The 116,657-nt window shown below is 59.0% G+C and overlaps 14 protein-coding genes across 24 annotated transcripts; 7 read left to right on the forward strand and 7 right to left on the reverse strand.

Moving 5' to 3' along the window:
* Window positions 1-220: 220 nt before the first annotated feature.
* Window positions 221-2,452, reverse strand: SLC30A2 (solute carrier family 30 member 2). The gene is made up of 8 exons (XM_074563047.1): window positions 2,403-2,452; window positions 2,033-2,232; window positions 1,671-1,817; window positions 1,223-1,376; window positions 968-1,124; window positions 680-785; window positions 459-593; window positions 221-366 (listed from the first exon to the last, which is right to left on the reverse strand). Exons 1-8 carry the CDS (start codon window positions 2,450-2,452, stop codon window positions 221-223), a joined length of 1,095 nt encoding a protein of 364 aa, XP_074419148.1.
* Window positions 2,453-3,540: 1,088 nt separating this feature from the next.
* TRIM63 (tripartite motif containing 63) lies at window positions 3,541-7,253 on the reverse strand. Of its 4 annotated transcripts, none has more exons than XM_074562649.1 (9): window positions 6,950-7,253; window positions 6,662-6,828; window positions 5,311-5,476; window positions 4,908-5,003; window positions 4,535-4,768; window positions 4,394-4,416; window positions 4,098-4,222; window positions 3,907-3,984; window positions 3,541-3,797 (listed from the first exon to the last, which is right to left on the reverse strand). In XM_074562649.1, exons 1-9 carry the CDS (start codon window positions 7,106-7,108, stop codon window positions 3,787-3,789), a joined length of 1,059 nt encoding a protein of 352 aa, XP_074418750.1. In that variant the 5' UTR covers window positions 7,109-7,253; the 3' UTR covers window positions 3,541-3,786. The 4 variants fall into 4 exon arrangements, with proteins under 4 accessions (XP_074418750.1, XP_074418749.1, XP_074418748.1 ...); XM_074562648.1 differs by having other exon boundaries at window positions 3,541-3,800; XM_074562647.1 differs by having other exon boundaries at window positions 5,311-5,479.
* Window positions 7,254-11,157: 3,904 nt separating this feature from the next.
* PDIK1L (PDLIM1 interacting kinase 1 like) lies at window positions 11,158-20,248 on the forward strand. Of its 3 annotated transcripts, XM_074562737.1 has the most exons (4): window positions 11,174-11,251; window positions 12,399-13,250; window positions 13,551-13,852; window positions 16,567-20,248. In XM_074562737.1, exons 3-4 carry the CDS (start codon window positions 13,568-13,570, stop codon window positions 17,305-17,307), a joined length of 1,026 nt encoding a protein of 341 aa, XP_074418838.1. In that variant the 5' UTR covers window positions 11,174-11,251; window positions 12,399-13,250; window positions 13,551-13,567; the 3' UTR covers window positions 17,308-20,248. The 3 variants fall into 3 exon arrangements, with proteins under 3 accessions (XP_074418839.1, XP_074418838.1, XP_074418835.1); XM_074562738.1 differs by lacking the exon at window positions 12,399-13,250 and having other exon boundaries at window positions 11,158-11,251; XM_074562734.1 differs by having other exon boundaries at window positions 11,179-11,251; window positions 12,399-13,852.
* A 5,421-nt stretch (window positions 20,249-25,669) lies between these two features.
* Window positions 25,670-28,897, forward strand: FAM110D (family with sequence similarity 110 member D). Of its 3 annotated transcripts, XM_074562800.1 has the most exons (3): window positions 25,987-26,088; window positions 27,343-27,767; window positions 27,876-28,897. In XM_074562800.1, the coding sequence occupies exons 2-3, from the start codon at window positions 27,453-27,455 to the stop codon at window positions 28,437-28,439; spliced, it is 879 nt and encodes a 292-aa protein (XP_074418901.1). In that variant the 5' UTR covers window positions 25,987-26,088; window positions 27,343-27,452; the 3' UTR covers window positions 28,440-28,897. The 3 variants fall into 3 exon arrangements, with proteins under 3 accessions (XP_074418900.1, XP_074418899.1, XP_074418901.1); XM_074562799.1 differs by lacking the exon at window positions 25,987-26,088 and adding an exon at window positions 25,670-25,771 and having other exon boundaries at window positions 27,343-28,897; XM_074562798.1 differs by having other exon boundaries at window positions 25,976-26,088; window positions 27,343-28,897.
* A 279-nt stretch (window positions 28,898-29,176) lies between these two features.
* On the reverse strand, window positions 29,177-30,105 carry C19H1orf232 (chromosome 19 C1orf232 homolog). The gene is made up of 4 exons (XM_074562802.1): window positions 30,019-30,105; window positions 29,824-29,910; window positions 29,636-29,733; window positions 29,177-29,435 (listed from the first exon to the last, which is right to left on the reverse strand). Exons 1-4 carry the CDS (start codon window positions 30,103-30,105, stop codon window positions 29,177-29,179), a joined length of 531 nt encoding a protein of 176 aa, XP_074418903.1.
* Window positions 30,106-30,829: 724 nt separating this feature from the next.
* On the forward strand, window positions 30,830-32,521 carry ZNF593 (zinc finger protein 593). The gene is made up of 3 exons (XM_074562816.1): window positions 30,830-31,095; window positions 31,807-31,869; window positions 32,055-32,521. Exons 1-3 carry the CDS (start codon window positions 30,899-30,901, stop codon window positions 32,194-32,196), a joined length of 402 nt encoding a protein of 133 aa, XP_074418917.1. The 5' UTR covers window positions 30,830-30,898; the 3' UTR covers window positions 32,197-32,521.
* Window positions 32,522-35,942: 3,421 nt separating this feature from the next.
* CNKSR1 (connector enhancer of kinase suppressor of Ras 1) lies at window positions 35,943-43,109 on the forward strand. Its single transcript, XM_074563321.1, has 20 exons — window positions 35,943-36,065; window positions 36,806-36,996; window positions 37,079-37,163; window positions 37,430-37,471; window positions 37,569-37,868; window positions 37,954-38,013; window positions 38,428-38,490; window positions 39,044-39,163; window positions 39,328-39,413; window positions 39,785-39,918; window positions 40,005-40,168; window positions 40,447-40,477; window positions 40,597-40,769; window positions 40,852-40,925; window positions 41,298-41,369; window positions 41,467-41,540; window positions 41,817-41,881; window positions 41,958-42,072; window positions 42,311-42,492; window positions 42,579-43,109. Exons 2-20 carry the CDS (start codon window positions 36,818-36,820, stop codon window positions 42,777-42,779), a joined length of 2,220 nt encoding a protein of 739 aa, XP_074419422.1. The 5' UTR covers window positions 35,943-36,065; window positions 36,806-36,817; the 3' UTR covers window positions 42,780-43,109.
* Window positions 43,110-43,746: 637 nt separating this feature from the next.
* On the reverse strand, window positions 43,747-44,304 carry LOC141733020 (claudin-7-like). Its single transcript, XM_074562750.1, has one exon. It carries the CDS (start codon window positions 44,302-44,304, stop codon window positions 43,747-43,749), a length of 558 nt encoding a protein of 185 aa, XP_074418851.1.
* A 685-nt stretch (window positions 44,305-44,989) lies between these two features.
* On the forward strand, window positions 44,990-58,242 carry CEP85 (centrosomal protein 85). Of its 4 annotated transcripts, XM_074563317.1 has the most exons (14): window positions 44,990-45,049; window positions 46,698-46,769; window positions 47,372-47,524; window positions 49,769-50,484; window positions 51,106-51,239; window positions 52,073-52,190; window positions 52,572-52,757; window positions 53,121-53,273; window positions 53,532-53,686; window positions 54,206-54,326; window positions 54,789-54,839; window positions 54,925-55,032; window positions 56,061-56,289; window positions 56,563-58,242. In XM_074563317.1, exons 2-14 carry the CDS (start codon window positions 46,715-46,717, stop codon window positions 56,724-56,726), a joined length of 2,343 nt encoding a protein of 780 aa, XP_074419418.1. In that variant the 5' UTR covers window positions 44,990-45,049; window positions 46,698-46,714; the 3' UTR covers window positions 56,727-58,242. The 4 variants fall into 4 exon arrangements, with proteins under 4 accessions (XP_074419418.1, XP_074419417.1, XP_074419420.1 ...); XM_074563316.1 differs by lacking the exon at window positions 44,990-45,049 and having other exon boundaries at window positions 46,645-46,769; XM_074563319.1 differs by lacking the exons at window positions 44,990-45,049; window positions 46,698-46,769; window positions 47,372-47,524 and adding an exon at window positions 49,116-49,197.
* A 776-nt stretch (window positions 58,243-59,018) lies between these two features.
* Window positions 59,019-61,085, forward strand: SH3BGRL3 (SH3 domain binding glutamate rich protein like 3). The gene is made up of 3 exons (XM_074563322.1): window positions 59,019-59,218; window positions 59,593-59,760; window positions 60,154-61,085. Exons 1-3 carry the CDS (start codon window positions 59,171-59,173, stop codon window positions 60,217-60,219), a joined length of 282 nt encoding a protein of 93 aa, XP_074419423.1. The 5' UTR covers window positions 59,019-59,170; the 3' UTR covers window positions 60,220-61,085.
* A 1,649-nt stretch (window positions 61,086-62,734) lies between these two features.
* On the reverse strand, window positions 62,735-76,823 carry UBXN11 (UBX domain protein 11). Its single transcript, XM_074562752.1, has 14 exons — window positions 76,787-76,823; window positions 75,694-75,747; window positions 72,376-72,468; window positions 71,963-72,063; window positions 71,141-71,195; window positions 70,000-70,076; window positions 69,388-69,502; window positions 67,750-67,967; window positions 67,329-67,406; window positions 65,934-66,054; window positions 64,923-65,026; window positions 64,609-64,682; window positions 63,733-63,870; window positions 62,735-62,900 (listed from the first exon to the last, which is right to left on the reverse strand). The coding sequence occupies exons 1-14, from the start codon at window positions 76,821-76,823 to the stop codon at window positions 62,735-62,737; spliced, it is 1,431 nt and encodes a 476-aa protein (XP_074418853.1).
* A 2,671-nt stretch (window positions 76,824-79,494) lies between these two features.
* Window positions 79,495-87,435, reverse strand: CRYBG2 (crystallin beta-gamma domain containing 2). The gene is made up of 19 exons (XM_074562826.1): window positions 85,417-87,435; window positions 84,830-84,877; window positions 84,619-84,737; window positions 84,176-84,332; window positions 83,929-84,068; window positions 83,726-83,852; window positions 83,372-83,407; window positions 83,165-83,292; window positions 82,824-82,950; window positions 82,415-82,557; window positions 82,196-82,322; window positions 82,044-82,076; window positions 81,819-81,931; window positions 81,508-81,637; window positions 81,221-81,360; window positions 80,995-81,118; window positions 80,295-80,453; window positions 79,746-79,905; window positions 79,495-79,603 (listed from the first exon to the last, which is right to left on the reverse strand). Exons 1-19 carry the CDS (start codon window positions 87,433-87,435, stop codon window positions 79,515-79,517), a joined length of 4,119 nt encoding a protein of 1,372 aa, XP_074418927.1. The 3' UTR covers window positions 79,495-79,514.
* A 4,669-nt stretch (window positions 87,436-92,104) lies between these two features.
* ZNF683 (zinc finger protein 683) lies at window positions 92,105-95,663 on the reverse strand. Its single transcript, XM_074562753.1, has 6 exons — window positions 95,644-95,663; window positions 95,206-95,455; window positions 94,794-95,034; window positions 93,699-94,399; window positions 93,266-93,394; window positions 92,105-93,171 (listed from the first exon to the last, which is right to left on the reverse strand). Exons 1-6 carry the CDS (start codon window positions 95,661-95,663, stop codon window positions 92,761-92,763), a joined length of 1,752 nt encoding a protein of 583 aa, XP_074418854.1. The 3' UTR covers window positions 92,105-92,760.
* A 7,682-nt stretch (window positions 95,664-103,345) lies between these two features.
* Window positions 103,346-116,365, forward strand: LIN28A (lin-28 homolog A). The gene is made up of 4 exons (XM_074562868.1): window positions 103,346-103,867; window positions 104,715-104,893; window positions 114,829-115,013; window positions 116,152-116,365. Exons 1-4 carry the CDS (start codon window positions 103,837-103,839, stop codon window positions 116,363-116,365), a joined length of 609 nt encoding a protein of 202 aa, XP_074418969.1. The 5' UTR covers window positions 103,346-103,836.
* Window positions 116,366-116,657: the final 292 nt, after the last annotated feature.

A 116,657-nucleotide genomic window follows, 5' to 3' on the forward strand; every position in this document is an offset into this window, starting at 1 on the left:
TAAGGCAATCGCTGGCCTCCAGCAGCCGTGCTCCTCTGGCTGCCACGGCCATGGGTCCGTCCTTGCTGCCTTCGCTCCCAGCCGACACCCGAGATAACGCCCCGGCGCCACCAGACCCAACATCCCCCCCGCACGCAACCAGCCCTTTGCTCCGCTTTATTTTCCACGTATGAAAAGTCCCCCCTTGGGATGCAAGGGGGCTGCTGGGGGGGGGTGTGTCTCAGTCGCGGGGGGGCTGGCATTCCCGGCAGTCCCGCATCTCCTCGGAGTAGCTCTCCACCTGGATGGTGGTGGTGTGGAAGCGGAAGGTGCCCTGCAGCCGGGAGCTGGCCTCCTCCAGCACCTCCTGCGCACTGGCGCCCGCGTCTGCAAGGAGCAAGGGAGGGGACATCGGGGTGCGGGTGAACCCCGAATCCCACCCCCACCCCTTCCATCGCTTCCCGGGGAGTGACACTCACTGATGGCGATGTGCACCGAGAGCAGGGGCTGCGCCGCCGTCAGCGCCCAGATGTGGAGGCTGTGCACGGCCTCCACCCCCCGCACCGCCAGCAGCGTCTCCCGCACGGCGTTGAAGTCCATCCCTTTGGGGGTGCCTGGGGAGGGAGAGCCGCAGGCGCTGGAGGGACGGGGGCCGCGGCACCCATGGGTGGCCCAGACACCCCCCCCGGTGAGTCCCTACCCTCCATGAGGACGAGGAGGACGTCGCGGAGGATGGTCAGCGTCGTCCCCAGCACCAGTGCGGAGAAGAGGAAGGTGCAGATGGGATCCACGTATTTGTACTCAGGCTGGGGGGGGGTGGGAGAGGGTGATGTCCCTCCAGCACTGTCACCTCACCCCAAATCCCCATCGGCACCAGCAGAGAGGGGACATGATCCCCTCCATCTCACCCCGGTGCCTGGCCAGGGCTGGCTGAAGCCGCTGTCCCTGTGTCCGCAGCATCCCTTTTACCCCCGTGACCCCCCCAGACCTTAAAGAAGATGATGTAGGACGCGACGAGAACGCCAACGCTCTGTAGCAGGTCCCCCACGACGTGGACGAAGGCGGCGCGGACGCTGGCATTGGGCTGCTCGCCGCCTGCCCCGTGGCTGTGCCCGTGCCCCGTCTGGTGCAGGGCCACCCCCATCCTGCAGAGCAGGGCAGCGGTGACATCCCTGGGGCCAGCGGGCACAGGGTGGGGGACACTCAGCGGGGTGGAGGGATGGGGAGAGCCGGCTGTACGTACACGATGTTGACGGCCACGGCGCAGGCGGAGGTGATGAGCATGACGCTGCCCTCGATGTCGTAGTTGGCCGAGATCAGGCGCTGGGCAGCCAGGTAGACCAGGACGCCTGTCACCACCCAGATGGAGAGCACGGACAGCAGGGCCCCCAGAATCTCTGCGGAGAGCCACCCCCCCCCCCAAGCCCCACATTGCTGTTTCACTGCTGCACCAAGCCTGAGCACCCCCCCCGGCAGCACCGGGGCACGGCGTGGGCACCCAGCACCCATCCGCTGGGTGCCTCTGCCCAGCCCGTGGACACGGTGCTGGGGCTTTTTCAGGGCTTCCCATGCCCCCCCATGCTCCCCGAGGCTCCTGGTCCCCATGGGGAGGGGACCCTGGGATGCTCCGAGTCCTCCTTGGGGACCCCGGTACCCGGACGGCAGCCTCGGGGGTGAAACCACCCCGTTACCTGCCCGGTGCCAGCCGAAGTTCATGGTTTTGGTGGGGGGACGTGAGGACACCCAGAGCGCAAAGAGGCTGATCATGATGCTGGCAAAATCCGTCAGGAGGTGGGCTGCGTCCGTCAGGATGGCCAGGCTGTGCGCCAGGTACCCGCCTGCGGAGAGGGGACATCGGGGACATCGGGGTGGCATCGGGAAGGCGGGGGGTCACCCTCAAGCCAGGCATAGACCAGGTCACCCCGTGCCGCAGTGGGGGTTCCGCTGGGTGCTTTGACCCCACTGAAAAGCGATGGGGAGCCCTGCCTGCACCCTGTGGGCAGCCACTTGGGGTGTCCCACCCGTCCCCGCCGGACCCTGTCCCACCACTCACCCACAGCTTCCCCCACCATGAAGACAAGGCAGATGCTGGCGGCCAGGTAGAGCTTCCTGCGTGCCCGCTGCTGCTGGCCGGGGTGGCCGTCGCCCCCCTGCGTGTGGCAGTGCCGGCTGCTCCGTGCCCCCAGCTCCAGGGCGGGCGCCTGTCCCTGCACCGAGTTGTGCCCGTTCTTTTGCACAGTCCCCAGGTAGGACCTGTCGGGGAGAGGGGCCGTAGCGGGGGTCCTGGGAGGATTACAGGGAGCAGATCAGACCCTGAACGCTTCCCCCCCTCCAGCCCCTTCCCTGGCCGGGTGCCTCCAGGGGACCCCACCTGGGAGGAAGAGGGGACACCACGTCCCCAGCCCCCCCGGGCACCCCCCTACCCGCCTGCGCCCTCGCTCAGCAGGTGCCGTTTCTCCTCGACGGGTGCCATCCTCCTCCAGGGCCGGGGGCTGGGGCTGGTGACCCGGGTGTGTGGCCGGTGCGGTGACCCCGGTGCGTGGCCGGCGCTGGTGGCAGCCGGTGGCCTCGTCCCGTGTGAAGCTCCGGGGACTCGTGTGCAAAGCCCGGCCGGGGAGGGGGGGCCAGGCCGGCTGCAAAGCACCCACGGCCGCCTGCCCCACTCACCCGGCACCCGGGGGGCTGCTGATGCTGGGGTGGTGGTGGGGGTTGCTCTGGGAGGACCCCCCCCATGGGCACCCCCCAGGAACCGCACACCAGGGCACGGACTCAGCCCCCCGAGGCGGGGGGAGGATGGAGCCCTGTCCCCCGCGTAAAGGCACCCGGTGACCCCCCCTAAAGGCACCCGGTGACCCCCCTCGCCACCTTGGGGACCCGTCGCCCTCCCTCCCCCCCCAGTTTAGGTGCAGCCACGGAGCAGCCATGTGACAGATAAGCCTGGGGCCGGATCCCCACCACGGCAGTGACCCCTGCCCACCCCCCTGGGAGGGCAGTGCTAATTGCCCTGGGGCTAATTGCAACCACAGCCCAGCCCAGAGCACTGCTGCGGGTGCTGCCTCAGTTTCCCCTCAGCCAGGCACCGAGCTGGGCTTACATTTTTGCAGGAGAAAAGCATCAGTGGTATATTTTTGCAGTCCTGGTATATTTTTGCAGTCGCGTGAGCTCAGCCAGCAGCAAACCGGCAACTTGATGCCGAATCTGTCCCTGTCTCAGGGACTGGCATAGCCCGGAGCATCCTCTCCCACCCTCCCACCGCATTCCCAAGCCCAGGCGAACACTGTCCCCGGGCTCCCCATAGCCAGGAGATAAATCCTGATGGGTGCCAATCTGTTACACCCCCGGGCAGGTGGCCAGGCACAGGGTGCCAGCGCTGCCGGAGGTGCTAATGAGGCCAAAAATTAAGTGTTGTGCCAGGAGGCATCTCTCTGCCGCGCTGGCCACCGAGCCAGGACACTGGCGACGGCACGGGCCTGGCAAAGCCACCCGCATCCCCACCGCCCATCACGGGGCTGGCGAGCTGAAACCGAGAAGCGAGGGAAAAAAAACCACTCAAAACACCAGTTTTCTTTACAAAATACACAAAATTCAAATCTGTGACAATTATATACAAAAGAAGGCAGAATACAAAACGTGCGGAATTGTCCTGTTTGCACCCGTATAGAAAAGTGTCCCCTGCTGGAGCAGGCGCTGGCTCGCGAGGCCACCGGCCCCCACGGCGTGTGTGTTTGTCGCCCACCCTATCCCGAGTCCCGTCGCCGGACATCCTGCGCCCGCGGCGTTTCTCCTGCGCCGGCAACGTCGCTGCGGCTACTGGGGAGCTGCTGGGGGGAGAGGATGGAGGGGTTGAGGGGGGCGTCCAAACCCCCAAAGCTCCCCCAAAGGTTGAGGGTCCCGGGGAGGTGGGGTTGGCCGTGCCGCCCCTCTTACCCGTCACTGCCCTCTCGGGCACCACATCCTCCTCCGCCTCTTCTTCCTCCCCATCAAAGTACTCCTCATCTTCCTCGGCTGCAAACAGGCAACCAAACGTCACCGCGGGGCCACCGGGAAAGGCGGCGGGTGCCACCGGGTGAGTGGGAGTTGGTAAAGAGGCATGGGGGGGATGTTGGGGGCTGAATTACCAGGGTCGAAGTCCAAGGCACGGACCGCCTCGGCGAGGTGCTCCAGGCTCACCGAGAAGGCGTCCATGTTCTCGTAGCCCTGCTCGATCTTCTCCAGCCTGCCACCCTTGGAGGCCTCCACGATCCTGGGCAAGGAGACAGCTATGTCCCCTCCCTGTCCCCTCGCTGGGCTGGGGGACCACGGGGTGCCGGGGCGGGTGGTTTGGGCACCCCCACGCTCACCACCTGGGCACCCCATGGCTATCTGCAGGGCAGGGGCTGGGGGTCACCGAATTTTCCGCAATTTGTGCACTTACGTTTTAATGAGCTGCTTGGCGTTCTGTGGGGAGGAAGAGGAGAGGTGAGTGAAGCCAGGGCGGCAGCCACCAGGATGTCCCCGAGCTGGTGGGACCCCACGTGGGCACCGGTGGGGAAGGGTGGAGGTTTGGGGGTCTCACCATGAGGAAGGCGGCCCCCCCGGTCTCCTCCATGGCTTGGATGGCCGTCTCCACCAGCCGACTTGACTTCTCCAGCTGCTCCTTGTAGCGGCAGATGAGGCCCTGGACGAAGCTCGTCTTGTCGCCCTGCTCATGGGTGATGCGCTCCAGCAGCTCCGACTTCTTCTCCTCCAGCACCGCTGCCAAGGCGTCGAAGCGAGCGCACAGCTCCCGCTTGGCCGCCTCGCTGTTCTCCTGCGGGGACCAAGGGCAAGGGATGCCACCTGTGTGTCCCCCAGCACCAGCAGCATCCCTCCTGGCCATCCCAAATGCCCCCCTGGCCGAGCTTTCACTCCTCCGGGTTTCAATGGGCTCCTTTTCCCCCTTTCCTCACCTGGGTGCTCCGGCACGAGTCCTCCAGCTGGGAGATGATGGTCTGGATCCGGTCGTTTCCCGCCACCAGCATGGAGATGCAGTTGTTCAGCTCGGTCTGGGCAGGGGGGATGGATGGAAACAGCTTGAACCCCAGCGGGGAACGGGATGGGGACGTATCCCATCCCGACACGGGGACAGGCTGGGCATTGCCCGGCCCCAGGTCCGCTCCCCCCACGTCCCCCTGAGCCACGGCCACTCTAAATATAGGCTGTCTCCTGGGCGATGTCACCCGGGGGCTATTAATACCCCGTGAGCGGGTCCCTGTGCTATTTGAGGCCGTCACAGCTCAGCGCATCGCCCCGAGACTGGTTGTGTCACCCGCGGCATCCCCCCCCCCCCCCCCCATTCCTCCTACACGGCACCTTCTGGCCCTGGAAGACGGTTTGCAGGGGGGCGACCTCGCAGTCCTTGTGGGCACCGAAGACTTTGCACATGGAGCAGGTGGGGACCTCGCAGGTGACGCAGTAGATGTTGATCCGCTCGTCCTCGTGCTCCTTGCACATGGGGTGCTCCCCCTTCTTCAGTGGCCTGCTGGAGAGAACGGCATGGCCGCAGTGACGTCCCCGTCAGGGTGACATCCCCATCGGGGTGATGTCCCCATCGCGGTGACATCCCTGCCGCCATGATGTCCCCATTGCAGCATCATCCCCACCGTGGCGACATCCCCCTCGCAGTGCCATCCCCACTGCGGTGACAACCCCACTGATGCTGCACAGCCACCCCAAAATCAGGTCCCCAGGAAAGAGGCCAGATCCTGGCGTTACATCACACTTGCTCCTTCGGGAGCCACGAACCCCTGTGCTTCCCTAAGCCCTAAGCCCAGTAAGCACCAGTTTAAACCAGTGCAGCACTGGACGCGGCAGGTGGGCGAGTGGCCCCCGGGGCCGCGCTCCAGGGACACTGCACAAGCGCCTAATTTTAGCCTCGGTCTGTCGGGATTTATTGTTGTCACCCAACGCGTGACTGGGGCGGGGGCACCCAGAAACCCCTGAGGGGTCCCAGCCAGGGGCTGCAGCTGAATCATCCCCTCTGCAGCCAGGGGGGACATGGGGACAAGCCAACCCACTGAGGCGAAGACAGGGCTGGCCCCCCCAAGGCCCCCCCGCAGCGGCCGCAGACACCTGCCACGTGCCATCGTCTCCGTCCCCATGGCTCTCAAACAATATTTACAGCGCTTCGGGGAATTTGGCCGGGGCCACCGCTCCGCCTCGAGAACCTGTGACCCCTCGGTCCCCCCCCACCAGCTGAATGCTTTTACAGAGCGGTGTCCTGCCCAAACTGTCCCCCTGCCCCTTATCAGCCAGCAGTGCCACTGTCACAGGCAGAGCCTGGATTTGTCCCCCACACCTCTTATCTCCCACCCAACGCTCCAGCTGCGGAGCGTGGGGGGACAGGACCTGCCTTGCTGCCACCACCCCCTGGGGACCCATCATCCCCTTAAACCACCCAGAGACCCAAACTGCTGTGGGTGGGGGGGATTTGGGTTCGGGGAGGAGGTTTTGGGTTTGGGGAGGAAGTTTTGGGTCAGGGGAGGAAGATTTGGGTCAGGGACCGTTAAGGCAGAGAAGCCCCCCAGTTTCTCGCCCAACCACAGTCTCCTGTGGTCTCAATGATGGTGCTGGGGCTCGAGAGATGGGCATCCCCACATCCCCGCATCCCGTGTCCCCGCCGGGGACAAGGCACAAGCAATCAGTCACGGCCCTCCGAGCCTACCTGGAGCACTCCTGCTTGTAGATGTCGATGATGTTCTCCACCAGCAGGTTCCTCTGCAGCCCGTAGACGCCGTGACGGTCCAGCAGCACCTCATGGCGACACGATGGGCACCGGAACCGGCCCCCCGAAATCACGCTGCCCCGGCTCTGCCAGTAGGGGTTGGCGGCCTGGGAGGAGGAGATGAACATCAGGGGGGGTCCATGAGCATTCCCACAGCACCATGAGCATCCCGGTGACCTCCAGCCAGGGCAAGGGAGGGGAACAGGCGTGAGGACCCCCCCCTCTTACCTGGAAGACGTCATTGGCACACTTGCGGCAGAGGTTGTGTTGGCAGGGCAGGATCACCACCGGCTTGCTGAACATCTCCAAGCAGATGGGGCAGATGAGCTGCTTCTCCAGGCTCTCCATGGGGCTGCCATCCTGCAGGATGCCGGCTTGGAAATCCATCGGAACAACAGCGCACTCCTCTCACCCGCTCTCGGCTGCCGGCAGCACCCCTCATCCCGCTATTTATAAGTCGCTCCCTGGTCACGAGGAGCCAAATCCTGAGCAGGGTCGGGTGTCCTGGTGTCCTGTCACACGGGACTGAGCCATCGGGATGCCGCCGGCGGCAGTAAACAAGCCAGGGACAGGCTGTCCGGGAGGCCCTGCCCGCTCGTGCTGCGGCTGCTGGCACGCCGAAAATGGAGCTGGGGGGTAAACAGGGCCGGAGTTTCACCCCAGGGCCAAATGGCTGCTCACCCCCGGGGGCAGTGTGGCCAGATTCTGGGGCTGGACCCCACAACGCCATCAGGCTGGGGGCGTGGAGGGGCAAATAAACAGCCCCACCGTCATTTGGACAGTGTGGCGGTGCCAGGAATGGGGCAGAACTGGGCTAGCAGCAGCAGGGGGTGGCTTACACAGAGCATCTCCCTTTCCACCCTCAAAATGTGGCCACTGCTGGGGTGCAAATACATGCCGCACCAGTGGGTCCCCAGGCCGTGCTTGGAGAACTGGGGAGGTACAGCCACCAGACCTGGCACGTGTACCGGGGTCCCCCCCTTCCCTCCCCAGGCAGGGGCTGGGGGGCTCTTCTGTACCCTCAGCCACAGGGAGGGTGGCGAGGGCTGCTCCCCATGCTGGCGTGCACGGCCATGGCCCGGCCAGCCCCTCTGCTCGCTTGCAAAACCTGACCCAGAAACATCCTGGGGGGGAAGCAACCGAGCATGGCCCCTCAGGACCCGCACCCGCCGGGGAAAACAGCCCCGGCACACGGTGCCCAGCTGGTGCGGCGATAAACAGGGTGTCGTGCCAAATGCCAGCACCCATCCACAGCCGGAGCTGCAAATACTGGCAGCGGCACAAGGAGAGAGGGGTAATTATAGCGCGGCCGCCTGTGGGTCACGCTGGCGGGGGGACAGGGTGGGGTGGGGTGGTGGCTGCTGCTGCGGCCACAGCAACTGCGGGCAGGAGGGGATGGATGGCGATGGGGTGCAGGGGTGCATGGGGTGCACAAATACAGGGGTACGTGGGTGCAGGGGTACACAGGTGGATGGGTGCCTGGGCGCAGGGATGCATGGGTGCGGGGATGCATGTGTACAGGGGTACACAGGTGCAGGGGTACATGGGTGCAGGGATGCAGGAGTACATGGGTGCAGGGATACAGGAGTACATGGGTGCAGGGATACACAGGTGCAGGGGTACATGGGTGCAGGGATACAGGAGTACATGGGTACAGGGATACACGGGTGCAGGGGTACATGGGTGCAGGGATACAGGAGTGCAGGGGTACAGGGATACACGGGTGCAGGGGTACATGGGTGCAGGGATACAGGAGTACATGGGTGCAGGCGTACACAAGTGCAGGGGTACATGGGTGCAGGGATACAGGAGTACATGGGTGCAGGGGTACACAGGTGCAGGGGTACATGGGTGCAGGGATACAGGAGTACATGGGTGCAGGGATACACAGGTGGATAGGTACAAGGGTGCAGGGATACAGGAGTGCAGGGGTGCAGGGATACACGGGTGCAGGGGTACATGGGTGCAGGGATACAGGAGTACATGGGTGCAGGCGTACACAAGTGCAGGGGTACATGGGTGCAGGGATACAGGAGTACATGGGTGCAGGGATACACGGGTGCAGGGGTACATGGGTGCAGGGATACAGGAGTACATGGGTGCAGGCGTACACAAGTGCAGGGGTACATGGGTGCAGGGATACAGGAGTACATGGGTGCAGGGGTACACAGGTGCAGGGGTACATGGGTGCAGGGATACAGGAGTACATGGGTGCAGGGATACACAGGTGCAGGGGTACATGGGTGCAGGGATACAGGAGTACATGGGTGCAGGGATACACAGGTGCAGGGGTACATGGGTGCAGGGATACAGGAGTACATGGGTGCAGGGGTACACAGGTGGATAGGTACAAGGGTGCAGGGATACAGGAGTACATGGGTGCAGGGGTACACAGGTGGATAGGTACAAGGGTGCATGTGTGCACAAGTACATGAGTACATGGGTGCAGGGACGCATGGTCCACGAGTACATGGATGTAAGGGTACACGGGTGAACGGGTACCAGGGGTACATGGGTGCATGTGTGAAGAAGTGCAGGGGTAGATGGGTGCAGGGGTAGGTGGATGCAGGGGTACATGGATGCAGGGATGCATGGGTACAGGGGTACACAGATTCAGTGGTACATGGGTGCAGGGGTACACAGGTGGATAGGTAGATGGGTGCATGTGTGCACGAGTATATGGGTACATGGCTGCAGGGGTACACGGGTCCGTGAGTACATGTGTTTAAGGGTACATGGGTGCATGTGTGTAGAAGTGCAGGGGTAGATGGGTGCAGGGGTAAGCGGGTGCATGGGTACACGGGTGGATAGGCACAGGGGTGCAGGGGTACACGGGTGCACAATTTCAGGGGTACATGCGTGCATGGATAAATGGGTGCACAAGTGCCGGGGTACATGGTTGCAGGGATATGCAGGTGGATAGGTACAGGGGTGCAGGGGTCCATGAGTACATGGGCACAAGGGTGCAGGGATGTATGGGTACAGGGGTACATGGATGTATGGATAGAGAGGTACACAGGTGCATGGGTACATGGGTGTAAGGGTGCAGGGGTACATGGGTAGAGGGGCACAGGGGTGCCTGGGTATAAAGGCGCAGGGGTACAGGGGTACACAGCTCCATGAATACATGAGTAGAGGGGTGCATGGGTCCATGAATACATGGGTATAAGGGTGCAAGGGGGTGTGGGTAGAGGGGTACAGGGGTGCCTGGGTACATGGGTGCAGGGGTACATGGGTATAAGGGTGCAGAGACACACAGGTCCACAGGTACATGGGTCCATGAATACATGCGTATAAGGGTGCAGGGGTCCACGGGTAGAGGGGTACATGGGCGCAGGGTTGCACAGGCCCCGTTTTTGCCACAGCCAGCCCCCGCCGGGGCAGGGCAGCCCCACAGCTGTTTGGAGTGCTCCTTCCAGGCCGGCTCACATGTCGACCAAATGACTGCGCTGGGACTGGCCAAGCACATCTTGCAAAATTGTCCCCATTTCAGCACTTGGGGCTCTGCCAGGGAGGTGCTGGCAGGGAAGCAGGGCTGTCCGGGCACTCAGAAGGGCAGTGCAGGGGTCAGCCACCGACGGGAGCCAGAACTGGGGCACCCAGATGGGCACCCATCCCCACACCCATGAGCTGGTCCTGCCCGGGAGGGTGGCATTGATTAACTAATTGCTTCTGGACTCAATTAAGGGGATTCGCGGGAACAGGCAGGCTGTAATGCCCTAATCAGCTTTCAAACCTGCAAGGGGCTCGGTTGGTCCCTAATTTGCTTGGGGTAGCTTAGGCACGGCCCTGGGGTGCTAATCACCATCGAGCTCATTCCAATTAATGGGGGAGACGTGTGAGAGCATGTTGCTCTGGCGGGAGCGTGCCTGAACAGCCTCTGCAGGGCTCTGAGAAGCAGCAGGCCCTGGCTTCTCCCAAAATGGCTGTGCCGGCCCTATGGGTGGAGGGAACAGCGGGGACCATGGCGGGAGCCCCACGCCCCCCAGCTCCTGTGCAGGGGACACCGCCTGCCCTGCAGCGTGCAGGGGGGAAGGGGGCAACGGTGGAGAGCAGGACATGGGGGGGGGGGGAACGACAGCTCTGTGCTGCCGTGACACAATGCCAGAGCGCAACCAAAGGCATGAAGGACTCCACTTAATGGCGTTTCCTACTGCCAAGAAATAAAATTTAAAAAAAAAAAACACCAAAAACAACACAAAACACCCCATAAAAAGGAGGAGGGCCGTGACTGCAAAGCGAGGTGAGCACAGCGCTGGGGGGGGTGAAGGCACAGGGAGCACCCGGGGGGCGGAAGGAGAAGAGGATGCACCGGGGGATGCTCCGAGACCCGGGGCACCGGCCGCGCGCGCCGCCGCGGAGGGGCGCGCGCTTCCGGCTCCACCCCCTTCGCCGTCGTCCAATCAGAGGGCTCAGCGGATGGGGGGGCGTGTCCCTGACGGGGGCGTGGCCGCGGCGGCGCAGGGGAAGGGGGGGGGCAGCACTATAATGGCGGCCGGGCGGAGGCAGCGCGGTGGCGGCGGTGCTGAGGTAACGCAGCGCCCGGCCCGGCCTGGCCTGGTCCGGCTCGGGGGCGGCGGGCAGCGGGTCCGGGCGGGCAACCAGCCAGCCAGCCAGCCAGCCAGCCGCCCGGGCTCGTCATAATGGGGGGAGGAGGGAGCCGCGCCATAGTGGGGGCCCTACACGGGCAGGGGCCTCCGCCTCAGGCGTGAGGGCGCCGGGTACTCGCTGAGGCGGGCAGGGCCCGGCCGGCCGCGCTTCCCCCTCAGGCCGCGGCTGACGGGGTGAGGCCCCGCACCTGGCCTCGGTGCCTGATTTCCCTCTGGAGTGACGCCCCCCCATCGGTGCAGGTGGTGTCCCGCTGCGACAGCTGCTTGTCGGGCTCCGTGGAGGAGGAGGGCGAAGAGGAGGGGGGGGAAATAATTTATTTTATTCCCTAATTATTGCCGCTAACGAGGCGGCCGGGGAGGGAAGGTGCTTTCCCTGTGAGGCTGCAGGTCCCCAGGCCTTTGTGGGGGGGGGGGGGGGGAGCGGGGAGCAGGCCCAGCCTGTTTGCTTTGCACTGCCGGGCCTGTGCCCGTCCCCGCGGCCTCTTGGCATGGGCTGCCCCCGGGGAGCAGGTGACACTGCTCGGCGGGTTGGGCAATAAACCCGGGTGGCATTCCCGGACCAGACCAGCCTGCTCTGGGCGCGCAGGAAGGCAGGTAACAGCCCTGAGGCTCGGCAGAATGGCAGCCTCTCTGGTGACAGCCCCCAGCTGAGTGTCCCTCAGCACAGGGCGGGCACGTTTTCTGCTCGTTTTGAACTTGATGTGTCAGTAACGAGGTCTTTTCCCCAGGGGTTACTTGGCCGCCAGCGAGGTTACAGGCCCTGCTCTTCTCCCCCCTGCCTGGGAGGGGCTATTGGCCCATCAGATATCAATGTCCAGGCTGTAATCTTAATTTATTCCTCACAGTCCCGCTACAGGTGTGGGCTCAATGCATCTTGGGAGCAGAACTTCATGATAACGCGTTGCTTGGGCACATCGTGTTTCAGTTCAAAACGTTCACATAAACGTGCATCACAAACTTTGCTGAAAGGTTAAAATGCCTGTGCACTATTACCCTGAGACTGATGATACCTTTTTTCTCTCTCTTTTTCTTTTTTTTTTTCCCTTTTTTCTAAAAAAAAAAAAAAGTACCTAAAGCAGTGGATATACTTGAAAGCTTCCTACTAATAACAGGCTGTTTCAGTGTGGTCCTTATTGCCTGGTTTACTGACAAAGAGAATTACATTTATTTACACTGGCAATCTTACAAACTATTTTAGTTCTGATACACTAGCTGTGACTTTTATTTAATTTTTTAATTTTGTTTTTGTGTTTCGTTGTGTTTGATAAGTGATAATTGGCTAGCCAAGCTTTTTTTTTTTTTTCCCCTTTCTATAGTCAGTGTCCCATTTTTGGTTTGGTTGTGTGAAGGTGGTGCTGGTGTGTTTTGGTTTGTAATCTTGCAGGGAAGCGTGCAGGGAGGTTCATGAATATGTAGCAGTGTTTGGTGGCTTTTTTTTTTGTGTGTGTGTGTGTCCCTTGTTTTAGTTATAGAGCAATATTTTAACTTTTGTCCTTACCCTGTTGAGCAAAAGTGAAAGTCAGATACTGGGTACAAGCTTCTGCCATCAGTTGCCCTTTTTAACTTTTTGTTACCATAGACTTCTTGTTCAGAGGGGACTAGCTGAAAAATCATACTAACGTTAAAAAACAAATTGGAAGCGATCAAAGCATCCTCTTGTCTTAGTATCAATAAAAGAATTTCATGATTAAATTATAGCAGAAACATTTACTTATGCAGTCACCTCCGTAAAAGGCAGTGTTAATTAAATCTGGTGCTGCCCAACCACAGGCTTCAACTAGAACCTGCCCTCCGCTATCCCAGGCGTGGATGGAGAGCATGATGCCATACTATTATTCCCACAGATGTTCACGGAAGACGCTGAGAGAAAGGAGCAGGAGCATACGTGATAGTCCTGTCTCGGCACAGTACAAGTCTAGGTTTGAATTGTTGCCACCTTGAAAAACTGGGCTGTATTTGAAATCTTAATAGTCCCATCAAAATGGTGTAATTTCACTTTTAACTAGTCCGTGGCAACAGGTACAGGTTTACGGAATAGCTTCTGGAATATTCTAGCACTCAAATGCAGCGTTGCATTCAGTGTAACGCTCGGAGGCACTGCCCTGTTAATTGCAGGGTATTGGTAGGCCTAATATTGCCGCACCAAGCCCTATGGGGGAAAATACAGCCCAGTTCTTGCTCATGAGTTTTAGTTCTGTGGGTTTTTCCCCCTTCCCCAGAACCCTTGATCTTGAAGATGGTGAGTAGCCAGCCTAAGTACGATCTAATACGAGAGGTTGGTCGTGGCAGTTATGGTGTGGTGTACGAAGCAGTCGTCAGGAAGACCTCTGCACGGGTCGCGGTGAAAAAGATTCGGTGCCATGCTCCAGAGAACGTGGAACTAGCTCTGCGTGAGTTCTGGGCACTTAGCAGTATCAAGAGCCAGCATCCCAACGTCATTCACCTGGAGGAGTGCATCTTGCAGAAAGATGGTATGGTGCAGAAGATGTCTCATGGCTCCAGTTCCTCCCTTTATTTACAGGTACATGAAGCTGAGGTAATGGGGTGGAAGTAATTAATATGGATGTGTAGCTGGGAGGGGAGGAGGTGGGTAGCTAAATCACTTTTTTTGAGGTACGCTTAGTTAGGAGAGGGTGTTGTTCGCATTGTTGACACCCAAAAATTATTTGATATCTTTAAAAGAGCATATCTGTCGAACAGTCACCTGCATCTTGTAATTTGAAGCCATGCCACTGTAAAGGACTCCAGGATTTTTTAAATGCGAATCCGCTTTGATGATTAGAGGAAGCAGCAGAGGTAAAGCAGAAGGGAGGTGCAGGCCCTTGTGTTGGTTGGTAGAAGCTCTACTGCAGGGTTAATGAGCAGACATGTACTAATGTCTTGGGGCAGAGCTCTGAAGAATTTCTTAATCTCGGATGTCCTTAGAAGAGGAAGTAACCGTCTTGATTTAGGAAGCCAGCACTTAAAATTCTTTGAGAAATAATAAGTAATTGGTAGCATGTGGTAAGCCGTTTTCTTTTTTGATAAATAACTATTAGTCCCTTCAAAGAGAGGTAAAGGTATGATAAGTAAGGGAATAAATATCACTCCCCCATGTGGCTACTGAAAGCATCCTTTAAGTTGCCTTTTAGTTTGAAGAGGCATATTTTTGAAGAATAAGTGTTTCTGGAAAGACCTTGAAAGATAATCTGATTCGTTCCCTTGTCAAGAAGCTGCCCCAGCTATGAATCATCCCCTGGCAGAAATTTGTGTCTCTGGTTTAAAAAGTCAGTAGCCTGCTCCATGTTTGTTGTGTTATCCCTAGTCAGCTTTTAACATTTCAGGTTTTACTGTTGTCATTCTTGCATGTCTAATGTCGGACCTCTTGTTACTTGAACATTCATTTGACAGCCCTTCACCGCTGTGCTGTGTGCTGTACGAGCCTGGGAAAGAGGATTTGTGCCTTTGTAAACTTGCTGTAGCTTGGTAGTTGTTACTGACCTGCTTTCATGAAGGGATTAGGGTAAAATAGTACTGGCCAGCTTGTGTGGGAGAAATGAGTGCTTTACCTTCCTAGTTGTTAGTGGATCTGTGAGATATTGCATCAAACTTGTGGAAAGCTGTACAGGGAGGAGTTCATAAAAATAACCAGGGTGGAACTGCAAGGTGGGGGAGACCTTCCAGACGACGTGCAGGATTGGTTTTTCATGGTAGTGTCTGTTAAACAACGCAGATCTCACCCGTGTCAGGCGCAAGCACTACGAATTGTCTTCCTGCTCCAGAGAGCAGAGAAGAGCAAAGGGCAGAGCTGAGCTGACTCTGGGGAGGCTGGGATCACTTTATAAATGTGTACGTACGCTGAAATAGAGGAAAATCAGATCTCCCTTGGCTTGCCCTCTCCTCTCCCCAGCCCAGGCAATATTACGTTACAGAGCTGAACTGGTGCAGTGTGAGCGGGCTGGCCGGGGAGGGGGGTGTTAGTGTCTCCTGAAAGGTTTTGGGGCAGATGGTTAACTGGTGTCAGCCGAACTAAGTCAGTAGCGTCCTAAAGTAGCCTGGTCCTGTGGGGCTTTGCCACTGTCACAGACAGGGTAGTGGATTTTGTTGCCTTTAGGCTGTGAACTGGGATGCAAGTACAGCTTCTGGAGAGCCGTGTGGTGGTGCTCACTTGGCAAAGGAGACTCCCCTGCTGTCTTCAGATACCTTAATCTCACTGTTACTGACTGTAAACCCTAAATATGTAGTTTTCTAGTTCTAACATGGATTTACTGTTTTAAGTTGGTCTGTTTTGGCTACTAGTTGGGCTCACAATGAAAGATAGCTATAAATTGCTAGTAATTTTGCTCTTGCGTGGAAAAGGTCACTTTTTAAAAGCATTTTAAAATGCCTCTTTAAATATTAATAGCTACCTTCATTTTTGAAAGCCTGTAGGAGCTACATTTGGTTTAGTATATGATGGTTTACTACTAACAATTAATTGTGAGACTTACCTTCCAGAGCATAACAGCAGCCTCAGAGGAGCTGAAGAGGCAAATGTGTAGTTGTGTAAGCATGATTAGTAAAACTGATTGCTGGTTTTACTTTGCGTTTGGTATGAAGCAGCTATTAGAACCTGCTGCTCGAGCTACTCACTGCTTATATTGTAGAAAATAGCTGGTGGATCATGATGGTGGGAAAGGTGTTAGGTGCAGCAGCTGTTCGTAAATTAGCATTCTCCTGAGCTAAGGGATCCTGTGTTAACACTTGCTGGAAGACATTCACGCGTAAGGAATGGAGAATAGGCTTTAAAAATACTGTGGCGCCGCTTCATCAGCGGAGGACAAATACATCCCCCCCCCCCGGCACTGTACTGAGTTACTTGTTGGGACTTTGTTTGTACGTGGAAGTTGTTAGTAAAATGGGTGGGACAGGCTTTGTTGGGGTGGGACACTGTCCAGCTGAACCAGATGGGAGTGCAATGGCCACTTACTATCTCTCAAAATGCTGTTATCTGGGTCTAGCTCTACCTTCTGGGGAGGAGTGTGAGCTTGATACGCTTCTCACGCACGAAAACAAGGAGGCTGTCAAACACATTGTGATTTTTATTTATTTTTATTTTTTATTTTGGCATCAGAAGTTTTGCATAATTTTCACCGGTTGCAACATCTTGCTCTCTGGATTGTCGAGAGGAAGATCAAAACTTCATGCGTTTTTCCATCATGTCATTATATACTTATGATTGTCAGGTAGTTATGACATTTCTTTTCCTTGTTGCAGCTTGTAGAGACCTCATTAAAAGGAGAGATAGTCTTTGACCCCAGAAGTGCTTATTACCTCTGGTTTGTAATGGATTTCTGTGATGGCGGAGATATGAATGAGTATCTGCTGTCCCGAAAGCCAAACCGCAAGACCAACACCAGTTTCATGCTCCAGCTCAGCAGTGCACTGGCATTCCTGCACAAAAATCAGATTATTCATCGTGATCTCAAACCTGACAATATCCTGATATCTCGGAGCAGGATGGATGCTAGTGACTTGGAGCCTACCCTGAAAGTAGCTGATTTTGGGCTGAGTAAAGTATGTTCGGCCTCAGGACAGAATCCTGAGGAACCAGTTAATGTCAATAAGTGTTTTCTATCGACTGCGTGTGGGACTGACTTCTACATGGCCCCCGAAGTCTGGGAAGGACACTACACTGCCAAAGCAGACATCTTTGCCTTGGGGATTATAATCTGGGCGATGTTGGAAAGAATGACGTTCATAGATACGGAAACAAAGAAAGAACTTCTGGGGAGTTATGTCAAGCAGGGAACGGCAATCGTGCCCGTTGGAGAGGCGCTTCTAGAAAACCCTAAAATGGAACTGCTCATCCCCGTAAAGAAAAAATCCATGAATGCTCGAATGAAACAGCTGATCAAGGAAATGCTGGCTGCCAACCCGCAGGACCGACCCGATGCTTTTGAGCTGGAACTGCGATTAGTCAACATAGCTTTTAAAGACAGCAGCTGGGACACGTGATCTGCCGAGCCTGGTCTCCCCATAGAGCTGCTTCTCACCTAACTGATGCTGCAACTTAATGGCAGTAAAAGAAACGAGCCTAAACTCCAACCTGCAGGGTGTGGTTTCTCCCAAACGAATCTCTTTGGAGTTTCATAAACGATATGAATGTTGAGTTGGCCGTTGTGTTAACGGTGGTGTTGATGTGTATAATACCAGGATGTTACATGCAGGTGTAAGATGTGACGATGTTCGTTTGTGTATGCTGGCAGCGGGGTGTCTTAAGAGCTGAGACTTGATTTCCAGCGCTATGACATGGAGTATTTCTTACATTCCAGTTTCCTATGTCAGTATTAGGAACTCTCATGGCGGGGGGGAAAAGATTTGCATGCTGGTAGTGCAGATCTTCAGGCTTTGTAAAGTAATTATGTGTATATATTTATGTATACGAGTGACTAGGAGTGTATGCCACTTTTAAATTGTTTGCTATGGGTCTGAATGATTGGGGTCTGCTAGAAAACTCGGTGAAGAAGATAAATGAGAAGCATTCCTTCTTCTCCAGGCCTGAATAACTTCGTTATTTATTTTTGTTATCTAATGTCAAAGATAGGGTCTGAGACTTGACTTTGTAGACAAAAAAAATAAAAGCAATGCAAGCGGATCAGCAGTTTTTAAAGTGCTGTTGTGACCAAGCTTAGCACTTACAGCTTAGCGATCTCATCACCGAGGGAGTCAAATTCCAAATGTATGCAATCAGGTGCTAGCAGGTTGGCTAGTTCATTAATAATCCGATTTTGCTTTCTTCTAGTAATCCAGTACTTTATTAATCAGTTAACCTACAGTTTCACAACATGCTCTCTACCCTTGTATCTATAATCCGGTAGCACCGTGAGGATTTATAAGCGCAGAGTACTGTGGGCTTAGTTTATGGAAGCGTGGGTGAGGGAATCCAGCAGGATAGAGCGTTATTTTTAAGATTCTTCAAAATATGGTTGCAGCACAGTTTCCCTGTTAACTGAATCTAATCATACCGGTTGTGGTCTCTCCCTTTCTGGCACTGACTCTAACCTGGTAGTGATGAGGAGATAAAGGGGTGGCTGTTTGCCTTGTAGGACACACCTATTCTCAAATATGGGAGAAAACTCAGTAACCGGTACGAGAAAGGTATCTCCGATCTGTGTGGCAACCTTGGCAATCTTTTTTTTTATTTGTTTTTCTCCTTTTAAAGAAGTAATATTTATTTAAAAGCACGGATGGTAGGATGGAAAACTTTGAAGTCGTCGAAAGGCTGCTTCTCCCCAGCTCTTATTCCACAGAAGCAGGTTGATATGCTGAGAGAGGTTTCGCGGAGGTCACCCGATGCTGCACAGCAGACAGAACCTGCTTTGTAATAGTATAGTGCTTTGTTCCTTTGGGTGCAGGACTGTGACCTTTCTCATCAATTTGACCTTTTGGAAAAAGCAGAGTCTTAAAAAATTGCCTTTAAAGCTGCAACAAGGGCCAGTTTTCTTAGTAAAATCAATTTATTGGGTTTTTTTTCCTCCCAAACCTTACCTGAAACTGCTGTAGGTGTTTCCTTGTATAATTTGCTTCTGGGATATTCTTCACTCTTAGTGCTGTGAGAGCAGTTCTGATCAGACAGTGTTTATTCTGCCGGAGCGTGAATAAACAGCACAACAAAAATGTAATTTTTTGTTCTTCCAAAAGCGAAGAATTCTGTTTCTTCCAAACTGCTGGTTCTTACTTGGTGCTGTGCAGAGCTGGTGGCAGTTACCCACAGGGCCTTAGTCCGTAATTCTTGTTGGTTTACTTCACTTTATTGTTTAAGGCAAGTTGTCTAAACAGTGATATTTTTTTTTCAGACAAATACACTTTGATGCCTCTAAATAGTGTTTATTGTTTAGAAGACACTATAGTGTTCCTGACTAGAGCAGAGCAGCCTTCGCTTCAGTGTAAATTGGCTGGGACAGAGGTGACTGCATCGTTCCGAGGACGCAGCCTGTTGCCCGCGTAGATGTCCCGTTGTTGTCCCGTCGTTGCCACTTCCCTGCAGGGAGCTCAGTCTATAAAAGAAGACTTGGAGCCTGTGAGTAAAGACAAGGAGAGATCTGTTTATCCTTACGTTCTGGCAGTGATCTGCCTGTTCTCGTGTTTTAACTGAGTTCGGTACAACTGGAGCCTCAGCTTGTTACTGAAGGGAGGAAAACAAACCTCTCGCTGTTTCACAGTACTTGCGTTTCAGCGTGGTCATTCCATGAGTAAAGTTTTAAGAGGGCATATAATTTTTCTGTGTTAAACTTGAGAGCGTTTCAAAATACCTTGCTAACTTCCTCTTATCTCTTGCCTACCTAAAAGTCAGAGTCAGTTATGTTAGCTTCAAGTAGGAATCTACTACAGAATAATACTAATTACCTTTAAGGCGCTTTGCAAATCATCTGATTCTCCTCTGAAGTATATTTGAAAGGATGAACACCGAATGTGCCGCCGGCCTGCCCTGCTAGTGAATGGCACAGGAAAGGTGGATTTTGGATATTTTTTTTTTGACTCCCTAAGCGTTTCTTTGCACTGATTTGCCACTTTAAAGGGTGGGGGGTACCTGAAATCCCTCTCATGGTGCTTAGCCTTGCTGTTGGGTGACACTGAGTGTTTCCTTGGTTAACACTGAATGGTAGTCCTCGACGTCTGTGTTCTGTTTGATTTTTTTTTTTTATTTTTTTTTGTTGTCTGAGGTCTTTGTTTTAAAGCCTTTGATAAATCGAATTGTTGTAGCAGCTACAGAGTTATTCACCAGCGTGACACAAAGTCAAGATACTTTTCAACACTCAGAAAAGACTTTTTTTCTTTCGAATCTTTCTTTAAAAACTGTAAAATATATTTTATGGAGGATTTATATTGAGGAAAATTATTGTGTAATTTATTAAGTTGATGACTGTTTTTGAAATAAAATCTGAATTTCGATGAAGCTTTTGAACTTTCTACAGAGAACTGCTTTCTTCTCTGTCAGCGCGATGTCTTCTAGCTGTCAGCAAAGCTGCGGCAGGGGGGGTTTATTTGCTGTGCTAGGACAGAAATAAGCTGTAGTAGTTCATCACAGTCACATTGCAGCTGATCCTGGGCTTGTAAAAGATGCTGGGCTGGCTAATAGCTGTGCCGCGCATCTTCTGTGGGTAGCAGCCGTCCTGGCCTTCCACGGATGTGTAATGTGCTGCTGGGGGACTCGGCAGAGCGAGGCCACGCTGGGTGTGACAGAGCTGTCCCTTGGACCGGTCGAGGTGAGCCGTGACTGTGCGGACCCTGCAGCTCCTGCCCAGCCCTTTAGGAATGAAAACAGCGCTCTTCTGGGCGTACTTCATTTTCAAAGAAGGGATTAAAGGCTAAAAAAACCCCACTACAAGCAGAGTGAGTACCACCCTGGGCTGCAAGGAAATCTCTGCCTACCCTGCTACTGGTACTACTGGATTTTTGAGGCTGTAAATAGCTGCTCCTCTCGCTGAAGCGAGCCTTTCCCCTCTAGTTCTTGTGTCTGCTGGAATAAGATTTCACCCAGAAAGCTGCCAGCCCTCCCTCTGCGGCTGAGCCTTGCGTCCCAGCTGGGCAGAGGGCTGAAGGCAGCCCAGTGAACCCAGCCTCCGCTGCGTTTGGCTCATCGGGGCGCTGCCGGTTTATCGGGAGCTGGAGCGGGGCACAGGCTCTGGGGGCAGCTCCGGGGGCTCAACCAGCTGTAAACGCTCCGGAGGTTTGTGAGAAACAGTGTCCTGCTGGTCTCGCATTCCCCGAGAAACCTTAGAAATAAAGGTGAGGAAACACCATTACTTATACATGATGCTGAAGTCTAGCAGTCATTTGCATGTTTTAATTAACAGTGCTCCAGAACAAAGGGCTGTGCAGGCTGGGAGCGGGAATAGCGTGAACTGGAAATGCCGTAGATTGTTTTTCCTGCCATTTCTTACCCCCGCAACAAACCCAAGCCCAGTTACCTCCCGTGTGCCGTGTCCTTCCATCGTTGCCTGTGGATTCCTGTGTATCCTGGCGCCGGAGATGGGCGGACTTCCCCCCCCCCCTCCCACCCCTGGCAGGAGCTGTGTGGTTAAATCAGTAAGTCAATGCAGCCGTTGCAAGAGAGAAAGGGATTGAAATGTAATTATTTTTTATTAAAGGATCCAAGCACCTTAATTAAAGAGAAAGTCACACCTCTTGGATTACTTGTAAGGGTGGTGATTTTAAATATAGACACAGGCGAAGGTTCCTCCCCCACAAAACGAAGCAAACTAAGCCTACATACTTGAAATATATCTAGTCCATGGCGGGGGGTGGGAAATCTCCAAGGAAATGCCCTGGTGCAGGAATTAGGTGTAATTAAGGCTGCATCTCGGCTCAAATAACCCAACCCCTGCTCTGTTTCCCTTGTTTTGCAGAATGCCGAGGCCTCGGGCTCCAGCGTGCCCGTCCCCTTGGCTCGGGATCCCGGCTCTGCAGCGCTGGGTTTGGGGGGAACTCGCCTTGTTTGTATTTGGGTTTTGCTTTGGTTTAAACGGAGTTTTTTGTTGGGTTTTTTTTTTTTGGTTTGGTTTGTTGTTTTTTTTTTCCCTTCGCGCCGCCCAATCGCGGCCCCTGCGCAAACTGCAGCGTAATGGCGGGCGTTGCTTTGCGGTGGAGATAAAGTCCTGGCTCGGGGAGCTGGCAGCCGCCTTCCCCCCTCCTTGGCAGGGTGCCCTCGCTTCAGAGAAACAACTTTTTTGCCCCCCCCACCCCGCGCAGTGGCTGGCCAGCAGACGCCTTCTGGTGGCCTTTGGACCGCGGGCAGCGCAAAGGGCCGGCTTTTTTGCATTGTTTTTTCCCTTTGCTCCACCGATGTCCCGCGAATCCTCCCGCGGGCTATCGATCGTCGAGAGGTTTTTATCTTTACTGGCGGTTTGCGTGGTGAACGCAAGGAGTTGTCCCACGGAGAACTCGGTAGGAGTATTTAAACGCAAAACTCTTATTCAATTGGGCACTGCTGAGCACTGGCTGTTTCGTTTCCCTTTCGGTCCGAGGAGCCGGGCAGCTGTTGATGCAAAGTGCAATTTCTATTCTTAAGTGCAACGGAGAAAGAGGGACGTATCTGAGCTGCTGCAAACCGCCCAGAGCGACCGCGTTGTTCGGGGAGGTGGAAATCCAAGACTGAGCCGCTGCGGATCTCTGTTCACTAGCTCCGTAAGCATTTTTGGGGAGTCTGAGACCCCACACTCTCATAAGCCGAGCAGTTGAGTGACCCGAAAGATGAGCTGGCACCACCTCTGCGTCCCTGCCAGAGGCCGCGTTCCTGTTAAATCCCTTTGTTCCCAGAAGAATTTCCAGGTTATTTGGGTGCCTGAAGCAAAAAGCAATTGCCTAAGGGCTGGGGTTTGCAAGGAGCAGCTCGGGCTGAGCCGGCAGGCGGTGGTTGGAGCTGTGGCCACTGTCTTTGGGGCAGCCCCACGTCCTCAGCTCCCATCCCGCACGCCACCAGGTCCAGCGTGCCGGAGGACGCAGCTGACTTGCTTTGGGTTTCCCCAAAGAGGACGAAGGACTGAGAGCACTGCAGGTGCTCGGAGGCCTCTTTAAATCTCTGGGGTTTGAGATGAAAATAGACGCAACTCAAAAACCTTTGCTGGTCCCTCGCGGCAGGTGGGGGGTTCAGCTCAGACGCTCGACTTTGACGCTGGGGAGGCTTCCCCCAATCCCAGCAGCTCCTTCCACCTCTCCGTATGGTCCCAGTGCTGCCCTGTTTTGCTTTGCAGACACTGGGCAGCCGTCGGCAAGGCCAGATGTCGCCTGCCATGGCTTTTGCAGCCCCCGCTGGGGGGTATGACCACCCACGGGAGCCGCGGTGTCTTCTCCTGGGCCCAGCAGCCGTCTCGTTCCTACTTGCACCGACTTGTGGGCGGCTGCCCCAGATTAGGTGGCGGTTTCAGATTTATTCATGCCCATTTTGAGCCCTTGGTATTTTTAAACTCGTACAACGAGCCTTCCAACGCCTGCCCTCTCCCGAAGGAAGGCGGCTGCACCCTGGGGCCCTTCTCTGGCTTGCAGCCGCCCAGCTCCCGTGGGCACCTCTCCAGGCGGTGGCATTTGCATGGACCTCAGACCAGAAGGAGCTTTTTGCGGGTTGTGAAAGTGAACCAGCAAGTAGAAACAGATGGCTGTGTTATCAGGAGCTGCAGGACTGGCCGCATCTGGCCGTGGCGGAGTTAAAGTGATATTTATGTTTGTGTTTTTTGGGTTTTTTTGTTTTTTTGTTTTTTTTTTAATTTTTAAAGGGCTGCAAAGGGCTCGGTGGGACGTGGCTGGCTTCAGTCCTGCTGCGTGTGGGCATGGCAGCCTTGGGCTTCCCCTGCCCGCTCGCCGGGATCCGTGGGAGCCCTGCGCCGCTGTGCTGCTCCTCCTCCAGCCCGGCGTGGGGGCTGTGGGGGTGCGGGTGCAATTAGCATCCCTCCCCCTTACCGCGAGCTGGGAGGGAGGAGGGCTGGCGGGGAGCGGTTTGATCGGGAGCTGGACGCGCTTCGAAAAAATGGTGTTGGAAAAGAGGATCTGCGCTCTGGGACTCGTGAGCTTCGAGGACTTGTCGCAGACTTTTCTCGCCCACCGCAAAGGCTGGAAGTTTCCCTGCCTGGCCCCAGCTGTGGTTGGGTTTTACCCCGGGGTTGCTTTGCTTGCCTGGCACCGCGCTCGCTTCCCGCTGAGCCGGGGTGGGAGGGGAGGGAGGCAGAGCCCCGTGGAAGAACAGGGAGCGCCTTGTGAGAGCCCTGAGTAACCTGAAATAAAACCAAGGGACTTTGAGCATCCACCCGACTAGGAAAAGCCGCCCGGTGCGTTCACAGGAGGCTGATTAATTGGGCAAATCCCTTCCTAGAAGTCGATGTGACAAATCCCCCGTCGCCTCCCCAGGGGAAGCGGAAGCTGCCTGGGATGCTGGTGCCAGGAAGGGCTCCTCACGCCATCCCTTTTTGTATCCTGGAGGGAATCTGCCTTGTCCAAACATAACGGTTCAACGGTAAGTGCCTGGCGGGTGCTCCGAGGAGGAGCCGGAGAGGAGGACAGTCGCTCCGTCTGCCCCGCTCCGGGGTAGGAGCATCCCCTGGGAGCACCCCGCATCAGCCGGAGAAAGGTGAACCCAAGGCTGCTCTTACTCACTTGTGGCTTTACCGGAATGGCTGCCGGGATTCCAGCTTGGAAAATAAAACCTGTCCTAATAAACAGTGATTCACGTTGCCTGGAATTAAAAATAAGGTCCTGTCAGCTCCCGCGTGGGAGCGCAGGCACTCTCTTCCCCGGGGCGGATCCCAGGGCTGCCGTGGGTTTCACCATCGCTCATCCCCATCTTTTTCCCCATCTTCCTCTGGAGACGGTGGCGTTTGCTCCGGCGCGGCCGCATCCTGCACACAGAGCCCGAGCGCTGCTGCGAGCATCGCTGTGTGTGCCACTCGCTCCTCTCCAGGTTTATTAGAACGAAATAGGTGGTTTGTCCCTTCCTTGCTTTCACTGGGGATTTTTTCCGGTGCCGGCAGAGCTCGGACAAGCCCTGGCCGCTCTCATCCTGCTCAGCCTCCGTTTTTGTCAGCCCAGGAGTCCTGGCTCCGGCCCCTTCCCGGCACTGGTGCCGTCGTGCCGGGACGTGCTGGATGCCGACCCGGCTCCGGTTCCCGGCACTGCCTGCCCATCAGCGGCACCATAGGAAGGAACCGGGGTGGGAGCCAGCAGCGCTCGTGGATGGGCCCCCTCTTGTCTAGGGACAGAGTGCCCTGGCCTGGGCATCCTGGACCAAATGCCACAACTTTGTCCCCGTTGGAGTCCCCTGAGTCCCCGCAGGCAGCCTGGGCTGGGCTGTACCCCCACTCTCCATCCGTACCCGCTGCCAGAGGGATGGAGGGAGCTGGCGGGCTCTCCGACCCCGCTCCAAGGGGCTGGGAGATGAATTAGGCTGCAGCATGTCCTTCTCCCACCTTTGCAGCCCCCCCAGGCAGGCACTGGGGATGGAGGGGGGCCGGGGGCTGCCCCTGCGGGAGGGCTCAGCCCTCAGGAAGGGCAGAGGGCAGGGATAAAAATAACCCCTGGACCATCTCCAGCCCATTGTGGCTTCCTGCGATTTACAGCCCTTCCCGGGGGGAAGAGGAGGCAGGAACCGTCCTGGCTCCGGGCTGGCTTTGACCCTTTCACCGCCAGCGGAGAAGGTGCCAGAAGGACCCTTCCTCCCTCCTTCTCCCTCGTTGGCTGGGGCGGGATCCTGGGGAAGGGGGTCGGGGTGGGCTCCTGCTCCTGAGCTGCGCCCAGCATCCTGGGGGGGATGTGGAAGGAGAAGCTGATGGAGCGGACGTGGTTTTCCCGTCCCATTCGTGATGCGCCTTGTGCTGGGGGGACAGAGAGACTCAGTCCTGCCTGGGAGGAGGCAGAGATCTCTGCTCTGGATCCCGAAATGCCAGCCAGGCTCCCGTAAGGAGGAGGAGGAGGAGGAGGAGAGCTGGCAGAGGTGAGCTGGAGCTGCTGGAGAAGGAGGGTTAATTCTGGCTGGGCAGGGGCAGGGCTCCAGGGTGTGAAGGCTGCGGCTGGGGCAGGGGGGTCGTGCTGGGGCAAAGGGCGGGCTCCTGCTGACGGAGCTGGGCTGGCAGGGGTTAATGGGGTGGCTCTTCCTCTTCCTCACCCTCTATATGAGGCTCCTACCGGCTCTGGGCTCAGTTTGCTGCTGGCGGCCAGAGGGGCAGGAGCTGAGTGAGACCAGAGCATCCCTGCATCCCATCCCTGCATCCCATCCCTGCATCCCTTCCCTGCATCCCTGTGTGGGCTCAGGTGAGCAAGAGCATCCTTGGCAGGGATCCTGGGAGCGGGGCTGGGCTGGGGAGCGTGCAGGCGCACCGGCGTGGGCAGTCGCATCCCGGGCACACTGGCTCTGCCAGGGCAAAGCCAGCAGGTGATGGGACCGTGTGTCGGGGCCACCTTCCCTTGGACCACCGCGAAGCTCTGCCCTGCACTGGGGAGGCTGGGGGGCTCAGCCCTTGGGAGCGCAGGACGAGACAAACCGCGTGCCTCAGTTTCCCCATCACACCAGGGGTGGATGCGGGGGGTGGATGCGGTGCGGGAGCCCACGGGCTGTGTGTGTGGAGGTGTGTGGGCAGAGGGCTCCTGCGCTGTTTGCTCTCTAGCAAGCCCTGCTCTGCCCGGCCCCATGCCCCTGCTGTCACCTGGGGAGGCCGCGGGGCTGGGTCAGCCGCTGGTGATGGGATGGCTCTTCACAGCCGTTCGGGCCTCTCCTGCTCAGTGAAACCATCTGCTTTGGGCATTTGCAGCCCCCGGGTCAGGCTCCAGACCCCCTTTCCCCGGCACCCACCTCCACCACTGGTCCCACACGGATGCTCGGGTGCAGCTGGGCAAGAGCCATCGCAGCCCAGGGCTAATAAAAGTCCCGTTGCTCCATGCCCTGCACGCATTTGGCGGGAGAGGAACCTTGAGCCCCTGGCCCAGGGTGCCCAGAGCAGCTGTGGCTGCCCCATCCCTGGAGGGGTTCAAGGCCAGGTTGGATGGGGCTTGGAGCAACCTGGGCTGGTGGGAGGTGTCCCTGCCCAGGGCAGGGGGTGCCACTGGGTGGGCTTTAAGGTCCCTTCCAACCCAAACCGTTCTGTGGTTCTATGATTCCCCCCCAGGCAGCCGAGCTCAGCCTGGCTGCGGGGAGCACAGCACGGAGACCCCGAAACCTCCCCCTGCCCCGCTGCCACCACGCGTGGTCCCAGCCGGGGCAGCTCGCCAGCTCTCCTGCGCACGGGCTTTGTTCTGCCCTCCCTGCGCTCGGAAAGATAAGGCGGCCGACTCTGGTATTTTTTCCTGTTGGAAGCCACTCCTGGGATGCGGGTGAAGCCGGCGGATGCTCGGCGCTTCTCTCTTCCTGCCCATGGCTTGTTCCTGCCGGGGCTGGCAGCGCTCGCTGCCTGCTGCCTGCCTGCTTGTCCGAGGGATCGAGGGGACCCCCCCGGCCCCGCTTCACCCCCATCCTCCTTTTGCTGATGCCTCGTCCTCGGTGCTAACCCCGGCTCTCCTCTCCCCCCCCAGGGCCAAATCTAGGAGCTGAGAAGAGATTCGGGACCCTCCCCAGCCACAGCATTTGACCCGCCCAGGGGGGAGCAGAGCGACTAAGGGTGCCATTTTGGGGCTGGGGGGTGATGGTGCCCCTGGGCAGCCCCTCTCTCACCGTCTGCGCCTCCAGCAACCTGCGCCTCGTGGCCCCTGGCCGCGGCTCCCCCCTGGCCTGGCTGAATCGGGGCCCCGAGTGCCCACGGGAGCCGGGGGGCAGCGGGGGCCGGGTGCCCAGTGCCGTGGAGCGGTTGGAAGCCGACAAGGCCAAATACGTCAAATCGCAGCAGGTCATCAACAGCCGGCAGGAGCCGGCGCTGCGGGGCTGCTCCCCCCGGTTCTCCCCCCGCAGCCGGCGCCTCCTGGCCCGCCAGCAGTGTAATGAGTTGTGTCAGGGCTCGGAGGTGAGCCGGGAGGGTCCCAGGAAGCTGCCATGCCCCCAGTCCCCTGTGTCACGCCGGACCGGTGGCAGGCGCCTGCTGAGACCCGACTCGCTCATCATCTACCGGCAGAAACGGGACTGCCCGGGGGGGCACAAGGAGAACGCCAAGGGCTCCGGGCTGGTGCGACGCCTCTTCCAGGGACCCCTCAGAGACAAGCCCCCCAGCTCCCCCCCAGCCAGGGGGCTAGGCGAGGGGTCACCGGCCCCCCCGAGCCCTGAGACCCCCATGCTGTGGGTGCCGACGGAGAAGGAGGAGGTGAGGACGCCGGGTGCCAGCAGCGGCGGTGGCAGCGGCAGCAAGCAGGCGCTGGCTCTGCGTGTCTCCCTGCCGCTCTCGGAGCAGGAGCGGTTCTTCAACTACTGCGGGCTGGACCGGGCGCTGGTGGAGCTGCTGGGGCAGGAGCGGTTCGGGCCGGCGGGCTGGGACAACGCCTCGGCTCGGCTCCCCGCATCCTGCGAGTCGGAGTCTGGGCAGGCCTCGGGGGCCAGTGAGGGGGATGCGGGGCTGGGCGAGGAAGAGCCGGACGCCCGGCTGGGCTCTGCCGTCTCGGTGGTGGAGCGCAACGCCCGCGTCATCAAATGGCTCTATGGCTGCCAGAGAGCCTGGGCGGCCACCAAGGAGTCCACCGTCTGAGTGGAGGCAGCCCGGCTGGGGATGAGGACGGTGGTGTGGGTCTCACTGGCTGGATGTGGCCCTTCACCCTCGCTGGATGTGGCCGATGGGCTGGTGGCATCCACGGTTCTGGTGCCACAGGGTTGCTGCTGGCCGGGAGGGCCACCGGGTCTACCCTACCCACCCCCAGAGCCACCAGGTCTACCTGCAGTGGGGGCACCCAAGGGACAGATGGGGAAGGGGCTCCCCTGGGTGAGTTTCTCCCTGTCCCCAGGCTCTAACTGGCTGCAGTCCCCTTCCTGTGACCCATCTTCATCCTCCCTGTCTCCAGCCCTGCAACATCTGCAGGCTGGGGGGGTGGGTAGAGCCTGAGCCCCACATCGCAAGCAGTGCCCACCCTCCCTACAGCCCCCTCCTCCCCAGAAAAGGGGCTGCTGGGGCCAGAGCTGCGTTCAATAAACCTGCTATTTGTTTTTCTAGCCTGGCAGCGTGTGTGGTTTGTGCGGGCAGAGCCCAGGCTGGGCCGGGGGATGCTTTGGGGCTGGGGGGTGGCAGCTCCCCACCATGGCAGCCATGCGATGGGGCTGCTGGGGGGGGTGGGGGGGTGGCAAGGGCGAAGAAAGCAGCAGGCAAGGCTCAGGGAAAAGGGGCACCTGGGGGTCTTTAGTGCAGACAAGTTGCCAAAACCCACCGCAGAGCCCTCGGGCGCAGGCAGGGGCTGCCCACACTGCTGGAGAGTCCGACCAGCGCGTCCTCCTCTAGTTACCCTTGGGGGCACTTTTACTCCGGATTTCAGCCAGTTTGCCGGCCAGGAAGCCCCAGTGGAAGGCCCCTTCCTCCGGCTCCCGCAGGTCGCTGCCATCGTCGCCCGGCGGCTCCCCGGGGCTCTCGTCTGGCTCTGCGGGGGACACCCCCTTGTCCAGCCCTGACGCCTGCTGCCACTTCGTAGCAAAGAGATCCCAAAAGCCGGGCGATTTCTCCGAGGGGGGTGGCTCAGGCGGCGAGGCAGCCAGTGGGCTGGGGAGAGAGCGGGGTTGCGGACATTGGTGTGGGGACTCTTCTTGCTGGGACTGCCCCCCACCGAGTCCCCCGTGTCCCCCTGCCAGCCCCATGGGTATAGGCAGGGGAGAGGGATGTGGGTGATGGGGTGGGGGGGATGAGGGGGCTTGGACAGATCCAGGCTTCGGGGGTCCCCCCTCCACTGAGCTGCAACTTACTGGTCTGCGCAGGGCTCTGGGCTGAGCAGCTGGTGCTCGTCCTCGCGGGTGAAGAGGGACGAAAGCGTCCGCCAGCCCCGGGCACCCACCCCCTGCACCTGCGGGGGAGGCAGCACTGGGTTCACCAGGGATATCCAGGTCCCAGCAGGCCCCCCCCAGCCCCCCGCTTCCCCCAGCCTCCTCCTCACCTTCCTCGCCAGCTGGGACACGGGGCTGGGTCCCTCCTCCATCAGTGTGGGGGGCTCGGCCGTCTCCATCAGCTCAGGGGGGTCTCCCTGCAACGAAGCCCCCAAGTGAGGGGGGGGGTGCAGGCAGGGAGAGGGCAGGGAGGTTCGTCACCCCGCTGCGGGGGTACCCAGGTGTGACAGTACCCCCTACCCTACCTCCTCCTGCAGCACCCCATCCTCCCGTGCCCCCCCCAGGGTCTGCAGCACTTTGGCCTTGTAGAGCCGCCAGAAGCCCTGGGTCATGGTGAGGGGCTCCGTGGGGCCAGGAGGCAGGAGCTGTGGGGAACAAGAGGGGTGCGGGGCTGGGCCCCGCCGCGCTGCCCCGGCGATCCTGTGGCTTCATTAAAGTTTCAGGGGCTGCTTTTTATGCACAAAGGGGAACCTGAGCCCGGGCTGAGCCGGGGGCAGCGCGGGGGCGGCTGCTCTGGTCACCCACAACCCCCCCTTGCCCCCCTGCCCCAACACCCCAGTGCCCTCGCCCACAGGGGACCCCCAGGGCTGGGGTTGCCCCAAGCCCACAGTGCGGAGCGGGCGCTGGGGCTCGGCGCTGCCCCCGCCATGGGTCCCCATGTGTAATTGATCACCCAGAGGGGAAGGAAACACGATCAGTGCCGGGACGCGCTGCTCTGAGCCCTCCCCAGCTCATCGCAGCAGTTGACCGGGGCAGCACGGGCCACTGTCACCCCCTTCCCGGAGGCCAGGCCCTGTGCTCCACCGCGGGGGCAGCCTGGGGACGGTTGCCACCGGGTGCTAGGGACCCTTGGGGACGCGGTGGTCCCCCGGTGCGGTTCACGGCCGCGGGGCAGAGGGAGGGGGCCGGGCCGGGGGGCGTGGCCTGACGCGGCGGGGGCGTGGCCTATCGCGGTGTGGGCGTGGTCTGTCATTGACGGGACACGGTGTGCTGCGGTGTGGGCGTGACCTCGCGCCTCGTGGGCGGAGCCTGAAAATTAGTGGGCGGGGCGTAGCGGGGCGGGGCGGGGCCTGCGTCCGGCCGCGCCTGCGCAGTCGGGGTGCGCGGTGCCGGCGTGCGTCCGCCATGTCGCCGCGCAATGGCCGCCGCACCGGCGCCCACCGGGCGCACTCGCTGGCCCGGCAGTTGAAGACGAAGCGGCGCCGCCGCGACCTGGACGAGATCCACGGCGACCTGCAGCCCGAGAACGCCGCCCGGCTGCTGCGCCAGGAGCCCGACCCCGACCTGCCGGGCTGTGCCCAGTTCTACTGCCTGCACTGCGCGTGCGTGGGCCGGGGGGGGCCTGACAGGCCCGGGGGTGGGGGTCCGGGGGGGGCCTGGTCGTGGGGGGGGCTGGGGAGGGAGGGCTTTAACCCTTGGGGGCTTGCCCTGGGGTTGGGGGTTGCCGTGGTCCTGTGGGGGTGGTGGTCGGGGTTGTTTTTCCTGATCCTGGGGGGGTCCCGGGCGGGGGGGGGGGGGTTGTCCTGGTTCTAAGGGGTCCGTGGAACCTGGGAGAGGGTTGTCCCGGTCCTGGGGGGGCCCTGGTTCCCTGGGTGGGGGTGCTAGTCCCGGCGAGGAGGGCTGTGATGCTTGGGGGAGGCTTGCCCTGATGCTGGGAAGTTTCCTGGTCCTGGGGGGTCCCTGGAACCTCGGAGGGGGTTGCCCTGGTCCTGGGGGGGGTCCCTGGAACCTGGGAAGGGGCTTGTCCTGGTCCTGGGGGGAGGTGCCTGGCTCCTAGGGGGGCGTTGTCCTGGTCCTGGGGGGTTGCATGGCCTCTGGGAGGGGATTGTTCTGGTCTGGGGGGGGGGGGGTGGGGGTGGTCCCGGTGAGGAGGGCTCTAATGTGGGGCAGGATCTTCTCCTGGTCTCGAGAGGGATTCTAGCCCTTGGGGGGAGCTTATTCTGGTCTGAGGGACCCTGGACCCTTGGTAGGGTGCTCCCCAGCCCTGCTGCCCCCTCAGAGCCCCCTGACCCCCAGCCTCTTGTCCCCCCCAGGCGTTACTTCGTGGACCTGAACAGCATGAAGGAACACTTCAGGTCCAAGGTGCACAAGAAGAGGTAAGGGGGGGGCCTGAGCAGGGCCCTGAGCTGCCCTATGGCTCTGTGTCCTGCCCCAGAGCAGGCTCCGGCCCCCCAGCCCCACGTCGTCAGGGTGAGGCGGCTGATGGTGTCATTTCTGGGCCGCTCTTGTTTCGAGGGGCTGGGGTGGAAGGCTTCAGCCCTCCTCTCTGCCTTCCCCGCAGGCTGAAGCAGCTGCGGGAGGCACCGTACACGCAGGAGGAGGCCGAGCGCGCCGCCGGGATGGGCTCCTACATCCCCCCCAAGAAAGTGGAAGTGCAGACCCAGCCGCTGGAGGAAGTCAGCAAGATGGAGGCGTCCAGCTGAGCTTGGACTCAGGGGCCGGACGGCTCCGTGAGGGCGTCTTTGTCCTCAGCTTTGTGAGAAAAACACGCCCCAGCGCAGCCTGCCAGCAGGCAAACGCACCGCTCCTCCCAACAGCCCTCCTAACACTAACGAGGAGAAGGAGCCAACGAGACCCTGGGTGCCCTGGCTGTGTGTCCTCCTTTTCGGGAAAGGGGCAAGCCGCTTCGTCCCTGAGCACTGGCGTGACTGTATGCTCGTCTCTTTGCTTTTAGAGCGGTTTTAGGTCTCTTTCCTTGGGTCGGAGGTTCACCCCGGTGAGTCACCCATTAAAATATGTCAACCAACAGGCCGGCGGTGTCGAGAGCTCTCTGTGAGCGTGACCCAGGCCCTCTGGAAGGTGGCAGCTGCCCCTTGGGGTGACAGACAACCTCTCGGTGTTGTGTTCTTCCCAATTACACAAAGGGAAATAAGTGCCAGCCCGGAGGAACGGCCTCATCCCGGTGCTTCTGCCCTGGCAGGGTGATGAAGGTCCCTCTGCATTGCCCTCCTGGCAGGGGGGTCCCAGCCTCCTGGAAGCAGACACGGGGCTGCTTTTTGGGGGGGAATATGTGCTTGGGTGAACTCTTCAGGCACTTGGGTCTGTAGCGAGCAGCTCGTTGTGGTGCTGGCCCTGTCTGAGCCTTGAGGGGGGAGTGATGGTGTCTCCCCCGGCAGGGACCCTTCTAGGCTCCTGTCCCTTAAAACCCAGCGCCTGCAAGTGATTTCATCGTCCCGGAGGGCTGGGGCTGCGTGTGCGGCGTGATCGGCCTCCCCCCGCCATGTCCACCAGCCTGATGCTGCTGTGATCCCGCCGGTCCCCCTGCCTCCGCCTGCCCGGCTCTCGGGGGACTTGGTGTGACAGTGTCACCACCCGCTGCCGCCGGTTCCCGCAGGGTGGGTCTCTCCGGTGCAGCAAAACCCTCAGCCTCAAGGTTCATCCCTCCTGATGAGCTGGGGACGGGGCAGCAGAAAAGGCAGGATGACAATGCAGCTGGTGCTCGGCAGGAAAGGGTTTATTTCCAGGAAAGGGTTTATTTCCATGCAGCCGGCCTGGATTTGTGAGCCCCCCCCGGCCCCGGGGGAATGGAGGAGACTAAATCACTACATCTAGCTGTTGGCATCTCGCTAGCGGCAGCTCCGGGCTGCGGCTCCGTGCGGGTTCGGTGGGTGCGAGGGGACCGGGAAGGTTACAGACACCATCCCAGTGGGATGCGCCTGCTCGGGGGACACATCGCTGACCCCGTGGCCCCATCTCCACCCCCACCCCCAGCCATCGTTGCAGAGGTCGGTCTGGTCCCAGCCCTCCCCGCCGTTACCTAACGGCGCTCGGCGCTGACCTCCTTTCCGTGGGACCGGGCTGGCTGCGGCCACAGCAGGGTCCCTGTGGGAACGAGGGGGCTGATGCTGCTATTGGGGTGCAAGGGGCCCCCTCGGACCCCTCTGTTAGGGGGGGAGATGGAGATGGACGCGGCACCGGGCTCCACCGTCCGTCAGTCTGTCCGTTTAGCCTCTGGTTGTCTTGTGGCCAGATCCTGGTGTGTGGCAGCGACTCCGTCAGGGGCTCAGCCGGCAGCTCTGGAGCTGGGAGGTGGCTTCTCCGTTCTCCATCCCGGTCGTTGAACCAGCTCCCGGAAGCGGGGACAGACAAGGGGACAGAGGCACGTGTCCCCGAGCCCCAGGGTATCACACCGCCCAGGGAACGGAGGGAAGGGCTGGATGTGGCGCAGATCAGCCGGAAAGGATCCGCATCCGGCAGCTCTGCTCAGGGGGGGACCGGCGAGTGGAGGGGGACCCCGGCACCCTGCTGGGGGCCGTCCCCACGGTCCCACCGGCCCCCTCCTCACACCTCCGGGGGGGCTTTGGTGGGGCCGGCCATCCTCCGGGCGCTGTAGATGGAGAGGCAGAGCCCGGCGGCCGCCAGCAGCAGGGCCAGGGGGGTCAGCAGCCGCCCCCCCGGCTCGGCCCCCCGCCCCGCCGCCAGCTGCATCTGCAGGGGGAGAGAGGAGAGGAGAGGGGAGCACTGCGAGACCCGAAACCCCGGGGACAGGGGACCTGAGGCTGTGCCCTGAACGTCCCCATCACACCCAGCTGTAAGAGTGCTGGGGGCAGCTTTGTGGCCCCCACGGGGCATCCAGGGGTGTTTTTGGGGTGCCCCACGCAGCGTTTGTGGGGTTCCACCGGCAGCACCATCTCCGCCAGCCTGGAGCCGGGATACGGCCGGGCATGGCCCCCGTGGCCAGCAGGCCCGGTGTGCAGCGCAGGCAGGGTCCCAGGGGTCCCCACGGGTTCCCCCCACCCTGCTTGCCCCTTACCTGGAGCAGTCGGAAGTACCCCGGGGTTAAGCGTCGGGGGCGAATGATCATGTTCGCGGTGGCGAGTGGCAGGATCAGGCCCTGTGGGGCAGCAGCAGCAGCGGGGCTGGGTCCCCCTCCAACCCCAGGACCCCCACCCCGACCACCGCGAGAGGGGTCTGCGTCCGTCGGCCGCCTGCCGTCCCCACGGCCCCCTCGGGAAGGGCGGCACGCACCCGGCGAGCGCTGAGCAGCTGTCAGCCCCGATCAGCGCCCGCTGCTCCCCCAAGCGCACACGCCGGGGCGGGGGGAGACGGGCGCTGAGGCGCAGGCGGGGGGGCCAGCGCCAGCCCAGGGCGGATCCGGGGGGGCAGGAGAATTGGTCTTGGTGGGGGCAGCCCCTCTGCAGGCCTGCACGTGGGGTCCACCCTGCCTCAGTTTCCCCACCTGCGAAGGAAAGGGTGGGAATTGTGCCTGGGGGGGAGTGTGTGACCTCCCCCGAAATCCCCCAGCGGTGAGGAGGGGGCTGAGCAGGGGCTCCCCCCAGGCTCGCCCAGGGGGTCTGTGGGGCCAAAGCTGGCTCCGGGGGGGGACATGCATTGGTGTAATGAGTTCCGTTGGGACTCAGCCCTCACTGCCTGCAGTGGTCGGGGGCGAGGGGAAACACCTCTCACAGCTGGGGGGAAACTGAGGCTTGGGGGGGGTTCCCTGGGTGGGTGCTGTTTCCCCGGGGGGAGGTTTCGGCAGCCATGTGTCATCGTCCGGCCCGTGACTCACTGGGGCGCGTCGTGGGGCCTCGCCCCGCGGGGTCGTACTGGGCTGTACTGGGCCGTACTGGGCGGGCGGCCCCGGGCGCGGCGGAGGCCGCGGTGAGCGGCACACGGTTGCGCCAATGGGGCCGCCCGTCCCTGGCGCAGGTGAGCGGCCGCTCCCGCCGCCGGTTCCGGCCTGGCCGCCATGGAGCCCGTGGGTGCCTGGGGCCCCGCACAGGCGGCCGCCTGGCTCCGAGGTGAGCCCCCCCCCCCACCGCCGCGCCCCGGCTGCCCCCCACCCCAGAGGGGGACCCCGCTGCTGTCCCTGGGGTGGGGGTCTGGGGTGGCTTGTCCCTGGGTTGAGGACACACGGGTGGGCTGGTGTGGCAGGGGGGGCGGCAGACATTTCCTGTCCTTCACCCCTTGTCCCTGGGGGTGGTGGTGGGGGGGTTTGTCCCTGGATCTGGGGGGTGGGGGGGGTCCGGCCATCGCTGCCATCTGGGCTGAGACCGGGCGAACTCATTGCATGGAGAGGGCCCTCCCGGCAGCCAGGGGTCACCTGGCCAGGGGCCAGCGGGGACATCAGTGGGGGGGTGCTGTGTGTCGCCCCCCCCCGGTGTCCGGCTGGTGCTAGGGCAGGGCTGTGGCAGGGCTGGACGCAGCGGTGCAGGGGTACCCCTTCGAGGCCTGGGGGCTGTCGGGGCCCGACCTGCTGGGGCTGTCGGCGGGGACCCTGGAGGCGCTGGGCGTGCAGCGCCTGGGGCACCAGGAGCTGCTGCTGGAGGCCGTGGAGCAGCTCCGTGCCCTGGTGAGTGCCGGCGCCCATGGGTGCTGCGGGGCTGCCGTGGCGGAAGGGGGGGACGTGGGGGGTCCCTGGGCTGGGTGGAGGGGGGAGACATGGGGACACCCTGGGCTGGAGGTGGGGGAATGCAGGGGCACCCTGGGCTGGTGGAGGAGGATGTGGGGACCACCTTGGAGTGGGTGAAGGTGGGGACACAGGGACACCCTGGATTGGGTGGAGGGGGGACGTGGGGAAACCCTGGGCTGGGGGGAAGGGGGACGTGGGGAAACCTTTGGCTGGAGGTGGGGGGGACACACAGGGGCACTCTGGGCTGGGTGGAGGTGGGAACATGGGGCTGGAGGAGGCGGATGTGGGGGGCACCTTGGGGTGGGTGAAGGTGGGGACGCAGGGACACCCTGGGCTGGGTGGAGGGGGGGACATGGGGACACCTTGGCTGGAGGGGGAGGATGTTGGGGGCATCTTGGGGTGAGTGAAGGTGGGGACAACAGGGACACCCTGGAATGGGTGGAGGGGGGGACACGGGGACACCCTGGGCTGTAGGAGGAGGATGTGGGGGTCATCTTGGGGTGGGTGGAGGTGGGGGCACGGGGGCACCCTGGATTGGGTGGAGGGGGATGCAGGAGGACCCTGGGCTGGGTGAAGGGGGGGGCATGGGGGCACGTTGGGTTGGGTGCAGGTGGGGATGTGGAAGAAGCCTGTAGACCCTCACTGCCCTCCCATCCCCCGGTGTCCCCCCCCCTGCCAAGGACGTGGGGCTGATGAGCACCAGCCTGCGGACGCTGACGGAGAGGCTGCGGGAGCTGGCGCAGGACATCCAGGGCCTGGTTCTGGGGGGGCCGCCAGCGGGGGCTACCCCCCAGCCACCCCCCCTTGCCCTCCTGGCCCGCGTCGTCGACCTGGTCGGGGCCGCCAAGGGGCTTTTCTCCTGGCTCAACAGGTCCGGGGCGAGTGGGGGCACCCATGGGTGCTGGGGGCACCCTGTGCCCAGGGCTGAGCTCTCTGCACTCCCCCCCACCCAGGTACCTCTTCTCCACCCTCAACGACTTTTCGGCCAGCCAGGACATCATCCTGCTCTGCGCCAAGCTGGCAGAGACGCTGCAGTCGGTGGGTGTCCGGGGGCGGGGGGGGGGGGGGGCATGCTGCCCCGATGCCACGGTGATGGGCACCATGTCAGGGTTGGGAGGGGGGAAACCAGGCATCTACTCTCCTGCCCCCCAGAGCTCTGCCTGCTGGAGCGGGGGGAGAGCTGGGGTGAGGGGGGATGTGGTACAAGGGGGGGTTCCCCGCAAGGCCCCCCCAGCTGGGATGAAGGTGGGGGGGCCACCCTGAGCCATCCTGTCCCGCTCAGCCCCACGTCTTGTCCCCCCCAGGACCGCCCCGCGGCTGAGAGGGACAGCCAGATCCTGCGGATTGTAAGTGCTGGGTGAAGAGGGGGTGGTGGGCATGGGGGGCCCGCCGCTGCCAGGGCCCCCCCTCAGCCCCCCCCCTTTCCTCTGCTGTCACCCCCAGTGCCAGCACATCGTGGGCATCTGCGAGAGCATCGTGGGCTGCAGCCCCCCGGCGCTGCTGGACCGCAGGGCTGTGCTGCAGCGCGTGGGGCTGGCACTGCCCCCCGGCCCGCGGGGCAGCCCCCCGCTGTCCCCTGACACGCCGGTGCTGCCCCCTGGCCTGTGGGGGAGCCCCCCAACATCCCCTGACACCCCGACACTGCCCCACAGCCCCTGGGGGAGCCCCCCGATGTCCCCTGACACTCCGACGCTGCCCTCTGATCCCCTGGAGAGCCCCCCGCCGCTCCCCACCGCCCCGCTGGTGAGTCCCCAGTGCCCCCCACTGCCCCAGGACCCCCCCAGGACCCCCCCGCACCCTACTGACGCTTCCCTCCTGTCCCCCCCAGGGCCTTGAGATCACCTCCACCAGCTCCTGCCTGCACTTCGTGTCTGCGACCACCTCAGAGGTGAGTGAGGGGCCACCCCTCCCAGTCTGTCACCCCACCCAGGTGCCACCCTGTCCTTCAGTCACCCCCTTTTAGCGCCTGCCCTGGGGAATACCACCCGTCCCAGCTACAACGCATCCGGCCGGATCCTGTGAGACTATTAGGGCCCTAATCTGCCCCCCCAGCCTCCCCAACCCAGGGCACGGTCTTGGCTGCCTGCAAGCCGAGACCGTGCAACTCATCTCATGAGTGAGCACAGCCTGGGCCATGGTGGGAGCCACCAGCCGCTCCAGCCGGTGCTGTGCAAGGTCAGGCTGCCGGTTAATGGTTAACCCCCCCCCGGGATCTCCCCAGCCGGGAGAACTGTGTGGATTAGCTGGGGGGGGCGAGCACCCTGGGGCCGGGTACCCCACTCCCACCCTGCCTCTGCCCCAGGCTGCCCACGGGGGCCGCATCCTGCCCGGAGACGAGATCGTGCAGGTCAATGAGCAGGTCGTGGTGAGTCGGGGAGGGGGACGGGGGCTTGGGCGCTGGGTCCAGCAATGAAGTTGTGGCTGGGGGAGCCCTGGCATGGTGGGGGGCTGCGGGGCTGGGAAGATTCGGGGGACGTGGGACCTGCAGCTGGGGGGGGTTGGGGGGACAACAGGAGGTGTGATGTGCAGAATGCAGGAGCTGTGGCTGGGAAAGGTCCGGGGGAAACAGGAGCTGCTGCTTGCGGCGGGGGTTGAGGGATGCGGGAGCTGCAGCAGGACAGGACGTGGGGGATGCAGCAGCTGGGGGGGATGGTTTGGGGGATGCAGGAGCTGCTGCAGAGGAGGATTTGGGGGACGTGGGAGCTGTGGCCGGGGAATTGTGCAGGACGCAGGGACCGTGGCTGGGGAGATCTGTGGGATCTGCAGCCATCTGGGGAGATCTGCAGGATGTGGGGTGCAAAGGAGCGGCAGCTGGGGAGGGTTTGGGGGATGCGGGAGCCGTGGGGCTGGGAGGGTGCACGGGGCTGGGGCTGGGCAGCGTGGGGCCGGGGGCCACGGGTCACCAGAGGGGTGTGCAGGTGGGTTGGACACGCGTCAACCTGGAAAAGAAGCTGCTGGAGAAGACGAGCGGGGTGACACTGGTGCTGAAGAAGATCCCCCTCAACCTGCCCGGCTCGCCCCCCTCTCCCAGGCAGCAGGTGAGCGATCCCAGTGCTCCCAGTACAGCACCAGCGCCGCACTGGGCTGTGCTGGGAACCAGGCAGGGGTGCTCAGAGCTGGGCATCTCCCATCACGTTGGTGGTCCCTAAAGCTCTGGGGGACCACGGTGGGATAAGGGCTGGTCCTGACGCTCCATCCGCAGCTCCCGGGAACAGTTTCAGACGCTGCGGATCCCCCCGGCACCAGGAACGGCGAGTGCCGGGTCAGCCCCGTGTCCCTGACCTCCAGGTGAGCGCTGTCCCCTGCCGCCCCAACGCCCCCAGCCCGGAGGTGTTTGGGTGCCCCTTCCCAGCTCTTTTTTGGGGGGAGAGGTGCCGGCAGCGTGGCAGCTGCCTGTGAGCTGCCAGTAGTCTTAAGGAATGAGAAAAAAAAAAAAGTGTCTGTGTTTGTAATTCATTCACTTGGTAACGTTTTAATGGGGTTGCAACTATATTTAGACATGACCCTTCTCCTCTCCCGGAATGGAAAGGCGTGCGCGGAGCCGGCGGCAGGGAAAACCGAGGGTGCCCCAAGGGAGTGTGGGGCCAAACGGAGCCCAACAGTGGGACCCCCGCAGCCATCGAGGGGGGTTTTGGCTCAGGGATCCCTTCTCCCCCCAGCGCTGCTGCTGACTTGGACTCGGGGCCAGACTCGGCGCCGGACCCCGTCACCGACGGAGAGGACGGAGAGGAGGAGTGGGACTCAGGGCTGCCCGGGGGGGCCGTGGGGCAGCTGCCGGGGCTGCCTGGCTGCGGTAGGAGGGGAGCGGAGGGGGTGACTGGGGATGGGGTTGTTTCTTCCCCGAGGACGGGAGGCTGGAGCCCCGCTTGCTGTTTGCAGGTGCTGCAGAGGAGGAGGCGGCGTGGGAGGGGGGCACCCCGCCGGGCACCCCCTGCTCCCTGGGTGTCCTCGCTGCCGCCGGACCCTGCGTGGCAGAGCTCAGCCCCACGGCAGCCGCTGCCACGGGGGCTGGGGGTGCAGAGCCCGGCCAGCTCCACGAGGAGGTGAGAATTGGTGGGAGAGGAGCGCTGAGCTTCAGGGGGGCCCCTGGGGACACATCACAGGGGGACATGCGGGACTTCACATCCTCCCTGAGCTGGGAGGCAAAACACCCATCCCTGGTGGGGGGGTGTGTGTCCCCTCTGAGCTCGCTGCCGTGGGGTGTGCGAGTTGGGGGTCCCTAAGGGGTTGTGGGTGCTGCTGGGGGGGGCTCAGATAACGCTGTCCTGCCCTCACCCTCCCCGTATGATCCCTAACCCCTCATCTCTGCCTCCCCATCCAGGGCAGCCCCCAGCCGGGACGGAGACCGAAAGGTGAGCGGGATCCTGCCGGGGCTGAGGCGAACGGGGCTGGGGGCTCTCCTGGGCTTCTCCCCCCTCTCCCCCTTCCCCGCTTTTGACCCCCCCACCACCACCACCGCTGTGGCCGGCAGGAGTGGCGACCAGGCTGAGCCGTCGGCGGGTCTCGTGCCGGGACCTGGGCCGGGTGGACTGCGATGGCTGGCTCCTGAAGAAGAAAGACCACGTGGGCTTCATGGCCCAGAAGTGGAAGCGGTGCTGGTTTGTGCTGAAGGGCCACACGCTCTACTGGTACCACCACCCCAACGTGAGTGGGGATGCTGGGGGTCCTCGCTCCCCGCCTGGGGCTGCCGAGGCGGGCGGTGAACGTGGCTGTGTCTCCCTCGCAGGATGAGAAGGCTGCAGGTCTCATCAACGTGGCCACCTACGACCTGGAGAGCACGAGGGAGCAGAAGAAGAAATAGTGAGTGGGGTCTGTCTCACCCTGGACCTCCGAGCTGGCAGAGGAGGGGAGGATGCTGTCCCAAGGGCACGTGCCGATGAGCCCTGCTGGCTGCCACCACCTGCACGTCCCTGCAGTGATGGCGGGGTCCCCACGGGGATGTGGGGGATCTGGATTGTAAGATCCCATCTTACAATACAGGAGCCCACGCTTTGAGCAAGATGTGCATTGTGTTAACTGGTGTTATCGGGGCCATCTCCGATGGCAGGGAAAAGCCCAGACCCCTGCGCTGGATCAGGATGGGGGGGCTGCGGCGTGGGGGAGGCTGGATGGGGGCTTGGGGCTGGCTCGGGTGCCGGGTAGCCCCACCAGCAAGGGCTTGTCCTCCTCCAGCGTGTTCCAGCTCTCCCATCAGAGGTACAAGCCCTTCGTCTTCGCCGCAGAAACGCTGGCTGATTTGAGCATGTGAGTAACGCGCCGGTCGGTGACAGCCCATCCTGGTCCCAACCGCACCGGGCTGGCCATGACCCTCCGTCTGTCTGTCCATCCTTTCCTTCCCCAGGTGGGTCAGTCACCTGGTAACAGCCAAAACGAAGTACACGCTGGCCTACCAGTCCGTCCCAGACAGGGAGGAAGGTAACGGGCCCTTCCCCGGGGTGGGAGACGGGGTCGGTTCCCCTGTGGGAGTTGGGGACCCCACGGGGAGCTGCGGTCTGGGGGTCCCAGTGGGACAGCCGTGCCCGGCACTATGGCCCCTGCTTGGGACCGCTGGGAGCTTTGCCGGTGATTTGGGGGATATGTGAGAAATTCTCCCTGAGAGGAGGGCGGGGGTGATGCTCAGCCCTGGGGAGGGCGGGGTGGGGGGGCAGCCTGAGGCTTCCCACTCCCACCATCCTCCCCCATGGCCTCCAGACTGCTACAGCGAGACAGAAGCCGAGGACCCCGATGACGAGTCCCCCAGGCAGGGATGCGACTCGGTGAGTGGCCCTAGGGGAGATGCTGGGGAGGGGATGGGAGATCCGTGTCTCAGCTCCTGCCCTGTCTCTCCCCCAGCCAAAGAAGCGGCTGCAAAACGCCCCGGAGAAAGCCCAGCTCTTCCCGGCCAGCGGGGAGCCCAGCAGCGCAGCCAGCAGCCCCCAGGGCAGCCCCCGGCCCTCCTCGCCCTTGGGTAAGTGCTGGGGGGTGACATCTGTCACCCTGTCGCCTTGTGTGCACCCCTTAATCAAAGTTAGGGCCACCCTTTTGCGGGTGAGTGTGCGTGCTGGGGGGTAACTCGAGTTGTGATGTATTTGAGTGAGAACCATGTAGTGCCCTGGGGATGCTCTCGGGGCAGGCTCAGGTGTGGGGGCAGCCCCATGGGGTTTTGGGGCTGCCCCCCAGCTATGGTGCCCCTTCTCCTTGCCCAGAGCCCGCCGGGGAGGATCTCGAGTGCCTGATGCGGTGCCTAAAGCAGGGGGGGGTTTCCCTCATTGGGCGGCAGCGGTTCCTGACACAGGAGCAGTGCCGCAAGTCCTTCATCCGGCGCAACAAGAACCCCCACATCAACGAGAAGGTGCATGCGGTGCGGGCCCTGCAGAGCACGCTCAAGGTGGGAACCCACAGCCCCTATGCCCCTTCCCCCAAAACCCCCTGCCGAGGGGCAGCCACCCCAAAACGTGCCCTTTCTTCTGGCAGGCGAAGCTGGAGGAGCTGCAGGCCCTGGAGCAGCTGCTCAGCGACGCTGCACTCACCTCGGAGAAGTTCACGCGCTGGAAAGAAGAGCATCAGGAGCTGTACCAGGAGCTGCGGGAGTGGTGGGCACGGCACGAGGGCCAGGACCCCGACGGGGGGCTCAGAGCTGAGCACAGCCCCCCCGAAGAGGCGGCTGAACCCTGACATAACCTCTCTGGCACAAATCGTTGCTGATAAAAATCACGATGCTGCAGGAGCAAAGCGGGCGCTCTGCTAGGGGGCTGTATGGGGGAATTGGCGACATTTTTGAAGGCTCAGCGCCCAGCATGGACTTGCCGCAGGAGAAGTGCCTTCTGCTACATCCCCCCTCCCTGGGGCAGGACATCGCAGTGACAGTCTTGCTTTTTTCAAGGACGTTTTGCCTTGGCTGTATGTTGGCAATGAGGGCCTTTTCCTGGAAGAACTTGCCCCCACCGTGCACTCTGGCCCAGCCAGGGTCTTTTCTGCTGTAAATAAAACTGTGTTGACATGGGCTGATGGTATTTCTTGGCGCTGAAATGTCCCAGCCAGTGACACCCATGCCATGAGCCACCATCCTCAAGGGGCAGCGGCATCCCTCTGTGCTCTGCTCCCCTCTCCCCAGCCCAGCTCGGGGGGTGATGGCATCCACCCATGGGTTAGGTGGACAGGGACGGGCTCCAATGGCTCTGTGAGGCCAGGAAGGGTGATGAAGCATGGACGGTGTCCCGGGAAGGACAGGGGTGCTCTGGGGGAGCTCACAAGGGCCAAGGGGAGAGTGCGGGGCAGGATGGGGAAGGAGATGTGGTCACCCTGGAAATGGCAGAGGGGTCCCACTCCTCCCTGTACCACCCAGCCCCTTACAGACGTGCTACAGCTGTGTATGGGGATGCTCTTTATTTAACAGCAGCTGCAGAGGCTCAAACCTGCATCAGGATTAAAGCACAATCAAGTAACAGGCAAGTGAGTGAAAAATTAAGAGTGAAAAGAGGTAAAGATGGGGAACGGACCAACGTCTTCTGCCCAGTGATGGTCCAAGGGGTGTCCAGGGGTGCAGGACGGCCATGGCAGGAGGCTGAGGAGCCGCTGTTACCCCACAGCAAGCAGGATCATCCTGTGATGCTCATGGCAGGAACCAGTCTGTCCCAGTGCCTCAATAATCCACCTCGTAAGGCGCAGCGGCCGGCCTCACGACGAACCCCCTCTTCCTGCAGAAGCTGGTGGCCAGGCAGACACCAGCCAGCACCTCTGCCCCTCCACCGCTCCAGCCCAGGTAGAGACACGTCCCCAGGTGGAAGCGGTCTGCTGGAGGGGTCTGTGGGCTGGCCAAGTCCTGCAGCACCCGATGAGCCATGTAGGAAGTGGCACCAAGGTACATACCACCCGCCAGCATCAGCAGGAGCCCGGCAGTGGCTACCAGGTTGGGCCGTGGCGGGGGGGCCCACCACCGTGCCCCTAGCATGGCCAGGGCATAAGCCAGGGCCCCCAGCAGCAGCGAGCCCACAGCAGCCGCTCTCAGCACCCACATGGGCCAGAAATGGGCTGTGTCCTCCAGGAGGGCGCGACAGGCTGGGCCCAGCTGGGTGAATGCCTCCACGCAGCTCTCCCAGAGGCCGTCGCTGAAGAAGAGGTCGCGGGGGTAGCCGGGCCGCTCGGGCAGCTCCCGCCACCGTGGGGTGGCCGTGGCTGCCAGCAGCAGCACCCAGCCCATGGGGGCCAGCACCAGACCCCACACCAGGGAAAGGGTCCCCATCGCCAGCGAGGCCTCGCTGCTGGCACTGCCGCTGCTCCAGCCGGGGCCGGCCCTGCCTGGGGAGGGAAGGTGACCCCACCCCGCACGTGAGAAGCCCCAACGTGGCCAGGCATAAAGAAGGGCCCAGCTCCATGGCCTCTCTGCCACCGCCACCCAGAGCGGTGCTGACCTTTCCAGCCGAGTGGGCAGAGAGGGCTGAGCTGGGCCTCAGCCTGGCGGCCTGGGATGGCCGGAGGGGCCCTGAGGGGGCGGTGGAGCCTGTACCGCGGGGCTGGGGCCGACTGGGGAGCGGGCAGGGCAGGCCCCGCTGCCTTATACAAGCCTGAGTTTGGGTTTGGGCTTGGGCCTGGGCCTGGGCCTGGCCTAGGCTGGGGCAGGCGCCGAAGGCCCGCCCGGCCCCGCCGCTATTTATCACTGCGCATGCGCAGAGCAAGCCCCGGGGCTGCTCTTTCAGGCTCCGCCCTACGGGTGTTGGCTGCGGACAATCTTCATCCGCCAGAAGCCGTCGAACCTGCGGGGCGGGGGGGGAATCAGCGTCCCGCTGAGCCAATGAGAGCAGGGCATGGGCGGGGCCGGCGCGCCCGATAGGCTGCGGGGTGGGGAAGGGCGGGCTGGGCCCTGCCCACTTTTCCTCTGCCACTCCCCCCTCGCGGCTGTAACGGTCGCGGCGCGCGGGGCAGCGCGAGCGCCGCGGCGGAGCCAGGTGAGGGGGTCGGGTCGGGCCCGCCCCGCCCGGGAGCCGTTCCGCCACCGGGTCCCTCCTGTGCTTCCCCCTCGGTGAAACCGTCCCTTCTTCTCCGGCCCGGGTTGCTCGGCGCCCCCTTTCCCCTCAGGGACCGCTGCTCCCCTCAGGGACCGCTGCTCCCCTCAGGAGCTAGCCCACACCCGTTCCCCTCACCGGCCCCCCTTCCTCTCAGAGACCGGCCCCCGACGTCCCCCTTCCCCTCAGAGACAGGCTCCCACCGCCTTTCTTTCAGAGACCGGTCCCCCCGTTCCTCTCAGGGACCAGCCCCTCGGGGTCAGGCTGTGCCTTCCAGGCAGTTACCCCCCCCCGCCCCCTCCGGGATCACCGCATTCCCCTTTTCTCACCCAAATCAATCTTCTCCCCATCCCTTTCCGAGGGGCGAGGGGCTGCCCCCTGCACCCAGGCTTGACATCACTCCATGTACGCGCCAAGCTCTCCCCCTCCATCGAGTGAAGCGCTGCTCCCTCTCTCTTCGTGACCCACTGCTCCTCTTCCTCTTTCTCATTCCATTTTTCCTTAGTTTGGAACATGTTCCTTCCCACCACCTCTTCAGGGTCTGCCCTGTCCCCGCTGCTGGAAGGGGGTGGTTTGTAGGGTGGTGTGGGTGCTCTCTGGTGGTGCTGAGTGAGGTGGGAATGCTTTGGTTGCTTTGTCTATTTTATTTCAAGTGAGCATGATTGAATTTCTCGGTTACAACTGTCAGTAGCGATGGAGACTGAGGTTTAAACTCAGGATTCTGAAACATCCCTGAATTAAACATAATAAGCACTATGTTTAGCTAGAAATGTTTTATTTCTTTGCTGAGTAAAATGCTACTTCTCATTCACTATCTATCCTATTATATTCTCAATGTCTCTCTTCTGTTGCAAAATCTGTGTATATACGTTTTCTAAGAATTAATGGTTTCCCTGAGCTCTTTGAATCAGTTAAGCAAAAATCTGTATGAGCTGGTAGTTGAGGATTTAGTATTTTACTGGTGGAGAGGAGAGCGGCCTTGAATTTCCACGTGAAGCCCAAGAGCTGTAAATCATACTCCCGTCATCAGAGGCAGGAAATTCACTGCCTGAAGTACTCAGATAAGCAGATAAATGAAACCAAAGCTCTGGACAGATAATGAACAGCAATGCTCAGTTTTGAATGACTGCATTTCTGCGTGTAGTTGCTCAGTGACCTCTACAGAGGGCAGAAATGAACTGGTTTAGAGTTAAGACTTTTAAAAGGAAATTTTTAGTCTCTGTAGACATAACGCCGGCGTGTAGGGTACCATGGTGACTGATGCTCTATAAATAACTACGATGGGGATAACACATGCCCCAGTTGAAAGGCGCTGCTGAACTGCTGTGTACCTGGAGAATGTTGCAAACAGGAACTCTCCTCATTTTTCAGGCATGAGGAAAGCCTACAATAACTGCAAGGGGTTTTTAAGTATAGCCTCTGTTGCTGCGGGGATGAAACAGAGATACCCTTGGGAGGAGATGCTAATTAAATATTAAGTACTATGTTACTCTGAAAAGTAGCTGATCTACATGTACCCTTCATTTGGTTAGTGAGAACAGGGTTTGATTTATGCTGATTTAAAATATGATTTTTATTTATTGCCCTGTAGCTCACTGGATAGATAAGATGGCTGCTCTTGAGAAACATCCAGACCTGAGGCTCGAGCAGAGCAATCCATCGGGTAAGGACAGTCGTTTCTTTAAAGCCCTGCTGCTGTCGGATCCTGTTTCAGTTTCTCTGAGGAGACATATGGCCCTAAGAAGAGCTCCTTACCAAAAGCTTTTTATTAAAAAAAAAAAAAAAGTCTCATTGCTTCAAAATAAAACAATTGCACAGGTATGCAACGGTAGAGAATCATTTGGTAATGAACCCATCTCTTGAGTGATAATGGATAAATTGGGAAGTGTTTTTAACAGTTAATGCAAAAATTTATCTTCATGGGTATTGCTGTGTGCCAACATTGCTGCTCTTCTTTTTAGTTTGAGAGCATCAGCTGGGTGTAATATTACCCAATTTAGCAATGGGAATATAATTTACTGCTTTTGCATTCTGACTTCCATAACAAGATTGATTTTCAGTCTCCTGTTGATATTCTTTGACTTCCCTGTGCTTGCTGTCATTTCCTTTTGCAAAAGAGATTTCTTTAGCAACAATACAGGGAGTCAAGCAAGGATCAGTTTGGGTTTTGGTAGCACAGGTGTTTAGATGTGGCTAATTAGTTGTATTTAAAGGCTTTTCAGTCTGTTGGCTAAAACATAAATATCCCTGGCTTTTTCTCTCCAGATCCAAGCACCAGTCAGAAGAGTCATTTCTTGGAGACTGACTGGAAAACACCTATGTTGTCTGCGAAGTTCCAGAGCCATGTCAGTCGCTGTTCAAGCGTGGCTGACAGCGGGGATGGGGGCATTGGGACCTCCTGCTCAGACAGCACAGAAGGTGATGGCCAGCATGGGATCACACAGTAGCAGCCAAAGACTTCTAAGTTTTCTTAGAAGACCGAGAAGCGTTAAATAGCCCAATATTACTGAAACCTAGAGTGTAAGAGCTGGGGAAGAGCAGTCTGTAACGATGTCTGGAGACTATTTCAAAACCAGTGCCTTAGTACATAGATATGCTGCCTGAAATATAAACAAGTGATCGAGGGACTTGCTGTTTCTCTAAGCTAGTTTGGTTATCTTCTAACTTTAGTAAGGTTTTTTAACTGACCAAAAGAGACACGTTGGTGATTTGCTGGTTCATATTGACCAACAACTGATTTATTAGCAAGTCTGCTGTGTGATTTATCTTTTTTTTTTTTAAGACATAATTTGTAGGTGCCTCTAGAGACTTCAGATGAGTGCACCTTTGTGCTTAAGTCTCCTCAGTGTTAGAGCTGTGTACTTCTCACTGAAGAATGCTGCAGCCTTGCCCTCAGCTGAGGCAAGTTCTGTGAAATTGCTTGTCCCAGCAATCCTTTCCACTTTTATTTTCATCTTCATCCATGAAAGTGACATAAACCACTATTGATTCACTGATTTTTCTTTCAGCAGCAAGGAATTTTGCATTTTCTTTTAAAAGAATGCACTTCACACACTCATGTGTTTCACAAGCCGCCCTGAGCCTTTTGAATGAGCCATAGATCTTAATAATGTGCGAGTTGAAATGAAGGCTTTTTAGAAAGTCTGGATTGTGGAAATACTGCTAGAAATATTACCAGAGCACATGTTTAAATGTCCCAACTGGCGCCTCTCAGGATAATAAAACATCCAGTTGCGTGCTGAGGACAGGGGAGATAATGATGGCCTTCTTGGAAATTGCCCTTCTGAACGTTTGTAATGTAGTCTTGTTTGTAAGAGCTGAGGCTGAATTGTGGCACTGACAGCTGGCTGAAGCACACTGACTTTCAGGTCAGTACGTTATTCAGAAATGTTGTTGTGACAACCCTTAGCACACTCAAGGAACTGATTGCAGCATCTGCACGTGGCTGGTCAGGGAACTCGAGTTCCTGATAGTGATACTGGGGGGTAAATTTAAGGGCTGTAAAAGGAAACAGTACTGTCTTCTGTTTGCCAAGGTGAACGTGCTTGTGACGGCTTGGTAGCATGGTGTTCTCTGGAGCTCCTAGGCACAGCCAAGTAATGTCTGAGAGATTTTCTCCCCTTCCTGCTCATTTTTGAGGAGAGGGTGTTGTGCCTTTATTGTGGTATTTCCTGCAATTTGATGGTCTTTGCAGAATCTGGTTTTGGTCATATTCAGATTGTAACCTTTTATTTCTTCTTGTAATAATACTTTGAGGTTCCAAGCAGGTGGAGGGTGACCTCGCAGCCCTGATGTTGGGTTAAAGAAACACCATGTGGGGATGGGCCTTCAGCCAAACCCTTGAAGAAAACAAATTTGTGTATCTGGGATAAATCTGGAATTACTGCGATACACAACGTATCGGGATGAGGAGTGAGAACAGGCACTTTGCTGTTTGCCTTTCTCAGCTCTTGCTGTTGCTGTATTGAAATCTGAGAGTTGCTAAGAATAACCCTGTATTTCCATGTAGCCAGGTTTGGTGCCCGTCTGACAGGACAGGCTCACGTTGGGGTGCGTGCGCTGAGCTTTATCTCATTTCCTGTGGCAATAAGGTGAGAGCCATTACTCTAGCCTCTAGAAAAAGCTCTTTTGCTGCAGCGTCCTGGAGTAGTTCGAAGGTCAACTGCTTGGTGATCTAGCGTTCAGCTACGTTTGGAGCTCATCATGGGCTTAGTGAAGGCTCCAGTTAGCTTTGGTTACGGTTCAGAGTCGCTGAGCTGTGGGACGGGCAGAACAGAATCAAGGTCTCAGTGTTCAGCTGAGTAAGTTTCAGCCTTTTTATTCAATTTAAAGGACTTGATTTCTAAACCTATAGAAAGATAACCTTATTGATTTAAGATTTTTACTAGAGCAGCTTAAAAGCAAGGGATTAAAAATGTGTACTGAACTAAACTTGAATTCTGCCTGTGGCTTACGGTGGTAGGAAAATGTCATAGGCTCCTGAAAGTTGGTAGTGAGGGGGAACATAGGTGTGCCTTAGTCTTGCTGCTGCTGCTTAGGAGAACGTGTTCAGAGGGAAAAGAACTGGTTTTTAAAATTCGTTCGGAAAGTTCAGCAGAAGAGTGGCTGTGTCAGAATATTTTCAGCGTTGTAATTAGACCATCACTCTTCTTCTTTCCCTAGACTTTTGCAATTCCAGTAACAGTTCCTCATTCCAGCCCATCAAAACCCAAGTGACCATCCCAACAGCCCATGTTATGCCTTCTACATTGGGTGCCTCACCCTCCAAGCTGTGTGCTGCGGGAGACCAGAGCTGTTCACAGAGTACTTCAAAAACTGCTATGCCAGGATCTGCTTCTGAACACACAGGGCTTGGAGATTTTAATGCCGGGAAGTCTTCTCAGGTGCCTCCCAGGGATCTCCTGCGTCTCTACGGGACTTCAGGGGAAAAAGATTTTGAGCAATCCTGGCATCCCGTTTCTGATCACATGAGAACAGAAGATACTTGGAAGTTTGACACCCCTGCCATTGAGCGCACCCTTAACCAGTCTCTCTTTCTGGATAGTTTGTGCACTGACCCTCTCCACAGGTTCCAGAAGTTCAATCCAAACGCTGGGGCAGCTGAGGCAGGAAAGGACCAGTATAAGGTGCTACCAGAGAGTAAGCACGCAGCGGGAGCTGATGGAGTCTGTGAGCCCCAGGATGGAACATGGATGAGCGGAAACAGACTGATGCCAACAGGACTCCAAGCCAACAATTTCTTTTCAAAACCTGTAGCTCCTCCATCTCGAGCATGGATGCAAGAAACCTGCGCGCTACATCCACATGAGAGAGTCTGCGAGCTCAATGCTTGGAAACAACAGCTGGAGAAAGTGCGATTGCAAGTAGAGCAAATGCAGGTAGGCAGCTGTTTGTGTGAATGTATGAGTTTGAGAGTCATGAATCTTTGACCCATATTTATGAAGCAAGGGGGAAAATGTCTTGTGCTTCTCCCTGTCTTACACTGAAAGTCTCTTAATGATCTGTTTTTACAACATGTAGTGTCACAGGTATCGTTTGACATGCTGCTTATGTAGAGCAGCACTGTATTATGTTACAGCACTGCACAATGGTTCAGATCAAGAGGTGAAATACCCTGTCTGCTAGAAACTGCAAAGAAAAAGCGCGTCAAGAAGTTCTCAAGTTTCTAGAATAATTCTATTCTGTATCTAGAGTTAGAAAACAGACTTTTTAAAAGATGCATAAAACTAACTGCAGTTCATTAGATGGAGTCACCTCCCACCAGCTGTACCCTAATGGAGACAATTTGTTTCCAGTGAGCTAGCACAGTGATCTAAAATTATTTGTTAATCTCCAGTTGTGCTTGGGCAAAGTTACTTGTTCTTGGACATCGACAGAGACTGAAATAGCTATGTCCTGGCATGCAGATGAGCACACAGCGTGCAAAATAGCTCTAGCAATGTTGCAATTACCTCTGTGGAGCACAAACCTCTCCCTCCTCGTTTTGTCTCCTCTTTCAGTTACAAAATGGAGGCGCCTGCCACCATCCCTCAATGTATTCTCCTTCACTGCCTACACCTGATCCAGCTCAGTGGATCAATATCCTGAACTCCAATGAAAACCTACTCAAAGAGAAAGAGCTCCTCATTGACAGGTGAGAGTTTGGTACTGATGTGCGGCTTAAGGACTCCAGTGCATTTCCTTTTGGAAAGGGAGGGTTTTGAAAGTACCAAGGAGCGCTTGTATCTCAGAGTCCCTTTTACCTGACGGAGCTTTTTCGTTGCAAAGAACAATATAATGAACTTCGAGAACAGCCTTTTTTTTTTTCATGAGCTCGCCTTCCTCTTGGTATTAGTATGGTTATCCTGAAGGGTCCAAATAAATGCATTTTGGTTACAGTTTTCTGTCTTTTATAAGGGATACAGATTTCTGTTCACATCATGATTATCTGGAATGTCAAAGCTACTGCCTTTTTGCTCGAGGACTTTCTGGGAGCTCTTTGAGGTCTTTATTTAAAATTTGTTCTTTGTGAGTTTGGGCTGGCAAGCAACATTTCTCATAGCTAATGCTATGGTCCATAAGCTCTTTGAAAACTACCTTCAGCATTTGGACTGTAAATATTTTTTCTGCTTGCTCACTTTGAGTCCTCTGATGTCTGTTCATTTTACTCATAAGCTCCGCAGCCAACTTGGATCTTCCAAAGCATGCAAGGCTTGTGAGTTTTATGTATAATCATTGCTGGAGGGGAGAGCCTTTGAAAAGAGGGGAGGGAGCAAAAGTTAATACCAATTGCAAAAGGCAGAACGGTTATCTTTCAGATTATTTCTCTGCAGATCAGTTCTGAGTTGCAGAGTTGTCTTTCTGTTCTGCTTGTCACTGTATGGAGCATTAGAGTTGTGGTGGCACTGTTCATGTTGTATTGCTCTCTACTGTATGTTTGAGAACAGTGTATTATTGCTTGTTGGTTATTTTCTTTTTTTTCTACAGACAAAGACAACACATATCCCAGCTGGAGCAGAAGGTCCGCGAAAGTGAACTGCAGGTTCACAGTGCCCTGCTTGGCTGTCAGGCACCCTATGGAGATGTCTACATGCTGAGAATGCAGGTAATTGGGTGCAACAGGGTGTCAGTAAGAAATATGTATTGAATCCAATGGGCCTATCGCTTCTCATTAGGTGTTTCCTGAGCAGAAGGGCCATGCAGAATAAAATTATGCTTTGTATGGGGTCCCAGTTACCTGTCATCTCTGACATCTTTTGTGACTCTTGAGATTTCAAGCCCTCAAGTACCATGGTTTGTTTAGAAGCTGTGCTAGTGATGCAAATGCCTGACACCACTGACAAGTGCCATTTCAGATACTGGAGCATATAAGATGGGCTGAATGATGTTTGGGAATTAAGAGGGCTAAGAACATGGCTCTGAGACAGCGCAGCTGCTTAGTGCCAATTTGTAAGGAAGCGAATTCATTGGCTGTCTCTGTTTGCAGGAGCTGCAGCGGGAGAACACGTTTCTTCGAGCACAGTTCACAGAGAAGACTGAATCCCTCAGTAAGGAAAAGATTGAATTGGAGAGAAAACTGGCTGCTGCAGAGGTGGATGCAAAGCTGATCCGGGAGTCACTGAAGGAAACTATGCAGAAACATGCGGAGGAGTTGAAGAAACAGGAAGAAAGGGTATGATCCCATTGCTCTAGAGATGGGAAGGTGCTTTGTCTTTGAGAAGCCAAAAGTCAATATATTGCCTAGAGGAAAGTTTTCTGTAGCAGTGTGTTATTGCAGGTATTTTCTGATGTCCTTGTAAAGCACTTTGGTTTATAAGCAAAAGCCCTTTCTCTTGCGGTTAGAAGTATTTCAGTACCTCCTCTTTTAACCAGAGAAGGTGCCTATCTTTAAGTGAGCAGAAATGCGGTTGAGTTAAGGTGATACTGTATTTTGGCATTGAGTGCTGTACAAAAAGGTGAATGAGTGGGCTTACAGAGGACTGAAGAATGGACAAGAAATTATATGAACTAAACTTGTATATAACTGTCCCTGCAGGTAAAGGGAAGAGACAAACACATTACTAACCTTAAAAAGAAATGCCAGAAGGAATCTGAACAAAACAGAGAGAGACAACAGAGAATCGAGACTCTGGAACGATACCTGGCTGATCTACCAACCCTTGAGGACCACCAGAAACAGAGTCAGAAGGTAAAACTTCCTCTGATTTGTGATGATGGCTCTTCACGTACTTGCTCAGATAATTTTTCTACAGCTGCAGATAATCATCTGCACAGCTGCCCAAGTAAAGTTGTGGTCTGGCCTTTTCAGAGGAGGAATGTTCTGAGCTATAGCTGAGAAATTGCCGCATAGTTAATAAAAATCTGCCTTGCAAATGTGGTTGAAACATGGTGTGTGTGGTGAAACCCCTGGGAGGTCTTTAGCGTCTTGTGATGGTCTTTGTTGCAGCTGAAGGAGTCTGAACTGAAGAGTACTGCTATGCAGGAAACAGTGCTGGCACTGGAAACAGAGCTTGGAGATGTCCGGGCTGCTTTCAGGGAGCAAGAGGTGCAGCTAGAAACCCAAAAGCACAAGGAGCTGGAGCTTCTTTCCACTGTGCGCAGGTAAAAATCGGGAGGATTAGAATAAGCTTCATCTTAGCACAGAAGTAATTGCTGCACAAGAGCAGTGATGATTCAGCAAACCACTGTCCCACCTGTCAGAACCAGGTCACCATGGATTTGTGATGATTATGTGAATTCTTGCTAGAATACCGTGTTCAAATTCTGTGTGCCAACAGTGGAGCATGGGAGCAGAACCAGATGGCTGAAAGAAAGGGGGCCCCTGTTTTGTCACCTGGGTCTGTCTGTGTCCTCAGTTTATCACTCTCAACTGTAAGTCCTTGTGAAATGGACCTACGTAATCTGCAATTGTTGTATCTCTGCAAATGTGCCAATATCACGGGTAGAGCGGTGTCCAGGGAGAGGGACTCCCTCCTTCACAGCCCTTGCAGTTTGCAAGCTGGGATGCAAATAGGGCAACACTGAGACCTGATATGAAGACCATTTGCCTCCTCGTATTGTTTAGTGAGGGAAGCACCTTAAGTAAAAGCTGGCTTTCCCATGGTGTTCTGTTGATTTCAGCTTGCAGGACAAGGTGCAGCAGTGTGTAAAGAATGCAGAGAGAGGACCTCCTGCCCAGGACGGTGAGAGACAGAAAATGGAAAATGACTCTCTGAAGAAAGAATGCGACCGCCTCAGGAAGGTAACAGGCTGTCCCAGCTGAGAATCACACATTTTTCCTTCCACTGAATCACACAGGGCGCTAAAATGAAATCAGGGACTTCTGCAGTCATAGGCAGTCACAATTGTACTGAAGCAGCAGTTCCTGGAATTCCAAATGGAGGGGTTTTAAAAGCCGTTCTTGGTGTGATAACTGTGCACTCCTACAGTAACACTGGAGAGAAGTTGCAGAAAGCAGAAGAGGGCAGAGGAAAACCACAAGAATGCAACTTCTCTGGTCTGTTTTAGCTGATAATTCTAATGGTGCCTCTTATCAGGTACCTTTTGTCAGGGAGTCTAAGTCCACTACTAACAGAGGTAGTGCTTAAAGCTGTAAGTGGACAGGGAAGAGAAGGAGAGGGGATGCTGTCCTACTGAAGGAGAAATGCTGGTGGTATTACTGAGTCTGTGTAGCCAGTTCTGATGCCTCTGCTTGTGATTCCAGATTGTAGACAAGCAGCAGAAGAAGATGGAGCAGTTGTCCTTGCAAGTAAAGGTGAGAGGTGACTGCAGAGGGACCTAGAACTGGGAATCTGCTGTGAAGTGAGTTAGACTTACTGCTTTCCCATGGTCTGTTCCAGAACCTGGAAGAACAGGTGGCCCAGGAAGAGGGGACAAGCCAAGCTGTGAAAGAGGAGGCAATGAGAAGAGAAAATGCGCTGCAGCAGCTCCGCACTGCTGTGAAAGAGGTCAGAGCAAGAGCGTTTAGAGTGCCCAAGCATAGCAGTTGAATGAACAATGGATTGTCTTTTAGCAAGGCCCTTAATTTGCAGTCAGCAGCACAACCTCTCCTGCTTCTTGCTAGTCAGTTGATCTGAAGGGAGCTCTTCTCTGTTCAAAAGCAGGAGGAGAGAGGCAGTTTCTGCCCTGGGAACTTCAGCTGAGGCTGTGGGTTAGTGGTGGAGGATGCTGAGCTTGCCAGCTGGGGGCAGCAAGGTGGTGAGCTGAAGTCCAAACACGCCTGCAGCCCTGGCTGAAAGGCAGGGCTGAGCCCTATTCTCAAGCCCAAAGGAAGCCAAGCACAATGGCAGACCTTGAGGGAAGGGATGGCCGGTGTTGGGGTGAGCAGCTGGTGCACAACCTCCTGAAAGCTTATTTTGTTGCATCATGCCTCAGCAGGGACAGTGTAGTGTCATGGGGTGCTTCCTGGCTCAGCTTGGAGAAGAGAAGGCTCCAGGGAGACCTTATAGCCCATTCCAGAACTTAAAGGGGCCTACAGGAAAGATGGAGAGGGACTCTTTATCAGGGAATGGAGGGATAGGACAAGGGGGAACAGTTTTAAACTGAAAGAGGGTCGATTTAGATTAGATATTAGGAATAAAATCTTTACTGTGAGGGTGGTGAGCCCTGGCCCAGGTTGCCCAGAGAAGCTGTGGCTGCCCCATCCCTGGAGGGGTTCAAGGCCAGGTTGGACGGGGCTTGGAGCAGCCTGGGCTGGTGGGAGGTGTCCCTGCCCAGGGCAGAGGGTTGGAACTAGATGATCATTAAGGTCCTTTCTAACTCTAAGCATTCTGTGATTCTTGCCTGAGCCAGGAAAGCCAAATGCTCATACCCTGCAGGACTGACACTCGCTCATCTGGCAAGAGTCTGGAGGACTTGATGTAAACCTGCTGCTCCTGCCCTTGGTGTTCCCATCATCATCATGGAGGAGCAGTTGTGTTAAGTTGCTTTAAGTGTGCTAGTTCTGACCACTCATCTGCGGTGTCCATTTGTTCAGCTTTCAGTGCAGAACCAGGATCTCATTGAGAAGAACCTGACCCTTCAGGAACGACTCCGGCAGGCAGAGCTAACAACCCAGCCGCTGCCTGCTGAGACAGCCCACCTGGCCCAGGAATTGCACAGTGAGCTGGCCAGTTGTCTGCAGGATTTGCAGTCTGTCTACAGCATTGTCACTCACAGGGCTCAGGGCAAGGATCCCAACCTCTCTCTGCTCCTGGGCATTCGCTGTAAGTATGCCGAGTGACGGCAGAGCGAACCCTTTGGTTCCTGTGCTGCGACAGAAATAACTCACACATAATGTAGCATGGAAGATTCTCATCTCTCTGGGATTCTGAACCTTCCTTCTGTTTTAGCTACCTCTAAAGGTGCATGCTGTAATAACTAAATGTTAAGTAGTACCTCTCTCGCAAATGTGCATTGGTTTTTCTGTCTCACTTGCAAATGTCTGTGATCCTTGGTCAGAACTGCACGCACGGTAACACCCTTCTCTGACTCCACAGTTGTGCAGCACTCTGCTAAGGAGAAAGATGACTTGCTGAGCCCTGATGGACTTGCAAAGAAACTGGCGGAGGTGAAACAGCTTCACAAAGAGGTGGAGGACTTAAGGACAGCAATATCTGACAGATATGCTCAGGACATGGGAGACAACTGCATCACCCAGTAAAGAACACTGCCCAAAGTAAGACAGGAAATGAAGACTTGAAAACCTCAGGAGTCTAGCGCTCCTATGACCCAAAACCTATTCAGCACTTTGCCATCCCTCTGCTCGGGTACAAGATGTGTGACTTATCCAATCCATGAGAAATCAGGGGGTTTGTTGCCAGAATTGTTTAGTTGCTGACTGGCTAACTGGAATCGTTCAGGGCTTCGGTGTCGGGCTTTGCCGTAGCTTTGATCTTGTGGAATGTGTTTATGCTGTGTTTGCTGGAGCCGGTGTGGTCTCTGATGCTGGGAGATGAATTCGGAATTGCCTTCCAGGCACGTCAAATGCTGAACATGCAAATGTGACAGTTAAAATCATCACTAAAAGGAAATGTATGCCCTGGTCTTTCTGATAAATTCTCTGTGCAGATCCTGTGTGACTAGTAAGACCAGAGGATTATCAGAGTGTTCAGGGGATATCTGTGGACTTCATAGGTGAGCAGGTGTGCCAGTTATACCAGTGCTAATTACACCAAGGTGCTGCAGGCTCGTCAGATCCTGTGTGCACAGCTCTGGCTTGGATGCTTGTGTAGCTGTTCATGGAGCAGGACCTGCTTTGCCCAGGTAAATCCAGCCAGACTCTTGCAGTCCCCAATGGAGTTGGGGAGTAAAGCAACACTAAAAGAAGGCTCTGAAAACACTCCCCTGGGCACTTTTACCTCAGAAGCCTTAAGCCTTTTATCCCCCCTGAAACAGCACTCTGAGCATGGGTATGATTCAGACTGCAGAGGAAGTGGATTGATGCTGAAGTGCCTTAATGTACTAGAGAAACCTCCTGTCCCCATGCTGCTTCATGCCTAATGCGTCTGCTGGCAGGGTGAGGAACTGCTGTTTCTTGTCGCAGCCTTTAGAGCCATCACGAACAGTTCTGGGGAGCCTCAAATATGTGTAGCCCCTGCCAGAGCCGCAGAGAGCTTCTGCGCCCCCAGGGGACCCTGCTGCAGGCCAGCAGGGAGACACCGCTGCCTGGCTCTCTGCTTGCTAGGGTGAAAGCCATTCTGGTCCTAACACGGCAGGATGCATCCGAGGGCTCTCCCTGATGCCTGCAAGGCAGTGACCACTCGGGCTTTGTTGTAGACCTGCTCCTCGTTCTCTGGGAGCTCCCTTCTAAATAATGGGATTTCTAAATAAATCAGCACGGGATGCGGTTCACTTTGTCACAACCCTCCTTAACCTTAGCGGCAACTCGTCCTGGTACTGAGTGCTTGCTTGCAACAGCGCTGTGGTGCTGAGGGTGGAACTTTTTTCATTTTCAGCTTGAATTAAGAGCAAGATAAGTCGGTTATGTCACGGGGGGGAAAATACTGCTGAAGTTTCTGTCTGTTTGGTTGTTGTTGGTTCATGTTGGGGCTGTGAGCCCTGTGTTTGTGAGAAATGCTTTTGTTATTCCTTTGTGTTAAAATTTAAGACCAAATATGTTTTGTTGTTAGTGTTTGGCCACCACGGGTGATGGTGGCAATAAATTGTTTAGCTTGCTGTCCCGAGCTGCCCCCTGCATGGCACGGGGAGGGAGCGCAGCAGCATCTGTGGGGCAGCCAGCTGTCTGCTCCGTTCTTGCCACATCTGGTGTATTATATTTCTGGCTGTTTCTGTTCCCAGGCTGTTGATGCCATGTACTGAGCTAAATGTAGGCCAAGGCTATTTCTTGAACTCACTTGTCCTGGCTGCTGGCAGCTCTCTAAGCACTGGGGTGCAGAGCGTCACCAGCCGTGACAGTTGCGCTCTCCTGCAGGGTGCTGTTTAGCACCATCCCCTTTCTCTGCAATCTTTGGGGTGCAAGATCTAGTTCCCAGGTGCTGTGCGGGGGCGCGTTTGCCCTCTGCCCCTGCAGAGCTGGCTGTGAAATGGGATCGTGGCTGAAACCTCATCTTGGCAGATGCCTGGAGCCTCGCGCCTGGCCTGGTACCAGCAGCTGGGCTGCCGGTGCGGAGGGGAGGGAAGAGAAACACCCCCGTGTCATCCCCCTGCAAAACTGGACCCGTCTGGCTCAGATGGTGATCCCATTTGCCATATGTGACTGCTGCTCTCCATGCAGGGGAGATCTTGGGCCTTTCCTTACAGAGCATCCCAGACAGGGGTGGCAGGACCATGTTCTGGCTCTGTCTTTTTGTGTTGCGTGTCCCTGCGTCGCGTTGCGTGTAGCATATTTATACCAGCCTTTGTCTCACCCGTTTGTTTGTACTGAGTGTTTCGAGTATAAAATAAAGCTGCTCTGCTCCACTCCTGCGAAGCGGCTCGCTACCGGGGCGGGGGGGCCGGGGCCGGGCCCCGCCGAGGCCGCATGCCCGGGCCCGCCGGCCCCATTGGTCCCCGCAGTCACATGCCGGGCGGCGGCGGGGCCGCCCGCTCCCTCCCTCCGAGCCTCCCTCCGCCGGGCTGAGCGCAGGGAACGGCCGCGATCGCAGCATGAGCACCCTCAAGGTCTACAGCACCTCGGTGACCGGATCCCGGGAGGTGAGCGGCGGCGGGGGGTGCTCCGGCGGGGCAGGGCTGGGCGCCCCGGGGTCCCTTTTCCCTGGGGTGGGCGTCTCTAATCCGTGGAGTTGCGAAGCCCCCCCGCCCTATCCCAGGTGTCCCCTCCCCTGCTCAGGCTGCACCGTTTCCTTTTTTTCCCTTTTTCCCCCGAATTCATCCCGCTGTGTTGGGTGACCCCCCCCCCCCCCATGCAGGACCGCGCCCGGTGGCCAGGTGGGGACTGGACTGTGGCCCGTAAGGAGCGGTCACTCTGCGAGCGCTGTGCTGAGCGTGGCTAGCACGCTGGGGTGCCTGCCCACCCATCGGGCTCCTCTCCAGCTCCCCATAACCTGCCTTTCCCACCCGGATTCCAGATCAAATCCCAACAGAGCGAAGTAACCAGAATCCTCGATGGGAAAAACATCAAGTATGAGCTGGTGGATATCTCCCAGGACAACGCTCTCCGGGAGGAGATGAGGGCGAAGGCAGGCAACCCCAAAGCCATCCCGCCCCAGATCGTCAACGGAGACCACTACTGTGGGGTAAGGCTTGTGCTCTGCACTGGGGATAACCACCATGGGGACTGGGTGGTGGGCAATAATTCTGTCCCCTTGGTTTTGGTACAAATGGTGTCAAGAAGCCTTTCAGAAGGCATCATGAGGTGCGCCTTGTCTCTGCTGCCAGGGCTAACGGGTGTTTGGAGCATGGTGGCTTGTGAAAAACGGGACTGAGGCGGGGGGACTCTGGGTGACCATGGGCAGGGGGGCTGTGTTGTGCGGGGCTGTCCCTGCTTTGCCCTGTCATGCTCCATGTGACTGTCACCCGTGCTGTGAACCAGTTTGTGCTGCGTGCTTAGGGGACCCCGTGCTGCCTGACCTTTGGGAACATGCAGCTCCCTCTTGCCTTGTGAGCGACTGTGTGGCTTTTCCCTGCAGGATTACGAGCTTTTTGTGGAAGCTGTGGAGCAAAACACCCTGCAGGAGTTCCTGAAGCTGGCCTGAGCCCCAGGCTCCCCTCCCGTCCTGGACTCTACCTGCATTCCTGAGCACCCTCATCTCTGACCACCTTCACTTCCAGGTTGTCAGCGCTGTCCTGGCACCATGACCTGTATCCCAGCATAGGGAAACCCATGACCAAAACTACTCATTGCAGCTGCCTACAATTCCCTCCTGCCTAACCCTGATAATCATTTCAGAGGGATCCAAAGAAAGTCTGACGCTCGCTGCGCATGGCCTTTCAACAAAGCTGGGCCTGGCTCACACCGCAGCTTCCAGTGCCTCTGTAAACAGCAAAGCCTCTGGGGCTGTGCGAAGTGCAGCCGTCCGTCAGCCCTCTCCTCTGCAGGGAGAGCTTCTGCTTCAGGAGGGAAGGGCTTAGGGTTGCATGTTACTTCCCACTTCTCCCAGTTGCTGTTAAAATTGTAAATCCTGCTGCCTCACTTCCTTTTTCTTTTTCTTTTTTTTTTTTCATCTCAACTGCAGAGAATATGGCAACTAAGTTGATTTTTGTTTGTTTTAATTTAATGCAAAAATACTGCACAAAGCTGGGGTCTGACCACCCACCGTGGAGAAGGCCGGGGGCGAAGGCTGGTGTCACTCGGCAGCTGCCTGGGGAGGATGGATGGCCCTAGAAGTGGGACCCGCACTGCTCTGTCTGCCCTCCGCTGGGATGCAGTGCCAGGGCTCCCTCGTGAGCGTTAATGGCTCAGGGCTGCTCCAGAACAGCTGATGCTCCAGCTGTCTTACCTTTCCTCTTTGAGTTGGCTTTTTTGCAACCTGGACCAAGTGCATTTTGTTTTCCTGCCAAAAAGCAAGTTTATAACCAGTGTTGTCTTCCGAGATGCTATTAAATGTTACTGTACCTTTCACGTCGGTACTCGTGCGTTTCTTTTCAGTTTGGTTTTATTTTGGCTACAGGTTAAACGTCACCCTACGTAGAGATTGTGAGTCACTTCCAGCTCAGAGAACCTGAGTCAGTTGTACTTGCTGCTGCAGCCTGACACAAAGATCTTAACACCTTAGATTGCTGCCGCTAATCAGAGGCTCACAGGACTTATCTGAATATCCTACAGCACAGTAGTGACAGGTACCTCTCAAGCATTCCTCTGTGTGGTAAGAACAGCAGCCTTGGGGGAGGGACAGCTTCAGCCAGACATGAGAGTGAAAAACGAACCCCTGGTACAAAGACTACCCGGTCGGTTATGGACCAGGATATAGAGGGGCAGTGGAAAAGCCTGCCCTGTAGGAGGGTCCCCTATACACCCCTATACCTGCTATGGGTGCAGAAAGGAGGAAACTAATGTAGAGCAGTGGGGATTGAGTTACTGGTCACGGAGAGCCTGTGGAAAGGGCTGGTTTGCATGAGTGGTGGTTCCAGTATTTGAGTTGCCCAGGGTCTAGCTCTGGTCAGAGGGGTCTGGGAAGTGCTCTGGGCATCCTGCTCCCTTCCACAGCAACTGCGCCTTTGCAATCTTAATGGAAGTGGAAACTGCAACTTAAAGGCTCCCAATAAAACAATTTAATGAGGGCTGGGTCTCTGCTAAAAGGGAACCTGCCAGAAGGCGCTGCCTCTCACAAGTGGGAGTGTCGTCAGCTGGGAGTCAAGTGGGAGCTTGTCACAGCTCAAACAGGAAGAATGTGCAGGGGAAAGGGGACTGGGGAAAGCGCAGCCCCAGCCCACGGGAGAGGGAAGAAGATGCTTTACTCAGGGTTCAGCGGAGAAGCAGCGAAGGGATAATGCTCTTCTCCGATGACATGGTGTCCTGTTGCAGCATCCAGCTCCTGGCTGCAGCAGGCTGCTGAGGAAGGGAGGGGAGGCTGGCAGCTCGGGGCTGTCGCAGGCAGGCTCAGCGTGGCTGTGAGCCTGGGCCCCGTTGGAGCTGGGGGCTGTCCAAGGGAAGGAGTTGTTCACGTACAGGAAACCCAGTAGCAGGATCTCCTGGCTGAGATGGGTCTGGCTCAGTCCCAGCATTGCAATGGCTCAAGGCCTTTAGGTTTAGCTTCACCAGGGACCGTATAACTGAGCCTGTTTCTCTCGTGGTCTAAGTTCAGTTGAAATCTCTGAGGACCAGCTGTGTGTGGAAAGCAAATTGACCCTGGCTGTTTGTCTGTCCTGCTATAGAGAATCCCTGAGTCTACCTAAGCAACTGCCCGGTAACAGTGTAAAGCTGGCGGCCTTCCCTGGGCAGGGATCAGCCTGTGTAACCTTCAGCAGAGGTGAGAAACCAGGGCTGGGGTTTGAGCTGATACAATGCCCCTGTGTTAGAAGCCCACCTGTCTTGGGGAAAAGCATCCACCCACGAGGCAGCAGGGCTGGGCTTGGCACCCGCTGCCAAAGGGAGGCCAAACCCCTGCCTCTGAGCTCTTCTCTGTCCCAGGTAATGGCGCAATGAAACTAAATCTGGAAAGACAACCCTCTCCTCTATTCCCAGCCAGGGTAGGTTATAACACAGCTAACGGTGCAAGGCAGCTCCTTCCTCTTGCAGAGCTTGGGGCAAGCAGCTCTTGCTAGGAGCTGTTAAGGTGTTTTCAGCCCTGTCCCCTCTTGTTGGGAGGGGTCTCTTCTCCGCAGCAGCAAGGAGGCATTGGGGATCAGGCCACATTCCTGCAGGCTCCTGGAGTTGTCTGCGTACACCCTCTGGGGGAAGGTACTGATGATCTCATACGTGTCGGAGTCTCCACCCCTAGGAAAGAACAGCACAATCTTTCCTACATACAGGATCCCCCAAGGTTTTGTTGAGATGCTCTGTCTGATCCAGCTGTGGTTAGGTAAGAGCAGAGGGAGAGACTGTTTCACAAGCACAGGCCAAGCAGAAAAAAAGGGCTTCCTGCCCAAACTGAAGACAGCTAGGCACAGAGCAGCCATTCCAGGCTGCACAGCTGCGGTGGGGAAGGAGGCTCTTGCATCCCAACAGCAGTGAGCTCATCGTGGGCTCGGACCAAGGCCAGAGCTACGGCCTGCAACAGAAGAGTGGAGAGCAACGGGGTCCCTTCAGTCATCTGGAACTGTCCCCAAAGCCCTTGGGCAGCATTGAGTGTGCTGGGACACAGAGCTGGCTGAGCAAAGGGTGGTGTTTGTCCAGCAGCAGCTCCGTCAGCCAAGCTGAAGGCTGCAGCTCAACTTCAGGCTGCACCAATGCCTTGGGAATGGGCGAGTGCTGCTGAGCAGCTGGAAGGAGGCAAAGGCAGTGATGGACCTGGGTCAGATAGCAATCTCGAGAGGACAAAAGAGGCTTATCTCTGCTGCTGCATCAGCTTTTTGGGAAAGGTGGGGATTAAATGCTCTGAGCTAAGTGTCACCCTGGCAGTGCTGCACAGAGAGTGAATCTGGTGGTGGAGCTAAAGCAGCAGAAGGGTGCCCAGCAGCTCCTGGGGCTGGGACTGTCACCCTCAGCCTGCTCAGCTCAGGCTGATCTGTGTGAAGCAGAGCGCCAGGGCCTTCAGCCACCGCTGAGAAACTTTCCCTGGGGCTCTGTGGAGCCGGTAGGGAAGAAGGGGAGGAAGCCCTAGGCCTACCTGGCATGGGCGAGGTGCTGGCGCAGGTCCCCTATGGTCTCTGTGAACAGCATCTTTACGATGTACGTCTGCTCCCCGCTCTCAGATTTGATGCGGAGGGTGCAGATATCAGGGGCAGAAGCTTCATCCATCTTCACCCTGGAGGTTAGAAAACCTCCTCAGCTGAGGAGTGAGGGCTCTGCTGGTGGCAGAGCCCCTGGGCTGATCACCCAGGGTGATCTGAACAGGGGAGAGGTGTTCCACGTTTGGGAATGTCCTTGAGATGAACAAGGCCCTGTCTGGTTGCAGGCGAGCAGACCAACTCATGGACCAAACTGCTACTTTGTTTTCACTGCTTAAAGGTGCCTCAGAAGGAGGGTTGCTGACCTTTTTTAGCTTTTTCATTTTAGATCAGGGCTGACTGATAAGTACTTCGCCCTACTTTTTTGATTAAAAATAATCTGTGTGGGGGTGTTTCATTAGCTATTTGGGTCTTGCCTTGCCAGAAGACTATGAGTGGAAAGTGTTGTTAGTGTGACCTCCCACTTGGGCATCAGTTTCCTGTAGGAATTCTCCCATTTAACATGACCACAAACAGCTTTTTAGATAGTTTCAAACTCTTAGGCCTTGGCTTGCTGTCGGGAAAAGTATTTCACAGCAATGAGTAAGTAATATTTTGAACAACAGAAGCTTTTGTTAGAGATGTAAAAGATGGCAGGCTTACCATGAACAATTTGGTAGTCTTCCCAAAAGACCAAACTTGGCCTTTTTTTCTGATTATTTCTAAGGTATCAAAGGGGTGAGTCCATTTACTTCCTCAACTAAACCCCTTGAAATAAACCCTCAGTGAAGAAATAGGAGGAAGATGAGAGCCTGACAGGGCAGGGATGAAGGGGCCTGTACCTCTCCAGGGCAGACAGCCTGGGTGCCTCCACCAGGATCTCTTGGCTGCTCCACACCCCACCAGCACCCTGAAAGCAAACCAGGTGAGTGTCACCGCTGCCTGCTCTGCACGGAGAGCAACCAGTGCCAGGAAAGCCCAGGAGCAGGTGCCAAAGTGCTACGTGTGCTCTGGTGGAGCCTCTCTGGGAGGAGGAGGTTACACAGAGCCGAGAGGCCTGAGGAGGGGGTGCTGGTGCTGTGCAGGGCGCTGAGCCCAGGGAATTGCTGCCAGCCTCATCCTGTGGGTGTTTGGGGGGGTTCACTTGTACCTGCTGTGCTGCTCTGGCTGAGCCTTGGGCACCAGTCACTTCTCCTCCGTGTTTTGAGGACTTTGAAAACTTGTTGAGAAGCTGCTCCAAGGAGACTTTGGGACCTGCCGGAGCAGAGGGGAGATGTGTCCATGTGCGACCTTTTTGACAAAACCATTTTCCCCCAGAATAGGGTGATTTGGTGAAACAAAAGAGCACAACAGCCGACAGGGAGAGCTCTAACCTCCCCTAGCTAGGCTGAGATTGTTCTCATCTTCCCCATCGAAGCTTGTCCCACTTTCTGGCCTGGTAAATGTTTGTTTGTCAACATCAACAGTGAGCAACTGTGCAGCCTCTTCAGCACGCAGCTGGGATGCACAACTGGTAGAAACTAGGTCAGCCCTGCGTGGACAGGGAAAACTGAAACTATGACAACTTTAACGGGCTTGGAAAATTTTTCATCTTTTTAGGGTGTATTTGTAGGCGTCCGTTCCTTTTTCTGTGGTGGCACTGGGCAATTATGGTTTTTTACTACTTGGATAAAGGAAACATTTAGCACAACTTCTGTTTGTGAATGGCCTTGAGATGAATGAGCAAGTAGTACAGTTTTATACAAATAGGAAGATGTTGCTGATGGGCAATGCATGTTTGGATTGTTTAGTTATGCATGCACAAACCCACTATTTTCTGTCTACGTGACTGCATTTGACTTTCCAACCCTGACAGGTATTTCTTACACAGACTGATAGAGTCTAGAAGCAAAACGAGGAATCTGTGGCCTTACTTTATGTCCCATATTTTCTTAGGAAAGTCTGAAGAGGAATTGTCCCATATTCAGTACAGTTAAGATCAGTCTGGCTTGAAGGTGTCCGCCTTTATGGAACGAGCTTGTAGGAGAACCGAAGGTTGTTTGCAAGCTACCCCAGCCCAGATCTGCAGGGTTCCCCTCCTACCAGCTGGACTGCCCCGGTAAGGTTTTGATTCTCCTCTGTGGGAGTTAGCTGCAGTTTTGAGGCAGGCTTAAGAATTTACCTGGTATCTCCGTGGTTTCCTGCACCTCGCTTGATTTTGAATGGCCAACCACTTGGCCATGGCCAGGAAAACTCCCTGGAAGGTGTCTCTCCTGAAATACCATGTCCCTTCTGTCAGTGACCTGTTGGATTAAGGCCACCTGCCATAAGCAAATCTGACTGTTGTACAAGCGTGTTCTCACTGTATCAGAGCGAAATAAACCACGGCACCAATAAGCAAGAGTTGTAAACCCTAAATGAAACCGAGAGAGCTGCTTCCTCAGAAACTGCTCCGACTGTCCAGACTCTGCTTGCACTTGACCTTTCCTCTGTCTCTGCTTCTGCACTTGAAAACGCTTTCCAGGTGGAAAGTGATGCGAAAGCAGCACGTTGGGGGTGGAGAGGGATTTGGCAGTAAGAAGCTGCAGCGGGGACTGTCAGATGGCTCTGACACACCAAGGATGGCAGAGTGCTACCTTGAGGCCCCCAGCAGTGGGGAAAGCTGTATAAATAGGGGCAGACTTCCTGTCTGGGTTCCACTTATGTTATTCTTACACCTGGCTGGCCATCTCTCAGGCGGATGCGCTCTGTGTCCGTATTTACCCCAGGTTACTGTACTGTCCCGTGGCTTCCATATGTGGCCAGCTGTGCACAGACACAAGAACCTTGCACGTTTCCTTCCTCTTCCACCTGACTTTCTAACTACCACACCTACCAGCCCGCTCTGGCTGTCCTGACCTCATCCTCACCCGTGCAGTTGTGCCCTGCTTTCTTCATGGCAGTGGGTAGGTGCACCCTTCTGGTTGTGCCTACTTACATTTCGGATGCACTCGAAGACCTAGATTAAGATCCCCTGAGGCTCTCTGCCTGAAAATGTGGCCTTGGCTTTTTGCCAGTTCTGAGAAAACAAAAAGTGGGGCCCAAAAGAACCTCAGGTGGCCAAATCCATTTAAATTGTAGAAAAATAAACTCTCCCGGCATCCTCCTTGAGAGATACTTGTTCAAGCTGTTTTTAAAAGCTTTTCCGGGGGGAACTATTTAAGAACTTTTTTTTTTTTCTCCTTTTTGTTACACAGCTCTTGAGAGGCTGCACGTACTACTTCTACAAAGCTTGCTATGCTCTTAGAAGTCTTGTTCCCAGCCAAGATTCACTGAGGCAGAGAAACCGTTCAGTCCTGGTGCCAAAATGCTCACTTACTTCCTGTAATGGCTCTAGCAGGTGTGCTCCCAGCCACCCTCTCCCTGAGAGAAACATACACAGAATTAAGCTGCATGTATGCTGTATTCAGAAACCTCAAACTTAATTTGCTGTGGAGAGCATCCAGCAGACTGGTGAAAGAAACGTGAACCATTTTCTTGGGAGGCAAGAGAGCGGTTTCATCCAAAAAGGTGATAAACAGGGTTTTGCGCTGCTTACTTGCAAAGGGACGCCATCTGGGTAGCGCATCTGCAACTCTGAAGGGAAATAGCCATCCATAATATCCTGCAGGCATTGCTGAAACAAAATGAGAGCTCGTGGTCATACCTCAGACTTTCTATTTATCTCATGACAGATACGTTCCTTCTGGGATGTTCCTATTTGAGTTGTTATTGCCGTGCAGAAAAGTCTGCAAAAAAAGACCCAGAATCTCCATCTCTAAAAATTATTAGACAATGATATAGAAGTCTTTAAAGGCACCACGGGAATGGCAGGTGAGAAGCTGGAGGTCTCAATAGCTGCTCCTTTTTGTGACTGGGACAAGCTCACAAGCTCTATTCCTACACGTGCCCTTTCCTGAGGCTTAGTGAATGACAGCAGGATGGTTCTAAGTCTCAGTCCTGTACAGACCTTTCCATACCTGTGTGGATGGGTCCTCATAGGGCCGAAAGGGTCCGCCGAACATGACGATCCCGTTTTGATACAGCGTAAGAGGGAGAGGTTCTGGCTGTCTCAGCCGAGCACCCCCAGGCATGTGCTCGATTTGAGAAATGCCTTCTCCAGCCAGCACATTCAAATCTTTCACGTTTTCCAAGATTAAATCAAAATCAATCTGGTGTTTGGAAACAACTGCTTCACCTGTGGCAAAGGGATTAGAGTTACATGGGGAAGGGGGTGCCAGCTAAGCAACTTCCACCTCTGTGTGGATGCATTTGAGGTGCATATGAGTCCTAGCGCTTTGGGACTGTCTGTGCTGCCTCTCCACACTTCGCCTTTCGCTCTTTTGCAAAGTGTGGTGCAATACCGTTGCTGTGGTGCGGCGTTGCCAGGTTTACATGGGTGTGTGTGAAACCACAAGGGCAGGGCAGCAGGGAAACAACCCTCTTGCTACAAGTTCATGTAACTCCAGAGCCAGCTACAGAGCAGCCAGCTCTTTAGAGACCACACTCGGCTCCTTGTCGTTGGTTGTAATTTCAAGAGCGTTGTGTCGTCCCTTAATGCAGTGCTGTAAAATGCACAGAGTGAGGAACTCGACTAGTTGGATTAACTAGATTGGATAAGTGGATCAGGGCAGGCTCGCTGTAGAAATGCCAGGGTAAACACAGCCGGCTGCTCGCCACCAGCAGATTGCTCGCTTTTGCTGGGGCGCTGCTGAGGATGTTTATCTGGGTGCTTGAGGAGGGTGGTAGGGTGAAGCAGTAAAAGACGTTGTGATGGGACAGAATGAAATCAGAAGAGGAAATGAAAGAAGAGATGTAGGCAGAGGTAAAGGCTTTGGTATCTTCTGTTCTGCTTTTTTATGATTTGATAATGGGGGGCAGGGGAAACCTCCCTTAAAAAGGGTGAGCTGAAAACATTATAAATTATTTCTACTGCTTCCGTCGTCTTCTACCCTCCTGCATCTAAGGGAGGGAAAGATTAGTTAGCCAATACTTGCATGGTGGTTAGGAAGCAGCATTAACTGTACAGGCCAAATATTATTCTCTTTTTTTTCTCCATTACCACTTCCTAAGAAGCCATTGCCAAATATGTTTGGACACCATACAGCACAATCGGGCCTCAATTAAACCACTCACGTGGTGGTTGGGAGGAAGGGCAAACAATACTCTCTGATGGAGCCAGACAATATGGGTAAGTTACTACAGCTACTATATAAACAAAGCATCTGATTCCATTTTCCACCCATTTTACGTCAATGTTATTAGAGCAATCAAGCTTCAAACATTTAGAGTATGGGAACTCTTCAGGAAGCAGCTGCTGCGAGGGTATCCTTCCAAATGGCTGAGCCACCGGGTTCTTTCCTCTTCCCCTAGATGAGGCTTACAAAATTTAGGTGTATAAAATACCAACGTTCTGCCTGGCTTAGCTCCTGTTAAATTGCTCTATGTCTGTGTCCCTGAGATGGACTGGTGTGAAGACCTCAGTACAGGATCACAGATTCTGAAGACCCAAATTGTGGGTCTTGGATGCCTCTCTACTCTGGGGGAGTATCATACCTTCTCTAAGCATGCAGCAGGAGCTAGGATAGCTGCTTCAGCAAAGAGTGCTGGTGCTTTACCTGGCTTCCAGAGGCTCCTTGCTGGCAGCTCTTCTTCATCCTTGTGCGATTCTAAATCTTCCAGCTGTTCATGTCTCTCTCCAACCCAAATCAGACCATAGTCATTTAAAAACTGCTGTAAGAGGCAAGTAAAAGTCAGTGGTGTAGACCAGAGCTTTAGAAAATTAGAAACAGAAGCGTGAGAGTCGTCAGTTGTGACCATGAGAAGCAGAAGGAGAGGTGAAAGAGGAGGTTTGTCTTGAGTTTTTTTGGCCCTGGCAGACAGACAATGTCACTGGTAGGGTAGTAGTAGCAGCTCTACTAGTAGTAGGCAAAAGGGAGAATGAAAGTATCTGTAGTGACCCAGTAATCTCCCAAGGCTGTAGTAGCTGTAAAGAATATTTCTGCAGTCCTAGAAATCAAAATGAAGAGGCTTGCAGGAGGCACAAATGTTTGTGTATTAAAAAAAAACCTCTAACTGCCCTGTAGCTCACATCCAACCTGTTCTTTCTTTTCAGAGGTGTGAGGTGAAGAATTGTGATGATCAAAGTGGCAGCTTGAAAAGGACCAAGCAGCTTGGGACTGCAACGATCTCAAACCAAAGCTGCAGATGGCTTAGGGCAAGTGTCTCACCTCCATCTCCCAGACCTGGGTCTGCAGCTGAAGGCACCTACTTTCCAGTTCCTCCACTGTGGATGAGTCAGGAGCATCTGAAATGGAAGACTTGTTTTTTCTATGCACAGCCTTAAAGAAGAGCTATAGATAACCCCTGTACGCAGCGCAGGTGCCCCAGCAGTACCCGCCTGTACCGTTAAGTGAACTCAAGCCCGTACGACACAGGAGCTGAACATGAGCTCTGCGGGCTGGTCCCTGGCAATTCAACCTGCAGCAGTTGGATAAAGATGCTGATAGACTAGAAGATAGTTGCGAGTGATACTGGTGAAGTTTTATGCTGTGGGAAGCTTATGTGAGCAGTGCTGTTTGCAATTATACAATGAGAATTGCTTGGCTTACTCAGTCTTAAGGGACCTATTAAAAAAAATGAGCAGGTGTCCACTGAAGCATGATCCAGAAACCTAGGCTGAATGGCTAGAATGATGCACGATGAGGTACAAAACACATGTTTGTGGTTTGACAGGCATGTTCTTGTTATGTGCTCAGGAAATGGAGAACTTGCCACAGCTTTGTGCTAACAAAGTACTTCAGGCATTGTAGGAAACGTGTCAGGGCTCAGCTGGAGAGCTGCTGGATTCCAAGAAACGGAATGGGGGGAAAGACCTTCAGTGACTCACTCAAAGCTGGGTTCAATTTAGAGTTAGGCTGCCTTACAGGACAAGTGAGCCTGGACCTGTAATACCGTTGGAGACTCCGAGTAGATTTTTGGTTGTGCTTAGCTGTGAGTAGCTCTGTTTTTCCAGCCTGTTTGAACTCTGCGGTATTTTTTTTTTTTTACGTTCTTTTTTTTCTGACCATCCTCAGATATCTGTGGGGTTGGTGTGTGCTCATGGAAACTTAGTAACCCACAGAAAATAGGTCAGGAAATAATTTGCACTGCACCAGAAAAGCTGCCTAAAAGCCACAAGTATATCGTGCGGCTCTGCTTTGGCAAACAGTACCACGTGTGTGCAACTGATACCACTCACCGAAGAGGCTCCTGGGCTTTTAAGGCAAGGATGGCTCAGAGAGGTCTCCAAGCCTTCTCTGTTGCAGTACCAGGAGCTCTGTAGCTCTCCCCAAGGTAGGAGCAAGGTGCCAAGGGTAGAACAATTTTTACCTTCTCCTTTCTGAAGAGTCTTCATCTTTTCTTCAAGTTCAGCAATCCTCTTATCCTTGAGGACCAGAACAGATAATGACCTTGTTTAGTTCCTTGGCCTTCAGAACCTTGAGGCACCGTTTGCATAATTAGTCCTGGCTTGTTGAGTCAGTGGTGCACGTACTCTCACCCCACTCGGAGACAGGCAAAATAAGGGTCAGAAAGGCTGTATCACCTCACAGGTACCTTAATTAGACTCAAATGAGGGGTGGGATATAAATACACAGCTCCAAGAATAGGAAAGGGATGTGCTGACCTATCTCCCCCTTCTCCATCTGCACAAAAGGTGTAGGCAGCCACGCGGACTTGTGCCCCCTGTGCTTCCTGCTCAGGCACAGCTCGTGCTCTGACCTGCGGTAAGTGGCTGATCTAGAAATGAAACCAGCATCTCTGCAGCTGCCTCTTAAAAAAAAAAAAAAAAAAAAAAAGTATTCATTCTAAGCTGCAGGACCACAAAGATGTCTGCTCCAGGATGACCCTACTGTGTGAGCAGCTGTTGTTTCGGAAAGGAAAAGGAAGAAAAGAAAGGTCTGAAGCCAAACAGCTAATGATATCAGTGAAAGGGTGCTGAGAGTCTTTAAGAAGTCACAGCAGGGACTGTCCACTCTCCCACCCCAAGGACTGATACAGTTGCTCTGTTGCTTTGCAAAGGCTTGTTTGTGTGAGCAGGCTACAGATTCACTTGGTTTAGCCCAAACTAGGTCTGAGCAGGTGTGACGCTCCTGTGGCTTCAATCATTAAAGTAGGGCACAGAGTGGGTTCAGTAAGGGGCAGGATTTTTACCTTCAGTTGAATTTCTTGTGCTTGTTTCTTTATTTTTTGTCCCAACAGAGTGATTTTTTGCATTATGGAGGACATGGGGTCCATGTCAGTGTGATCTGCACCTGAAAGCACAAATACAATGTGTTAGCTCTCTAAAATGGCGATCGGTATTGGAGGCTCATCTGTGCCATAGGGGACCCCACACAAGAATTCCTGTTCTGCCACAGCAGGTAGGAAAAGGGAACCTTTTGGGGGTACTGGGTAGAAATCCCTTGGCTCCTGGCTGGTAGGGACACGGCAGTGTCACCAACAGCACGCTGTGTATGCAAGAGAGGGACCACAGAAATTAACCCTGGCCTGGGGTATCGAGTCCACCAGGCTGTCACTGAGAAACTGTGATGGCCCAGAATCCCCTAATCATTGAGGGACTTTACCCTGCATGTTCTTTTTCAGTGTTGTCCCCCTTGAGCAGGAGGGGAGGCTGCTTTGCGCTGGATTCTTTGTCCTAGGAGACAGGCTGTCACCTTCTGAGAAGAGGCATGAAGAGCATGAAAGAAAGAAAACAGGTCAGCGTTTTGGATACGACTTCTCCAAAAGCAGGTAAAGAAATACTGGGGTTGTGCTGAGGGAAAGAGAGGGCAGGAGAAAGCAGGGTGGCCCAGTCCATTCACTCCCACAAGCACTCTGACTAATTAATGAGTGTATGTGGGCACTCATTATGAGCCAGGACTCAAGGGAAGGTACAATCTCAGCAGCTGGAAAGAGCAAACACAGCATGGAGCTTGCAGAAAGAGACCATGACGCTAGTACAGGGCATCCTGCGCTGCACAGTGAGGCAAAAAGGGGTAATATTTAGCTATTTTAACAAAAAGCACAACGCTGGGATTAACAGAAGCACCAAACTTCACTGGGAGTGGAAAGGGAGCTTTTGCTTTAAGATCTAGTAGGAAGGATGTGACCTAAAATGGAACTGTAAAAATAGATGAGGCTCAAATGTGCTCTAGGGTTTGCTGAGGATGTGAAAACCTTTTGTTACTTATCTGATTTTGGATACATGTAGGAGAGAAAGAGCTACAATCATTGCAAAACATGTAGGATGGTAAAAAAAACACCTTACCAGTGGAGGTAATGAACTTGGACCACTCTGCCCTTTTAATAAAAATAAGAGGGGATAATATGTAAAAATAAAACCTAGATTCATTAACTTTGGGAGGATTTGCTTGATGGGCAAATTTTTAAAAATGTAATTGACAAGGCTGTCCAAAAAAGCTCCAAACTGTACTCTTTTTCTTATCAGCCCATCTTCTCAGTCCATACGCCCTTGCTTTCTGGGTGGAGTGGGTGTTTGTACACCCACAACTTGTAGTAACAATTAAAATCATTGAGTTGCAGCCTGTGGGAGCTGCCTGAGAGCAGAGGGGGGTGGCGGTGTGAAAACTCAGGTGAGTGAGGTGCAGCGGTGCAACTCTTCTCCCCTTGAAACGGAGGAAACACAAACACGATATGAACCACGACTGACCAACACCGCTGGTACCTGCTGGGGAACGATGCGGGCCAGGAGGCAGCAGGTAAGAAATTCGGGGAGTTTTATTCGAGCTGGTGTTGTTGCAGAGCCTGTCGCCCTCACGTGCAGCCCTCTGAGACCCCAGAAGGCCGGTAGAAATCATCTTTTTGAGGGATCGTTGGCAAAAAGGGATTCAAAATAACGGAGGTAACCGGGTTTACCGCCCGGGGGTGCCTCTGTGTGTGGGCCCTGGGGGGGCCCGACGTGGGAGGCAGCGCCGGGGGCGGCCCAGCGTGTGCTGGGTGTGTGGGGGGGGGCAGCACCGTGTGTTGGGGGGTCCCTCGCGGTGTGTGGGGGCTCCCCACTCCGCGGGGAGGTGGGGGGTCCCAAACGGCGGGGGGCTCCCACCGCTCCCCCCTCGCTGGCGTAGCACTCACCCCGCGCTCAGCGCGCCGCAGCCATCTTGTTTACAGGCCGTTGCCACGGCGACGAAGCGCCGCTGACCATTGGCTCAGTCCCGGTCACGTGGAGGGCGAGGCAGCCTGAGGACTACACGTCCCAGCATGCACCGCTCCGCCGCCCCCCGGGGACACCGGCCATGGCGGGGGGACCCCGGCCGTGGGCGCCGAGGCCTATGGGACCTGTCGCCGTCCCTGCTGCCCCCTCGGGTGCCACCGGGGGTCAGCGCGCCTCGGCGGGCTGCTCCGGGGCTACCAGAGCCTGTGCCAGGGGTCATCCATCCTCCCCGAACCCCGAGGGCCGCTTGAGGAGGGAGGCCCGGGCCACCAGCCAGGCCGAACGGCTCCCTGCCTGTCCTGCGCCCTGCACCGCGGCCCGCAAAATGGTGCGTTTTCGACCTCAGTTTGCTTCAGAGTGCTTCAAGCGTTTCCCTGTGCTGGGAGCCAGCCGGAGCACCATATGCCATCACGCTGCCCCTCCTCAGCCACCCTCTGCACACCCGTAGCTCCAGCTGGTAGGCGCGGGCTGTGGCACAGCCTGACCTGAGGCATCACAGCTCCTCCTGATTCCCGCACCTGCCTCTTCTCTATTTTCTAGCAATGCTTTCCCTCACCCCAGTACTACCACACACCCTTTTTTCCTCGCTGATTCTCTGGACTCCACCCAGCGCTTGCCGCCATCCAGAGACCTTTCCCTGTGTGTCACCCGTCCTGCCTGTCCCTGCTGTCCTGATCTGGGAGCTCAGAGAACTCGGCCTCGATAGTTGGAGAGGGGCAGAACAGGCCGATTTTTAGCACCTTTTACGGGATGTTGGCTGGCCCCAAGAGACTTGTGTTTTGACACTTCTGTGAAGTGCAAAAATAAAATTTGGTGAAGCTTTGCCGCAGAGGAGTCTTCAGCTCCGGGCGGAGGCTGCCAGCAGGCTCACTGCGCTGTGATGTGCTTCACCAACACAAAACCAGACAGCAGGTGTATGGGCTCGTCGCGTTTCAGTAGCTTTACTTATTTCAAACCGTCTCAAAAAAGCCAGATGCCTTTTGTTTCCTCCTGCTGCTGCAGTTGAGTGGGTGAGAGTGCTCAGAGATCTGCTGTGAGGAGATGGATTTCTGGGGGCTGGAAGGAAGCATTTCCCTGATCCATTGCCTGGATCAGACGACCCCAGGCGTGTGACTGAAATTCAGAGGGACAGCTTGGACCCGGCTTCTGCCCTGAGTTGCAGGGAAGGAATTTTTTTACATGGCACAACACGGAGCCCTTGTTGAAACATTGGCCGCGATTTGCAAACCCTTCCAGTAAACCAGGGCAGGTTTTAACCCATAACCACTTCATGGGTGTGGGGTACAGGACAGGCAGCCCCCAGGGAGAAGCAGAGCTCGGCCTGGGGGGGGTTTCATGCTGCAGGTGGTATTTTGTGATGTGGGAAAAGGCAGGGTGAGGGTCTCGCTGCCTTTGCTGGAGATGGTGGCCAGGATATCCCACTCGGGGCTGGCTGTGTGGCCATGCTGGGGAGCAGGAGCTGCTCTCGTGCTGAGTGATGTAGATCGATGGCTCCAGAGAATTGAAGCCAAAAGGACTGTGCAGGGTTGTGTCTGTCTGGAGATCCCCATGTCTTGCAATTTCTCCCTTGCAGCATCCGCAGTGGATGTGACTTCCCCAGAGTGCCCCGGGCTCAAACGGGAAGGAAGGCGTGATTGGTGAGACAGGGCCATCGCTGTGCTTAAAGCCTCCGACTGCAATCACTGTGAGCAGATGAGGAAGTGTCACTGCACACCCTGAGCCGAGCCCCGACCATGCAGCCCCTCCAGCGCGCCCACCTGCTCCTCCTGCTCGCCCTGATTTTCCTCTGCATGGTAAGAGAAACCCCACGGCTTGGGGCCCCATGAAGGCTAGGGGGTCCAGCCCGCTCTATCCCATGGGTGTGACAGCAGTTGGGGGGCTGTGGGGTTCAACCAGTGGGAGAATTTCTGCTGAACTTCAGCTGGAAACCTGAGCGTTTGACTTTCTATTTGACTTTAACCCTGGCTGTCTTACCAGGAGCTTTGCACTGTGGTCTGTATGGTCTAAATACTTCCATGCGTTGCTTTTTTTCAAAGTATTTTTTTTACTTAAGAGCATCGTACAGATCTGTAACCTTCACACATAGCTCTCCACCCCATTCTGCAGCCTGTCCTTTGCATGCTGACCCCAACCTGTGCCTGGTGTGGGGACACTGAGGATGACTGCAGGGCCATGGGGATGCCAAGCACAGCTGTGGGGATGCCGGGTGGGCGCACAGCTGTCCCATTTCCTCTCCCCTCTCCCCGCTGGAGGTTATTTTTCTCCCTACCGGGAGGCTCCATGAGGGCTCGGCTCCTGCGCCGTGCTGGTGGATGTCAGCTCTCTCTAGGGTGGGGACTGTTGCGTGGGAGGGATGAATGTGGCGGCACTTTCAGGAAGGATAATGCTTTTTGGAGCAGTTCTCGGGATGATTACTTTTTTTCTACAGCCTGATGGTAACGGGGACAGATTAGTATGTGGTTTTCCTCACAAACTCCACACAGCTGCAACCTGCTGCTGGCTCCACAGGGTGTGTTTACCTTTTGGTGGCCAGGCAAACTAGTCAAAAGCCCTCATAGTGCAAGGGTGCCTGTGAGGGGGCAGAGCCGGGCATTGGGGCCGCATCCCAGCTCCAGAGGGACCCAAGGAGTGGTGAGAACCAGCGTGGGGGCTGGTTCATGGAGGGAAATGGCATCCCCTTTCCAGCAGTGGTCCCCGTTCACAGGTGTGACGCACAGCCACTTACACCAGCAGTCCCAGGAAAGACAAAAAACCCAGATAAAGTGGCCCTGCACAGCCAGGGCATGAGGGATTCACACGAACACCTTAATTTAGAAGGCGCCGACCTTCAGAGATGGAAGGAAACTGCCCTGAAATCACCATCCCAGCTGTGTTACATTTCACACACTGCCTGCAACACCCCTGCTTGCGACAGCTCAGGGGCATGGGTGTCCCTCCTCCTCCTCCTCGCTTCCAGCACGGGTGTTTCCCAGCTCTGCTCCTGCATCCATGGGCCACCATGTCCCCAACCGCTTCCTCACCACCATCTGAGGGGCAGAGACCACCCCCCTGGCTGCTGCTTCCCCCCCCGCCCCAATTTGTAGAAGCCACTGGCTTAGAAACAGAGCACCGAGGCGAGGGAGAGCTTGGGGAAAACCCCGGAGCCAACTGTGATTTCTGCGTGTGGCGTGAAAGAGAACCTGCCAGGGGGACTGGAGGCCACGTCTACCCCGTGGGAAGGGGCAGTGGGGTGGTCCCAGCTCGTTTCCGTCCCAGATCAGCCAGGCGAGGGCTTTTGGAGGGGGTTGTTTCCACCCTGACTTTCTTGTTTTCTTTTCCAGCGCCTCGGCCAGGCTGCAGAGGCGTCTCCCACCACCGCAGCATCGCCAGGTCCCTCCCCGCAAAGCAGCCTGAGCCCCCCCTGCGGCAGCCCAGCCCTCCTGCCCCTCGCCCTGGGGCTGGCCGCAGCCTTCCTCCTGCGCCTGCGCTGACCCCCAGAACGGCGTCCCCCGCCCCGCCACCTCCTTGGAGCCTCGCACGATGGAGGACCAGCATCACACCATCGCTCCCCTCCCTGCTCTCTGCTCCCGCTCCCTCCGGCCTCACCGCCCCGGGCTCCAAGCAAGGCCCCGGGGCCGGCTGAGGAGAGCCGCTGCGAGGCACTGAGAAATAAAGCGCTGGTGTAGAAGGCCTTCTGGTTCGTCTCATGTTCGGTAACGGGGCTCAGCCCTGGTTCTTCCCCTCCCCGGCCTCGCTGGAGACTCTGAGGAGCACCGCAGGCCCCGGGCGTGGGCGCGGCCCCGGGACGGGGCCCAGTGCCGACAGCGCCCCCTTCAGGACAGGCAGTCCCCCGCAGCACACCGAGTGCTGGCCAATCCCACCGCAGGAGCTTGTGCTCTCCACCAATCCGCTGCTGCCGAGCTCCCCGCTGTTAGCCAATCCCGGCTTGGCGGGGGCTATATAAGGGCGGAGCCGGGCGCCCTCCGTCAGGCTAAGGCTGCGGAGGCGAAGGGGTGTCGGAGGGGTCGCGTTGAGAGGATTTTACCCTTTAGTGGCGTCCCTGCCTGCCCGGGTGGGCTGAGCTTGTGTGTTTCGACGTCCCTCCGTGGCTTCCAGGTGTCTCAGCGGTCTCCCAGACTGCACAGGGTTGGTAGCGTCCTCCTGGGCCCTCACCACCTATGCTGTGGTGGTCTCCTCTGCCTTCCCACTGGCATAGCTCTCATGAGCAATTACCCCGGCAACTCAATATCCCCCTGCCTGCCAGTTCTGTAGGCTTGGCATTGCCATCTCCGAGCAGCCCTGCCTGTCACCGCTGCCTGCAGGCAGGGGTTTGGGCTCTGGCCTGGCAGGAGACCGCATCGGAGCTGGGCGTCCCCATGCAACACGCTCCGCAGTCCTGTGGTTACGCGTCCTCCTGCCCGAACAGGTCTTGGGGCAACTAGGGACACGTTTCAGGCTAAAGGTGGAGGTTGGATGATGGTTGTTGCTGAAAGCCAGAGCAGTCGCCGGCCAGCTGGAGACGCCTGATGTAAGGACCTTGGTGCACTCGAGTCTGCCGAGGAAACCTCCCGGGGAGGCACTGAGCTGTCTGTCGCCACCAGAACAGCCGGGTTTCGCTGCGGGGCTGATAAGTGATTGCTGCCCAAGTGCGGTGACTCTTCCCCAAACCGCGGCTCAACCTGCTCGGTGAACCGGGCCCTTGCCAGCAGCTGTCTCCTCTCCCCAGCAACGAGGACAGAAGCGCTTGAGGTCTCCGAGTCTGTATTTTTCACCCCGTGTCCCTTCTGGCTCTGAGTCACGTCCCCAGGGAGCTCCTGCCCTCACCCAGGTGGAGGAGACCTCTGTCCCGGGCACCTCGGAGACGAGTGACCTGAGCCACGATGCAGCTCTGCGGCATGGACACTAACTGCTGCTGAAGCAGAGCTCATCGATACGATGAGCACCCCCCAGCCAACAGCAGGAGCGGGCTGGGCTTCCCCCTGAGCTGGAGCTGGTGAGGTCCAGCAGCCCCCAGTGCCCTGGAGGTGTGGGGGGCACAGCTTGGCCTGCACCTCCCTCCTCGAAACCCAGGGCCCTGGTGCTGCTTGTGGCCCATGGACACTAGAGGGCACTGGGCTCCCATCCTGGGAGCAGGATTGGGCCACTGGGGGCAAGGTGCCGGGGAGGGGGGCAGCTCCCCAACATGGGGGCTGTCAGGGTGTGGCCAGGCAAGGACAAGGACACCAACCACCCAGGCAGAGCTGGCCCAGATGAGGAGGGCCGTATCTTACACACGTACATAAATACAGTTCGGAGGGGGGGACCTGGTGGGGAGGGGGCTGTGCCGCTCTCCGGAGGGTCCCGCGCTGGTGCTGTCTGTGGGCGTCCTTCATGAGCCACATACGGGGCTCCCCGGGAGGGAGGTGGGGTGGTTCCCCCTCGTGATGGAGGGGGTGGTGGGCATCCTTCATGCCAGCAGCTGGGGCAGGGGGGTGTCTGGAGTAGGAGGCCTCCCGTCCCGGTGCAGGGATGCTGGCAGGGTCTCCCCATCCTGCCCCATGGCACGTCTGGGCACGAGGGCCACACGCCACCCCATCATAGCACCTGAATGTCCCAGATCTGCGTGGGTCTTTCCTCAGCCATGTCCCAAACAATGGCGTGGTCCCGGTCGTAGGCTCGGCCGCCTGTGGAACAAGCGGAGGGTTTCAGGAGGGCAGACCATGCTCCTGATGGCGGTGAAGGGGTGGGTGCCCCATCTCAAGGCCAAACATCCTGTTTTTGGGGGTCCCTGGGAAAGCAGCCCCTGTGCCAGCGCTGAGACCTCACCTTTTATATCAAGAATCATGTCCTCGAACATCTGGCTGTGGATCCGTCCCTGAGAATCGATGCTCCAGGTTTGACGCGGCATCCGAGTTTCGGACCATAGCACGGCTTTTGCGCCCTTCCCGGCTGGCCCGATGACCTGCAGGCTCATGTTGGGGGCCACCTGCAAGGAGCAGCGGTGGCCGGGTCAACCTGCTCCTCTCCATTGCCTCTGCCCGGCGCAAAGGCTTGGAGCTCAGAGGGGTTTCCCTGTAAACGTGGCTGGTTCTGGGGTGGGACATGGGATGAGCAGGAAAACCCCTCAGTGAGGGGTGGGGACGATTAGGGTGACAAAAACTCCTCAGGGAAGACAGGGATGCCTTCACATCTCCAAGGGAGACTTGGGGAGGAGAGAATCAGCCGATCTTTGGGGACGAGGCTGAGGTCAGATGCTGGGAAAGGCTGTTGTAAGCCCTAGAAGATCGCTGTGAGGTGGGGAGTGCCCCAGCAGGAGTCTTGCCGGGGGCTCCCCCGTCCCCTCCCCGACGCTGGCTGTCACACGCGAGCCCTGACCTGGTTTTTGATCAGCCCGTCCTCGTAGTACCAGACGGAGCTGCTCTGCTCGCTCAAGCTGGAGACGACCACCCGCCCCGCTTTCATGTCCTCCACGTCGTCGGGGACGGAGAGGTAGAGCTCCAGCTCCCTGCTCCTGATGCGGAAATAGATCCGCCTCTGGAAGGAGAGAAACCTTTTTTTACACCAAAAAGCCCTGCTGCCCGCACCTCCGGCCCCATACTCTGCGGCTGGCTGAGGAGGGGCCTCACCCAGCTTGTGGCTTTGGCAAGGGAGGACACTGGTCCCCTGGGGTGGCTGCCCGAGGGTTCTCCTTGTCCCCCCGCTGGCAGCCCTTGCCTCTCCGCAGGGTGACGGCTGTGGCCTGTCTCCCACAGCTGGCACCGGCGCAGCTCTCCCTGCCGGGATGCTGGGGTGTTTTGCAAGGCGCCTGCCCATGGGGAAGGTTTTGCCACCAAGGCAGCCACTCCCAGGGCGGGGGGACAGGGACCTGGGGGGGCTGGTGCCGGGCTGGCGGTGCCTTTCGTGGGCCGGAGCTGTCAGAGCGTTCTGCTCTTCCCCAGGCCGTGCCCCGCTGCCTCCCCAGCTCACCCAGAGCCGCCATCACGTCCTCCTCCTGGCCACGGGGACTTCAGCTCCATGTGAGCTGCCTGTGTTGGGGTTTTGGGGGTTCATCCCCCCGTCCCATCCTAGCGCTCACCTGGCGGATGGGGTAGAGGGACCCCACGTGCTGGAGCCCGCTATACGTCAGCCAGTTGGTGATTTCGGTGCAGTCCAACAGCCACTGGCGCCCGCGGAAGTCGCTGTGTTCGCATAGCACCCAGCTGCGGGGGACGGGACGGGATGGGACGGGCAGAGCATGGTTACCCCTGGGTGGGCAGACAGCAGCCCCCGGCCGGGGGAGAGCGGGGCTGGGGCTCACTTACATCCCGCCTTTGACGCGCACCGACAGCACGTGGTTGTTGAAACCCTCTGCCTGCAGACTCCGCACTTCGTTGTTCAGCTCGATCTCCTTCCCCTCGAAACACTCCAGCCCGTGCAGGAAGATGGAGGGCTCCGAGAAAAACTGCGGGACAGAGGAAGAGGAGTGAGGGGGACAAGCAGAAGGAGCGAGCACCCGTGGGGGCAGAAGGGCTCCAAGGCTGGAGAGCCAGTGCTGAGGGGAAAAAGGAGGTTCTTGGGAGGCTTCTGCCCCAGTGTTGGTGGCACTCACCACTGGAACCTTCTTCAAGGAGTGGATGGTGGTGGAGGAGAGGCAGCCCATGGCGCTCAGCGTGGGGTACTCGCCCTCGGACAGCACATGCTGGTCCCCGGCGAAGGCCTGCCCGTCGAACAGGATCCAGCTGGCAGGGAGGAGTGTGCCCAGGCTGACGCGGCCATTGTGGTGGGCTTCCATCCCTCTTGCAGCACCCTCGTCCTCCAACCCTCCCAGGGAGTCCCCATGGGCACCCCTAGGCTGCCAACCAGGCTGACATCCCTGTTCCCGTCCCCAGTTGGAGGCAACGAGGCCCCAGGACACCCTACCTGCCCCCGCGGACTCTGCAGGAGCGTGGGACGAAGGCAGCGGGCAGGGTGTCCTGGTCCTCCTCAAAGGCGATGTGGTCTCCCAAGAAGTCGGGCTCTGAGAAGAGCAGGATCTGGGGAGGGGAGCAAAGGAGCTCGGTGAGGGGGGCAAAGCATCACCACCCCCCCGCAAGGGGCCGCATCCCCCAGGGGGGCACGTCCCCCGCCCCATCTGCCACCCCTGACCTTGGAGACGAAGTGGAGGTTGCGTTCCCCAACCTGGAAGCAGACAGAGCAGGGCTGGTTGGTGTCTTCTCCCAGCCCGGCCCCCGCCAGCCCCGCGCGTGGTGGCACCAGAGGGTCCCGGGGGGGAAGGGGGGGGTGTCCGGCGCTCTCACCTGCAGGATGGGCTGCGCCGAGGCGATGCGGCAATCCGTGGCACCCCAGTCTTCGCAGTTGCGGTACACCCCCTTCTCCAGGATGTACTGCTCGCCCGAGAAGTTGGTGCCCTCGTAGGCCACCCACCTGCCAGGAAAACGTGGGTGCTGGCTCACCCCCCCACCCCCCCCCCATAATCCATCCCCCCTGCCCTCCCTCTTCTCCATCCCGGCACTCACACGCCGCTCAGCACGTGGATGGACTGGGTGACGGTGCCATAGCCGGCCAGCTGCGTGTCCGGCAGCGCCTCGCTCAGCTCCACGCTCGGGCCCTCCTCAAAGTCCATGGCCTCGAAGAGGACCAGCGCCGGGTCGGAGAAGTCCTGCGGGGAGAAGGACCCCCCCCAGAAACCCTCGGTCTGTGGCGGGGGGAAGGGGCTGCAAGCCGGGTGGTCTCCCCACACGCAGCCCCAGGGACCCCAGGGAGGGTGGGAGCTGCTCTGGGCACCCAGACCTCTGCATGTGATGAGTTTGGGGGATCTCAGGCTGTGTTTCCCTGTCTGTTGCAGGCAGGGAAAGCTCCCTTTGGCTGGGTCTCCCTCCCCACACTGGGTCTGTCCCCAGGCGATGCCACCACCCCTGCCCTCACCGTCCGTATCAGCCGTAAGGACACCAGCTCCTTGCTGTAGCCGCCCCACTGCCTCCAGTCCTGGTACTCCCCTTCCTCCAGCAGGTACTGGTGGCCACGGAAGCCTTCCTTCTCGTAGCCGACCCAGCTGTGGCACAGGCAGATGCAGTCAGTGAGGTCTCCAGAGGATTTCCACATGCCGGGACACGGGGACACCATCCATGGCACTCCAGTGCCACCTCTCCCCCACGCTGCTTGTGGCCATCCCGCAGCCCCGGGCAGCACCTCCAGGCCTTTTCCCAGGGGTGACTGTCACCTTCCCAGCCTGCTCCAGCCAGGATTGCCCACCCTGCGCCACTCACCAGCCACCCAGGACGTGGAGGGAGCCCACAGTGGGCAGTGCCGGCCTGGGCAGGCGCTTCAGGTCGTAGATGTCTCGGCTGATGGCAAAGCTGCGTCCCTGGAAACCCGCGGCCTCGTAGATCAGCACCTGGGGACAGGGTGGGGTGAGTGCTGTCCCATGGCCATCCCGGCCCCATGGCCTCTATGGGTGCTGGCCCAGCACTCACCTGCGGCTCGCCAGGTCTCTCCACGGCGGGGCAGCCCTGGAAGGAGAAGGAGCCCCAGTGAGGCTACAGTTGCAAGAGGAAGCAGCACGGGGACATCCAATTCCCCCCCTTTAAAGCCTGAGCTGGTGTTTGGGACATTTTCATTCAAGAACAAGCTCTTTAGGACTTTTTTTTCTTTGCTTTCTTTCACCACTAACCCACAGGAGCGCATTCCAGAGCCACGCTCGGCACATTTCCACACCGAGCTCTCTGTCTCACTGATGTGAACCGGGAACCGCCAGGAGATGCTCTCGCCTGTCGTGCCCAGGGCTGGGTATGGCCCCAGCATCCCAGTAACCGTGTTCCAGCACTCACCAGCCTGATGGGGTGCATGGAGCAGATGGATGGGTCCTTTGCTCCCCAAGCCTTTAAATTGGGGTACCCGCCCGGCTCCAAAACGTAGGGGTCATCATCGAAGAAAGGCTTGGAGTAAACCAGCCACCTGGGGAAGAGGGGGAAAGCATCACCCCCTGCTCCAGCCCGTGCTGGAGACCACCCGGCCCCACGGTCCCACTCACAGGCCCGAGTGGACGATGATGGAGGCGGCGGCGAGCGGCTGGCCCTGCGTGCGGGTGTCCTCGGCCGAGTCGGTGAAGGTCAGCCGGGCGCCTTCACCGTTCTCCTCCGCAAACAGGCTGATCTCCGGGGTGCGGTAATCCTGGCGCGGGGCAGAGCAGCGTTACTGGGGTCCGGCGCCCCCTGCTTGGAGGGTGCTGGGAGATGTGGGGGAGGAGCAGGAGGCTCGGGGGGGGTCCCTGCACTCACCCGCACCACCCTCTTGAAGGAGCCGATGCGGAAGGGCCGGCTGCCGCGGGGCTGCTCGCTCTGCCCGTACGCCGTCCAGGGGTTGTCGATCTCCACGTCCCCCTCGGCCAGGACACACTTGCGCCCGTGGAACCTCGGCTTCTCGTACATCACCCACCTGGGAGCGGGGTGGGAGCAAAGTTGGGGGGCGGAGGGGGGGGGGAAGAAATTCTGCTCTTACCCGCAGCCCCACAGCCATGGGGAGCCTCAGGGTGGGGTGGGGACATCCTGCCACCACCGCGATGCTGGATCGCAGCCACGGTAATTAGCACTGGTGGGATGGTCACTCCTGAACCCCAGGCTGGGACCCGGACGCCATGCCCGGCATGGGGAGTGCAGGGCTCCCGGCCAAGCCCTCCCTCCTCATCCTCACCGCGTGTCCTCGCCCCGCCGCCGTCCCCTACCCGCCTCGGATGACCCGGATGGAGATGGTGTGCGAGAGCTCCCAGGACGTGGCATCGGGGACGTCGCCCCAGATCTCCCGTTTCTGGCCCGCAAAACCGGCCTCGGAGAAGAGGATGATCTGGGAGGGGGTGACACAGCAGAGAGATGCTACCATATCGCACCGCCCCGTGCTGCAGCCAGCCCAGCACGGCCCCACCACACTCCCCGTACCTTGCCGGGTCTCGTGTTGATCTTCTCAAAGCCCTCCTTGTCCTCCTGCTGCAAACATCCAAAGGGACGGGCGCGTGAGGAGCACGGAGGGATGTCAGTCACTCCAGCCATCTCCTTGCAGCCCGAGGAAGCCGCAGCCACAGCCACAGCCTCACGTCTGGCGTCTGCCAATCCCTCCCGCCGCCCCGAGCAGCCACACCTCGAGCATTCCTGCACTGCTGGGGATCAGCCTCCCCGCCCCGGGACCCTCCCATCATCCGCGGTGGCACCCTCCCATCGCTTGACCTGGTACCCTTCCGTCACCCCTCCTGGTACCCTCCTGTCACCCAGGGTGGTACCCTCGCATCACCCACCCTAGTACCCTTCTATCACCCATGCCAATGCCCGCCATCACCTGCCCTGGTACCCTCCTGTCACTCCTCCCAGTACCCTCCCATCACCCTCCCATCACACCAGGGGCTTTCACCACATGGGAAGCACAAACCGTGTGCTGGGAAAGATGCTCCAGGGTTCAGACCCCACCACCTCCCCACACGCCCGGGAGGGCAGAACATCTCCCCAGGCGCCACGTTGCGGGATTTACTCACCAGGACATCAGTGGGGTACAGGGCCACGGTGTTCTCCAGCTCTCCAGTGACAGGAGGGATGCAGCCAGGACTTGGGGCTTCCAGCATGGCCACATCAGGGCCAGGGTGGTCACCAGGGCCCAGCCCATTGTTGTCCCCGGGGGTGGGCGAGCTCGTGCCCCTGCCGTCCCTGCCGGGCAGCTCGAGCAGGGCAGTGCCGGGGGAGACGAAGCGGCTGTAGAGCACGCTGTTGTCCAGGCGCGAGTAGGGCTTCCCCTCGTCAGCCGCGGCCACCCGGTGGTCCAAGAAGTGGGAGAGCAGCGCCATGCCCTTGAGGACGTTCCCTCGGAAGAGCACGCTCCGCTCGGCCAAGCCCCCGGCTACTGGTTTGGTCTTTTCCTCCGCTCCCACCTGCCCCGGCGTCCCTGGGAGCAAGCCCCCTTCCACCTGGCCATTGCCAGCCATGCTGTCCCCAGGCACCCCCCGGTGGGACCCCACCAGCGCCCGCTCTTCGGGGCTCAGGTAGGGGTTCTCGATCTCCACCTCCTCCTCGGGGGTCTCCTCCTGCCGCCCCACCGGGCCCCGCGCCAGCAGCTCTCGCAGGGCCTCGGGCAGGGAGACAGGGGCGCGGGGGGCCACGCGGTCCTCGTGGATGGGGGGCAGAGCGGCACAGCGGCCCAGTGATGACGGCCGGGGCTGGCGCGGGGTCTTGGGCGCCTTCCGCATCTCCGAGGGCTCCATGTTGCGTAGCGTGTCCACAAAGATCTCCATGTCCACCAGCAGCTCGGGGTCCTCCTCGGTCACATCTGGGGGGCTCTCGGCTGGTGGGTCGTGGGCTGGGGGCTCAGCGGGGGGCTCTGGTTTGCTCTCAGGGTCTTGGGCCGTGCTTTGGGGGTCCCCTGTCTTCTCACCCCCCTCCAACACAACCTCAGCCTTCGGAGATGCTGGTCCTTCGGATGAAGGCTCTGGACCATCGCTTGCCTCTGAGGAGGGGTTTTCGGGGGTGCCACCGGCTCCCGGGGGGCTCTCTGTCCTCGGTGGTGTGGCTGAAATGGTGCTGTCCCCGTCTGCTGCGCTTCCCTCTCCCGCACCAGCCAGATCAGCTTGGCCGCCAGCATCCTCCAAGGGACACTGAGGGGAGCTGGTTATACTGGTTTGTGAGTCCCCGGGACTGTCGCCGTCTCTTGGGGTTGCGTTTGCCGGCGTGGCTTCGGCTTGTGGCAAGCATTTCTCCCCAGGGGATCCCTCATCCAGGAGCCCGGCGGCCTCCTCGGTGCCAGGCGAGCTCTCGCTGCCCGCTGTGTCCCCAGCGGAGCCGCTGCCATCCTGCCCTTGGCTCTCCCGCTGCGGCGGGGCCATCGTGGCACCAGCAGCATCGTGCATCCCGTTTTGGGCTTCCCTTCCCTCTGCCAGCCCTGGCTCGGCACTGACTGCCTCCCTGCCCGTCCGCAGCACAGTGACGTGCCTGGCCCTGGGCAGGGCAGAGACGCAGCCGGGCTCAGCCCCGCATGGGACACCGGGACCCTCGCCGGGACCCCCCGCCGGGCGCTGGGCGGGTCGGGTGGGGAGGAGGGTGCCGTGCACGTAGCTCTCCCTGTGCACGGGCACCTCGCGGGGGGCAGCCACCGGCGGGGGGATGCCACCGCCGCCACTGCCGGCCACCACCTTCCCCCTCTCGTCCTGCCGCCGGGGCTTCTGCGCGGGGGAATACACCTGCGAGAAGATGGGGCCGTGCGCGGTGAAGTCCTTGAGGAGGTTGACGGAGGACGAGCGTTCCCGGTGGGTCAGGGTGGCGGGGCCGGCCGGCGTCTTCTCCACGATCTCCCTCTCCCAGGCCTGCAGCAGGAGGGAGACGCGGGAGGGACTCCCCTCCCGGCCCTGCGTGCTCCCCGCGTTCTCCAGCCGCCGCGACACCAGCGAGACCTTCTGGAAGCGGGACCTGCCCTCGGGACTCGGCGCACTCGGCACCGCTTGCTTCATGCTCAGCTCCGCGCTGGAGACGAAGCCCCTGGCCTTGGCACGCCGCACCGATGAATCCATGCTGGGGGGGCTGGGGACGGGGCTGCCGCGGCCCTGTAACACCCCACGCTGCTGGGCTCGGCCCCTGCGGCTGCTGCGCTGGGGCTGGCGGAGCTGCAGGGAGAGAAGGAGAGCTGAGCAGAAACCACCCTATGGGGACAAGCCCTGGACCCTGAAAACCAACCTGAGGGGACAAGCCAAACCCTAAAACCCCCTAGACCTTCCTTTGATCCTGCAGGACATGTTGGGGGGGGGGTCCTGTGAGCACAAGCGGTGGCTTTGGGGCTCTCTGCAATTCTGGGGGTGCTCGTGTGATCCCTCCTGGCACATGCAGGACATGGGGGGCACCGTGAGTCCCTCAGCCTGCCCGCCCCGATGCTTCTGCATCCAGCAGAGACGGCGGGGAGCTCCGCCACGCCGCCAAGGTGGGCTGCGGCAGAGCCCGGCGAGCCGGCACAGCGCGGGTGAGTGTGCAGGATCCGGCCGTGCCATGCCGTGCCCCGAGTCATGCCGTGCCCCGAGCTGCGGGATGAGTCAGGCGGGCGGCAGGGCTGCGCCGAGTCAGCAAACACAGCAAACAAACAAGCCCAAAAAGCAACAGGCAAGCTGCTCCGCGGGGGAAAAGGGCCTGGCTGGCACCAGGACCAGAGCTGGGATGGCCAGAGGGTTCACGGGGGGAGGTGAGGACCTGAGCATCATCTTCCCTTGCCCTTTCCCTCTTGCTGCTCAGCAAAGGTGGGATGGGCCCGTCCACCTCTGCAGCCCCATTGGCTTGAGAAAACGAGCTGCACTGATCACCTGGCGCTTGCACCCCGGTCCAAGTGGGTGCCCAGCGCTCAGCTCCCGCGCCCTTGTGTTCGGTGCTGCAAAACGGGCATCGCTGCGGTCCCCGGGGCGCAGGGCAGGACACAGGGCCACCCGCGCCGCCTTGGCTCGGGGGGATGCCGGCGGAGGCGTCGCTGTGCCGTGGCTGCGTCCCTGCCCCAGAAGGGTTTTATTGCTGGGTTTGGGAAGCAGCTGACGCAGCAGGTGCTGGGGAGGGAGCCGGGAGCGCGCTGGCATCTCAGCATCTCCCAATTAGAAGCTGCTCCGTGTCACTGCCTGGCTACGGGGACAACAGCAGGGATGGGGCTTTGGCTTCAGCCTTGGGGTCTCCCCGCAGGGGATGGGGACACCTCCCTGCAGTGCCCCCAGGGCTGGTTTCCCCAAGGGACACCTTGTGGGGGGGCCTCATCCTGCACCACCTGGGGATGGGCTCCCTCCGACGGCTGCAGGTTGGGCTTTACCAGTCCCTCAGGGGGGTCGGGGGAGGCCGGGGGCAGGCAGAGAAGTGCCGGGTGCAGGCAGCTGCCTGCCCCTTCCGCCAGCCCGCCACGCGCCCTCCGCGTCTGGCTCTCCCCGGCCCGGCAGGTCTTTCCGGTACAGATAGGAAGAGTTTGTGTCATTTTCCAGCAGGCGATGAGACCTCGTCTGGGACAGCCAGCACCGCTCGGGGCTGGGACCAGCCTGGGCGGGGTGCCACAGCTGCATGGGCAAAGCCACATCTGCGTGGGCAAAACCACATCTGCATGGATTGGCAAAGCCACAGCTGGATCCCCAGGGCCACAGCACCTGCTGGTGGAAGAGGGATGGGTGCACTGGGTGGTGCTGGGGACAAGACAGGGCTCAGAGCAAACGGCCAAGAGCAGGGTCAGGCTGGAGGGACCCCCATCCTGAGCTGCCCCGAGCCAGGGCTCTGCGGTGGCACACGGGGACCCCCACACTGGGGAAGCTCCTGCCAGGGGTGGCGATGCCAGGGCAGTGCAGTTTGGGCAGGGACGTGTCCCCTCTCTGCCCTGCAATGTTGCCGTCCCGCTGGAGCCGCCTGGCACCCGGGCTTGCTTCAGCGCTGGTTTCTCAAGCGCTTGCTGGCGGTGCCCAGCTCTGTCATGCCTGTGGCCCCGGGGTGGCACCGGGACAGGGACGCCGGCTCCACACGGCACTGGAGCACGGGGGGGGAGGCAGGAGCTGCTGACTCAGCATCACGGCTGCCTCTCGCCCGGAGCCGGATTTCCAAAGATCACCAGGTCTGTCTTTCCCATCCCACCCCTGCAGCTGGATCCGGCACCCAGTGCCATCCTGGGCCGCCCAGTGCCCCGCCGGCCCTGGAACGGGAGCTCACCCCAGAGCCCTGCTCTGCCCCACCACCTCGGTTTTTTGCTAAAATATTTCCTACTGCAATGGTGGGTCAAGGACATAAGGACGTGAGGACACGAGGACACAAGGATAAGACCCTGCAGCCTCCCAGCTGCTCCATCCCTGCCGGCCAGGACATGTCATGCTGGATCCCAGTGGTATTGCCACACCGGGGCACCCGGCTCGGCTAATTAATCCCCCCTGGCCAAGCCAAGCCAACCTACTCAGCTCGTTTACTGCCTCCTGTCATCCCAAAGGGTCTCCCAGCACCCAGCCCAGGTCTCCCAGCACCCGAGTAAAAGGCGCAAGGTGCCCGTTTAATATTCAGAAGAGACGAAGGGGCCGAGGGCAGCGGCTGCGGCTGCCTTTGAGCCGGTGACCACGGATTAAGCCGAGCCTCCAGCCACGTCGGGCTGAGCCCCGTCGCCGCGGGGTGAGAGCGGACCTGCCGCCTTCAGGAAAATCAAGGATTTGGTTTGGGCGGCTGCTGCGCAGGCTGGGGTTCATTACGAGGGCAGGGGAACCGCCGTCTCCCCCCGCCGCCCCCGCCTCCCCACCACCTCGCTGTGTCACTGGCAACCGCATACCTCGAAGGGAGGAAGGGGACAGGGGCGGCAGGGGAGCCCCGCTGTCCCCCCAGCCCAGGTCGCGAGGCCACCAGAGGTGGAGGAGCCCCAGCTCACTCCGGTGGCTCTGGGGACGCGCTTTGGTGGCAGGAGCTGGGGTATAAGCCCAGCAGCCCCCGAAATTCAGGGATTGAAGGTGAGAGGGGCAGAGCTCAGCCCCCACCTTCCAGCCTCGTCCCCCCTCCCTGGCCAGTGCCAATCCCAGGGGAGCAGGGACCCATCCCAGCACCCGCCAAGACGGGGCATGGGTCCAAGCACTGGGCAACCCCCACGTGTGGCAGCTGGGATGGGAGCCCTCCGGCTCCCAGCACCGTGAAGCCTCCCTCCCCACAAGCACCCGTGCAAGCTGGGCCAGCCCAGGTGGCACCGTGTGCCCCGGGGTGTCCCCCACCCTGCACCCCCGTGTACCTGCCGGCCGAGGGTCCCGCCGTGCCGCCCGGGTGGCGAGCGGGGTGCTGTGCCGAGCGGGGCTGGGGGTGCTGCTCCCTGCACGCCGCGGCTGGGCGGACCGGCAGAGTCACCCGCCGAGCACCCAGCCCTCGCTGAGCACCCAGCCCTGAGCACCCAGCCCTGGCGCAGCGGAGGTTTGGCATTCCTCAGGTGCTGACAGCCGGGGAGCCGGTCAGGCTGGTTCCCCTGCACCCAGCTCCTCCGTTTCCTCCGACTCAGCAGCGCCGGGAGGCAGCCCGGCCGGCCTGGGTGGCTCTGGGCCCCCCCGGACCCCTGCCCGAACACCCCCTCCCCGCCACCCAGCTCGGTGAGGGTGATGGTGACCTCAGAGGGCGTCTTGGTGACCAGTTTGTCACCGCAACTCCAGCCAGCCAGCTGGGCCATCGCGTCAGCCGGCCTTGGCCAGGCCATGGGGCTAGCTGGGTCCCAACACGCTGTGGCTGGGGGTCCCCAGGGCTGTGATCACACCCGGATTCATCGGCTACATGGGGGTCCCACATGGAGCCCCTCACCCTGAAGCGCCTCCCCAGGAGGCTTCCAGTGCTGGAAGGTCTCCCAGGTCTCGCAGAGCTGGGGTTCTCAAGGGGGTTTGCGCTGGCTTGGGGACGGAGCAAGTGTCACAGTAGCCCTGGGCCACCGTGGGAGACCTGACCCCGGGGCGTAGGGCCTTTTCCCAGCAAGGCTTGGAGTGACAGCAGAGCCAGCACCCGCCCTGTATCCTCGACCTGCCCTCCCGCTCCTCCCCAGCACCTGCGGGTGCCCCGCCATGGTACCAGCCTTGCCCTGGGGCCACCACTCCTGGCTACCCACCCAGCCCGGGAGCCTCCTCGGCCACCGCCAGCCCAGCACAAGTGGCCATAGTTCAGTGCTGGTTGGGGTGCCCGGGGCCACCCAGCTCTGGGTGCCACCACTCACATGCTGGGGAAACTGAGGCACAGCCGAGCTCCCTCCACACCTTGGCCAGCAGCGCCGGGATCCGGCCGGGGACGGGGAGCTGGTGGCTCAGCTGTGCTCCGCTCGCCACCGAGGTGGCTTTGCCGTCCTGGAGAAGCACCGGGTCATGCCGGCAGCTGGAGCAGGTCAGATGGACTCTGCCCCATCCCTCCCTGCCGCAGCCATCAGGACACGGTTGTGAAACCCCCCGGGAGGAGCCGCGCGCCAGTGAGGGGGCCGTGTCCCCAACCGCCCCTGCAGAAGGGTCTGTAAATGTCCCCTGTGCCAGTCCCCATTGGGGGCATCAGCTCTATTGACCCCCAGAACCACAGCGGGGGGAGCTCCAGGAGCCCTGGCCCAGGGGGCTGTGGTGGCAGGGCACCGAGCTGTGCTGTCCGAAAGCACCAGAGGAAGTGGCTCCATCCCATGTCCCCTTCCAAGGGACATCCACGGACATGTCCCAGGGACCCTCTCCCACCTCCCTGGGGAGCCGCACCAGGCTGGGTGGGCTGCAAAGGCAGAAATATTTATTGAATAAAATCTTGGGAGGGATGCCACTCACCGGCCCCAACCTTGACAGAGGCGAGGACAGCCAGGGCCATCGTGTCCTTCGGGTGTCAGCGAGATGCTCAGGGTGCCGACAGGATGCGGGGAGCAGCACCCAGAGGTATCAGAGATGGAAATATCCACCCTGGCATGGCACCCCCAGACAGAGCCCCAGGAGGGTTTGATCGTGGCACCAAGCTGGGGAAAGCAGTGACGGGCAGAGACGTGTCCCCACGGCGCCACGGTGGTGACACGCTGGGAGCCCGGGGTGTGCCTGAGATTGGAGGGGGCTGCGAAACGAAAGCTTTTTCCATAGAAAGCGGGGTTTGTCGTACCCCGGGTGCAGCCCTGGAGCAGTAATGCTGCGGCGGGGGGGGGGCACGGGCATGGCCTGGGACGTGGGGCTGGCCGGGGGGATGCCCTCCCCAAGAGCTGTGGGGACAGAGGGTCGCTGGATGCTTTGGGGGGACCCTCCTCTGTCCTTGTCCCCAAGGCTGGGGCAGCGTTTATGGAGCTGAGGGGTGCAGCGGATGATGGTGGTGGCTCCTCTTGGCTCTGAGGGTCCTTGGCTGGGGGGCCAGCCCCCACCCACGCAGCCCTCGGGGGCTGTCCCAGCTCAGATAGACTCCACCGAGGGACATGGCTGCTGCCTGGGGACACCATGGCGGGTCCCCACGTCCACCCCTGCCCACCCGGGCAGCCCCTTCCCCACCTCCCCCAGCATGAAGCCCTGCAGCAGCACCGTAGCCCGGCTGGGACGGCTCCCTCCTGCCTCCTCATCTTCCTCCTCCTGCCCTGGCCACCTGGCATCCAGGCTGGAGCACCCACTGGCCTGGCTGAGGCGGTCACAGGGGGCCAGGGGGACAGGAGGTGGGCGGCAGTGCTGGTGCAGGCGCCGGTGGAGCTGGAGGTGGATGCGCTGGGAGAAGCGGCCATGGCACTGGTGGCACTGGAAGGGCTTCTCGCCCGAGTGCAGCCGCAGGTGGGTCTTCAGGTTGCTGTTGCTGCTGAAGCTTTTGTGGCACGTCTGCGGGGGCGAGAGGATGGGGGGCTCAGGGTGGGTGCTGCACCCTGGTTTGGGACCCTCCCCCCCACCTTCCCGGCATCCATCGGGCACCTACCGGGCATTGGTGGGGCTTCTCGCCGGTGTGGACCAGGCGATGCTTCTGCAGATGTGCCAGCTGTGTGAAGCGCTTCTTGCAGACGGGGCAATGGAAGGGCCGCTCGCCGCTGTGCACCCGCAGGTGGACCTGCCGGGGGATGGGGGGCACAGAGCTATGGGGGGGGACACCCAGGGAACACATGAATTCAGGCTGCCCCGGCCCCCGCACCTCTTGGGAGCATCCCGCACCCCCAGGGGCACGGCTGGAGCACAGGGACCTAAATCCACCGCTCATCTCCAAGCGCTTCATGCACTCAGGGCACTTTGCTGGGGGGAAACTGAGGCATGGGGAGCCCTGCCCGCACAGCTGGGACGAGCCACCACCACCCCTTGTCCCCTAAGGGTGCAGGAGGGGTGTGCGCCAGGCTGGGGTCGGGGAGCATCCCGGGTACCTTGAGGTTGGAGAGCTGCCTGAAGCTCTTGGCACAGACGCTGCACTCGTACTTGCTCCTGCCAACGTCCTTCCCCAGCTTGGGTGGGGGTGGCTTGGCCACGCTGTGGCTGGGCACCTCCGGCTGCGGGACAGAGCAGGGCATCCCCCCCCGCGGCTGCAGGCACCCCCCTGCCCCACAGCCCGGGAAGGGGAAGGGCCCTCGGGGGAGAGGGAGAAATCCCACCCATGGCTTTGGCAGCCCAGGAGCGCCCTGGCCAGAGGGCAGGAGGGTCCCGCATGGCCACAGGCAGGGTGGCAGCTGGAGGAGGACACCTCTGCAGCCCTGCAAAGGTGACACCGGGGTCCCCATGTCAGCCAGCACGGGCTGCGGGGCCAGCAGAAGCGGGGAGCAGTGGGTGGCACAGGGAGGGAGGCAGGGCTGGGGCAGGAGGAGGGGGCACAGGCTGCCCAGGTGGACCCTCAGCTCCCTAGGCAGCGGGGGGGGCAGCAGGGTCCCCGCCAGCACCGGCTCCGCTTGGCCAAAGGGCTCCTTCCTCCAGCCCTCTGCGGCTCCCTGCAGCTCTTCGGCCTCGGCTCTCTCTTCCTCCTCCTCCGTGCTGCAGGTGGGGACACCTTCGGCGCAGAGCGGTCGCGCTGGCGAAGGGGCCATGTCAAGCCCCGCGGGGGTCCTGCAGCTGGCGGCCCTGGTGGCACGGGGGGCTGTGGGCAGGGGAGCAGCCCAGGGGTCAGTGGGAGGGACGGGGAGCTCGGGGACAAGGGGCTGGTGGGGGGGAGCCTGACAGAGGCAGGAGCAAAGCTGTGTCTGCAGGAGAGACAGGAGCACCCGCTGCCGGATTTGTGGAGCCAGGGGTGCAGGCAGCTGCGAGGGGAGGCAGGGGAGGGTCTGCTGCTGGGGTGGGGGGGTGTCTACTGAGACCCCAGCCCCTAGCCAGGAGCCCTTTGGGGGCAGCAGCCCCTGGGGACGAGGGGTGAGAAACCGGCCACATCCCAGGGAAGAGAGGGAAGAGGCAGAGGAGGGCAGGGAGGAAGAGCAGGAGGAGGAAGGAGCGCAGGAGAGCTGAAGCAGAGAGCACCATCCCCTTCCCAGCCTCACCGTCATGGAGCCACAGGGGCCGCCATGGTGGTGGGTGCTGGGTGGGCTCCTGGCTGCGCCCCATGGGGAGCTCAGGGTGGGCAGGCAGCGGCCACAGGCAGCAGAGGCAGACGCCGAGGCCGCTGGGGCAGAGCAGGAGGTCGGGGACCGTGGGACTGGGGTTCACGTAGCACATCCAGGCGCCGCGACAGGGGACGGGGGTGGGGAGGGGGGCCTGGGGGACCCTTCTGGCCAGGGAGACCTGCAGTGGGGGGGAAACAACGAGCTGGGACCTGGAGCAGAGTTGTGGGGCTGGACCCTGCAGGCACCAGTTCTCGGCGCAGAGGTTCGGGGTGGTGGAAAGGGCAGAGGCGGGAGGGGTGCCCACGCATGGGGACATCCCCGGGGGACACGGCAGCGCGGTGGCTCCTACCTGCTCCGCTCTGGTGCTGCGGCCGCCGATGAGCCCCGGTCGCGGCTGCGTTATGGTTCGGTGGCTGCTGGGAGCGTGAACAGGAAACCTGCGGGTTCGGGGGCCTTTGCTAAATTTGGAGAGGCGAGGTGAAGCCTCTTTGCAGGGAGGAAGAGGAGGAGGTGGGACCGGGTTGTGTCTGATAGACACGGCCCCATGGCCAGGGACTTGGCCCCCTTGCCAGGACACGGCCCAGCACTGGGAGCCACCACTAGTGACACCACGAGAGGGTCCCCCCCCGGAGCAGAAAACCCCCAGGAATGCAGAGGGAGGTCACCGTGTCCCCACCATGCTGAGGGCACTGGGGGCACTGGGAGCTCTGCAGGATGGGATGGGGACACAACAGGGCGCCAAGCCCCGCACATTTGGGCTTTCCTGCCCCAGCAAAGGGTGGCATACATGCCACTGCTGCCCACCATGGGGACAGCGGGACCTCAGCCACCTGCCAGCCAATGCCACCGGCCCTGGCAGCACGGGGAGCCCGAAAGGAAGTGCCAGGAGCGGCAGCAGCCTCGGCTGGGGCCGGCCAACAGCCTGAGACCACATGAATGGCTCCCCTTAAACAGGGTGTTAACTCTGATACCTACTGGTGGCTAACACGGTCACCGCTTTGAAGAGAAGCGCTCGGTGAGCGCACACAGCAGCTCCCAGCTGTGACGGCAGCCCCAGCCCCACGTTCCCAAGTGGGGTCCCTGACCCACGGGGGCTGCCCTACTTCAGTGACAGTGGGAAGGGGACGTGTCCCACACCCATTCCAGTACCTCCCAAAATGCTGCCCCACTGGGGAAGACCAGAAGAAGCTGATTTCTCCTTCTCTGTGGGTTACACCGGAGCCTCTGGCCCCGCTCCAGCGCCCTTCGCAGGGAACACGGTGGCTTGAGGAACCACGTGCAAAACACAACCAGGTGGGGAGTAGCAGGGGAAGGTTTGGGGGCAGAAACCTCCTTTCACACCCGTTTGCTTCGGGAGGGGAGGTTCCTGTGTGGGGTCCCAGAGAAGGGGAATGCAGCAGCTCCTGCCCAGCCACCCCAGAGCCACGGCCCTGCCTCCGCGGTGGTACCGGTGGGTACCAACTGAATCGCCTCAGGAACAGCCCCAGAGACAGAGGGGACACAGAGGGGTCCCCAGCAATCCCGGGGAGCCCAAGGGTGGCTGAACACCCACACGGGGCCCAGCATCCCATCCTCCTGGCCCCCCACAGGAGCAGGATCCGTCCCTCGCATCCCTCCAAGCGCTGTGGGCTCCTGTGAGGGGCAGCGATGGGGGGGTTCTGGGAGCCCTGGGGCCAGCTGCAGTGTGTGAGTGAGTGTATATGTGTGTGTGTGTGGGTGGGTGTGTGTGTGCATGCGTGTGTAAGCATGTGCAAGCCTGTGTACGTGCCAAACCAGCCGAACCAGCTGGCCATGGCTCTGTGGGAAAACGGGAGCTCCCTGCCGCATCCCCCGGCATAGCCGGGGCTGGCTGGGGAGGATTTAGTCAGCACTGGGGAGGGTCCTCCCTGCGGCAAACCAGTTCCCCCAGCCACTGGGGGAACTGGAGGGACACTGGGGCAAGCCTGGGCCTTGAGTCACTGTGTGCAAAGGGAGGGACGAGGTACAGGGCAGGCATATAGGTGACAGCAAGAAGGGGAAGGGAAAGGAAAAGTCGGAGGAGGCTGAGAGATATCAAGACACAGGACCAAAATAGCACCAGGGTTCAGTGGGGGCGGAGGGCGGGGGCAAGGCAGAGCTGGCATGGGGACAAGTGTCCTGGGACCTCAGAGCACGCCAGTCCCCTGGGGAAAGCCTCTGGGGGGCTGCAGAGCCTGGAGGGAATGGCGGGGTGCCCGAGGCAGGGATGGCAGGGTGCTGGGGGGGGGTGGCAGCGTGCTCAGGAGGGCGGCAGGATGCCCAAGGGATGGATGTCAGGATACTGGGGGGATGGCAGGGTGCCCAAGGCAGGGATCGCAGGGTGCTGGGGGGGGGTGGCAGCGTGCTCAGGAGGGCGGCAGGATGCCCACGGGATGGATGTCAGCCTGCTGGGGGGATGATTGGGTGTCCAGGGGGCAGTTTTGCAGGTCTTTGGGTGTGTTACAAGCACTCAGGTGATGGTTAGCAGCTGGGCAGGAGGGAGGAGGAAGGGGAGTGCCGGGTGCTGGGGACTGGGGACGGGGATATTGAGGCAGCGAGCGCTCGGGGACTGCAGTGAGATGTCACCACTTCCTCCCTGCCAGCACTTCAAAGAGGCAGCGGACGCCACCATCACCCCTGCCTGCACCCTGAGCTCGCAGCACCCACTCGGTGCTGCTCGACGCCCGAGCATCCACCCCTACAAAATGTCACACCTTCCCTGCTGCCCGTGATGGCTCAAGATAAGCGTCGCCGGTGGCAGCAGCTCATCAGCACACAGCCGGAACTGAGACCTGACACTCTCATGCTATGTGTGACCTGCGCTATCCCCCCCCACCTTGACCCCTCCAGCTCCCAGGCATGTTGCTGGCATCCCGGCAGCAGCATCCAACATCAGTCCCTGGACCATCCATGGAGCTGGGATTCCTGGCCGTGTGGGGTAATGGTGGCATCCCTGTCCCCAGGAGCTGGGACTCAGACCCCCCCAAACCCCACCGTGCTCGCCCTTAGCCTGCGGTTGCTCTCAGTGTGGGGGCAGCCCTGGCAGCGGGTGCTTTTCGGAAATGCTCCCCAGCCCTTCCTGGCCCTTTCTCACTCTGTTCAAGTTGGGTTTTCCTGGAAGGACCTGAGAGCTTAAAACAACCCCGGGGCGTTGACAAGAAACAGCTTTGGGACTGGCCGCCCAGCTGGCATCCAGCGGGGAGAGCCGGGGCTTGCCGAGGTGCACTGAGTGCATCAGGTCTCTGCAGTGGCACGCGGGGATGGGGATGCTCCAGGGAGAGGCCTTTGCCCGTATGCCCAGGGCTCTCGGGGCACCCGCGGTGGCAGGGACAGAGCCACCCCAGTCCCTGGGCTCCCCCAGGTTACACTGAGCTGGGAACCGTCCCTAAGAAGGGGGCTGGTGTGGCGCGTCTCTCTATGGGTGGTCTCAAAGCACCCGAAAGCTCCTGGGCGTGAAGCCCATTTTATGAGTAGGGAAACTGAGGCACAGCAGGAGCAGGGACATGAGACAGGTCCGTCTGGGCTGACCCAGACCCACGTCACCTCCCCAGGCTGTATTTTTGGTGGGAGGGTTGAACCCTGTGCCCATTTGCACCCATGGGCATACAGGGCCGTATCGCCTGCAGGCAGGGCTCCCCCCCAGGGTGAACACTGGGTGCCCCCACCCTGTCGCCATGGGACAGGCACCTGGAGGGTGCTGCTCCAGCCACACCTGCAACGAGTTTCTGGGTCTCAGCACTGGGGAAGGGGCTGAGGGCAGGGCGGTGTTGGCTGCAGCTGCCGGCATTTGGAGGTGATGGGCTGTGGATGTGCCAGCCTTTGTGTGCGGGGGGGTCTCTAGCACCCTGAGAAGGAGAGAACCCTCTTTGCCAGGCCACTGGTGAGAGAAGGAAGCTGCAGAATGGGCTGATGCTTTAGGAGGTGAGATTCAACTGTGGGAGGAGAGGCTCTGCCTCCTCTCCCCAGTGTCCTGCCACGTTCCCCCAAGTCTGGGTCCCTCAAAGCAATTTTCTCACCTGCTGCCTGGGTTTGCTCTTAGGGAGAGCAAGGCTTGAACCAAGGTGGGGGGATTTAGGGGGCGAGGGAAAGCTTGTGAGCCCTGGTCTGCTGGAGGCTGCTGCCTCAGAGGAATATCTCTTCCAACTATTGATTTCCCTTTATCAGAGAGCAGGAATATGTATGGGCCTGAAATCCTGATCAATCCCCGCTCTGCAGCTGATCGACCAGTTGCTGCCCAAGGGCTTTTATCAAAGGGAGCTGGGGATGCAAAGAGGAGCTGCTGAATTTGGGCACAAGCCATTGCTCCAGGCCAGGCTTGTCTCTACCCGCCTTTACCCCCAACCTGCCTTATCGGAAAGGCAGTGAAGCCATGGGGAAGCCTGGCACCGGGCAGCATCCTGGCGGATCACCCGGCAGGCACACTCCTCGCCCTTCCCTTGTCAAGTGCCGATGCCCTGGGGAGCCCCATTTCTGATGGCAGCAGGATGACCATGGTCCATCCCCACCGGGGGGACCCCAGAGCTCCAAACCCAGAGGTGTGGGGCATCCCCAGAGCTGGAAAGCAGCCCCAGGGGAGCATTTTTGGGGTGTTGGGAAGGGAGTGCCTGGTTAGGGCATATTTGGGAGCACACCTGTGTCTCTGGTAGGTCAATGCACCCCCAGCCCCGTGTCCCCGGTGCTGAGAGGTACTGGAGCATCCCTGAATCCCGGCCGGGCTCGTTAGAGGCATCGGACGAGCGGAGGGCGCGGGGGGCCAGCGAGGGGGAGGAGCAGCACCATGGCCTCCATTATTGATTGCTTCATAGCCAAAGGTCAGCGGCAAGCGTGCAAGGATGGGGAGGAGGGATGCGGGTGGCGCTGGATGCAAGGGGCTCACTGCCGGCACCGGGGTTGTGCCCTGGGGGGGCAAGTGCCAGCCTTGGAGAGTGCAGGGCACCGAGCTGGTGTGGAGAGCCTGGCATGGATTCCCATTGCACAGGCACCCACTGGCCACGTAGCCCCATCGTGCCTCAGTTTCTCCACCAGCAGATCGGGTGGTGGGGCTACGCGGTGGTCACAGCACCCTGGGCTGTGCAGGTGGGGAAGGAGGCGCTGGGGGCTGCAGGGAAGGGTCTGTGCCCACGGGAGGGAGGTGGAGGTGGGCTCAGTGGGGTTTGGAGGAGGTTTGTTTGTGTCTTTGTGCAGCCAGGGGGGTTGTGCCTGTGGGATGGGCAGGGAGAGGGCTCTGTTTTCTCTGGCAAGGGCTCAGAGAGCGCTTTTGATCTGGTCTGTGCCTCCCCGATGGGCAGGTGATGATGGCGACTGTGCTGGGAGATGGCACCGGAGCCACAGCCCTAATAACACAATTTCCCAGGGCCCTTCAGCTCCCCAGGACCAGCCCCTGATGGGGTTTGCAGCACATTGAGGACACCAGTCCCCACCTCTGCCAAAGCTGTGCCCCACATGCCAGGGCTTTGCACACACCCGGGGTCTCATCCTGCTGTGCTCAGGACCTGGCCAGAGCCAGGCAGCCCCCAGAGCTGCCTGTGCGGGGGTCCACGATGCCGGACCATGGGCAGCAGCGCCGGTGCTGGGCTCCGGCAGAGCACTGCCTGCCCTCGCCCCGGCCATGCCGCGAGGGGGAAGATTTACAGGCTGTCAGAGCCAGGGCCAGAGGTCAGCAGGGGTCAGAAAGTCCATTTCGGAGAGGTCACTGTCCACTTCTTTCAATCTAATGAAGCCATTATTTGTGAAAGCGGCCGCTTTGCCGGCTATTCCCTTGAAGCCAAGCAGGGCACAGCGACCGGCTCTGAAAGAACAGGAAGGAGTCCCCTTCCCTTTCGCATTTGCCATTCAACAGGCCCCAAAAACAAATACACCACACACAGAAATATGATGCGGGGCTGTCGCCACTGTGGGGCTGTGTCACCAGGGCTGGGGGAGATGAGGTTGAGACGTAAAGGGAAGCTGCTTGGAAGTGCCATTCTCGGGGATGTGGCTGCGTCACTTGGATGGGAAGTCACTGAGGATGGGCAGAAATTGGGGGATGCTGAGGAACTTGCTGCTGAGTTTAAAGAGAGTTACAGGAAAGCATCTCTGGGAGCTGCTGGTCCCTCTCTTGATCAGGAAGGGGCTGGGGGGGAGGAACCTGGTGCACGGTGATGGATTATTTTCTGAAGGATTCATTTTGGAGAAAGCAAGGGCTGATTCCTCACCACACCCTATCCCCACGCCTCTGCCCACCTCCCACCCCGCTGCAGGGTGTCCTGTCTGCCCTGGGGACACCATCCCCAGGTTGTGTGGGCGCTCACATTGGGGTCCCATCCCACGGCAGGGTGTCCTGTCTGCCCTGGGGACACCGTCCCCAGGTTCTGTGGGTGCTCGCATCAGGGTGTCCCCTCTGGGGGCAGAAGAAACAGAGACATTTCTCAGGTCTGCTCTGCAAACCTTGGCCCCAGCCCAGGGTTGTGTTCAGGTGCCCCTTATCCCCCAGGAGTGGGCTGGTGTTGCTTGTGGGCTTTTTTTACAGCAGCACAGGAGCGAAACGCGCAGGCAGCTGGCTGTGTGTTCCCCAAATCCCAGGCAAAAGGGAGGAAGCAGGGAAGGAGATGGACTGGAAGAAGGCATGAGCCGAGAGGAACGGAGCCATACGGAGGGGTCTCCCGCAAGCTTTTGTTCCCCCCCCCGCGCCCCCGACTTCGCTCCTCTCGCTCCTATTATTCTGCAAAAAGAACGAGAATAAACGCAACCCGCGGACCTGGCCCTCGCCGGCCAGGAGAGGGTGCCAGATGCTCCCCGGCTCCCGCAGCCGCCGGGACGGTCCCGCAGCAGATCCCCACCCGGGACAGCCGTGGGTGTCGGCAGGGAGAGAGGGAGCGTGAAGGGGAGAAAATGTGAACACACACCGTGGTTTCCCTCTGTCCAAGACTGTCCCAGCGCGGCGTCCCCTTCTGCCAGCCCCGTCCCCGGGCAGGGAGCTCTGGAGGCTGCTGGAGCCTGGTCGCGAGTGGGAGCGGTGATCCCGGTCTGTGACCGGGGAGCACCCGGCTGGACTCTGCTCTCCTGATGTCGCAGACAAGGGGCTGCTCCTTGGCTTTGGGGACTTGAGTCAAGACTGATGTGAACAAGAAACTAGTGGAGTTTCCTCCCCCCGCCCCATCTGTCCCCGTTAAAACCAGCGTAAAGATGAGGTGATACCCTGTGAGCATCATGGAATTGTTAATGCTGCTGTGTGCGGGTCACGGGCACCCCCTGCTCCACCCGTGCTCCGTGGGACCCTGGTTCACCTGCACTGCGGGAGCTCGGCCGGGCTGGGGGCACAGGTTCGGGGGCAGCCTCCTCCCGAAGGCTGACCCGTCTCCCTGCCCTCGGAGTGCCCACGCAGAGAAAAACCATCCTCCTCCTCCGCCGTCACCCCAGACCCGCGGGTGGGAGTCCGGCGGGGCTGCTCGGCTCTGCGGAGAACGGGCAACGCAGACCCCCCGGTGCGGGTAGCCTGGGTGAGGGGTGTGCGGAGCAGGAGGAGGAGGAGGAAGGGCAGGAGGAGGAAGGGCAGGAGGAGGAAGGCAGCCGCCCAGCACCCTGGACAGCGGCACCGTTCAGCACCATGGCCAGCGGTGGCCCCGAGGGCGGCGGCGGCTTCGCGCGGGGCTTCCCCACGCGGGATTTTACCGGCAGCACCGGGCCGGTCCCGGGGGAGCGGGCCCCCGCGGGTGGCACCGCGGTCCTCGGCGCCCCCAGCCGCCTCACGCTGCCCTCCTGCCCCGCTCGATGGTACCACGCGGAGCGAGTCCTGCGTGGGGCGGCCGCCGTCAGCTCAAACTCCCCAACCCCCCGCAACTCTCCCTGAGGCCGGGGATGGGGTGGGGTCGCTACCGGCTCACCCCGATTTGGGGCCGGTGGAGAGACCCCCACACACCGCCCGGGAGGGGCGGCGGGCGGCGCTGTGCCCCCACGGGCCGGGGCGGCAGCGGGGCATTGTCCGCCCGCCGGAAATGGAGCCGCTGGTCACTCGCCCTTTGTCCCCGCCCGGCCCGGGGGGCGACCGGCCCCCGCCCCCGCTGCCTCCCCCCTCGCCTTCCCCCTAGCTCGGCACCGCTCACTCGCCGGCGGGAGGGCAGCCTGTGCCGCCGGGCCAGGCCGGGGAGGGGGCACGGCACGGTGGGGAGACACGGCCATGGGGTTTGCACGTCCCCGGGGGGTTGCACGGCCCCGGAGGTGCACGCCCCACTCGCGGGACGCGTAATGGGGCTGGTGGCGCAGGAAAACCCCGGTGAACCCCGGTGTCCCGTAAAACGGATCCTCGCCGCCCCCCCCCCCACCCCAGGCGGTGCCTCAGCCCGGCCCGGTCCCGGTTCCCCCGCCCCGCCCCGCCCCGCCGTGTCCCGTGGATCGCAGGTGGCTCCGCTCGTGGGGGCAGCTGGGGGGGGTGTGAGGAGAAACAACGTGGAAACTCCCCCAGTCTTCGGGGGTCCCACCTCCTCATCCCCCCGGGGGTCACGTCTTCCCCTGACAGGTGGCCTCGCCCCTAAATGGGGAGGGGGTGTGTGTCAACCCATCCACCCCCCCCCCAAATCCCTCCCGGAATGTGTCGCTATTACCGGGAGGGGGGTTAATTAGGATCACGTGGGGGCGGGATGGCGGAGCGGGGCCCGGCGCCCCTCGGCCCCGCGGGTGGGTCCGGGGGGGGGGGGGGGCGGGGGCGGCGGGGGCCGCTATTGTCTGCGAGAATTTGGGAGCCTTTGAAAAAACCCTCCCGCTCCCTCCCACCCCTATTGTTGGAGTGAAGATGGAGTCAAACCTCTCCCGGCTCCCTCCCGGCGGGATCTAAGCTGGGGTTTTTTGTTGAGGTTTTTTTTTGGTGGTTTTTTTTTTTCCCTTTTTCCTTTTTTTTTTTTTTTTTTTTTTTTTTTTTTGGCTGGGCTGATACCCTCAAAGCTGGCCGAGGAGGAGGAGGGAGGAGGCGGTAACAGCCACAACTCGGAATTTGCAAGCGAGTGTCGGGATGGGGTCTGTTTCCAACCAGCAGTTTGCAGGTTAAGTTATATTATTGTCGCAGCCCGCCTCGGCTCCGCGATTATTAATAACGGCGGCAGAGCCCGGCCGGGGGGCGCAGGGACCCACCCCGACCCCGGCCCACCCAGCCCTGCTGCACCCCAGCAGCGAGGCCGGGCCCGGCGTGGGCTCGCTCCCCCGCTGCAGCTCTAGGGGAGTTCAAAAGGGGGGGATTTTTTTTTTTATTTATTTTTCCACACAACTCCCCCCCCCCCCCCCCCCCAAGCCCAAGGATGAGCCCAGAAGTTTGGGGCCGGTGGTGGCTGCTGGGGTTGTTTGGGAGCGGGGGGGTCCCCGTGCAGCGGGGGGATGCTGACGGCAGGGGAGAGACTTTCTCCAGCGTGGCTTACTGGGGGCAGGGGGATTTCGGGTTGGTATTTTGAGGGAGTTTTCCCCTTTTTTGTATGTTTTGTATTTTTTTCATTTTTAGCTTGTTTGTTTGTCTGTTTGTGGTGTGGTTTTTTTGGTGGTTTGGTTTTTTTCTAATTATTATTATTATTAACGTTTTTGAGGGGAGAATGGATTTAGGCTCCCCCTAGCCCACGCACCACCCGGGTCGTGCCGGCAGGAGCTGCCTTCGTTTCCCCCCGTTCCTGGGGCGATCCCCACGCACACGTGGAGGCAGAGCTGACTGCTCTGTTTGGGCGGGGGGGCGTTGTTGGATTTTTGCTTTTTATTTATTTTAGATTTTCCAGCCCGGAGAACCCGAGCAGGATTTGGGGCTCCTGCTGTGGGTTGCCCAGCTGGGTGTGGGGCGGCTGGGCCAGGGAGGGGACCCCGCGGGTCCCCCAGCCTCTCGGCTCAGCGGCTCGGTGGGTCTCTCCCCAGGTGCGAAGCCGGGCGAGGAGCCGGCCGGAGACTCACCCAAGGCCGAGAACGAGCCCCAACCGCTGCACGGCTCCGGTATCTGTAAGTGGTTCAATGTCCGCATGGGCTTCGGCTTCCTCTCCATGACCGCCAAGGGCGGCGCGACGCTGGACTCGCCCGTCGATGTCTTCGTGCACCAGGTACGTGGCCGGGATCCCGCGTGGGGCCCTCGGGAGGGAATGGGGTGCAGCCCCTGGCACCCCCCAGCAGGATGTGAGGTGGGATGGGGACCCCCGCGCTGCCTCCACACGAGGCCATGGCTTTTCCCCATCCCAGCCCGGCGTGCCGGGGGTCCCCCGGGTTTGTTTCCCTGGAGCAAGGCGGGTGGCAAAGGGCAGGCAGAGCCGCTTGCCCTGCTGCAGCCCGGGGCTCCTCTCTGGGGACCAGCCCTGTAAGCTGATCCCCCGACGATTTCATTTTCCCATTGTGGTTCCCTGGGGAGCCCCTCGGGGCCGGATCCAGGGGAGCAGGTGCCCGCGGGGCTGAGCGGGATGTGCCGGAGCCGGGATGCTGCTCACCCCATGGTGGGACTGGGGGAAGAGCCGGTTTTTCCCCGGGGACAGGGTTCGGGGAGCCCTGAGCCAGGTAGGGATGCAGGATTGGGCTTTTCCCAGCTGGTGGCTCATCCCTATGTGGGGGTGTCTCTGCCTGGGCCCCTTGTTTCAGCTGTGGCTGGCACAAAGGCGTGCGGGGTTGTGTATGTGCCCCTATGGATCCTGTACGATAGTGACAGTCTTGCGTCCGGATTTGACCTACACGCACCTTGCTGAGGGAGAAGCCCCACAAGTGTTGGTGATCCTGCACCGAGGGAAGTCGTGAATTTGGGGCTGTGGCTGCTTGAACCCCCTCAGCTGGCGGGGTAGGATCTGCCGGGGGACCCCATTTAGGGGCTGGGGGAATGGATGTGGAGATAGTGGCCAAACCGGGGCCAGCTCTGGGAGGGGGATGTGGGGCTCAGCGTTGGCTTGCGTGGAAAGGGGTCTGTGTGATGAGCATGGGCCGTGCCCCTTCGCCCTGGGAAAGCAGCGGCCCTTGGGGACGGGGAGTACGAGTGAAGGGGCTCGGGCGTCTGGAGCAAACACGAGTGGGTTTGTGGGTATGGCTGGGAGCAGCTGCAGGGGGTTCGGGCCGAGGCAGCATGATGGTGCTGGCTCCAGGGAGCCCCTGGACCAGCCGGCTTTGGTGGCTGCTGCTCTTCATCAGCCCAAAATTCCCCCAAATTATGGTGCGTCCTGCAGTCTGCTGACAGGCTGGAGGTGCAGGACTGAGCCCCTGGGCTGTGCTCCTGGGAGCGGGGGCTCCTGGTGGTCTCTCACCCCCTGCCAACGAGGCAGCGGCTGCTCCATGCAGGGCTATGGCGGTTTGGCCAGGGAATGATGACCGGGGGAGAAGCAAATTGCTTCTCCTTCGGCTGCAGCATGGTGAAAGCGCCTTGGAAGGAGCTTCCGTCCTGGGCCAGAGCCAGAAACACAGCTGGGTTTGGAGGCGGGCGAGGGCTCCCTATCAGCTGGGGAAAACTGAAATCCTGGTGCTCGGAGAGAGCAAATGGGTTTTTGCATCTCAATGTAGCACAGCGGGACCCAGTGCCCATGGGGGGAAGCCTCCCGCCCTCCCTCCCTTCTCCCCGGGGTTTATTGCCCCCAGACAGTCTGGTTTCCTGATTGCTTTTGCTCACATTCCTGCAGGAAAAGAGAACTAGCCGGGGTGTCTCTGCCGGGAGCATCCCACTGCCCCGGGAGAGGTGAAGCTTCCCGGCGCCCCGCATTTGCTGGAGCGGCCGTGGGGTGCACAGGGTTTGTTGTATTCAGGAAATATAGTGAGCGCTGGGTAAAAGCGGGTTATTTGGGGTAGCAGAGGGGCAGTGTGTGTGTGTTTGTCGTTCCTTACTGCAGCCAAAGGCAGGGTGCTCCCGGCGCCGGGGTTTTACTGCCAGAATCAGGGTGGCTTTGGGCTGATGCTGAGTTTTTCTCCCCCAGGCCGGGCTTTGCCTCCTGCCCTGCTCGCCGGTGGCACAATGTCACTGTCGCCTGCAGCGAAACAGCCGGGGCTGATGCTCTCCCACTACAGAGCATCCCAGCCCCTCCTCGGAGAGGGACCAAACTCACGCTCCCACCCTGGCCTCGCTGCTTTTGGGTGGTTCGCAGGGAAAAGGGCCTTTCTACCCATGCTCTCCCCATCCCAGCATCCAGACGCTTCCCGAGAGCCAGTGCTGGCTCCGCTCCCCGGGGAGAGAGTCAGGCCTGGGAGGGCAAAAGCCAGCACGATCCCGGGGGGGACGACACACAGGGCTGGGGGTCCTGTGCCCAGCACCCACCGCCCGCACCACACGCCGTGCCCCAACCCAGCCATTGGGGTTTAACACCCCAGAGCCCCCCATAACCCGCTCCTTCCCCACTTCATTTACATATGTGAATGATGACCCACAGGAAGTAATTGTGGGAGAAAGAAGGGAATTGGCCTCTTTAGATCTATTAAATCACTTTATTACAGGAACCAGGTCTGAATGGCCCTTCTCTGCAGGGAGCGCGTCTCCATCTCCCTCTCCCTTTATCTGATCACAAAGAGATTAAAATCTCGGCAGGACAGGAGACTAACAGGGCTCCTCGGGGCTGCCTTTCCCTCGCATTGTGAGCTAAAAATGAGGCATTTGGGTTCAAATGCCTCCCCTGGACACTGGAGATGGATTCATTTGGGGGCTGTGAGGAGACAGGGGGGATGAAGGACGGAGGAGCGGAGCAGGTCGTCCCCGGGGAGGCGAAGGGCTGAGCAGCACCCGTCAAAGGGTGGGGGGTCTTGAGGCGGCGGAAATCAGGCTGGTGCCGGGGAAGACCCCAAAGCTGCGGTGGTCCCCCGGGCATGCGGCTCCCAGGCTCGCACTGCGGCTCTGGGCATCACTTACAGGGATGTGGGGCTGCCAGGGAAGGCAACATGGGAAAAGGGAGAGGAGCAAATTGGGGCCCCCCGTGCCCCCAAGGCTCTACTGCTGGCCTGGAGCAGGAGGAGTGAGCGCAGCCCAGCAGGGCTGGAGTTTGCGGCCCATCCCCAAAACTGGTCCCGGTGTCCCTGACTGAGAGTGGAGGGGAAGGGGCTGCCCATGCCCTGGGAACTGCTGCTCCACACCGCTCGGCTCTATGTCTCCAAGCGTTTCTCCAAACCAACAGGTCTAAACCCTTGATAAAAGCAATGTTAGTTGGCGGGTTTTTGTTCCTTCTGGTGATTTTTGGCAAGGAGAGCTTCTGGGCACCGCTGGGACCCCGCGGCCACGGTGACTGCGGGGCGGTCGGTGGCATCTCGGTGAGGTGGGCCCCATGTGTCCTTGTGGGGACATAAGGCTGTGCCGATGGTTAGACCCGCTGGAGCTGGGATGTGGCACTGCCTGAGTGTCCCCTGGGTCAGTCCCCCCACGGTCCCCTGGGTGCTGCTGTCCCCAGGAGCCTCACGGGGGTCGTGGTTTGTGGAGGGGCTCCATCCCCTCTCGGCCGGGCAGGGGTTGTGGTGGAGGGGGATGACGGCTGCCATTCGGCCGTGGGTTTTGGCTGAGCCAACCTGGACTGCTGCTGACCTGCACTCGTGCCTGTGCGGAGGCAAGACGCGAGCATGACGTGAGGTCTTAAAAAAAAAAAAAAAAAAAAAAAAAACCAAAAAGACAGCACATGTTTGGAGGCAGCTCCATCCCTGAGCGTGCAGGAGAGCACAAGGGAGGATTCCTCTATCGGGGAGCAGAGCCCAGCCTGCACGTGGGGGTCCCCTGCTGTCTTTCCCCTCCCAGGCTGGGGTGCAGGACAGGATCCGGCTGGGGGGATTTGGTTTGTGCGGAGCTGGGGTGGCGGCGAGGGGAAGGGGGAACCCGTTAGTCAGTGCGTTGGACCCATGATACTCATAGAGGCACGGGACACATTTAGTATCTCACTTTTTCCTGTTTTCTCATGTGCATCGCTCCTGTGTTTGCTCTCTGGGACCAGGGTCACCCCACAGCGCTGGGTGGGCACCCAGGGGTGCTGGGTGGGCACCCAGGGGTGCGGTAGCTGCAGGACCCAGGAGCACCAGGGTTACGCTTGTCCCTTGGGGAAGGGATACCCTGGGTTGGAAACGCAGGTTGGCATCTCTGCTTTTGGGGGGAGAGAGGCAGGAGCAATTTCTTTGTTGGGTTGTTTGGTTTTTCTTCGTGTGTGTGCGCGTGTTGGGTTTTTTATAATGACCACTGGAATAAAATTGTATCGCGCTGCTTGTGCGCCATGTCCTGGTGGCAAATAGTGAAAGAGAGCGGCTTTATTCCACCCCTGAAACTCCCTCAAGACTCGCACACAAAAAAAGCCTCCTGTCTCTGTCTAAAGATTAACTGATGGCTGCAGGCACATCCCTTCCCCCAGCTCCCCCTCTCAGCCCCAGGGCCAGGGGCAGGGAGAGAAAACACCCTTAAATGGTCTCCCAGATAAAATGGCCCAAATGAATGGGATTGCTCCTGTTGGAGCCGGGAAGGGCTGGGATGGAGCTTGTCGACCCCCCTTTCCCCTGCTGCCCCCAGCTCCGGTGTTTCCTTTTCCCTGTTTACTTGGTCCTGAGAATAAGTGGGATGAAGCTGAAATCACCGATGGAGGGTGCGCTGCTGCTCCCGGCCAGGCCCGTGCTTTAATATGGGAGTATGAAATTAATATGTGGTAGCTAATCCTAATTAGCTGCCCCCTGGGGTGCGCGGGAGGGTTTGGCGCGCTCAGAGTGGGGAAAAAAATATAACTGAAGGAGATGAAGTTGTGGGTTTAGGGCAGGTAGCTGATGGATTGGTTAAACTCGCTGGTGGATGCTTTTTTCCCCCAGAATTAGTACCTAGCGTTTAATTTTGCTGGCTTATGGTGGAAAATGTAGAGCAGGCAGAGTTACTTTGGCAGGAAAGGGGCTTTATTTTGGTTTTGCTTGAATTGGGGGGAAAAAATCCTTGGGGGTATTGCTGCGGATGACAGTAGGGAGACACTGGAAAGCCTGGCAATGTTTCGTTAGACTCCCCGTGCTCTCCCCGAGGGGCTCCCGCAGTCAGCACCCCCTTTATCTCTGCGCCAAGCCCCTGGTGCTGAGGGAGGACCCTCTTCCCCGAGCAGCATCCAACAGCCGCCTGCTCGGGGGCCGAGCCGCAGGAGGGGACCACGGGGCAATTCCTGCTCCGAGCCGAACGCGCACGAGCCCGAAAATAGCAGCAGCGCGGTCCCCGGCGCTTGAACTGCCAGCAGCGGGAAAAGATTTACTGTGTGATTTGGGGAAAGGGAAGGGCTTTCCTCAGGGACGGATCCAGGCGCAAAGGGACGTTTCCCTGCTGCCTCGTGGCTGGCGGTGGGGAGCTGAGCTGGCCCCGCTGCGGCGCGGGGGCTTGGGCCACTGCTCCGTGTTGGCGGAGCCTGACCCTGCCGAAATCTGCTTTGGGGGCTGTTTGCAAGAGGAGACCTGCTCTGCTGGAACAGGGCTCAGCGCTGGGCTGAGGCTGCCGTGTCCCAGTGGGATGGCGATGGCATCGCCCGATGGCAAACGGAGCCCTGCCCAAAAAAACTGGGCGAGCATCAGCCACTGGTTTATTCTTAGTGCAGGAGCCGAGGAGGGGGCTGCTCTGCACCGGCTGTGCCCAGCCTGAGCCTCAGGGGGCCAGGGGTGGCTGAGGGCTGGGGCTACTCCCCCCGGGACATGCATCCCCCCTTGGGATGGGTCCTTGGGGGTCGTGGTGGTGCGAAGATGGCCGGGACACCCAGGGCTCTGCGGGCTGCCCTGCATCCCAGCCAGGCCACCTGGTGTTTGGGGCTGGCTGGCACAAAACAAGGGATCTGGGGGGACGGGGATGCTGCGGCTCGGGGGGACAGAGGGGTGCAGCGGTGAACGGGGCAGCACGGTGACTGGGGTGCCCTGGGCACTGCTGTGGGTGCAGGCTGAGCAGAGGGGACCACAGCCGGGGTACCCCCAGCTTGCAGAAGGTGGGGTGCAGTGATGGGGGCACAGACCCCCTGGGGACTCAGCATTCCCTGTGCCTAATTCTAGGACCTGCCAGGGAGGGTCCATCTTCCCTGGCCTCCGTGGGTGCTTGGGCTCCACAGGGTGGGGGAAACTGAGGCACGGGCACTGCCTGCAGTGGGGTTGGGCTGCCCGAAACACCCTGAGCATGGTCCAGCCGTACCCTGGCACAGCTCTGTGTTGCCACGTGTGTTCCCGCAACCGCTCGTAACCCGGCTTCCCAACCCGGCTTGTTTTCCGAGGGATTTAAGTTTAAACGGCTGCAACGCTCCCGCACTGGGAAGAGGCGAGGTGCAGCGGCCGCTCCGCCCCAGGCCCCTCCGGACACAAAGATGGTTTGATTGAGTGGCCAAGGCTGACTGGGAATAAACGTCCCCTTGTGTCGCGCTGGGGAGGCCGCAGGGACAATGGTGACCCCGGGGCTGGCCGAGCCCCTCCGGAGCCGGGTGGGGGTGAACCAGAACCCAGCAGTTTGGGGAGAAGTGGCTGGATTTTGGGATGCTCCACGGTGTCACCCCTCCAGGAGGGGAATCGGGTCTAACGCTGGGATCTGTGATGGGAGATTTGCTGGGTGGGAGGAAGAGGAGGGATGAAGGCACCCACATGCCGGAGGGGAAGGGGTGAGGGTGGGGGACACCCAGAGCCGAGGGAAGGTGGGCAGCGCTCGGCTGCTCATGTGCTGCGTCTTTGTCTGCTGTAAATAACCGTGGAGCTGCCGGTGTGCGGGATGGGTGGAAAAGCGGAGAGGTGCCCCTGGTGTCTCTTGGCGAGGGGGTGCCTGGGGGGCCGCAGGAAACTCGGGAGAAGTGGTGCTGGCTCTGCTTCTGCTCCTTGTCCCACTGGTTAACTCTGGACCCTAATGATGACAAGATAAATCCTTGCGTCAGGATATGCTTTAAAACAGTTTTATTATGAGGATGGCAATGCTTTGTGATCCCAAGCCCAGAGGGACCCCAGGGTCACCCTACACCCCCCCTGTACCAAAACAATTCTGCCCCCCCCGCCCTGCCCCGGACCGACCCCTCGTGGGACTGAGACCCGGCTCTCCCGCAGTGGGCAAGCTGGGCACAGGGCTGATGCGCGGAGGGGCTGCGGGGGGTCAGAGGTGCCGCGGCCATGCCGGCCACCCTTCCTCCCCCCACCGTGGCCTGGAACTCCTGGAATTTGGGCAGCGGGAGCGCGGCCGCCGCCGGCCCTTTGTTCTCGCTGGCCGGTGGCTCCCGGCCCTGGCCCTCCCCTGCGCTCCCCCTCATCCCCAGCATCCCCGGCTCGCTCCAATCCCCCCCTTCCTCTCTTTATTTTTTTGGGGTGTGTGTGTGTGTGTGTGTGGAGGCCTGGGAAGGCTCCGGCTTTGTGTGTGGTGTGGGACAGGGGCTCTGGGCCCCTTCCTTTCAGATGCAGGAGGTATGCAGCTAATTCAATGGGCTGCAGTTTGATTACCTATCTGATAACAGAGGAATGCCAGCAATGTGTGTGTTTTGGGAAGGGGGCAGGGGGGATGCGCAGGGACCACCAGCTACTCTGCAACTCACATCAAAAGGCTGCAGCGGTGGAGAGAGGGGGGGAGAGCTGGGGCTCCCCGGCCGCTGCCCCCCCACCTCCTTCCCCGGGGAGAGGGCGTTTCCTTTGGCCTTTTGGTGGAGGGGGCCTGGGGGGGGGCGGGGGGGTGGTGGTGGTGGTTGTCATTCTCACCCGCTCCTGGAAAATAAATCGTTTCCCTCCCCCGTCCTGTTGCAGCAGCTTCTGCCCCAGCCCTCCTCTTCCTCGAAACGGGGTAACGGATGGCTCACAGGGGGAAGGAGCTGGACCCCCCGAGATGTATTTAGCAGTTTGGCTGCCCACGGGTGATGGTGCTCAAGGTCTGGGCTGAGCTTGGGCGGGGGGGGGGGCAAGAGCGTGCGCTGGTATGTCCCTTGCCACGGCTCGGCTTTGTCCTGAAGCTTGGAGCCTGCGAGTTTTCATCTCCGCAATATAAACACAGCTGGATCGGCTGGGGCTGTAAACACCCCGAGAAGGATCTCTGGCTCTCGTCCCCCAGCCTCCGGAGCTGCCTTCTGCGCTGTGGAGTGATGCTCTCCACGGAGTGATGCTCAGCTCCTCCTCACCCCCGAAATGCCACGGCTGGTGCTGGAGTGGGGCAAAAAATACCAGTGGGGTGTCACGTTGGGGATGGGGCAGGGTTGGCGGCCAACTCTGAGGTGCCAAGGCTGAGCCAGGCACTCCTGTGTTGTGCTTCGAGCTGCTTCAGACACATTGCTCCTGCTTGGGCGATGCTCAGCATCCTCCTCGTGGTGGTCAGCACGAGGGGAAAGCCGAGCTGGGGTCGGGGAGCGGTGTCTGGCCGTTGCGCTGAGCGTGACAGGGTGTTTGCTAGTGGTAGGTGGTGATGGGACTGCCCAGACCAGCCCCCGATGGGCAGAGGTTGCTGTGAGACCCTGTCACATCCTTGTTGTCATCTGGGACCTCATAGCTCACGGTGTGGCTCTCCCTTTTGGGAGCAGGAGTGGGTCAGAGAGCAAAGGTTTCTGAGGATCCCATCTGGCCCACCCTGGACTCCATCCCAGCAGGCAAGGGACTGGGTGGATGTGGGTGATTTGGCCCAGGCCATGGGGTCTGTCCCACCTGGATCTGGGACACAGAAGGGGGAGGAAAAGCAGCAGAAAAAGGGGCCTCAAGGATTGTTCCTCAAGCTCTGCTGCGTTCCCACTTCCCTCGTGTGCCTATGGACACATACACCCCCTGCAAGACCCCGACGAAAAACATTCACTCCTAAAACTCAACAATTCCATTTTTTCCCTCCCTACTTTATGTGGGGTGTTTCCACGTGGGTCCTGGCGAGATTTGGGGTGGAAGAGGGAAACCGACTGTGCCTGGCTGTCCCTGGGCAGTGTGCGCCGGGAGGCTCGGTGCGGGAAGAATGGGTGGCCGTGGCCCACGTGACGGGAACTCGCCGGGCCATGAATGGGGGAGATGCTCCATTCATAAATGCAGGGTCCTGCTGCAGCCGCGCAGGCGTTGGCGCCGGCTCTGCCGGGAATCCCCTGTTTGCTGGGGCTGCTCCTCCCTCTGCCAGCAAATCCGCCTTAACTCTTTGCTCACGCTCGTTTGGGCTCTACTAACGAAGCCGAGCGAAAGCCCTGCTCAAATCACTGGCCGGGATGCAGTGGTCCTCCGGCAGAGCAGGCAGCGATGCTCACAGCAGCGCTTGCTGGCACAGGGGGGGCAAGAGATGTCGGCTGCGTCGCCTGTCTCAGCTCCTTAGCGATTTGTTCTGCTAAAATGGACAGAGTTCATGAAAGTGGAGTGGATTTTTCTGTCATCTCGCAACGCCCATCCCCAGCCTGGGCCTTTCTGAACTCCTGAATTTGATTGCATGGGGATGACCAATGTGGCAATCCTGTGAGGGACGGCAGATGGTCCCAGCAGTGATGATCCAGGGCCAAACGGCTACTTAATTAATTATTGGAGGCAATTAAAGGGCTTGAACCGACATGAGGGGGCTGGCAAGACCCTGGGCTGGCAGTGCCAGCCCCCAACCTCCTGGACTTGCCGCGAGTGCCAGGGGTTTGGCCCGTGTCCCATGGGTCCTGCTCCTCTGCAGGGAAGCGAGTGGGATTGCACGTGCCTGTGCAAAGCCATGAGATCCTTTTGTCTTTTAAAAATGACATTGTTGGATCTCATCATGAGCATCCCCAGCCCGGGGTGTTGGGAGGTGTGGGAGCTCTTGCTTCCCAGCCTGGGGTGTCGGTGGGAGAAAGGGGCTGTTTTGCAGAGCTGAGAGACAGCGTTTTGCAGCAAGTACTGTTGAAATTTGGGTTAGAGCTGGCTCTGCTGGCCCTTGCTTGCCAAATCAGTGAGCCCTACTTGACCGGGTGTCTCAGCTCACTGAAGGCTCTGCTCCAGGGATTTTAGGCAGATGAAGGTGCCCGGTTGAGCTCGGTCCCTGATATCCATCCCCTCACAAGGGGCAGGCACAGGGGCATGGTTGCAGCTCTCTTGCCACAGGAGGTGTTTGCTGGGCTTGTCATGTGCCTGGTGGACACCCCGGCTCCAAGCTGACCCCCACCTTTCCCTGTGCCCCCCCCAGAGCAAGCTCCACATGGAGGGTTTCCGCAGTCTGAAGGAGGGCGAAGCTGTCGAGTTCACCTTCAAGAAATCATCCAAAGGTTTGGAGTCCATCCGGGTGACCGGCCCGGGGGGTGTCTTCTGCATCGGCAGCGAGAGGAGACCCAAAGGCAAGAGCCTCCAGAAACGCAGATCGAAAGGAGACCGGTAAGGGACTCTATGGGCACCAGGAGCTGCCTGGCACCCTGCTCACAGCGTGGGGACAGGCTCGGATCTGGCGGGGCGGGCAGCGACCCTTCCTTTGGGAAAGCGGCTTCCTTGGGCGGTTAATGAGTGGCAGATGCAGCTTGGTGGGGAAAGGGCAGCAAAGCAGCAGCGAAAGGGCAGAGGTCAGGGACACCCCGGGCGGCCGCTCCCCTCGTCTGGGGGAGCCGCGCTGGGCAGGGGTAATTTTCTCGAAGAGAAACCCTTCCTTGTGGGAAGAAAATGGCCGGACGTCCTGGCAGCGTCTCCCACGGTGAGGCTGGGAGCCCCAGGGCGAGTTTCTGGCCAGCTCTTCATCCCCCCTCTCCTCTCCCATCCTCTCCCTCCTGGCTGCCCAGGGATGCCTCGTCCCAGCTTTCCCAGCAGATGCTGCCCTCCCCACCCAGCCGCTCTCACAAGCGGGTTTTAAAATTAGTCGGAAAGGAATTGGGAAGTAAAAAGAAAGAGGAAAGGGTTGCAGCCATCCTAGACAGATGCAGGATTTAAAATGGACACAAGGCAGCTCCCTCTGCCCACACTGCTCTGGTGCGAAGGTGGCACCTGAGGGACGAGCGCCACAAGGGTATACAGCCATGCGAGAAGCCACATCCCCACACCGATGGCCACAGTCCCTGCAACCGTTCTCCTGGCTGGGGCTGTCAGTCATCTGATGGCCTGTTCCTGCTCTACCGCAGCCTCTTGGTCCGTAACGTGCCATCCTTGGTGCAGGGACTGTAGACACAGGAGCCAGCAGCACCATGATGGAGCCAGAGGGGCAGAAGCCCCCTGACATCCCCCATTTTTGTCCCTTGGTTTCGGTGCGGGGGTTTGCTGCCATCTCCTGGGTACCAGCAGCAGCACTGAGCCAGCTCCAAACTGGCCGTGCTGGAGCTGGAGCTTTGCAGGGACCAAACCCAGGGCCACCATCCGCCCCCAAATATCTGACCCCACATCCCCGCAGTGGCCGGGCCATTTTAAGCCCAACTCTGGCTGCAAAAACAGGTGGGTCCCAGGCTTGGCCACTTCAGCATCCCACCTTATTTTGTTTCTCCTCCTCGAATCTCTTTCCTTTCCCCCCTCACCCCTCGCCTCCTCCCGGCAGATGCTACAACTGCGGCGGGCTGGACCACCATGCCAAAGAGTGCAAGCTCCCGCCGCAGCCCAAGAAATGCCACTTCTGCCAGAGCATCAGCCACATGGTCGCCAACTGCCCTGCGAAAGCACAGCAGTCCCCCAGCTCCCAGGGAAAACCTGCCTACTTCCGAGAGGAGGAGGACATGCACAGCTCAGCCCTCCTCCCCGAAACCCGGGAATGATGGTGGGTGGCGGGGAGGGGGGGGCTTCCACCAGCATGAAAAGGCTTTGGCAAGGCAACGGGCAGCTGCGGGGGCTCAGAGGAGGGAGGGCAGGGTGAAGGACTGGGGAGGGAAGACGGCAGCGCTAATGGAGGGGACCCGGTGTCACTGCACAGATTTTTTTCCCCCTTTTCCCAGCCCGGGGGAAGCCTGGCTTTAATCAGAATGGCTCGTTTCAAAAACAGGGGGAGGCAGCACCCAACATACCTCTTCCAGCTAAAAAAAACCAACATATTTGATTCACCTTTATTCT

Source organism: Larus michahellis, chromosome 19 (assembly GCF_964199755.1).
Source record: "Larus michahellis chromosome 19, bLarMic1.1, whole genome shotgun sequence".
NCBI lineage: Eukaryota > Metazoa > Chordata > Aves > Charadriiformes > Laridae > Larus > Larus michahellis.

What these genes read in the sequence shown, in the direction of transcription:
- ZNF683 (XM_074562753.1), bottom strand. Translation starts at nt 95,663, where the DNA reads ATGGTGGGCAGCAGTGGCAT. An exon ending in GCAGCACCAGAGCGGAGCAG is followed by an intron (nt 95,035 to 95,205) that starts GTAGGAGCCACC and finishes CCCCCACTGCAG; the next exon opens with GTCTCCCTGGCCAGAAGGGT. An exon ending in GGCAGCTCTCCAACCTCAAG is followed by an intron (nt 93,395 to 93,698) that starts GTACCCGGGATG and finishes ATCCCCCGGCAG; the next exon opens with GTCCACCTGCGGGTGCACAG.
- TRIM63 (XM_074562646.1), bottom strand. Translation starts at nt 7,108, where the DNA reads ATGGATTTCCAAGCCGGCATCCTGCAGGATGGCAGCCCCATGGAGAGC. An exon ending in TACAAGCAGGAGTGCTCCAG is followed by an intron (nt 5,480 to 6,661) that starts GTAGGCTCGGAG and finishes CGTTCTCTCCAG; the next exon opens with CAGGCCACTGAAGAAGGGGG. An exon ending in GGGGGGCCGCCTTCCTCATG is followed by an intron (nt 4,417 to 4,534) that starts GTGAGACCCCCA and finishes TCCTCCCCACAG; the next exon opens with AACGCCAAGCAGCTCATTAA.
- LIN28A (XM_074562868.1), top strand. Translation starts at nt 103,837, where the DNA reads ATGGGGTCTGTTTCCAACCAGCAGTTTGCAG. An exon ending in TCGATGTCTTCGTGCACCAG is followed by an intron (nt 104,894 to 114,828) that starts GTACGTGGCCGG and finishes TGCCCCCCCCAG; the next exon opens with AGCAAGCTCCACATGGAGGG. An exon ending in CGCAGATCGAAAGGAGACCG is followed by an intron (nt 115,014 to 116,151) that starts GTAAGGGACTCT and finishes TCCTCCCGGCAG; the next exon opens with ATGCTACAACTGCGGCGGGC.
- LOC141733020 (XM_074562750.1), bottom strand. Translation starts at nt 44,304, where the DNA reads ATGGGCTGGGTGCTGCTGCTGGCAGCCACGGCCACCCCACGGTGGCGG.
- PDIK1L (XM_074562738.1), top strand. Translation starts at nt 13,568, where the DNA reads ATGGTGAGTAGCCAGCCTAAGTACGATCTAATACGAGAGGTTGGTCGT. An exon ending in GTTCCTCCCTTTATTTACAG is followed by an intron (nt 13,853 to 16,566) that starts GTACATGAAGCT and finishes TCCTTGTTGCAG; the next exon opens with CTTGTAGAGACCTCATTAAA.
- CNKSR1 (XM_074563321.1), top strand. Translation starts at nt 36,818, where the DNA reads ATGAGCACCAGCCTGCGGACGCTGACGGAGAGGCTGCGGGAGCTGGCG. An exon ending in CGCTCCCCACCGCCCCGCTG is followed by an intron (nt 37,869 to 37,953) that starts GTGAGTCCCCAG and finishes TGTCCCCCCCAG; the next exon opens with GGCCTTGAGATCACCTCCAC. An exon ending in CGTCCCAGACAGGGAGGAAG is followed by an intron (nt 41,541 to 41,816) that starts GTAACGGGCCCT and finishes CATGGCCTCCAG; the next exon opens with ACTGCTACAGCGAGACAGAA.
- FAM110D (XM_074562799.1), top strand. Translation starts at nt 27,453, where the DNA reads ATGGTGCCCCTGGGCAGCCCCTCTCTCACCGTCTGCGCCTCCAGCAAC.
- ZNF593 (XM_074562816.1), top strand. Translation starts at nt 30,899, where the DNA reads ATGTCGCCGCGCAATGGCCGCCGCACCGGCGCCCACCGGGCGCACTCG. An exon ending in TTCTACTGCCTGCACTGCGC is followed by an intron (nt 31,096 to 31,806) that starts GTGCGTGGGCCG and finishes TGTCCCCCCCAG; the next exon opens with GCGTTACTTCGTGGACCTGA. An exon ending in TCCAAGGTGCACAAGAAGAG is followed by an intron (nt 31,870 to 32,054) that starts GTAAGGGGGGGG and finishes CCTTCCCCGCAG; the next exon opens with GCTGAAGCAGCTGCGGGAGG.
- C19H1orf232 (XM_074562802.1), bottom strand. Translation starts at nt 30,105, where the DNA reads ATGACCCAGGGCTTCTGGCGGCTCTACAAGGCCAAAGTGCTGCAGACC. An exon ending in TGTCCCAGCTGGCGAGGAAG is followed by an intron (nt 29,734 to 29,823) that starts GTGAGGAGGAGG and finishes CCTCCCCCGCAG; the next exon opens with GTGCAGGGGGTGGGTGCCCG. An exon ending in CCAGAGCCCTGCGCAGACCA is followed by an intron (nt 29,436 to 29,635) that starts GTAAGTTGCAGC and finishes CTCTCTCCCCAG; the next exon opens with CCCACTGGCTGCCTCGCCGC.
- CRYBG2 (XM_074562826.1), bottom strand. Translation starts at nt 87,435, where the DNA reads ATGGATTCATCGGTGCGGCGTGCCAAGGCCAGGGGCTTCGTCTCCAGC. An exon ending in TGTACCCCACTGATGTCCTG is followed by an intron (nt 84,878 to 85,416) that starts GTGAGTAAATCC and finishes GGATGTTTGCAG; the next exon opens with CAGGAGGACAAGGAGGGCTT. An exon ending in TCAACACGAGACCCGGCAAG is followed by an intron (nt 84,738 to 84,829) that starts GTACGGGGAGTG and finishes ACCCCCTCCCAG; the next exon opens with ATCATCCTCTTCTCCGAGGC.
- CEP85 (XM_074563316.1), top strand. Translation starts at nt 46,673, where the DNA reads ATGATTTTTATTTATTGCCCTGTAGCTCACTGGATAGATAAGATGGCT. An exon ending in CGAGCAGAGCAATCCATCGG is followed by an intron (nt 46,770 to 47,371) that starts GTAAGGACAGTC and finishes TTTTCTCTCCAG; the next exon opens with ATCCAAGCACCAGTCAGAAG. An exon ending in TCTACATGCTGAGAATGCAG is followed by an intron (nt 52,191 to 52,571) that starts GTAATTGGGTGC and finishes CTCTGTTTGCAG; the next exon opens with GAGCTGCAGCGGGAGAACAC.
- SH3BGRL3 (XM_074563322.1), top strand. Translation starts at nt 59,171, where the DNA reads ATGAGCACCCTCAAGGTCTACAGCACCTCGGTGACCGGATCCCGGGAG. An exon ending in CGGTGACCGGATCCCGGGAG is followed by an intron (nt 59,219 to 59,592) that starts GTGAGCGGCGGC and finishes CCCGGATTCCAG; the next exon opens with ATCAAATCCCAACAGAGCGA. An exon ending in ACGGAGACCACTACTGTGGG is followed by an intron (nt 59,761 to 60,153) that starts GTAAGGCTTGTG and finishes TTTTCCCTGCAG; the next exon opens with GATTACGAGCTTTTTGTGGA.
- SLC30A2 (XM_074563047.1), bottom strand. Translation starts at nt 2,452, where the DNA reads ATGGCACCCGTCGAGGAGAAACGGCACCTGCTGAGCGAGGGCGCAGGC. An exon ending in GCCGTGGCCGTCAACATCGT is followed by an intron (nt 1,125 to 1,222) that starts GTACGTACAGCC and finishes CCTGCTCTGCAG; the next exon opens with GATGGGGGTGGCCCTGCACC. An exon ending in CCTCCTCGTCCTCATGGAGG is followed by an intron (nt 594 to 679) that starts GTAGGGACTCAC and finishes CTCCCTCCCCAG; the next exon opens with GCACCCCCAAAGGGATGGAC.
- UBXN11 (XM_074562752.1), bottom strand. Translation starts at nt 76,823, where the DNA reads ATGGTGATTTCAGGGCAGTTTCCTTCCATCTCTGAAG. An exon ending in ACTGAAAAAGAACATGCAGG is followed by an intron (nt 72,064 to 72,375) that starts GTAAAGTCCCTC and finishes TTGTGCTTTCAG; the next exon opens with GTGCAGATCACACTGACATG. An exon ending in CAGATGGCGTCCCTTTGCAA is followed by an intron (nt 66,055 to 67,328) that starts GTAAGCAGCGCA and finishes TTAATCCAACAG; the next exon opens with GTCACTGACAGAAGGGACAT.